At 45.3% G+C, this 144,179-nt stretch overlaps 1 protein-coding gene across 1 annotated transcript; it reads right to left on the reverse strand.

The window, feature by feature from the left end:
• Positions 1 to 19,151: 19,151 nt before the first annotated feature.
• On the reverse strand, positions 19,152 to 105,529 carry SLC6A3 (solute carrier family 6 member 3). The gene is made up of 13 exons (XM_066578830.1): positions 105,244 to 105,529; positions 82,573 to 82,704; positions 74,625 to 74,862; positions 61,121 to 61,259; positions 51,842 to 51,976; positions 49,541 to 49,644; positions 45,514 to 45,638; positions 43,494 to 43,606; positions 42,278 to 42,406; positions 40,533 to 40,632; positions 36,495 to 36,595; positions 23,534 to 23,701; positions 19,152 to 19,304 (listed from the first exon to the last, which is right to left on the reverse strand). The coding sequence occupies exons 1-13, from the start codon at positions 105,527 to 105,529 to the stop codon at positions 19,152 to 19,154; spliced, it is 1,923 nt and encodes a 640-aa protein (XP_066434927.1).
• Positions 105,530 to 144,179: the final 38,650 nt, after the last annotated feature.

Here is a 144,179-nt window from a genome sequence, read left to right on the forward strand (position 1 = left end):
GAGCAAGCATTCACTTTGTTCAACTTACTAGTTGTAGGCCACAGATGGAGCTGACAGTTCATTCTCACTTCAGCCAATTCTGTTTTGAGAGCAGGCATTACCCACCATAGCACTATTTTAAAGGGGTTTTCTGGTTGTAAGCTACTAATTGTCTATCCTCAGGATAGGTCATCATTAATAGATTGGCTAGGGTCCACTGCCCAGGAACTCCTGTCCATCGGTTTTTTACACTCATGTACTGAGCTGAATACTGCAAAAAGCAGACAGCTCCGTTCTCACCGCAGTGACTATGCTTGTTATTGCATGTCAAGTTCTCATTGAAATGAATGGGAACTTTGCCTGCAAAACCAAGGTTGGCCACTGCAGTTTGAACAGAGCTGTCTGCTTCCTGCAGAAATCAGCTCAATACACAAGCACATTGGCCTAGAAAACAGCTGATTTGTGGACCCCCACAAATCTGCTATTGATTACTTATCTTGAGGATATGCCATCAATAGTTTACAATCGGAAGACCCCTTTAACTCACATTTGATCTTTTCTGCACTATGATTGAGCATAAAAGGTCAATGATATCATATACTGCTATGTATAGCATGAGAAGTAAGATGTACAATACACACTGAAGATAACAGAGCACACAGATTCTGAAAACCGCCCCTACATAAAGAGATCTCCCAATTCTAAATTAAGTAGACACTATACAATTAGCTATATATTGTTGTGGAACTTTCTATTTAAATTCAACTTCTCACTCAATAACAGAATAGCAGCCGACTCCACATGAGAGATATCATACAGATAGGTACAACTTTCTTATCAGTTACCCAAAGACTTCTGATACAAGCAGCTACAATATTGGATGCAGTCATGGATAGAGGAGCAGTTCATACTCAAAGGCTCGTAACATACAATGTGTTTCCTAATATAACACAGTCTTAAATACAATCTTTAATTAATCTTTGTAATAGTAAAGTACAGTTAAAAATGATAACTTTTATAATACACTTTTATGACAGTACAGATACAGTATACATTTTATAAAGTTTGGAATATATATATTTCCTAAAAAAAATATGACTGATATGAATGTTTCTCTTGACTATTAGATACTGTACACTCTATCTGCAAAGTAAATACTGAAGTACTAAATCCCCTCTTTCACCCAATGCTTTAACAAACCAATGTTCTATTTTTTTTTTTCCATTTTAAAGGGGTTATCCAGTTGTAAACCATTGATGGCCCATCCTGTGAATAGGTCATCCATAGTAGACCAGCGGGGTCTGTCACTTTGGATCCCCAATGATCAGCTGTTTCCAGGTTGGTGTGCTCATGCACTGAGTTGATTTCTACAGGAAGCAGACAGCTCCATTCATACTGCAGTGGCCAGACTTGGTATTAGAGGCAAAGTTCCCATTGAAGTGAATTGGAACTTTGTCTTTAATACCAAGTCTGGCTATTGCATTGAGAACGGAGCTGTCTGCTTCCTGTAGAAATCAACTCGTGAAGAGCTGATCAGGGAAAATCTGGCGAATGGACCACCACTAATTTATTATCTGTGGCCAATCCTAATGATAGGGCATACATAGTTTACAACTGTACAACCCTTCAGAAACTTTCATAAACTTCAATGCATGTCACTACCTCTCCATTATACCCTGTGGAGACTGCACCAACCACAAAATGGCAAACCAGGGTTCTCGTGATAGGCGAGGTAAGACCAGCACCAGACATTTATAGTAAAGCCTGTGTAAATGCTGAAGATAGGAATTCCACTTTACTATTTTTAATATGGATATATTAAATATAGAGACATTGAAAAGCAGAAAAAAAACATAACCAAAAATGTTTAAAAACATGTCTAACACACGTGATTTAAATAATAGGTCAACAAGTTTTAGGGCTACTTCACGGCTGTAGAATAATACATTGAACTACATGGGCTGGTGTTCTTGTAGCAATCTTAATAACTATGTTACTATGCTATGCAGTATGGAGTATCATGGTAGAGAGAGGTAACCAATGCTCTTCCTATATGACTACGCTTACTGCCACATCACCTACAAACAAAAGCTCTAATATCCATTTTAATCGCACAAGCGACTACATGGGAAAATGCACTAATACCTGAATTGAAGAACAAGGAAAAGAGGAAATAGTGTAAAATCCATAGAGGAGTTTAAAAGGGGACTTGATGTCTTTCTGGAGAAGGATATTACAGGATATAAATATTAGGTTAAGTGTCAATCCTGGTATATAGGCAGGTAGGAACTATTAGGGGTTGATCCAGGGAACAGTCTGATTGCCATTAGGGAGTCGGGAAGGAATGTTTCCCCCAAAAGGGCTAATTGACTTCTGGCCTTGGGGTTTTTTGCCTTCCTCTGGATCAACACAGTAGGATAGGCAGGCTGGACAAGATGGACAATGTCTTCATTCGGCCCTACATACTATGTTACTATGTTACTATGTTTGCTCAATTGTTCATGCGATTATTGAGTATTTTTCTTAAACCCTCACACTATTTCCAGGGCTCCTACTGGGCATCCAGGGCATATGCCCCCTATTTTTGCCCAGATCTCCAAATCTACTGACAAGCGTAACAATCAACTCTTTCTGCATCCTTACTATGCAGCTAATGTTGAAGACTGTGGTAAAGTATGGAAGCCCATGGCTTCATGCTCTACTATTTGGCCTCTAAAAACACTTCTAACTTTTCAGGTTACTTTTAGGAGCACCATTACTCCTAAGGGCATTCTGGCTAACATGAGTAGTGCATCAAGATAAGTCGATTTACAGCGTGTAGTAGTACATTGTACATAAGTTATCATTACACATTAACGTTTGCTACATCAGCACATATAGTTTGTTTTTATGGGCAAGTGATCGTTTCTAGGTCAACACTGCAGGATATAAGATTGAACGAAATGGACTTGGGTTCTTTTAGCAAATGGAAAGATCTTGAGATGCACTCAATGGCGTAATGCCTCACAGATATCACTACATGGTGTTACTTAGGCTTCTGATATGTAGGTATACCCTGTTTTCCCCAAAATAAGACCTACCCTGAAAATAAGCCCTAGCCTAATTTCCCAGGAGGGTTAAAATATAAGCCCTACCCGGAAAATAAGCACTAGTTACACAACATTAAGTTAAAAAAAATACATTACCTAGCAGGCTCAGTCCAGGTCCCCCCGGCTGCTCTCTAGAGGTTCAGTGCAGTTCCTGCAATGCTCAGTCTCTCGCACAACATCACTTCCTGATTACGGGATTCATAAATCCTACCTCCAGAAAGCTATGGCTGTGATTGCTTCTTTGACTGCTGCTCAGCCAATCATTGCAATGCTGGATAACCCAATCACAGCCATCGCTTCCTGGAGGTGGGATTTATGAATCCCGTAACCAGGAAGTGATGTTGTATGAGCATCCGAGGACTGCGGGAAGTGCGTTGGAGCTGTAGAGAGCAGCAAGAGGGACCTGGACCTGCTAGGTAAGTATACTAAGAACTTCCCTGAAAATAAGACTTAGTGCCTCTTTTTGGCAAAAATTAATATAGGACATGGTCTTATTTTCGGGGAAACATAGTACTGTAACCCTTCTGAATATACTATGTGTATAAATACTCTACTTTCAGCAACAATATTTTCAGATAAAAGCTACTGGATATATATATATAAAAAAAGAGAAAACTGTGAAAAAGAACCTCACAAAGACAAGACGGCCTTGATACCTATTTGGATTCCTCCGACACTGAGTAAACATTGTGGAGAGGAACCTTTCTTAGCAGACACACTAATGTCTCCAATAAGATAGTATGCCATTAATGTTATCATTTCTTGCTATATGTCTTGTGAATCTTCTGGAAACAAACGATGATATCCCGATGCCCTTTGTCCGTTGTCTTACACAGTCAACCAATGGCGGAGCTAGGAGGAGACATTAAGAAACAATTTTACATGAATAAAACAAACTTGTACACAAAGTTACAAATCTATTTCTGTAAGTAACAATAATGTACCCATATATATGGTGGCAGCTACCACAGCAGCATTAGCCACCTCCTTGTCCCATAAAGAAGACAGCATCACAAGCAAAGCAGAAACTTTCTGATGGCGATGCTATCCCAGCTATGTGCACTTATTATATGTCTTCTCAATAACAAGTACAGCCTGAACAACTTGCTCAGATAAATAACAACCAGACTTGGGCAGGTTGATAACAGTAATTATAACTAAAAAAAACAGAATTTGGAAAAAATACACCAACCTCGCCTTTTCCACCTCCCTGTTGCTATCTATATCACTGAGCAAAGTGGGAGGAAGGGCAAATCGAGCCAACACAGCCAGAAGAAGGGAGCTATCAAATGAATTTGTCAGAAGCAACAGGACAGCCAGCTATGTAAAACAGTTACACAGAGTTTACAACAACAAAACAATAGGAAATTACTGTATTAATAAAGTCTATTTAGAAAGTTGCTTGACTTTGAATTTAAAGCGGATTCAGCTGAGCGTAGCGCAACTAGACTCGCCGGCATGGAGTGTAGTTATGCCTGAACTAGGGGAATTTCTTTCCCTTTGCCGGCTTTTCAAACTTCGCGCCACAGCGCAGGAGTTTGAAATTAACTGCGGGATGATAGATGCTGTCTGATCTTTCCCATACGTAGTATTCACTAAGTGCAGGACAGGCAGGGCAGGTCATATCTTTTCTCGGCCGTACAATTATTGGGTGAGAATCCAGATAGTGAAAATGAAACCACTGAAATCCTATTGAAATCAGTGGTTTCACTTTGTTCTGTTATGGGGTCGTGATTATCACAGCCGTATAATGGGAGAAAACCACATCCATCTGAAACCGCCCTTACGAGCGGACTCTTAATAGGGCGCAGATGTATACAAGTATAGTTGAAGTAAACTATTACCGGCTACTGTGGGACGTGGGGGACTATTCTTTACTAACAGACTGTGGGAAGTACGCTGCAATTAGTTGCTCTCCTAACTGGTGTTAAAGTCTAAGTTGCCTTATTGATATCTGGTGTTGTGCACAATGTGCATGACGGATCTAAGGGGGTGACAAGGTACCTGTCACTGTAAGCAAAGAGTAGAAGAATGTCAGGGCCAGGGATAGACCTTCGAGAAACTGTGACAACATCTATGACATTGGGCATCTCGTGTGTAGAGACACAGCCCCTACAGGGTGTTAAAGGTCCAGGCTAGAGGTAATAGGTAGTTGAAGTACAGACACTTAGCAGGTGACTGGTCATGGCTAGTTAAAGGAAAGAAGTGGGAAGACGATATACCATGATTTTCTTATGTAACGATTAAGTATAAGTGCCCTACTATGCAGCAAAACCATCTTTTCTGTTAAGTAAAGTTTGTTAAAAAAAAGAAAGTGCTGCCTCCATCTGTCATGGCCGCACCGCCATGTACACATATATAGTCACTGATCAGTCATGACATTAAGACCACAGTGACAGCTGGAGTGCATATCATTAAAATGGCACCTGTGAGGGGACGGGATACATCAGAAACCATGTGAAAAGTCAGGTTTTGCAATTGATGTGTTAGAAGCAGAAGAAATTGGAGACATAAGTATCAGAGGGACTTTGACAAGAGTCAAATTGTGATGGCTTGACAACTTGGTCAAACCATCTCCACGTCTTGTGGGATGTTCCCAGTAAGCAGGGATTAGTACCTACAAAAAGCTGTTCAAGGAAAGACAACTGGTAATAGGATCATGGGCATCCATGTATTAATACTTGCGGAGAGCAAAGGCTAGCCCTTCTAGTTCAATGCCACAGCAAGGTATCACACAATGCATCAGAGCTAGCTGCACATGGGGCTGTACATAGACTGGTCAGAGGGTCCATGCTGACCTCAGTCCACTACTAAAAGCACATAAGCATCAGAAATGGTCCATGAAACACTGGAAGAAGGTGACTTGGGCTGATAAATTGCATATTCTTTTACATCATGTGGACAACCGGGTGCATATGCATTGCTTACCTGGGTAAGAGATGGCACCACCATGCACTATGAGAAGAAGTCAACATAGAGGAGTTATTGTAATGCTCTAGGCAATGTCCTGTTGGGAAAATCTGCGTCCTGACTTTCATGTGGATGTTACCAATGTATCTAACAATTCTTGCTAACCAAATACAGCCCTTCAGGGCAGCAGTATTCCCCAATGTTAGTGGCTATTTAAAGCAGGATAATGCACCTTGCCAGACTGCAAAAATTGGTCAGGAATGGCTTGAGGAACATAACGAAGAGTTCAAGGTGTTAAAGGGGTTGTCTCGGGGCAGCAAGTGGGGTTCAGCACTTCTGTATGGCCATATTAATGCACTTTGTAATATACATCGTGCATTAAATATGAGCCATACAGAAGTTATTCACTTACCTGCTCCGTTGCTAGCGTCCCCGTCGCCATGGATCCGTCTAATTCTGATGTCTTCTTGCTTTTTTAGACGCGCTTGCGCTGTGCGGTCTTCTTCCTGGTGAATGGGGCCGCTCGTGCCGGAGAGCTGGTCATCGTAGCTCCGCCCCATCACGTGTGCCGATTCCAGCCAATCAGGAGGCTGGAATCGGCAATGGACCGCACAGAGCCCACGGTGCACCATGGGAGAAGACCCGCGGTGCATCATGGGTGAAGATCCCGGCAGCCATCTTGGTGAAGGAAGAAGTAGGAAGAAGGAAGACGTCGCAGAGCGGGGATTCGGGTAAGTAATAATTTATTTTTTTTTAACACATCCCTTGGGGTTGTCCTGCGCCGAACGGGGGGCCTATGGGAAAAAAACCCGTTTCGGCGCGAGACAACCCCTTTAACCTAGCCTCCAAATTCCCCAAACTTCAATTTGATTGAGAAACTGTGAGATGTGCTAGAAAGATCCACCTACCTCACAACTTACAGGAGCAAAAGGACCCACTGCTAATGTCTGGGTGCCAGATACCACAGATTACCTTCAGAAGTCTTGTGGATCTCATGACTTGATGGATCAGAGCAGTCTTGGTGGCAAGAAGTGAATATACATAATAATGGGGAAGTGTTTTTTGGTTTCCACATTATGGTTGATCATTATGGGAGCCTTGTGTATATATAAATAATACTCCCATAATGCTGCCCAGTCCGGGGAAAAGACAGACATTGCCAAGGCCTGTGGGAGTCACCAAATGGTATGAAGCAAATGTGTATTTTGAGGTTGCTGGGTCATAGACTTGGTGATGGTCAACGAGGGACAATTGAGTTGACTAGGTGGCAAGGATTTGTTTGATGTTCTTCACTGCACTGTGTGAAGTATTTCTGCTGTGAAGGGAATAAAGTTAGTAAAAGTTTAAACTATAATCCAGAGTGTGGAAGTGAATTTCTGTGTGTGTCAACCATCATTCCCTGGGAGATGGCAGTCTTCATGAGCTCACTAACCCCCAAGGTGCCACATATGGTTCACAATGACGCCATTTAAAGAACCAGAGTGCTTAATTGTAAAAGATGGTGGTTTCTATTGTGAGCTACTAGCCAGAAAGTCGTCATGATGTCTGGATGTCCAGATGTAAAGACTGAGTACCGTTGCTAAGGTCAACCAACAAGAACCATGTGAGAGAATAGATTTTTGTCTAGTCAGAGATCCTGCAGCCAAAAGGCCAAGTGTTTTCCTTGCCAGTGTTTGCCGAACTTTTAAGAGTCAAGTATATGGAGGTACAGTGATGTCACTACTAGGGGCAGCCAACCTCAACAGAAGACAGCTGACGCTACTGAACTGCACCGTGTGGCTTCAGCTTTAGATGACCTCCTTCAATATGTACATTTTTTAGAATGTAGCGACACAAAGCAATTTTTTAAAGTTATTTATCATTTAAAAATAGTAAAAAAAATAACAGGAACCGTATAAAGTTAGAAGCGCCGTATCAAGAGAACGACTGTTTAACTACTTATATGACTAATACTGCCTCAGGCGAAACTGCGGACATTACATATATGTTTATGCGGTGGATTTGAGCCAATAAGACACACTTCTAATGACGTGACAAGGGGTATAAAGCCCCATGTAATCTGTAATAAAGTGCGCAGTCATGTCCCCGTGTGAGGAACTATATGAGACCTCCGTGTGTGGTGTTTCTTCTTTACCGCCGGCAACGGGGCATTGGGGTGGGCCTGATTGGTGCTGTACGCAGAAATTTCCCTGACACTTGGACAGATCAGTGGCAAAAGAAGACCCAGCTGCCAAAGGACACGATGGCCAATACTGTCAGAGCGGATACTGGCATGAATATCAACCAACTGAAAGAAGCAAAACCAAAAAACATTGAGGCAGCGCACCTTTTGGGTCCCTGAGGGTCGTGAATGACTAAATGGCTAACAGCAACAATTGGACAGTCCAGCAGAATAAGTTTAACATGTCATTTTTATTTCACAGTGAATGCCCCAAACTAAATCCAAAAAAACAATGCCAGAAATACAATATTACCAGTAACAGTGCTCCCTTTGTGGCCCTCAAAGTAATAGTGCCCTTTCTGTGGCCCTCAAAGTAATAGTGTCCCCTTTGTGGCCATCACAGTAATAGTGTCCTTTTTATGGTCCTCCATAGTAGTGGTAACCCCTTTGTTGCCCCCACAATAATAGCAGTAGTACTATTATTAATCCACACAAGTACTACATACAGTCAATCCACAGAAAACGGTGTACAATATATCTGCAAAAGTCCAACTACTACAGCACAAATAGTGTCCCTGTCTGTGCCCCCACCCCACTGCCCACCCACACTGTGAAGTTTACTGCCATGTGCTGCACTCACATAACTTCAGGTCTCTCACATATCACGTCTCTCTACTCTCTACTGTCTGCATCTTCTAGGAGGAATTCTGAACAGTAGACTGGGGGGGGGGGGGGATGAAAGATGCGCAAAGCGCGAGACCAAAATCTATGTCGCACATAACAGTAATAATCACAGGGCAGGCAGGTAGGGGGCACAATAAACAGGAGGACAGACTGCATAGTTCACTGAGTGAGGAAACACTGAGCAGCAGATCACCGCAAAAATGGGAGTGGGTTTCCAAGTAGTGGGGCTTATATAATAGTGCAGGGATTAATATATTCAGAACCTATATGTTAATATTGAGCCCCAGATTAGACTCCTAAATTAATTTCAGACCCCTTATATTTATACGAGACCCCAGAACAGTCTTCATCATATAATCTGACCCAAACCAAACCCCTAAATATAGTCAGATCCTGGACTTCCTATATTAATTTCCGAACCCAGACCAGACTATATACTTACCCTCCTCACTCCCAGCTCTTGTTCAGCTCTGGGCACTATATCCTTATGCTTGATGGCGTCAGGAACCAGTGCTGAACAGGAGCTTGGAGTGAGGATGGTAAGTGAACAGGCCATTACTTATTGGACTAATCCAATACATCAGGGGTACTCAACTGTCAGGCCATATTCTGAATCTCTACTTGGGCCACCAGCTCTGTGAACCCTGAATGGCCTGCCAAGACAGATGCATTAGACGAAGCTTGTGTTTCCTCCAATGCATCCTCCAGTATAAAACTATGGCTGGGGTTTGGGAGCAGACGTGGACTGTGATGGGGGGCATGTCCTTCGCCAGGGCAGTCCCAGAGAGACTTCTAGGGTCTCCTGGGCATTCCAACCCTCAGTGCATAACTTACCATTACTATCACTGACACAACACGATAACATAGCGTGCATTTCTACACTGTTCCTCCTGTGTCCTGATATTTTCTGCAATAAATTTTGAGCAATTTTGCACAATTCCTCTCTGCAAATGTGTATTAGTTCATGAATATTTCTAGGATGCCTTGTGTGCATAGCCCCCTTTAGGTCGTGCCACAGCATGTCGATTGAGTTAAGTTCAAGACTCTGGCTTGGCCATTCCAAAACACAAATAATCTTTTCAACCATTCTTCAGCTCATTTACTTCTGTGCTTTGGGTAATTGTCTTGTTGCATCACCCAATGTCTCTACAGCTTGAGGTGATGAACCGCTGCCCTTACATTCTCCTGCAAAGTGTTTTGATACACCTTAGAATTCATTGTCACCCCAATCATTCAAGCCCTGAGACGGAAAAGCAGTTCTAAACCATGATGCTCCCTCCACCATGCTTCACAGTAAGGCCTCTTTCACACAAGCGTGTTCGCACAGCTTAGTTACCAGCACAAAAAAAGTACGACTATTAGAACCAATGGATTCCTATGGAAACATTCAGACAAAAGAATTTTAAGCACGTAAAAAAAAAAAAATCACACCTAAAATAATAGGACATGGGTGACTGAAATCGCGCAACTGAAATTCCCAGCTGCGTGAAAAGATGGGATCTGACCTATCTGTGCTGCGAGCTGTGCCTGAGTTTCCATAGACTCCTATAGGAGCTGCAAATAAGGGATGGGGAGGGAGTTTAGCTGCGTCTAACGCTGGGAGAAGAAGTCGGGTGTCTGTAGTTTATACATTAGAAGTAGAGATGAGTGAGCATACTCGGTAAGGCGATATACTCAAGAGAGCATCGCCTTTTTTGAGTACCTGCTGGCTCGTCCCTGAAGATTCGGGGGGGGGGGGTGCTGGGGTTGCAGAGGGGATCGGGAGGGAGAGAGAGAGGGATCTCTCTCACTCTCCTCCCCCTCGCTGCCCCGTGCCGCCCCGACCCCCGTGGCCCCCCCAAATCCTCAGGGACGAGCCAGCAGGTACTCGAAAAAGCTGATGCTCTCTCGAGTATATCGCCTTACCGAGTATGCTCGCTCATCTCTAATTAGAAGTCATTAGGAGGATTTCTACCGATCGAGGGAATTCCAAACACTGGCATCTTTTTTCCTGCAACACGCAGCTCCTGATCATGTAAATGGGCAATTTTACTGCTAATTAAGCTCGGGACTTGATTACGGAAAATCGTCCATTCACAGTATTTTTCACGCAGTTAGCTGCTATATGTTTTGCGCAGGTAACTTTGGCGTGATTTTCACGCTCGTGTGAAAGAGCCCTAAGGATGAGGTTTTGGTGTTGCTACGCAGTGTTCTTTGTCCTTCAAACATAACATTGTGCATTTGTGTAAAAAAGTTCAACTTTTGCCTCATTGTCCCAGTAACATCATTCAACACCCAGGTGCTGTCGAGCTAACTTGAGACAGGCCACAACTTTTTTGTCCGCAGTGACTTCAATTGTGTTGTTGTTCCATGACCACTATCCTGCTTTAGTGATTTTCTAATACAGGCATAATAACAGAGGTTTCTGCAGCTTGTAGATCATTCTGTGAGCATTTTTCTGTTACCCTTGGGTTGTTTCACACCACTTTCAGCATTGCCCATTGCGCTCCTGAGGCAACTTTACCAGGATGTCCACTCCTAGGTAGAGGAGCAGCAGTACTAATTTTTTTCCTTTGGATAGAATTTGCCTAACCATAGATTGTGTACACAGGTCTTTAGCAATACTTTTGTAGCATCTTCCAGCTTCATACATCTCCATGACACGTCTTCTGAAAGTCAGTTGCATTGAGACATGATTCACACTAACCAATCTTACCTGAGAAGAACAGATTTGTCAGTAACCAGGCTTTGTGTGCTCCATTAGGTAATGAGCAAAGCATCTCTGAAACCAACACTTCCAATTACGTCTCCTTAATTGAAAACACCTTTTGCCATTTTTATCACCCAGGTCTTTAGCAATACTCTGTAGCTTTTTCTAGGGTCATTCATCTCTATACCATGTCTTCTGAGCTCTTCTGAAAGTGGTTTGCATGAGACAAGATTCACGCTAACCAATATTTCTCGAGAAGAACAGATTTGTCAGTAACCAGGCTTTGAGTGCTTTTAAGTAATGGGTAAGGCACCTGTAAAACCCACATTTCAAATCTCATGTCAATAACTGAACACTTTTTGCCAATTATATAGCTCTGTGAAGAGTCATTAATGCAGAGCTTCACTTACTTTCTCTGCACTGTAAATGGTTACTCAGTCTACTCAACAAAAGACATGAATGGTGCAACTATTTTGCGTCATTAGTTATTAAATGAATACAAGCTAAAAGCAGGTCAATCTTAAGTGAGAAAAAGAAAATTATCATGTCACTGCTACACTTATACTATGCAAGTGAACTGGGGTTAAGGTCAACTAAAGGTGCTTTTACACTGGCAGATCATTTGCCCATGCTTACAAGCGCCGATCAACAATGAACATGTTGATTACCTTTCATTAGTAATGTCTATACGGGCCAATCATCGGCTGTATGAGGATAAACAAATATTATTATTACGATTGTTTGTCCCCATACAACTATCATTGGTGGGGTGCTCATTGTTTACACAGGAAGATCTACAGTCAATCAGCAAGTATTTTTAGGCTTACCTAAAAAATATGATCAGCTCATATATTAACACAGCAAATTTTGGGGTGAACATTCTTGTTCAATATCAGGCCTTCCTGCTGACACTCATAAACATTTCCAGATCATTGGACGGACAATAGGATGATTGTTGGGATGCTGGACATTTAACTCATGCACTGCTATAAATGTGTAGTATGAAAAGAATCCAAGGAAAGCAGTCTGAATACTTCTCAATGGTGACCTCTGTGTCAGTAATGAACGCTCAAACATAAATGCACAGCCTCCAGAATACTTGGACAACATCCTTAACTCTCGTGTAGACGGTTAGCAGCTCGGGCTTTCCGATTATTGAGGCTATTAAATGTAGCGTTACACTGATGGCAATAACAGGGTAAATGTCCTGATTAACCACGTGGCCGGCAGTAGCACGCGTTACTAATTACATCGTTAAACCTGTTATTAGTATGCTCTACTAAGTCAGTGAATAGTGCAGCGGCAGTAATGACAGGCCAAAGGGAAGGGACTCTTATTTTGGTCTTTCCTGTTGAATATGGTATATTTGAGGCAATATTGAATCGGTCCTGATAAAACACTTTAGAGCATTTACAGAAGTTATTAGAATCATTGTTTATCATGATGTATCTACTTTGCTTATATTTTTTTCCTAAATATTTTTTAATATCTTTCTTTTGCATTATTGTTATTTAGAAAGTACTCAGTGGGGGTCACATATTTTCCCACATAAGCATAAAAAGATCCAGATAAGTTACATTACAAAAACAATCAACTGATTACTAGGATTATTCCAGTGTGGGGGTGATAACTTGTGGAAGCGACTATCTGCCTCCAACCCCTTTATGTTTCCTTATACAATAAGACAAGGACGCTGTTACGTGTGCTGCTGGGATCTGTAGTTTTAAGCTTCCAAGCAGCACAGCCCTCACAGGGTTAATTGATTGAGCTGGCTGGGTGTGGTACTTCCTGCTAGCCAATCTCCTGGGTCTGTGCTCACATATAAACCCAGCTCCTGGTCAGTCTCTGTATGGTCCCTAGGGTGAGCAGTCATGAATCCTTGTCTGTTGAAGGTTGCTGTGTGACCTGCTATCTGTGTTTTGTTGCAGCTTGCTGTGTGATCTGTGTCTTGCTGCTTCATGTCCATTTGTACGTTTATTTTGTGTCAGTTTGGTCTGCTGCGTTTGTTTGCTATGTCTGCGCTAGGTTGGCCCCTAGGGCCCTCTAGTAGATGTGTCTTGCCAATGTAGGGACTGCAAGATACGAGGGGCCTTGCCGGGGCTTGCAGCTGAAGTTCATTGGCCAATGTACGAACTAACACCTCATATTTATATTCAGCTTATCATCTGCTATTAGTGTTTGCATTGTGGCTGCTGTATGCTGTGTATTCTGGCTCCGTGTGTCCTGTGGTTCAGTCCCTGTCATGTGGCATGTGAATGCACCCTGTTCTGGTGCGTGGCTCATAGGATCAGCTAGGGCCCAGATCCAAAGACCGCTGGGCTGCCCTTATTGGGGCAATATCCCCGCTTAGGTAGGGCCATGCCAACCTCCCGGTAGCACAGGGTCAGTTGCTTGAAACCTGTGTGCGTACCCAGTCCTCGCTTTGGTTGCGATTGTGTGGGCCCTGTGCTTAGTTTGCCCACATGATTGTAACAGATGCATTGCATCACACCTGGAAACATACCCAGATCAGTCAGAATATTACAACACGTGCCTAAGGGCTCTTTCACATGAGCGCGGTTTTAGCGCAGAATAGGGGCGATTTCCAGCAGTTAAGTCTCGAGTTAAATTAGCAGTGACATTGCCCGTTCACACGATGGAGAGCTACGTGATGCGTGTTATCCATCTGCCATAGGAGTCTAAGGAGACTCCTGGATATCACGCACCACAGCTAGGTCCCATCCTGTCTTTTCACACACCATGGACCTTAGATGCGAGCACATGCATGTTCTATCTTTGATAGGTGCGAGGATTTAGTGCCTCTAAAATTCTTTCATCTCAACGCTTCCATAGGAAACCATTGGTTCTAAAACTTTTCACGCGCCTATTCAGCGCTAAAACCATGCTCATGTGAACGTGGCCTAATATTGTGTGCTGCCAACACAACTATGACCAGTCAAGGCGTGAACTCCACAAGACTTCTGAAGTATCCCGTCATTTCTGAAACCAAGACATTTTTGCAGCACATCACACAGTTGCTGAATCAGATTGAGATCTCGGGAGCAGAGGCGTAACTTGAAGCTCCTGGGCCCCAATGCAAAATCTGGAACGGGGCCCCCAACTATTATGCTTTATTCATAGTACTGGGCTTCCTATATGGAGAAGAGAAGCCTTATGGGCCCCCTAAGGCTCCTGGGCCCAGGTGTAACCGCATCCCCTACATCCTCTATAGTTACGCCCCTGTTCGGGAGTTTGAAAGCCAAAGCAAAATCTTGAACTTTTTGAATAGACCCTTGCCATTAGCAAATACCGCTGCTATAATTGGGTATACTTGGTCTGCTACAGTATTTAGGTAGGTGGTACATCTAACAGAATGCTGCGACCAGGGGTTTCTGAGCAGAACGTTGACCTCAGTATATACTATAGCCTCCTCCAGAAGTTTGTCTCCCTCCCATAGTGAATCCCAGATAAGTGATGCACTGACACCCGGCTGGTCACATGATGTAAGAGGAATGTGATTCATCACACAAGGCCACCGTCTTCCACAGCCCAATTCTAATGCCCATGTGCCCAATGTAGGCCCTTTTGGTGGTGGACAGAGGTCAGTAGGATCACTCTGACTGCTGTGTGGCTAGCTGTGAATACTGTGTGTTGACCCTTACAATATTATAGCCAGCATTAACTTTTCAGCAACTTGTGTTTCACATGCTCCTCATTAGGCCTAAGAAGTCAATCCTTTTAATTATGGCTTCACTGCACAAAAAATATCAATTTTTAACAGGTGGGAACAATCAATTGAATATATACACCTCTCAGCGTTTTCATTTGGCACCTATTTGGCCAGTATAAGACCCAAAGTTTGATTGTATTGAAAAGTGAAATATTTTTATACTGGGCAGTATATGTTTTATATCCCAGGCTAAGGGCTCATTCACGTGGGTGTGAAAATCATGCAGGAGTTAGCTGCGCAAAAGAATTGCACCAAACTCCCAAGAAAATTGTGTAAATGGACGATTTCCCGCTATCAAGTCCCAAGCTGAATTAGCGGTGAAATTGACAATTCACTCGATCAGGAGCTGCTTGTCGCTGAAAATAAGTGCTGCCGCTTCGGGAGGAGAGAGATGAAGAAAAGCACCGCAGGGCTTTCCTTCATTGCTGGGGACTCCATTCATCTCAGCGGGGAGGGATCGATTCCCCTGCAGGGGGACAGGAGGGAAATCCCTCTCTCCCTACAGTGGGGCTATCCCTCCAGCTCCACTGCAGGGAAATCACTCAAGTCCCAAGGAGATGAAGTGAAACCCTGGGGATTGTCCTCTCATCCCTGCTGGGACTACAGGACAGCAGGACATTTAAAACCTGCTTCTCGGTTCAGCGGTGTGGCAGCACTCCCTTCCCCTCCATTTTTGTCCTGCTATGGAAACTCCTGCACATCGCACACCAAGGACAGGTCAGACCCAACCTTTAATGCAGCAGGGAATTTCAGTCACCGATGTACTTTCTGTTTAGGTGCAAGTTTTTTACGCGTCTAAAATTGGTTCATCTGAAAGTTTCCATCGGAAACCATTGGTTCTAATCGCATGACTTCCCCCATGAGAAAAGCCCTAAGGCTGATACATGCAACGGCATTGGCCTACAGACACTGACATAAATATTCCCTAATCATAACAAGGACGTGTCCACAAGACATCCAGGCACTGGCGTAACTATAGGGGATGCAGGTGCACCAGAGCCCAGGAGCCTTAGGGGGCCCATAAGGCCTCTTTTCTCCATATAGGGAACCCAGTACTATGAATAAAGCATTATAGTTGGGGCCCTGTTACAGCTTTTGCATTGGGGCCCGGGAGCTTCAAGTTACAGCTCTGTGTTAAGTGGTTAAGAGAAGTTGGGGGGCCCCAAGATAAACTTTTGCACCCGGGCCCATGAGCCTTTAGCTACACCCCGGCATCCAGGCCTCTGTCTCTAGGCTCTGCCACACGTTTCCATCTAGATCTTGGAAAATGGCATGTAGACAGAAGCCTGGACGATACCATAGTCTTCCATTACTCAAATGGAGATCAATCAGGTCTCTGATCAGCACTCCTTTCTTCTCAGGCATTAGTGCCGGAGAGAATAATGTAGTCAACTGTGCCTTCCTCTCTGACATAAGTGCTGGAAATAAACAGCCCCCTGCTCAAATAGTGAGAGGTGAGAACAGCAAGGCTCCTCAGAGGAGGAGTATGTGAACTGCTGTTAGTGGATGGGGTCTGGGGTCTGCATTAGCCTAAGTGGTGTGTGTTTAGGGGGTTTGTTCTGGGGTCTGAATTTCCTTAGAGGGGTCACATTTGTGTCTGTATTTAGGAGGTCTATTTGAGGGTCTGAATTTGTTTAGGGGAGGTCTGGGAACTGTGAGGACTCAGATGATCCAGGGTGTGTATTTGTTTAAGGAATTTGATTTGGGTTCTGTATTTCTGGTCTAGTATACAGCCTGAATTTAGGGGTCTGGTGTGGGTGGGGTTGTATTTGCCACTAGGCATTGCAGGGCCAGTACTTAGGGTGTCAGGCAGCAGGTGGCGGCCCAGGAGCAGCCAGAACTATTTGTAGTTTTTTCAGTTTATTTCACCTCATCTCACTGGATCGGAGATGAGAGGAGGGGCAGAGGTTTTTGGCGCACAGCTCTACAGGCTCTTCAGAGTTGTTGGAGACAGCCAAACTAACTGTCAAAGGGGAGGTAGCCAGCGCAAGGTAGACCGAGGTGGGAGGGTGGAACTCACTAGATCTTCCACTGACTTCTAACCACTTGTGGAGATTAACTCTGGCTGTGGTCTTCAAGGCTTTTCCACTGTGGCACTAATAGCAGAGTTACTGTAGGGAAGGAAGGGTTACTCTCGCATGAGCTGTCCGACCTTTTTCCCCCTATCTGCAGATGGTTGATAGCTAGTCCCCCGCTGAAATTAAAAGCTGCATCAGGGGTGCAGGTATGTGTTTATGTGTAAGGGCGGAATTACACGGGCATATGTGCAAAAACGTATGCAGGATGCAACATATTGGCACAGTGTACGCCACGCTTTTGCACGTGTTTTTGAGCAGATTACAGTAATTTGTGCGCTGGCTTGGCCACTTCACTTGGATGCGGGACACAGCCGCCCCTCGAGTTAAATGGCTATTTAGCCTAATTAATTCCCGATATCTTCTCTTCTCTGTGAGCTTGTGCAGCTTATTATGAGATCGCACGAGTATTGAGTGTGTGCTAAATGTGCACTAAAATAGAGCATGCACATGCAGAGACGAGTATTGGGAATTAACCCACTGAAATCAGCTGGAGTTTTAGGAACAGAGTCTGATGACTCTAAACATGTATAGTGGCACCCAGAGGGTCCTTTTACTAAGTGGGGTTACAAAAGGGGTAACTATTTGGAGCTACACAGGGGGTACTATTACTAAATGGTGGCACCCTGTGGGGCTACTACTAAGTGGGGCTACAGAGGGACGTCATTATTACTATTTGAGGCCACAGAGGGGATGTTATTACTTATTGAAGCCATATAAGGGGACTTATTACTAAGTAGGACCACAGTGGACACAATTACTATGGAGGAGCACTGAAAAGTTGAATAGGTTTGCAACAGCTGGATGGAGAGTGTGTGCAGAGGCGAGTCGTTGCTGGAAGAACTCGCAGTGACGGTCTCGGCCCAGAAGGAAGAAAAACAAATATGGATGACTCTAAAAAAGGACATCACCAGCGATCACTGAAGGTAACTGCGCTGTAATCAATGTGTAGAGATAGTATTTTAGTACATTATATGATAACTGTATTATATAGAGATATACTAAAGCTGAGACACTGTATCTAAGCCTAAGGTAATCTAAGGTAATATATTTATTTTTTAGGCGTTCTGGTGCTGTATTTATATACTGAGGTTAGTTCTGGTGCTGTATTTATATACTGAGGTTAGTTCTGGTGCTGTATTTATTTTATGACCCTGGTTCTAGTGCTGCATTTATTTTAAGAGCTTGATTCTGGTGCTGTATTTATATACTGAGGTTAGTTCTGGTGCTGTATTTATATACTGAGGTTAGTTCTGGTGCTGTATTTATTTTATGACCCTGGTTCTAGTGCTGCATTTATTTTAAGAGCTTGATTCTGGTGCTGTATTTATGTACTGAGCCTGGTTCTCATGCTATAGTTATGCTATGAGTTTAGTTCTAGGGCTGTATTCATTTTATGAGCTTGGTTCTGCTATCGTATTTTTGTACTGAGTTAGTTTTGCTGCTGTATTTATAAACAGGTTAAGGAAGGAAGAACACGGCTGTACTGGATACACATGGCAAACCGCCATGACCAATTGCTGCACACATTTGCCAGTAATATTTGTGGCCGTGCTTTGCCTGGGTGTGGCAGCTACATTGTGTATTTCCACCCGTTGGGTATGCTCACATGGCAGAATTCACCGCAGAACTGTCCATGTGAATTCTACATCTAAAAACTGTACATCTTTCTGATGCGTTTCCTGGCGCGGATCCGCCTGCGGATTTAGCCCTGTCAATGTGCAAAATCAACGTGCAAAACTCTGACACGGAAAATCGAATTGTTATTACGTGGGCATTTCCAGTGGACATCCGTATACATGTCACAGTGCAGCAATGAAGGGTGATCTATAAGTGGAACAGCTGACAGCATTCATTACACAGGCTGCCTGGTATCGTGTAAGCACTCTGATGTTGTAACAGCGAAGCCTGTGATGTAATATAGGAAGTAACTTACTGTAAACTGCCGCACTTCTCCATTCTCTACTAGATCATATTCTTTTTCAGGAGTTACAGCGTAGGCCATTCTCTGAAACACAACAGAGATACACATTAGACTTTACACAAGCGTTCCATACACCGGTCCATACTTGTATGCTGTGCGCAAATGTCTTCGGCGTCCCAGACTATTCTACAATAAATGATACTCTGCATTTGTGTAAACTGGAGTAAATGGATTATCCTACATCAATAGAAATTGTCCATTAAACTGTTTTTATAATTGTGTGTGTTTTTTTAGGAAACACAAAGAAATGATCCTAGTTGTGGTTTACTGACCCTCTGAGCTCTGCAAAGGCATAGACCTAATTAGCCCTATATGACAATTTTCACTCCTGACATATCTGTCTCAGGGCTCTTTACCACGAGCGTAGGCGTTTTTACGTGCGCCTGCCCGCGCCGTAAAAACACATGGACGGGCGCACAAATCTAACGCTTTTTTGCCTCTTCAGACGGCACGGGTCTCAGCGTATATATGCAGAGGCCACAATGCTGTTGCCTCCGGCTGTTTGCAATGGAAGTGAGCAGGACAGGGGCGGAGCTAAGAACCTGCCCCCTCCCCACCCCTTGTCCGCAGCCAGCAATGAGGAGAGGTGGTGAGGGGTGGAGCTTAGCCCCACCCCCTCCCATTGCAAACAACCGGACGGGAGGAGAGAGGAGGAGAGAAGAGGGAGGGAGTTTAGCAGTCACACCGACGTATTCCAGCTGGAAAGATAGTTCCAGAACTATCTTTTCGACCCGGCATGAAAACGCCCGGCGCTATATTGGCCCGGACGGGCGCTTTTACGCAACGGGAATACGACCATGTGATCTGATGCATTGAAATCCAATGCATCAGATCGTAGCGTATATCAGACAGCCATAAAAGCGGCAGCCGATATACACTTGTGGGAAAGAGCCCTTAGTAAATAGCTACATTCTCCATGTAATAGCAATCCTCAGGATAGGCCATCAATATCTGATCAGAGGGGGTCTGACTTTTGGGACCGCTGTCGATCAGCTGATTGAAGGGGTCGTGGTGCTCATACAAGTGATGTCTGTTGAGCTACTGTTACTGAGAACGCTGTAACTTTGTGAGTATTAAAGTGAATAGGACTGCCTCAAGCCCTTCAATCAGGTGATTGGCAGGAGTCCTGAGAGTAGGACTATCCTGGCTCTATCCTGAGAATAGGCCATCAAGTTTAAAAACCCCAATAACCCCTTTGATGGGTTGTCTGGTTTAGAAAGCACAATTTTTAAATACATTTTTGGGAAATGTCGACTTCATACATGGAATCGCCGAGTCAGGATCTTCATCTATTATTTAAAGAGACCCTGTCACCATCTTTTTTCCCTCCTCTCTGAGAGTTCCATGATGTAGTGCCGATCACACTGATTACAGTGATCTGTCTGCGGGTGGATCTGTGCAGTAATTTTGTAAATAACTTGTCTTTTATCAGTAGCAGCACATGCATAGAGGATTACTTAAAGTAGTCCTGGATATTCATTTTTCCTCCAGCCAATGATTAACAGGAGCCTGATTATGACTGTTCATAGTAAGAGAGCAACCAATCATTGGCTGAAGGGTGGAGTGGGTGTGGCCAGCCTGTAGCTCATGAATATGCAGGACTACTTCTGTGTCTGGCTGCAACTAATACAACTGAAGTTTCTCCAAAACTATTGCACAGATCCACACAGCAGACATATCACTGTAATTACTGTGATGGACGCTACCTTATGGTGCTCTCAGAGAGGAGGGCACAAAGATGGTGACAGAGTCACTTTAAAGAGGAGTGCAGCTTCAAAGAGTATCTCTGTAGGGTTCGACACGTCCATGCATTACACAGACAGCCCATTGATTTCAATAGGAATTATGTAATGTGTCATTTCCTCTGTGGTGGAGCTGTAAGGAAATTGAAAACTTTTTGTGGTGATGAAAACTTTTTTTTCCTATACAGATTTCAGCCGGCTGGGGGTTCGGGGAGCAGACGAGTCAATTGCTGCTCTCAGCTTTGAACTAATAGAATCTGTTGCAGCTACAATCCTGTGCCTTGGATACGGAAATGGGAAAAAATGAAATTCCACATCTTGGGAGATGGGGGGGGGGTCTTGTTTCTACAGCGGACACACTACAGAAAAAATGACCTGATAACTTTATTGCATGGGTCAGTACGATTACTACGATACCAAATGTATATAGGTTTTTTTGCTGTGCTATTATATTTTTTCTGCCGCCACCTTCTGACCACCATGACCTTTCTATTTGTTTGTTGACTTAGTTGCGTGAGGGCTCGTTTTTTGCGGGACGTCCTGTAGTTAACAATGTTACCAATTTGGAGTACATATGACTTTTTGATCGCTTTTAATTACATTTTTTTGGGGTGACAGGGTGACAAAAACAGTGCAATTCTGGCGTTCACCATATAGGGTAAATAATGTGTTACTTTGATAGATCAGACTTTTATGGATGCAGCAATACCAAATATGTTTTAATTAGATTATTTTATTATAAATATGACAGAAATTTTTTAAAACTCTTATTACCTTTTTTTTAAAGAATTAATAAACTAATTTTTGTTCATTTTTTTTTTAAACACACAGGGGGCAAGAACTTGTGATGCTTTGATCATCCCGTAGTATTATGTAATGCCATAGTATTACAATATAACGTAATCTGACAGGCAATCTATCAAGCCATGCCACAGGCATGACTTGATAGGCAATTTGCAATGGCAGCCCTTGGGGTCTTCAGAAGGCTCCTGGCTGCCGTGGCAATCACATGGCGCCTTGTAATCTTATCGTGGGAGGCCGTATGGAACATCGATAGGGACATTTAAATGTCATTGTAAGAATTGATGGCAGCATTTAAAGGGTTAACAGCTTTGATCAGTGGCGCTGCTGATCGAAACTGTTGCGAGCGGGTGTCAGCTGTAAAAAACAGCTGGCACCCACCTTGTATGGAGCGGGATCGACCCATAATCTCCCATCATACATACCCTGAACCTCCAGGACGTAACTGTACACCCTGCAGCGTTAAGGGGTTAAACCTTAATGTACCTGCATGTAACCAAGAAAGGTGATAACCAGTAAAGCCAGAAGATGGACTAATCATACGGAATACGGGTTGTATTATTATATGTAGCAATTAATCCTTATTTCTGCATATATCTTAGACCGCTCTCACACCTGCGTTCAGAAAATGACACTCGAAATCGCGGCATTTTTAAGGAAATTGTCACAGCATTTGTCAGCACTTTTTAATGCACCTCATCATTGTGATGGGTGATGAAATGCGCTAAAATGCGCAAAAATAGAACAGACAGCACTGGAAAATCGGGACGCTTCTAATGGTTCGAGCGCAGGTCTGCGAGGCCCCATTGAAACCAATTGAAGCGTTGTACCGCGATTAGCGCGGCTCTCAGGATACCATGCTAATTGCGGTAAAGAGCGGTATGTGTGAGAGTGGCGTTAGGGCTCATTCACATTCGTGTTTTCTCTTTCTTCAACATTTCAGTCTCTCTGTTCCGTTTTTGGAGAGATGTATTTCCAATGGATCCATTTTCTCTCATTGATTTCAATGGGTTTTAAAAAACAGAACTCTTCCCGTTTGCTGCCGTTCCATTTGTTTGTCGTCTTGCAAACAGAACAAATAGCGCAGTCCGCAGCGCTATTTGTTGTGTTTAAAAAAAAATGGAAACCAAACGGAACGAAAGCAAACTGGAAGATTTCTATTGGTTTTCGATATTTTTAAACCCCATTGAAATCAATTGGGAAAAACTGATGTTTAATTCTTTGTTAATTCCTTCTCTCTCTTCTAAAAACGGAAGAAAGAGACGGAAAGCCTGAAAGGAGGGAAATTGGTAATATGAATGAGGCCTTTAGTCCTCTTTTTTTTACATGCGCCTTATATTTGACCATAAGGGCGCCTACCCAGTGGAGTTTGCGATTTTCGTGCGTGAAAAACGCAGCGTTTTCCGCAACGTTTTTTGTGGCTTTTTCGCGGCATTTTCGCGGCTTTTTTGCGCCTTTTCCGGTAATTTCCATTGACATTCATGGGTGCATTAAGAGAAAAATAAGGACACATATGCAACTGACAGTTCCTATGTTAAAAATTGCAACGGACCGAAAAAAAAAACGCAAGTGGACAAGAACACATTCTATACTAATTGCTCTTCAGAAAAAACGCAAAACGCAAAGGAAAAAAAATCGCAAGTGGGTAGGCGCCCTAACTGTTTATATCACACCAATATACATACAGAACACACAGAATATATAACTTACTTCTCGAAAGGATCCAGAAAGAGTACAAAACTTATATATAGCATAAATCGGTACCGCTGCCATGGATGACACAGCCAGTAACCAGCCAATCACGTTTGCCCATTCCGGGAATGTGTAGTTGCCATATTTTGGAGATCTATAGTTTACAATGCTGACAACAACCACAAACTGGAAAAAAAGGAAATAATTATTATTTTTACCAATAAACTGAAATATAAATGGTAAATCCATGAAGGACAGCAAATAATTTCTGTATATCTTATCTAATTGTATACTTGAGATGGTAGCGGTCACTCTTCTGGTTTACTATTCCTCACACTCGGGGTAAGGGTGCTTTTACATGTTGGCCACTTAAGTGGTTATCGATCCTGTGCCAGCGATGATCGCTCATTGAATAGAGGCGGAGCAGGCTGGTGATCTCTTCCCGCCTCCTATACAGGAGCAGTCATAACATTATAACAACTGGCGGGTTAACTGAATAACATTGACTATCTTGTTACCATGGCAACAGTCAAGGGGGTGAATATTTTAGCATGGAGTTTTTTAGGTTGACGTATTGGTTGCAGAATCTGATTGACTGACAAAATCCAAGTTGTGATGGCAGATGACTGGGTCAGACCATCGCCAAAACAGCAAGTCTTGTGGGATGTTCCTGGAATACAGTGGTGAGTACCAACCCAAGCGGCCTAAGGAAGACCAACTGGTGAACTGCTATGGACAATGAAGGCTCATTGATATGCAGGGGGCAGAGGTTGTCTAGACCAATGCCAGCACAAATTGTGAAAACGTCTGAAAAGTTGTAGAACAAATTAAAAGAAACATGTTGCTGGCTAAGACAAAGAGTTCAGAACATACAGTTCATCACAGCTTGCTGTATATGTGGCCCTGTAACCAGACCGGTTAGGGTGTCCATGCCTAGGGCTGGATTATCATTAGTTCACTTGGATCACTGGCTCCGAGTCCCATGATATCCACCATTCAGGGGGCGCCTGACTGTCTGCTCTCTGGCAGGCTGAGGGAGGACCCCTCTCACCCGTTCAGCAGAACCAATGGAAATCAGTTACACCCCTTCTGCTTTGTTGAAAAAACTATGTAATCACTTTTTTGCTCCTTCAAACCTCTCCAGAATTTTTCTTTCTACTTCTTTTTAAGTTACAGACACATGACCGGAACTGGCCAATTCGTGGCCCCCCAGGCTCTAAGCCAAGGGATTGCCTGCAGTGGTCACATAGCCAACACATACACTTTACCTGGAAGAAAGTAGACCCAATCCGGTGTGGCTTGGGGAAGCAAAAAGGTATGGAGTTTTTTTTCACTGGAACAGATAGGGTCATAATAATTTTTGGTTGACAGAAAGCAGCATGATGACTTATGAGGGTAAAAGGGAGCATGATGATATGTGGGAGCAGAAATAGGTATAATGACTCATGCGGCACAGAAAGAGGCATGATTATTTATGGGAGTAGAAAGGAGTAGAGATGAGCAAGCATACTCGATCAGGCGAGTAGTGCCTTATTCGAGTACCTGCCCGCTCGTCTCTAAAGATTCGGGTGACGGCGGGGAGCGGTGGGGAAGAGCGGGGAGGAACGGAGTGGAGATCTCTCTCTCCCTCTCTCCCTCCCCCCTGCTCACCGCCGCAACTCACCTGTCACCCACACCGGCAGCCGAATCTTTAGAGACGAGCGGGCAGGTACTCGAATAAGGCACTACTCGCTCGAGTAGTTTGTCTTATCGAGTATGCTTGCTCATCTCTAGAAAGGAGCATAATTATTTATGAAGGCAGTAAAGGGATATTACGCACACAGGGGGCATTTTTACTGATGGGGGCATAAAATGGGGCACTTTTGTGTTAGTGGGGGGCACTAAAAGCAGTACTTGCTGCATGGGGTCTAAATGCTATCTGGGGCACTATGAATTGTGTACAGGTGTGAAAAAAGTAGGGAGGGTGATGGAAAAGCAAGGAGCCAAAGATAATTATGAGTCAAATTCTTCAGAAACAAGGTTTGGCTGGGAGAAATCATTATGACAGAGTGGCCCGGATAGAGAAGAAAAGGGAGAGATAATGACTACACCACCTGTGACCAATGAAGGAAACAGCAGTTTAATCACTATTACTGTGTAGAGCTCGTATTTTACTGGTATTTAGAGCTATACTAGTACTGTGAGGTGGGTTCACAGAGGGGCACTATTACTATGCGGGAGGCACTATTACTGTGAAATTATACAAAGGGGTGTGGTTTAGTATAAGGGGCATGGCCTAAAAATTAGCTTGCTAAATTTTCACTTTGCTAAGTTTTTTGGCCAAAAAAATGGCATTGCAAAATAATGATCCCAAGCGGTACAGCAGGTTATCAACCTCAATGTGGCCCAACCCATGCTAAACTCTGTCCACTGCCGAAAGTGCCTGCAATCACCATGTGAGCATCAGAACTGGGATTAGGAAGCATCAATTCAAAAATAAAGACATTTTGCATTCATTTCAACTTTGTAAATGGGAATTTACAGTGGTGGGTAAATGAAACGCAGTTAATTAATGCATTCTATGTCCAAAAACAGGCAAGAATAAAAAAACAAATGAGTGTGGTGCATAAAAACTAAAAAATTATACTTATAGATCAGCTTGTACATTTTTTAAATGACCTAGACGCATTTATAACTAGAGGGACCAGAATGAAAACAACTTCAGGGTTAAACATACAAATGTGCTTATTTATACATTTACCTTAGGCGTCCATCCAAAAATAATTACACCTAAATACTCATCCAGATGATGATGTGTCCAAAAGACAATTATGTTTTAGAAGAGCAAAACAGAAATTTCAAAGGATAATTACAAAAATGAGTGTTAATAAAAGGTGGCATGATTTAAAAAAACCTTTTCAAAAACTATTTATAGAGACCAAAAAGTAATGAAAATGTAAGAAATGGAGCATGAGACGCCAAATACAGCTTGCAATTGCATAATTCAATGATGGAAGATGGTACGAAGCCTCCGCAGCACTACCTACTGGATGGTAGCTACCTTGTAATTCAATGTCTGACCTTCTAACAGGCCTTGCAACATAACAAAGGTTACAAAACAAGTTAGAATCTTCTTCATAAGGCAGGGATACACGTGAAGAGAGAGCCGGTGTTGTTGCCCCTCATCAGGGCACAGTAGGGTTCAGTTGGCTGGGTGAGAGGCCTGTGGCATGGGTTAGAAGGTACTGTTTCTCCTTGTGGAGAGCACCAAGTAGGTGTAAGAAAACGTATAGGTCATGCAATGCTTTGCAAATCGGAGATTATACAATGCCTCTGCAATGTCACCTATTAGAAGGTGGCAGTCTAACCTTCTAACTAGAGATGAGCGAGTATACTCGCTAAGGCACATTAGTCAAGCGAGTAGACCCTTAGCCGAGTATCTCACTGCTTGTCTCTAAAGATTCGGGGGCTGGTGGGGGGCGGGGAGCAGCAGGGGAGAGCGGGGAGGAACAGAGGGGAGATCTCTCTCTCCCCCTCTCCCACCCGCTCCCCGCCACAACTCACCTGTCACCCGCGCCGGCCCCTGAATCTTTAGAGACGAGCGGGGAGATACTTGGCTAAGGCACTACTCGCTCGAGTAATGTGCCTTAGCGAGTATACTTGCTCATCTCTACTTCTAACATGACTAAGGTCATGTCATATGTCATGATGGCTTCTCTCCCAGCCAGCTACGACCCTACTGTGCAATGAAGAAGGGCAAGTACTCTGAAACAGCTTTCAGTACATTGGTGTTCTGGTTTGGCTTATATCCCTAGTTAGGTTACAAGGCTTGTTAAATGGTCAGACGTAGCTACTAGAGATGAGCGAACGTACTCGTCCGAGCTTGATACTCGTTCGAGTATTAGGGTGTTCGAGATGCTCGTTACTCATAACGAGTACCACGCGATGTTCGGGTTACTTTCATTTTCATCTCAGAGACGTTAGCGCGCTTTTCTGGCCAATTGAAAGACAGGGAAGGCATTACAACTTCCCCCTGCGACGTTCAAGCCCTATACCACCCCCCTGCAGTGAGTGGCTGGCGAGATCAGGTGTCACCCGAGTATAAAAATCGGCCCCTCCCGCGGCTCGCCTCAGATGCGTTCTGACATAGAGGAGGGAAAGTGCTATTGTGTTGGAGCTGCTATAGGGAGAGTGTTAGGAGTTATTGTAGGCTTCAAGAACCTCAACGGTCCTTCTTAGGGCCACATCTAACCGTGTGCAGTACTGTGGAGGCTGCTTTTTGCAGTGTTGCACTTTTTTTTTTTTTGGTATATCGGCCGTGCAGAGCATTGCGCCCTGCAGTAATACTCCAGGGCCAGAAGCGCTTAGGCAGGGACAGAAGACATATTGATTGAATATAGGCAGTGGGCCTTTGCAAAAAAATTTGGGGAAAAAAATCTATTTGGGCTGCCTGTGAGTGTCCTCAGTGTTCTGGGTCTGTGCTGGGTGTAGTAGTTCTCCAAATTCATACGCAGCCAGCTAAGTGTTACAGCAGGCTTGCGCAAAATTATTTCCTGGCTCTGTCTGGGCTGTGAAATCACCGCTGTATTGCAGTTCACAGTGCAACACTCTGCAGTTCTGTGACATACCCTAGGGCAGTGATGGCGAACCTTTTAGAGACCGAGTGCCCAAACTGCAACCTAAAACCCACTTATTTATCGCAAAGTGCCAATACGTCAGGGGGCGGGGCTTATCACGACGTATGATTTTACCCCCGTCGTTCTAAAAAGGACAGGGCCGCTTCAAAATAGACAGCGTGCACATTTTGACTGCTTTTTGGATGCAGAAATGCTGCATAATGTCCTCAGCGGAGATTTCTGTGGAAAATTCTGCAGCATTTCCGCATCCAAAAAGTAGTCAAAATCTGCACGCTGTCTATTTTGAAGCGGCCCTGCCCATGTCCGCCACATGTAAACATTCCCCACCACACAGCAGCCCCAGCGGTAATAGTGACACCCCCCCAGCAGCCCCAGCGGTAATAGTGACCCCCACCGCACAGCGGCCCTTAGCGGTAATAGTGACCCCCCCCCAGAGTGATAATAGTGACCCCCCACCACACAGCAGCCTTAGCGGTAAGAGTGACCCCAACCCCCAGTGGTAATAGTGACACCCCCCAGCACCCCCAGCGATAATAGTGACCCCCACCCAGCAGTAATAGTGACCCCCACCCAGCAGTAATAGTGACCCCCACATCACAGCAGCCCCAGCGGTGATAGTGACCCCCACCCAGCCGTAATAGTGACCCCCACATCACAGCAGCCCCAGCGGTGATAGTGACCCCCACCCCATAGCGGCCCCAGCGGTGATAGTGACCCCCACCTCACAGCGGCCCTAGCGGTAATCGTGTCCCCCACCCCACAGCGATAATAGTGACCCCCACCCCCAGCGGCCCCCAGTGCATTAGGGACACCCCCGAGTGGCCCCCAGTGTATTAGGGACACCCCCCAGCGGCCCCCCAGTGCATTAGAGACGCCCCCCAGTGCAGTAGTGACACCCCCCCCAGCGGCCCCCCAGTACATTAGGGACACCCCCCAGCGGCCCTCCAGTGCATTAGGGACACCCCCCAGCGGCCCCCCAGTGCATTAGGGACACCCCCCCAGCGGCCCCCAGTGCATTAGGGACACCCTCCCAGCGGCCCCCCAGTGCATTAGTGACACCCTCCCAGCGGCCCCCCGTGCATTAGTGACACCCTCCCAGCGGCCTCCCAGTGCAGTAGTGACACCCCACAGTGCCCCTCCCGAGACCCACATACTTACCTCCTCCTCCTCCTCCCCCTCCTCCTGTAAGCTCAGCTCCTCTTCTGGTCAGCGATGGTCCCGGCATGCATATTAACTTTTTCTTCCCCACTTCTGCCTCAATAGGTAATTCCCAGCAACCTAATTGGTTGTTTGGTGAATCAGCCAAACCAAGCAACCAATCAGGTTGCTGGGAATTGCTGATTGCTGCAGAAGTGGGGAAGAAAGTGTTAATATGCTCCCGGCACACATTCTGACACACACGCTGCTGGACACCGCCCCCTCCCGGCGGAACCAAGTAGTAGGAGACGTCGGGGCAGGGGGGAGGGGGATTCCAGCTGCAGACTGAAGTCAGTGTGTGCCGGGATCAGCGCGGCTAGCAGTGCCGTTTGTGAATGCCGGCAGGGGAGCCGCGGCCCCTGCTGGTATTCACAAGTGGTGAGCGGCCGATGTGGCGCGTGCCAGCAGGGAAGGCTCTGCGTGCCGCCTCTGGCACGCGTGCCATAGGTTCGCCACCACTGCCCTAGGGCCAGAAGCGCTTAGGCAGGGACAGAAGACATATTGATTGAATATAGGCAGTGGGGCTTTGCAAAGAAATTTGGGGAAAAAAATCTATTTGGGCTGCCTGTGAGTGTCCTCAGTGTTCTGGGTCTGTGCTGGGTGTAGTAGTTCTCCAAATTCATATGCAGCCAGCTAAGTGTTACAGCAGGCTTGCGCAAAATTATTTCCTGGCGTTCCGTAAGCGAAGTCAGCCTCCAACCACAGGCCAATAAGCGGCACATTTAATTACAGCGTTCTGTTTCTGCATTACTGGTAATACAGCATGCTGAGGGGTAGGGGTAGGCCTAGAGGACGTGGGCGCGGCCGAGGACGCGGAGGCCCAAGTCAGGGTGTGGGCACAGGCCGAGCTTCTGATCCAGGTGTATCGCAGCCGACTGCTGCGGGATTAGGAGAGAGGCACGTTTCTGGCGTCCCCACATTCATCGCACAATTAATGGGTCCACGCGGGAGACCTTTATTAGAAAATGAGCAGTGTGAGCAGGTCCTGTCGTGGATGGCAGAAAGTGCTTCCAGCAATCTATCGTCCACCCACAGTTCTGCGCCGTCCACTGCTGCAACTCAGAATCCTCTGGCTGCTGCTCCTCCTTCCTCCCAGCCTCCTCACTCCATTACAATGAGACATTCTGAGGAGCGGGCAGACTCCCAGGAACTATTCTCGGGTCCCTGCTCAGATTGGGCAGCAGTGGTTCCTCTCCCACCAGAGGAGTTTATCGTGACTGATGCCCAACCATTGGAAAGTTCCCGGGGTCCGGAGGATGAGGCTGGGGACTTCCGGCAACTGTCTCAAGACCTTTCAGTGGGTGAGGAGGACGATGACGTTGAGACACAGTTGTCTATCAGTGAGGTAGTAGTAAGGGCAGTAAGTCCGAGGGAGGAGCGCACAGAGGATTCGGAGGAAGAGCAGCAGGACAATGAGGTGACTGACCCCACCTGGTTTGCTACGCCTACTGAGGACAGATCTTCAGAGGGGGAGGCAAGGGCAGCAGCAGGGCAGGTTGCAAGAGGCAGTGCGGTGTCCAGGGGTAGAGGCAGGGCCAGACCGAATAATCCACCAACTGTTTCTCAAAGCGCCCCCTCGCGCCATGCCACCCTGCAGAGGCCGAGGTGCTCAAAGGTGTGGCAGTTTTTCACTGAGAGTGCAGACGACCGACGAACAGTGGTGTGCAACCTTTGTCGTGCCAAGATCACCCGGGGAGCCACCACCACCAGCCTCACCACCACCAGCATGCGCAGACATATGATGGCCAAGCACCCCACAAGGTGGGACGAAGGCCGTTCACCGCCTCCGGTTTGCACCGCTGCCTCTCCCCCTGTGCCCCAACCTGCCACTGAGATCCAACCCCGCTCTGAGGACACAGGCACTACCGTCTCCTGGCCTGCACCCACACCCTCACCTCCGCTGTCCTTGGCCCCATCCAGCAATGTCTGTCAGCGCACCGTCCAGCCATCGCTAGCGCAAGTGTTTGAGCGCAAGTACGCCGCCACGCACCCGCACGCTCAAGCGTTAAACGTGCACATAGCCAAATTGATCAGCCTGGAGATGCTGCCATATAGGGTTGTGGAAACGGAGTCCTTCAAAAGTATGATGGCGGCGGTGGCCCCGCGCTACTCAGTTCCCAGTCGCCACTACTTTTCCCGATGTGCCGTCCCAGCCCTGCACGACCACGTCTCCCGCAACATTGTACGCGCCCTCACCAACGCGGTTACTGCCAAGGTCCACTTAACAACGGACACGTGGACAAGCACAGGCGGGCAGGGCCACTATATCTCCCTGACGGCACATTGGGTGAATTTAGTGGAGGCTGGGACCGAGTCAGAGCCTGGGACTGCTCACGTCCTACCCACCCCCAGAATTGCGGGCCCCAGCTCGGTGGTGGTATCTGCGGCGGTGTATGCTTCCTCCACTAAAGCACCCTCCTCCTCCTCCTCCTCCTACAACGCAACCTCTGTCTCGCAATCAAGATGTGTCAGCAGCAGCAGCACGTCGCCAGCAGTCGGTGTCGCGCGGCGTGGCAGCACAGCGGTGGGCAAGCGTCAGCAGGCCGTGCTGAAACTACTCAGCTTAGGAGATAAGAGGCACACGGCCCACGAACTGCTGCAGGGTCTGACAGAGCAGACCGACCGCTGGCTTGCGCCGCTGAGCCTCCAACCGGGCATGGTCGTGTGTGACAACGGCCGTAACCTGGTGGCGGCTCTGCAGCTCGGCAGCCTCACGCACGTGCCATGCCTGGCCCACGTCTTAAATTTGGTGGTTCAGCGCTTTCTGAAAAGCTACCCACGCTTGTCAGACCTGCTCGGAAAGGTGCGCCGGCTCTGCGCACATTTCCGCAAGTCCCACACGGACGCTGCCACCCTGCGCACCCTGCAACATCGGTTTAATCTGCCAGTGTACCGACTGCTGTGCGACGTGCCCACACAGTGGAACTCTACGCTCCACATGTTGGCCAGGCTCTATGAGCAGCGTAGAGCTATAGTGGAATACCAACTCCAACATGGGCGGCGCAGTGGGAGTCAGCCTCCTCAATTCTTTTCAGAAGAGTGGGCCTGGTTGGCAGACATCTGCCAGGTCCTTGGAAAGTTTGAGGAGTCTACCCAGGTGGTGAGCGGCGATGCTGCAATCATTAGCGTCACCATTCCTCTGCTATGCCTCTTGAGAAGTTCCCTGCAAAGCATAAAGGCAGATGCTTTGCGCTCGGAAACAGAGCCGGGGGAAGACAGTATGTTGCTGGATAGTCAGAGCACCCTCCTGTCTATATCTCAGCGCGGTGAGGAGGAGGAGGAGGAGGAGGAGGATGAGGAGGAGGGGGAGGAGACAGCTTGGCCCACTGCTGAGGGTACACATGCTGCTTGTCTGTCATCCTTTCAGCGTGTATGGCCTAAGGAGGAAGAGGAGGAGGAGGAGGACCCTGATAGTGATCTTCCTAGTGAGGACAGCCATGTGTTGCGTACAGGTACCCTGGCACACATGGCTGACTTCATGTTAGGATGCCTTTCTCGTGACCCTCGCGTTACACGCATTCTGGCCACTACGGATTACTGGGTGTACACACTGCTTGACCCACGGTAAAAGGAGAACCTTTCCACTCTCATACCCGAAGAGGAAAGGGGTTCGAGAGTGATGCTATACCACAGGACCCTGGCGGACAAACTGATGGTAAAATTCTCATCCGACAGCGCTAGTGGCCGAAGGCGCAGTTACGAGGGCCAGGTAGCAGGGGAGGCTCGGAGATCAGGCAGCATGTACAGCACAGGCAGGGCAGCACTCTCTAAGGCCCTTGACAGCTTTATGGCTCCCCAGAAAGACTGTGTCACCGCTCCCCAGTCAAGGCTGAGTCGGCGGGAGCACTGTAAAAGGATGGTGAGGGAGTACGTAGCCGATCGCATGACCGTCCTCCGTGACGCCTCTGCCCCCTACAACTACTGGGTGTCGAAGCTGGACACGTGGCCTGAACTCGCGCTGTATGCCCTGGAGGTGCTTGCTTGTCCTGCGGCTAGCGTCTTGTCAGAGAGGGTGTTTAGTGCGGCTGGGGGAATCATCACAGATAAGCGTACCCGCCTGTCAACCGACAGTGCCGACAGGCTTACACTCATCAAGATGAACAAAGCCTGGATTTCCCCAGACTTCTCTTCTCCACCAGCGGACAGCAGCGATACCTAAGCAATACGTAGGCTGCACCCGCGGATGGAAGCATCGTTCTCTATCCCCATCAAAAACGGGGACCTTTTTGCTTCATCAATCTGTGTATAATATTCCTCCTCCTCCTCCTCCTGCTCCTCCTCCTGAAACCTCACATAATCACGCCGAACGGGCAATTTTTCTTAGGCCCACAAGGCTCAGTCATATAATTTTTGTAAACAATTTTTAGACGTTTCAATGCTCATTAAAGCGTTGAAACTTTTACCTGAACCAATTTTTATTTTAACAGGGCTGCCTCCAGGCCTAGTTACCAAGCCACATTAACCAAAGCGATTAATGGGTTTCACCTGCCCTCTTGGTTGGGCATGGGCAATTTTTCTGAGGTACATTAGTACTGTTGGTACACCAATTTTTGGGGGCCCTCGCCTACAGTGTAATCAAATTAATTTTTAGCCCACCTGCATTACAGCTGACGTTACATCAGCTGTGTTGGGCACTGCAATGGGATGTATTTATGTACCGCCGGTGGGTTCCAGGGAGCCACCCATGCTGTGGGTCCACAGGGAGTTGTAACTACATGTGTCCACTTCTAAAGAACCCCAGTCTGACTGGGTCATGCAGTGTGGGCCGAAGCCCACCTGCATTAAACATGACATTACCTCAGCTGTGATGGGCAATGCAATGGGATATATTTATGTACCGCACCGCTGGTGGGTTCCAGGGAGCCACCCATGCTGTCAGTCCACACGGAGTTGTAACTGCATGTGTCCACTTCTAAAGAACCCCAGTCTGACTGGGGCATGCAGTGTGGGCCGAAGCCCACCTGCATTAAACATGACATTACCTCAGCTGTGATGGGCAATGCAATGGGATATATTTATGTACCGCCTGTGGCTTCCTGGCACCCACCCATGCTGTCGGTCCACAGGGACTTCACAATAGGGAGTTGTACCTGCCTGTGTCTATGAATTAAAAACCTCGGTCAGGTTGGGGCATGCAGTGTGGGCCGAAGCCCACCTGCATTTAATCTGACGTTAGCTCTGCTGTCCAGGGCACTGCAATGGGATACATTTATGTACACCCGGTGGGTTCCAGGGAGCCACCCATGCTGTGGGTGCACACGGAATTCTCATTGCGGAGTTGTACCTGCCTGTGACTATTTATAAAAAAACGCGGTCTGACTGGGGCATGCAGACACCTTGACAGAATGAATAGTGTGTGGCACATAGGTTCCCCATTGCTATGCCCACGTGTGCAGCTCCAGATGGAGGTGGCACAGGATTGGATTTCTCATTGCTTCTGTACAGCATTGTGGACTATCGCCCCGCCCCTTTTAAAGAGGGTCGCTGCCTAGCCGTGCCAACCCTCTGCAGTGTGTGCCTGCGCTTCCTCTGGCAGACGCACTTATAAATAGACATGAGGGTGGCGTGGCATGAGGGCAGCTGAAGGCTGGGCAGGGTGTGCGCTGTGGACACTGGGTCGTGGGGGGGGGGGGTTGGGCAGCATGTAACCCAGGAGAAGTGGCAGCGGAGTGTCATGCAGGCAGTGATTGTGCTTTGTTGGAGGTAGTGTGGTGCTTAGCTAAGGTATGCCATGCTAATGCGGGCTTTACAGAAGTAAAAGTTGTTGGGAGGGAGGGGGGTGGGCCACTCTTGCCGCTATTGTGGCTTAATAGTGGGACCTGGGAACTTGAGATGCAGCCCAACATGTAGCCCCTCGCCTGCCCTATCCGTTGCTGTGTCGTTCCCATCACTTTCTTGAATTTCCCAGGTTTTCACAAATGAAAACCTTAGCAAGCATCGGCGATATACAAAAATGCTCGGGTCACCCATTGACTTCAATGGGGTTCGTTACTCGAAACTAACCCTCGAGCATCGCGAAAAGTTCGTCTCGAGTAACGAGCACCCGAGCATTTTGGTGCTCGCTCATCTCTAGTAGCTACCTTGCCATAGGTGGAACTGTGTACAACACAGCCGACTTTCCAAACTTTCCAAAAGATTTCTAAAGAAATTAAAATATAAGTCGGCTCAATGGAAATGGGAACCCACATTTTAAAGGAGTTTTCTTACTAAAGGCATTGATGGCATATCACTATCCTACATCATCCTTATAGAACCAGTGGGGGACCCAGGTGTGACTGCTTTGGACCCCTACAGCTATGCCCCTAGATGTGACTCCCAGCGATCGCTCAAATTAAGTCGCAATGGCAGTGCTGTTCTCCTTCAACTTTGCTTGGCTGTTTTCTGCCATTGACTATGGCGGACCAACTATTTGACCTCCAAAAATGTCTTTTCTTGATTTTTAGTGGCATTGCAAACTCATTGTAGTGATCAGTCTTGGGATCTTAGCTATATGGCATCAATGGGACAGGTTTACCTAAGGATAGGTCATCGAAATCCAATCAGTGAATATAGATCGAGCCCCAGAACCAAACTCATTACATAGCAATGGTAACAGAACCAAACATATTACATAGAGATAATACTAGAACCAAGGTTACATCGTGCCTGTCAAAAAAAACTATATTCACCACCATTGTAAAAATAAAAAAATGAGGGTTTTTTTGCACATTTGCACAGGCACCACTTGTGGACGTGGGTGGGGGAATCAGCTCCGCCCTGGTGTATGGCTATTGAGCCAAATTAGGTGCCGATTCTCACAGATATGCGCAGTGTTTTTGGCATAGCCGCGTATACGTATATGCGCATTTGCACACCCCCATAGACCCCTAAAAATATCGCACATCAGTTTTTTTTGTGAGAGCGAAAAGGATGGTGAGAATTGAAAACAATGGCTTCTATTCTCTGCCTTGTTGATGACATATCCTAAAGACAGGTTATTATGTTAGAGTCCCAGAGAACCCCTTCAAGTGAATAACCCCTTCAACAATACAGTACTATTCCCTATAATATGATGATTGCAGTCAGATTAGATCAAATGAGGCAAATTAAGAATCTAGTGTGAGATATGGTTTGAATTGAAGCTGAGAAGAGATAGAAATCTGTGACTTCAGGTAAGTAATAATTACCAAGAGAAAACAAGGGCTGACGAACTTCCAACAAAGTCTCCAGTACAATCCTGGCCTCTTTCCAATCATTTCCTTTATGTCATCACTGAACCGACTGACTCCTGATGAAAGTGCAAACATGGATGAAGTATAAGAAAACTTTACAGAACTGTTGCAATAAAAGTAAAAAAGAAGAGAGTAGAACAACCATAAAACATAACATGCAGGTATAACAACTGTCCCTCGTATCTCCCTTCCATACTGATTAGGGATGAGCGAGTATACTCACTAAGGCACTACTCGCTCGAGTAATGTGCCTTAGCCGAGTATCTCCCCACTCGTCCCTAAAGATTCGGGGGCTGGTGCGCGGCGGGGAGCTGCGGGGGAGAGCGGGGAGAAACGGAGGGGAGATCTCTCTCTCCCTCTCTCCCGCCCGCTCCCCGCCGCAACTCACCTGGGTCATTCCGTGTCAGTTCAACCAACGCTCCCGGTCGACCATCTCAGATTTCAATGAAACTTTGCACAAAGATAGACCCTGACCCTAAACTAAGATAGCCAGAATATTAGGCTTCAAAGTGCTTTGGTTCACGAGCTACAGGTCTTAATCTAGGGGGTTGTCATGCGATTACAGCGCGCAACCTGAAAAAAGTGGCGATTTCAATCCATTGCCAAGCCAGTTCTAATGACTCTAGAGCAATGAAACTTCACACACTAGGAGAACTTTTGGTGCTAAATCCAGCTAAGCTACTCAGACTGCCACTCTTATCATCATTCTGCCACCATCGCATGTCAAATTAGCTGCAAAATTCTATCGCGCAAAATAAAACTCATATTTTAAGCAGTAATAACTCCTAATCAATGCAATCCAACTCAGCTATGAATTTATCAATGTGTACTCCAGAGAAATGTTTCTCATTATTCACATTATGGACCCAAAAGGATGCATAGCTCTTAAGATACAATGAGTCAAAAATGGCAAAAAACACTTTTTTGCCAATTTTTCCCTTTTTCAAAGGCGAAAATCAGAATGTACTCCATTTTTATTTTTTTTCATTTTTGTTCTATTTGGAAGAGAATGTTTTGCTCTACAAGATTCGATGTTTTTCATTTTGTTCCCAGACCTTCTAGATGGGAAAATATCAATGCCTGTGAAGGTCCTATGCACTCGCGGAGGTCAAATAATAAAATAAGTGTAAGTTTTGCATGGATGTATAATTAGTTTAGAAATCATGAGAAGGTAAATTATTTTTGGAATGAGACAACTTTTTGTGCTCAAGAAACTTATGTGATCAAAAATTGCATGGCGAGTTCAGGTGAGCCACAAGCTTTGGCCTAAGATGGTCAGAATATCATTGAGTGTTGCATAATGATTGTGGTATATTACAGTGATCACTGGGCTTACACTTATGCAACACTCAATGATATTCTGACCATCTTAAGCCAAAGCTTGCGGCTCACCTGAACTCGCCATGCAATTTTTGATCACATAACTAGTTATTTATTACACAAATGCTAGCCTTAGATAATCTTAGTCTCCAATATGGATAGAGTGCTAAATAAGCCCAGTGATCACTGTAATATACCGCAATCATTATGCAACACTCAATGATATTCTGACCATCTTAGGCCAAAGCTTGTGGCTCACCTGAACTCGCCATGCAATTTTTGATCACATAAGTATCTTGAGCACAAAAAGTTGTCTCATTCCAAAAATAATTTACCTTCTCATGATTTCTAAACTAATTATACATCCATGCAAAACTTACACTTATTTTATTATTTGACCTCCGCGAGTGTATAGGACCTTCACAGACATCGATATTTTACCATCTAGAAGGTCTGGGAACAAAATGAAAAACATCGAATCTTGTAGAGCAAAAAATTCTCTTCCAAATAGAACAAAAATGAAAAAAAATAAAAATGGAGTACATTCCGATTTTCGCCTTTGAAAAAGGGAAAAATTAGCAAAAAAGTGTTTTTTGCTATTTTTGACTCATTGTATCTTAAGAGCTATGCATCCTTTTGGGTCCATAATGTGAATAATGAGAAACCTTTCTATGGAGTACACATTGATAAATTCATAGCTGAGTTGGATTGCATTGATTAGGAGTTATTACTGCTTAAAATATGAGTTTTATTTTGCGCGATAGAATTTTTCAGCTACTTTGACATGCAATGGTGGCAGAATGATGATAAGAGTGGCAGTCTGAGTAGCTTAGCTGGATTCAGCACCAAAAGTTCTCCTAGTGTGTGAAGTTTCATTGCTCTAGAGTCATTGGAACTGGCTTGGCAATGGATTGAAATCGCCACTTTTTTCAGGTTGCGCGCTGTAATCACAAGACAACCCCCTAGATAAAGACCTGTAGCTCGTGAACCAAAGCACTTTGAAGCCTAATATTCTGGCTATCTTAGTTTAGGGTCAGGGTCTATCTTTGTGCAAAGTTTCATTGAAATCTGAGATGGTCGACCGGGAGCGTTGGTTGAACTGACACGGAATGACCCACCTGTCAGCTGCAGCGGCCCCCGAATCTTCAGGGACGAGCAGGGAGATACTCGGCTAAAGCACATTACTCAAGCGAGTAGTGCCTTAGCGAGTATACTCGCTCATTCCTAATACTGATACATTAACATATAGGCTTCAGTTTATGGAGTTTATGTTTAAACTGGGAGTCAAATCAAAGCCAACTGATCACTCATCTGAAAGCCATAAGACTCATAGAGCTGGCCTAAGACAATATGACCAAAACCCTTTGGGAAGTGTTACTCCGTAAAGGAAGGAGTCCTCGGCTCTAGAAGGAAGGGGCCGCATGTCTTCTGCATCCAGCTGTTCTCTGCTTGGTGCGCTCAGCTGTTATACAGCTGAGCGCTCCAAGCGGTGTATGCATAACACAACTGGACCACTGTGTTCTTCATACCTCGGCTGTTCATGGAGCGCTCAGCTGATATACAGCTGTGCACTCCGTGCAGAGTATAAAGAACACAGCTGGAGCGCTGTGTTCTTCATACCCCGCCTGTGTTCACTGAATGGGATACAGTTGAAACAATAGTATCAGCTGTATTCCGCCATGAACTCCTGATGAGCGACTGTTTAACGACAACTGCACGATGTCAGTGCAGTTAGACTCAACAATTATCGCTCAAAAGACGACTTTAGAGCGAATTTTGAGCGATAATCATTGTGTGTAAATGGGCCTTTACAAGAATGGGCCTTTCCTAGTGTATACATAATATATGCTATAAATATCTGATAAGTGTGGGTCTAACCTCTCTGACTCATATCTATCAGGTGAATGGTGGTCATGTGATGTCCGTTTGCTGATTCACATAATCAGTTTTCCACAATCAATGTTATGAAGAGAGACAAATATTCATCAGAGGGTAAAGATCCTAGAGGTATGGATGTCCTGTGGATATGCCATAAATCAGTACGATTGAAAGGAATACTCCTTTAAAAAGGTGCCTGTCAGGGGCATAGCTATAGGGGGTGCAGTGGTAGCAGTTGCTACCAGGCCCTGGAGCCTTAGGCCAAAGGCCCCTCTATGATGTAAGGAAACACTAGTGGCATATGGATAGTTGGGGGGGCCTTGTTAAAGATTTTACATTGGGGTTCCCCTACATTTAGCCTCTGCCTAATCTTTTAAAATTCTAGCAATACCTCACCTGCTAGTGATGCATCAGTGGGCTCCTTAGGAGACCCAACAATGAGGAAAGTTGTGGAGGGGCCGCCATACTGAACTTTTGCATCCAGCCCCATGATCCTTTAGCCCCGCCTCTGGAACCTCCCAACAGCACCATAAACTAAATTTTGGTCCTGTTAGGGAAGCTTACAGAGAGCCGGGTGATGTATTCTTTATACTCAACCGATCCTTGGTTCCCACGGTATCCCCCTCTGAAGATTGCACACCGCATGGAGATCTGACTCTTTTCAGATTGCTATGTGCGCTCTCCCATACAAGTCTATGGGATGAAGGAGCACATGCAAGGTGATCTGAAAAGAGTCCGATAAAAATATATACATGTACAAAAGTCCAATGAAAACCACATATGATCAGTTCTTACCATAAAACCATGCGATTCCAATAGCTTCAATGAGTACTCCGAATAAAATGGAGGTGCCCGCTGCAAAATGATCCAGCAGAGTGAAAACATATATTCCACCCTAAAAAATAAAAAAAGAGAACGTGGCTGTTACCTTACAGAAGTATAGAGGATATATGTATCTTCATAGAGCCAACACAGCCAGGTTGAGGTTTCCTTCATTACGGCTCAGTGATGTGCGGACATTTTTGTTTTCATTTATGACAACTTTAGAAAATAAAAAAAGTGATGTTGGTTCGGTAACTAATAAATAATTGTAAAGTGAACGACCAAAATGACAAAGTGGAAGTCGATATTTAATGCATCTGGTATTCTAGCCCATCCAAAAGCGAATTTTGGAATACCAGACACGTCCCATTGACTACAGTGGTGCTGTTTCTAGTTTTTAATCCTGGACAAGCCCTGAAGCACCAAATATCATGCAATTTGATTGAAAAGGTCCAGAGGAAATAATACTAGATTTGCCTTGATAGATAAACCCTAAGGCTAGTGCTTACACGGCAAGTTTGGCTGTTACTGGGTTCTTGCGACCCAAGATCGCTGTGTAGCATTGCAACATTGCACTGCCATTGAACTCAATGGAGTTGCAAGTTGCCACAACCACAAGGTCAGTCACAATAAATTCAACCACAGTGGATTTTTTGCATCCATAACCTAGTCGTGGCAACCTGTGACACACATTGTGACTTCCTCTAGTTACACAGTGGTCTTTGGTGGCACAACCCCCTGTCATGGCCAGAGCCACTGTATAGTCATAGCCTAACACTACAGAACCATGTTTTCTTGCATTCAATGGCTGTTTCCTGATACTTATTTTGTAGCCAAGATTCCACCACCACCTTTTTACACATTAATATCCGAGTGTTCCTACCAAGAGACTCCAACAAAATTAAATAGGCACTCATTTTTTAAACAGCTTGTGCATATATGATAGCCAGTGTGATAATTAGCAAAACTGCTATGCACTTTATTTGCCTAAAATTATGTTTTGGTGCTGGAAATCTTTCTAAAGTGCTATCTTCCTTTCTCTTGCCTTGCTGTCTACTGTCTCCTAGCTCTTGATTAACAAGAAGATGCTAGGATGGCAAAACAGTATGCAGAGAGCAGAGAGGAGGGGGAGAGAAAGACACACACAGAGAGCTGCAAGTAGAGTTAACGGAGAGATCTTCTGCTGTTTATACACATGTACACTGCTAAATCATTTTGTACACCCCTACATGATAACATTATGTCTGTGTGTGCAATAAGCATTTAGAAAGCAAGATGTCTGCAATCCTCTGTGTACAGTGTACAGAACAAAGCACAGCAGCAGCTCCTCTCACCAGTTCTGAGCGGATGGAGAATCGGATATACAAGCTCTACAGGGAAAAATGGGGAAATATGCAAGACATAAGACATATAATAGCCAGAAACAGTATTACTCCTCATGTACACACAGCAGCTTATTCTGAAAAGCTATCTGAAAACTCAGGTACGCTGTCCTAGCAGGTACACATACTAAGACATTTGCAGAATGATTCCTGCAATGTTTTCCACAGCGGGAAAGCTGAAGTATTAAGGTCCTATGAACTAGTACATTCTAGAGGAATCATGCTTGAAGGGTCTACACCACTGTGCCATGATGTGTAAATGAAGGATGATGGTATTTTGTACATTTCTGAGAGACTTTAACAAGTTAATAATCTGCTGACAAGACAATTACGTACATTGGTTACGCAGGAGAGCGATATGAAGAATGTACAGAGGACAATGACGAGTGTAAAGAGCTCTCGATGTCTACGTAGGAACTTGAATTCGTCAATGAGTCCTGTGATTACTGACTCCATTCCTCCCATCTGGAATGGAGAAAAGAAAACTGAGCTTTGTGAAATGATCAACATCCAGAAATCCTGCAGAGGACATTTACATGCAGAATACTTCTACCCCGATGACCTCTTAGAGGACCATTTTAATAAGCACAGCTTGGGATGAATATATCGCACTAATGGTAGCATTGTTATAGGGAGAGGTATATGCCTCTGCTTACAAACTAAGGGCTTCTTCACACAACACATGCAAAATCTGTGGGAGCAAAACCCATTCATTTCAATAGATTGGTTCATTTGAACGTGTTTTAGGACCTACTCTAGCTTTCTGCGTTTTATGCATCAAAGACTCCTGTAGAAGTCTATGGGAGGGGTACAAATACATAAGTATAAATAAGGGAGATGGAACAATACCTCCACAGCGCCACCTTTTGGAAGGCAGCAATCCCTAAAGTCAATGTTAGACTCTTTATACAAGCCTTGTAACAATGACCAGGAATTGGAGGCAAAGTCAGAGCCCATGCCTACAGCTCAGCCTGTATAGAAGACATAACTCTGAGGGTTGGAGTCCTTCTGGAGTCTGAGGGGGCCGATGGCCACATAACAGTGTTGGTGATTATTTCTTGGACTGTGACATCACATAGCTCCAAAATTTATGACAAAGAGGTTCACTTCTGGTTCATTATGTGCATTTTTAATACATATTTATACACTTGCATGATTTTTCATTTATCAGATATATCATCTGAGTGAAGACATTTTTAGGTTCCAAACTGCATCAAAGTATTAAAGAGACCCTGTCACCATCTTTTTGCACCCCTTTCTGAGGGCAGTACAAGGTAGTGCCCGTTCCACTGATCACGGTGATATGTCTGCTGTGTGGATCTGTGCAGGAGTTTGGGAGAAACTTTTATTTTATCAGTAGCAGCAAACATATTGGTATAGCCTTAAGCTAATGCAGTGCTGATGCATCATGGGATTAATGTGAAAGTGAAACTAAAAATTTCCCTATCAAGATCGTGCCTGATAAGCATCAGACAGGGGGCTGCACTGCATGGAAGCGACCCAAACATACAGCATATATTATACATTGATAACAATTGGAGTATCTACTTACTGCACTGTCGATTCCAAGTGTAAGAAGCATTATAAAGAATATAACTGCCCACACAGAGGAAAGGGGAAGAGTAGCTATAGCTTCAGGGTAAATGATAAATATCAATCCTGGCCCTAAAAGAGACACCAAAATCAGTTACAGTGATGAGATGATGTGCTGTAATTAGGTTAATAGATAATGACATCTGGCAGGAACAAAAAATTATAGTAAAATCCTGGTTTCAATGGAATTCTAAATTATTCCCTATGAGGAAAACTCTCTGCGATTGCATCAGCCCTGGGATTTAACACCAGAAGCCCTAGTCCAAAAAGGGGAATCCACCTACTGGCTAACTATATAGATGCAACAAATGGCCCTCTAGAACAAGTTCATTAACCCTTTCCAATCCACTGTCTGACCTCTGAAGACATTATGATTTAAGGCTGTACAGCTCCGATGTTGGAAGACATCCATCGGGGTTCTCTTACTGTATATTGCCAGCCTCTCTGCTATCTGAGCCTATCCAACGTGTCACCTCATGCAGTACTGGCTTTAGCCAGCAGATAGCGCCGTTATATGACGGCAGAAAAAGAGTAAGCCCCCCTAGGAAAACCAGGATACAAATTAAATTGGAAAGGGTTAAAACATGTAATATGATAGGTATGAAGACTTGGCGACCACCAATGTCTATATGATATGCCAGAGGATGAATTTAGATGGAATTTCTACTTATAGGGAGTTGTCAACTTTAGGAAACCCATTTTCATATATACTGTTAGGACAGTCTGGATCACCATCGCTATTCATGATCCTCCTCTCTTGGATGGAGTAGAGGGCAGCTCTTTAAGGTTGGTTTCACATCTGACCTCGGGGTTCCACTTTCCTGCTCTGTTTGTGGAGCAGAAAAGGGAATACTTGTGGCTCCTTCGTAGGATGGAACTAAACAACGCATGCAGCACTTTTTCTTCCAGTATTTTGTGCTGGACATGCGACGGAACTTCCAACCGGAGGTTCTAACGCAGATGTGAAACCACCCTAGGGCCGGCTTCACACGGGCATATTTGCCTGTGCACAATATGCAGAGGATAGTCCCCATTGATTTCAGTTGGTTTGTTCACCTTTCCATATTTTGCAAGTGTATTATGGTTGCACAAAAAAAACAGACCATGCTTTATTTTTCTGCGTATTTGCACATGAAATGCGGGGGGGGGGGGGGGGGGTAGCAGTTGGGAACAGGGGAGAGCACTCTCTGTCTCCCCCCCCCCACTTTCCCCTGCAACCCCCCGCTCACCCCCTGCGCCCCCTGAATCTTTTCGCCCGATTAGGCAGTTACTCGAAAAAAGCAATGCTCGATCGAGTAATTGCCCTAAACGAGTACGTTTGCTCATCTCTACACGCAACTCAATATCCCTGAAAAGATGGGACCTGACCCATCTATGGTGTGCGATGTGCAGGAGTCTCCATTGACTCCTATGGGAGCTGGACAAAAAGGGTGGGGCGAGGGAGTGCTGCCATGCCACTAAACCCAAAAGCATGTTTTTATAAACGTCCCACTTCTATTAGTCCTATTAGTTTCCTTCTTCTCTGCGAGGAGAAGAAAGAGCAAGATGAAGGGAATCCCCGGGGAACCTCGTTCATCCCTGGGGACTCCGGTCATATATGTAGTGGAGATATCCCTCCCCAGTAGAGGAATCCCTCTCTCCCTGCTAAGGGAATATCCCTCCAGCTACCCTGCAGGGGAATCCCTCCATCCTTGCTGAGATGAAGGGAGTCCCCAACAATGAAGAAAAGCTCCACAGGGCTTTCCTTCATCTCTCTCTCTACTCCTGGAACAGCATTGCTTTTTTTCAGAGACACAAAGTTCCCAATCGTGTGAATGGACAATTTCACTGCTAATTAGGCTTTGGACTTGATATTGTCCCTTCACCTGATTTTCTTGCAAGACAGCTGCGATTTTTATTTGGAGGCTAGCCCCTGCGTGATTTTTACATCCATGTGATTGAGCCCTTACACACATTTTAAGAAGCATTCATGTCCTTACCATCTTTTGCAACATCACTTATTGGCACATTATGTTTCTGCGCCATATATCCAAGAAAGGAGAAGATGACAAAACCAGAGAAAAAGCTTGTCAAAGAATTGACGGAAGTGGTGATGATTGCATCTCTGTAAGAGAAAAAAGCCGTGTACTGATCAAACCACAACTAAGACACGGAAACACATAGAAGGAGCTTCCATCATAATTCTTGGTCTTGGTTGTAGCATAAGATTGAGTCAAGAAAGATCCGAAACGTTTACACTAATACGACACAAATGCCACCAATTTTATTTAAAGTATTTCGACCCAAAGACTGATATTAAAGCTTTAAGGGGGCTTCCACACCTGCTCTGGGGATTCCGCTTTCTTGCTCCATTCAAGGAGCAGGAAAGGGGAATCCCCTCGGCCGAACAGTTCCGTCTGTAATGGACCTGAACACTGGTGGACCCCATTGACTATAATGGAGTCCAACCGCTTTCCACTCAGCTGACCGGTTTTTCTTCCAATTCTTGCAGTCGGATCTACGACGGAATCTCCAGCCGAAGGTTCCAATGCAGAAACCAGCCTAAAGCAATCTATATAGAGTCGGATTCAAATAATTTAATGCACACTGTATGTATTAACAGTACCTCAATGGCAGATGATAGGGGGAGGGGGGAGAATTTGACCACCATGTTAAAATTCAACATGCCTGATCCTTTCTGTCTTTGAGATAAAAGTCCTGCCAGATGTGTCTAACAGCAACTCCCAACCCCCTTATTTTGAAGTAATGCAGTTTCTTTGGAGAGGATAATTCTGCACTGGTTCTAGCCACCCAAAGCGGGTCGAACCAAACATCACTGGCCCATGGACCCCAAAGTAGCCACATGGTATGCGTCTATGGTACGTACGCCCTTGAAAATTATGTAAGGGCTCCTGCACACTGACGAGGGCGATATCGGGCTGTGATTCATGGCCCTATCTCGCCCTCGCAATCCTTATGAAATCCCTGGAATGTGAGACGTTTTCCCATCGAAACAGCCTTGCATCCCTGCGGGGGTTGCCTTCATTCCCGCTGAGCTGTCACAGCCATGGAGGAGATCACAATGTTCTCCCATTGTTTTCAATGGGGGCAGCGCTGCCACCGGCCCATTGAGAACATGTGGGAAACCCTGGATGCAACAGCTTGTCATCAGTGCGGGGGTTCCCTTCATCCTCGCCATGGCTGTCACAGCCATGGCAGGAGATCGCAATGTTCTCCCAATGTTTTCAATGTGGCCAGCATCCCCAATTGAAAACATGTGTAAACCCCTGGATGCAACAGCCTCATATCACTGCAGGGCTGAAGAAATTCCCTGCTGCAGCTGTCACAGCCACAGCATGGGATCGCGATGTTCTCTCACTGCTCTTCAATGCTGCTGCCGCAGGCCTCGTTGAAGGCCATGGGAGATATCGAAAAAAAAACTAAGGAAATGCTGAGATTTTTTTTCACGCAGTATCGTAGGAGTGCAAACATCGCAAATGAGAATGAAACCATTGAAAATCATTGGTTTCATAATCGTGCATTTTCACTCACTCTCACATCGCAGGAAAATCCCATGATTTTCTCGCCAGTGTGAAGGAGCCCTAAGGCCTCATGTCCACGGGGAAAAGAAGAATTAAAATCCGCAGCGGATTTTAACTCTTCACCCGCACGCGGATCCGCATCCCATAGGGATGCATTGACCACCCGCGGGTAGATAAATACCCACGGATGGTCAATAAAAGTGAATAAAAAAGAATATGGAGCATGAAAAAAAATGGACATGCTCCATTTAGGTGCGGGTCTCCCACGGGGACGGCTCCCACAGGCTTCTATTGAAGCCTATGGAAGCCATCCGGATCAGCGAGAGACCTAAAATAAGAATAAACTTACCCGCAGTGGACCGTGCAGATCTACCCTTCTTTGTGGCTGGACCTTCTTCCTTCGGCCCGGCGGATGTGCCCGGCACATGCGCGCGACACTCTGCCGATGTGCCGAGCACATCCACCGGCCAAAGAAAGAAGATCCGGCCGCGAAGAAGAGAAGATCTGCACGGTCCACTGCGGGTAAGTTTATTCTTATTTTCAGCGCTCATGTCCGCGGGCCATAAAGTGTCCAATAATTTTTAAAAATAGTCTTCAAAGCTTTATAATTGTTCCAGAAGCCAAATGATGCAGCTTGTTGAAACAATGATGTAGCCAAGGCAATCTGTTGGGGAAGAAGCCAATCCCTGGGATAAAAGTCTACATTTGTAAATTCATGATCATTCCTACAGCAACAGGGCAAGCTAATTTGATTCCTCTTCGGATTTTCCTTGGTCAAAAAGTTGATAGCTCCTCGATGGAATGTTCTGATCGGTTAACAAAGAAGTAATACCTGGCAATATTCTTTATATATGTAAAAATGAATTTCTCTTGTCTGTTCTTTATCAATGGCCGAGCAACTCAACCAATCAGCACCACAATTGACACATAGATAAATCAGGTGCTTCCAAAGGTTTCAGCTCTCTAGGACATACCGTTTTTGATATATATTCAAAAAATCAGAATACAAATGCAAATATTAGGTTATTGGACAGCCTTGCTTCAATGGGACACTCTGCATTAAAATAATAAAGTGAACTATACTTACTCCATCGTGATCGCTTGGATCCAGCACTGCAGCCCTGGTCCCAGTGAGTTCTCTGACAGGTGATGTCACAAAAAAATCAGGTGACCACTACAGCCAATGAGTGGCTGCTGTGTCATGTTCCTGAACTCCTGGCACCTTTGCGCTCAGGATGTGAGCAGCGATGCCAGTAGAACAAACAGTGATGCTACAGCCTCTCATTGGCTGCAGTGATCCCCTGATTTCCTGTGACATCATTTGTCACAACCATCACCAGGAGCACAGCGGGACTGCAGTGTTGGATCCTCGTGGCCATATATTTCACTTCATTATTTTAATACAGGGGCTCCAATTGAAGGGAGGTTGTACAGTAACCAAGCAACCACTTCAATTAATATCTTTTCGGGACACCATTGGTGAAATATCAAATTTCTGGCCAAGAACGGGATTAAATCCAGTCCTCTGAGTTCAGGATAGGCTTTTCTAAAAAAGACTGTGTAATCCGGTCTTTGGCTATAAACATACAGCTTCTATATGGAAGCCATAATACACTCTTGTAAAGGAATCACAAGCAGCACAGTACTCGGGATGAAGGACCTGTAATGACGTCACCGTTATGCTCCACCCTGATCACATGACGGTGATGTGATCACAGGTCCCTCATCCCCAGTGAGTGTATTACATTCTCTGCCCCTGATCACATGATGGTGACATCACAGGTCTTTAACCCTTAGTGAGTGAGTTATATGCTCCACCCCTGATCACATGATGGTGACGTCATCACAGGTCCTTCTTCCCTGTGCAGATTACGGGTTGACTACATCTCCTACAAACCTCCTGCGGCCTCAGTTGCTATGGAATACTAATGAACACCTAGCCGGACAGCAGCCGTGTGCTTACAGGACCAGTGATGACATCCTGTGATCAGGGGTGGAGCATGTAACTCACTCAGGATGAAGGACCTGTGATGACATCACCATCATGTGATCAGTGGCAGAGCATGTAACTCACTCACGGACAGACAGATGGTCATAGGTATTTTGAGTCAGCATAAATTGAGTATTAATAGGTATACACTGTAATCTAATATACTGTATGTGTTGCTCTCTAAATCTGCTGCGCTAGTTATTAATGGCTAGTGTAGTATGTAGTATGTCAGGTCTAGAAATTCTAGGATATTTCCACAGACAACTCATAGGATTTAACATACCTTTGGTAAATAGCAAATCATTTTTTCAGTATTTTATTTGTAAATAACATTTAGATTTCATGTAGTTTGAAACATCTGAGAGAATATAGAATTTTCATTTGAGGTTTTTGCATTCAACTTTCATCACTTACCGCATAAGGATAATTGAGTTTGTCAAAGCAGCAACAACAAATGTACTTGATGCAAATCCTACAAATGTGTCTCCTACTTACCTATAACAGTTGTTTGTAAACTTGTTGTAACTGGAAAAGGCGATTAACACACCAAACCCAACACCGAGTGAGAAGCAGATCTGAGTGGCAGCATCAATCCAAACCTTAAACAATCCCCAGAACCAACCAGACAAAGAATGGCAAAAGGAGGAGGGAGAGAAGGAGAGCTGTTATTAGAGATAATTGCAGGAAGCTCATTCAGCATAAAGATGAAAGATACTGTTGAATGCAAGGTAATTTCACCAATTACTGAGTCCAATTCCAATTTCTCAGATTATTGCTTTGAGTTGTCAAATCGTGAGCTCACAGAGAGGGAAATTATGCCCCTCTGGCGCTCTTTCTTATGGAAAATAAAATATTGGTTTAAATTAGTTACAAATGAAAAGAATCGGTTACAATGTTTTGTTTTGTTTCTTTTTTCTAATAAATTAATTTATGTCAAATATCTTTGAAGAAGCATTTAATGTAATCATTGTATTGTTACTTTATAATACACACTGAGGAGATCTTTACAAAACAAATCTGCAGTTTAAGTAGACTTGTCATTCATTATACCAGGCAATCGTTTAGATTTATGATCTGCATTAGTGCTTATTGAGTAACATTCTGTAGTACAGAAAGCCCCCGAATCATTGGAAAGAAGTAGCTCTAGCAGACTATACACTTTAGGGTTCTTTCACACAAGCGTATATCAGTCGCCGTTTTCACGGCCGAACGATATATGCTATGATCTGATGCGTAAAAACGTGTGAACGGGCACACAAATCTAACGTTTGTGCGCCCGTTCAGACAGAATGAGCCTCGGTGCATATACGCTGAGGCCACCAAGCCGCCATGCCGTTGCCCCTTCCCTCGCTAGCTCACCTTCTCCCTTCCGGCTGTTTGCAATGGGAGGGGGCGTGAGCTAAGCTCCTGCCCCTTGTCCGCAGCCAGCGATGGGAAGAGGCGAGATGGGGCAGCGCTTAGCTTCGCCCCGCCCCACCCCTTCCTATTGCAAACAGCCGAATGGGAGGAAAAAATGGGGAAGAAGTTTAGCAATCACACTGCTAAACTCCCTCCCTTCTCCGACCACTGTCATTGGCTCCCATAGGAGTCAATGCAGCGGCCCTTCCGGCTGGAAAGATAGCTCCAGGACTACCTTTTGGGCCCAACGTAAAAGCACCCGGCGCTATATTGGCCAGGCGGGTGCTTTAACGCAGGAATACAGCCATGTGATCTGATGCATTGCAATCCAATGCATCAGATCGTAGCGTATATCGGCCGGCCATGAAAATGGTGGCCGATATACACTCATGTGAAAGAGCCCTCTGAGAGCTGTCAACTGAATGTTTGCTTGGCCAAAGATCATTTGCTTGGCCAAAGATCATTTCCCCCTATTCCCTCATCAAATGGCCCAAGCTTGCATGTTAATTTCAACAGTGTGAGAGAAGCTATAAGACTTTCCACTTTTCCAGTTTGTCTTGTAAGCTGTTCTTCCTTTGTATTTCTCTGTCTTTCCTTTAGGACATATTATTGTTTCTATATCAGGAATGCATGGCTATTTTTCAAGGTGATGTCTCATGAGAAACAGCTTCAATAGGCCTGAGAGAAGTCCTGCCTCTAACTAGATGTCACCCCAACGTGGGGCACCTATTGAGTCTTTAATAACCAATGGTAATACATGAATTATAATAAATTATAATTATTACAAGTGAGGCGTGTTCCAGCCTCATTATAAATGTCTTTGTATAAAATATCTCTTCAGCTTGACTAATAAATCAGACAACTTCCTATCACATTCAATGCTGTGTGTGATTTGAAAGCTTCCTCGTGCTCTAGCATTAACTCTTAATTTGGCCACCTGAAAACATACCAACTAGTGAATTTTTGCTAACTAATGTGATTAATATACTGCTGCCATACACTTCTCACAGTCCTTGTCTCCAGGGAGACAATCTGCATGTTGTTTCTGCTGACAGCGGGTATGTGAGGTTTTCCCATACAAATTAGATTGTGCAAAGATTCTGCCACAATCATCAGGGTCCACAAATAATCATTAAATGTGTTTGGCCAGCTTGTAGCATATCTACAATACACTTAAAAACCTCTTTTTGTATATGTAACTCAGTGTGTAAATTCAAGTTTATAATCTACGAATAAAAAAATGGGAGTGTAAAAGTAACCTGTAATAGTGTTCTGCACATTATTTTAGATCACGGTTATAATGGTTTATGACTGACTTGTAAAAGCAGTAGAAAGAAATTGCAATAAAGCTAAAAATTAAATAAAGCCCATCCCTGTGCTGACTCTATGTCCACTTACCGAAGACTCACAGAGCTGAAGAAAATCCACACTTAAATAGGCTTTAATTCCATCCATAGCTCCTGGAAGAGTGATGCCACGAAGTAACAAGGCTGTCAGGACAACATAAGGCATCGTAGCTGTAATCCACACTACCTAAAATCCAATGCGGGAGAAAGGTTACATAGAAGAATATAGAACAGATTTATTAAAGATAGTACAGAAGGATATCCCTATTAATACCCTAAAGTAATATTACTATTATTACCAATATACTGCGTTTCCATGAAAATAGGACATAAGACACTGTCTTATATTAATTTTTGCCCCAAAAGAGGCACAGCGTCTTATTTTTTTTGGGGGGAAGGGGGGCTTATACTCTCCTGGTCCATGGCGTCCCAATGTTCTTCACCGGTGCTGCGGCAGTCTGTGTCCTCCCCGTCTGACGTCTGAGCTTCTTCCTGGTGACGGGGCTTTGAATACCCAGCCTCCAGCAAAGTGGGCGCCATGATTGGCTAATTTAGCGTCAGCAGCCAATCACAGCCGGCGCTCGATGAGCCAATCACAGCCATTTAGTGAATGACATGGAGGCGGGGTATTCAAAGCCCTGTCACCAGAAGAAGCTGAGATGGCAGATGGGGAGCACACTGCAGTTTGCCGCAGCGCCACCGGAGACCAGATGAGTATTGTATTTTTTGGGGGGAGGGGGCAGGTTAGCAAGCCTCCCCTGAAAACTGGGGTAGGTCTTACTATCGGGGTAGGACCTACTTTCGTGGAAAACAAGGTAGTTGGATCAAACTGCACTTATGACTTTTCAAAATTGCCTTGTCCTCTGTATATAACACAAATAAATCAAACAGCATACCAAAAAAGAGAATGAGGAAGGATGCAGAAGGCAGTCATTCATGTACACTTTATCATAAAGCTGTTGTCCCTTTAAATGGCCCATTTTTCTGTTAGACTTGAGCCATCCTTGTATTACACGGGCCGCCATTTATCTGAAAGATTACCATGTAATTGGCAAACAGATGGATGTGGATCCACCTCGCCACAAACCAGTTTGACTTTAGGCTAAATGAGGAGGCAGCATCTGGTGAACACTGGTTTTCACCCTTGACCTCTCCAAGTGGGATATGGTCTTTACTTCGGAGTTCTGCAGCTGTAACTTGCACAAACAGTCCTGGTTGGGGGGCTGCTGATACTTCATTGGGCCGAGGCGCAATATCTGATGGTGTGAACAGGTGATTATCCGGAAATGTAGCAAGGTCAGGACTGGTGGCAGAGTAGTAATAACAAGGTCCAGGCAGAAGGTCAGGGCAGGCAGCAAGCAATAAGGTAGTCTACTAATCAGAGTCACTGTCATGGAAGTTAGAATAGTCAGGCAAGGGTCAGAACTAGGGATGAGCGAGCATACTCGTCCGAGCTTGATACTCGTTCGAGTATTAGGGTGTTCGAGATGCTCGTTACTCGAGGCGAGCACCACACGATGTTCGAGTTACTTTCACTTTCATCTCTGAGACATTTGCGCGCTTTTCTGGCCAATAGAAAGACATGGAAGGCATTACAACTTCCTCCTGTGATGTTCCAGCCCTATACCACCCCCCTGCAGTGAGTGGCTGGGGAGATCAGGTGTCACCGGAGTATATAAATCGGCCCCTCCCGCGGCTCGCCACAGATGCATGCTGACATAGATCAGGGACAGTGCTGCTGATGCTGCTGCTGCTGCTATAGGGAGAGTGTTAGGTGTTATTTTAGTCTTCAAGAACCCCAAGGGTCCTTCTTAGGGCCACATCTGACCGTGTGCGTACTGTTGAGGCTGCTTTTAGCAGTGTTGCACAATTTTTTTTTTGTATATCGGGCGTGCAGACCATAGCGTCCTCAGTCTGCAGTCATTTTACTCAGTATAGGGGCAGTACTGGTGAGGCAGGGAAAGAGGTATACTGGCGACATAGGCAGTGGGCTTTTTCCCAAAAAGTTCAAAAAAATACAATATTAGGCCTGCCTGTCACTGCCTTCAGTTTACTGCGTCTCTGCTGGGGGTAGTAGTTGTTGAATTAATACCCAGCCTTGCACATAATTGTTGCCTGCCTCTGCAGTGCGTTACGTATGCGAAGTCAGCCTCCAACCACAGGCCAATAAGCGGCACATTTAATTACAGCGTTCTGCTTCTGCTAATCTTGTAATACACCATGCTGAGGGGTAGAGGTAGACCTAGAGGACGTGGACGGGGGCGAGGACGCGGAGGCCCAAGTCAGGGTGTGGGCACAGGCCGAGCTCCTGGTCCAGGTGTATCGCAGCCGACTGCTGCGGGATTAGGAGAGAGGCAAGTTTCAGGGGTCCCCAGATTCATCTCACAATTAATGGGTCCACGCGGTAGACCTTTATTAGAAAATGAGCAGTGTGAGCAGGTCCTGTCGTGGATGGCAGAAAGTGCATCCAGCAATCTATCGACCACCCAGTCTTCTACGCCGTCCACAGCTGCAACTCTGAATCCTATGGCTGCTGTTCCTCCTTCCTCCCAGCCTCCTCACTCCATGAAAATGACACATTCTGAGGAGCAGGCAGACTCCCAGGAACTGTTCTCGGGCCCCTGCCCAGATTGGACAGCAATGGTTCCTCTCCCACCAGAGGAGTTTATCGTGACCGATGCCCAGCATTTGGAAAGTTCCCGGGGGCCGGGGGAGGAGGCTGGGGACTTCCGGCAACTGTCTCAAGACCTTTCAGTGGGTGAGGAGGACGATGACGATGAGACACAGTTGTCTATCAGTGAGGTAGTAGTAAGGGCAGTAAGTCCGAGGGAGGAGCGCACAGAGGATTCGGAGGAAGAGCATCTGGACGATGAGGTAACTGACCCCACCTGGTTTGCTAAGCCTACTGAGGACAGGTCTTCAGAGGGGGAGGCAAGTGCAGCAGCAGGGCAGGTTGGAAGAGGCAGTGCGGTGGCCAGGGGTAGAGGCGGGGCCAGACCGAATAATCCACCAACTGTTTCCCAAAGCGCCCCCTCGCGCCATGCCACCCTGCAGAGGCCGAGGTGCTCAAAGGTGTGGCAGTTTTTCACTGAGAGTGCAGACGACCGACGAACTGTGGTGTGCAAGGTTTGTCGCGCCAAGGTCAGCCGGGGAGCCACCACCACCAGCCTCACCACCACCAGCATGCGCAGGCATATGATGGCCAAGCACCCCACAAGGTGGGACGAAGACCGTTCACCGCATTCGGTTTGCACCACTGACTCTCCCCCTGTGCCCCAACCTGCCACTGAGATCCAACCCCCCTCTCAGGACACAGGCACAACCGTCTCCCGGCCTGCACCCACACCCTCACCTCCGCTGTCCTCGGCCCCATCCAGCAATGTCTTTCAGCGCAGCGTCCAGCCATCGCTAGCGCAACTGTTTGAGCGCAAGTGCAAGTACGCCGCCACGCACCCGCACGCTCAAGCGTTAAACATGCACATAGCCAAATTGATCAGCCTGGAGATGCTGCCGTATAGGCTTGTGGAAATGGAGGCTTTCAAAAACATGATGGCGGCGGCGGCCCAGCGCTACTCGGTTCCCAGTCGCCACTACTTTTCCCGATGTGCCATCCCAACCCTGCACGACCACGTCTCCCGCGACATTGTACGCGCCCTCAACAATGCGGTTACTGCCAAGGTCCACTTAACAACAGACACGTGGACAAGCACAGGCGGGCAGGGCCACTATATCTCCCTGACGGCACATTGGGTGAATTTAGTGGAGGCTGGGACCGAGTCAGAGCCTGGGACCGCTCATGTCCTACCCACCCCCAGAATTGCGGGCCCCAGCTCGGTGGTGGTATCTGCGGCGGTGTATGCTTCCTCCACTAAACCACCCTCCTCCTCCTCCTACGCAACCTCTGTCTCGCAATCAAGATGTGTCAGCAGCAGCACGTTGCCACCAGTCGGTGTCGCGCGGGGTGGCAGCACAGCGATGGGCAAGCGTTAGCAGGCCGTGCTGAAACTACTCAGCTTAGGAGAGAAGAGGCACACGGCCCACGAACTGCTGCAGGGTCTGACAGAGCAGACCGACCGCTGGCTTTCGCCGCTGAGCCTCCAACTGGGCATGGTCGTGTGTGACAACGGCCGTAACCTGGTGGCGGCTCTGCAGCTCGGCAGCCTCACGCACGTGCCATGCCTGGCCCATGTCTTTAATTTGGTGGTTCAGCGGTTTCTGAAAAGCTACCCACACTTGTCCGACCTGCTCAGGAAGGTGCGCCGGCTCTGCGCACATTTCCGCAAGTCCAACACGGACGCTGCCACCCTACGCACCCTGCAACATCGGTTTAATCTGCCAGTGCACCGACTGCTGTGCGACGTGCCCACACGGTGGAACTCTACGCTCCACATGTTGGCCAGGCTCTATGAGCAGCGTAGAGCTATAGTGGAATACCAACTCCAACATGGGCGGCGTAGTGGGAGTCAGCCTCCTCAATTCTTTACAGAAGAGTGGGCCTGGTTGGCAGACATCTGCCAGGTCCTTGGAAACTTTGAGGAGTCTACCCAGATGGTGAGCGGCGATGCTGCAATCATTAGCGTTACCATTCCTCTGCTATGCCTCTTGAGAAGTTCCCTGCAAAGCATAAGGGCAGACGCTTTGTGCTCGGAAACGGAGGCGGGGGAAGACAGTATGTCGCTGGATAGTCAGAGCACCTTCATGTCTATATCTCAGCGCGTTGAGGAGGAGGAGGAGCAGGAGGGGGAGGAGCATGAGGAGGAGGGGGAAGAGACAGCTTGGCCCACTGCTGAGGGTACCCATGCTGCTTGCCTGTCATCCTTTCAGCGTGTATGGCCTGAGGAGGAGGAGGAGGAGGAGGATCCTGAAAGTGATCTTCCTAGTGAGGACAGCCATGTGTTGCATACAGGTACGCTGGCACACAAGGCGGACTTCATGTTAGGATGCCTTTCTCGTGACCCTCGCGTTACATGCATTCTGGCCACTATGGATTACTGGGTGTACACACTGCTCAACCCACGGTATAAGGAGAACCTTTCCACTCTCATACCCAAAGAGGAAAGGGGTTCGAGAGTGATGCTATACCACAGGACCCTGGCGGACAAACTGATGGTAAAATTCCCATCCGACAGCGCTAGTGTCAGAAGGCGCAGTTCCGAGGACCAGGTAGCAGGGGAGGCGCGGAGATCAGGCAGCATGTACAGTGCAGGCAGGGGAACACTCTCCAAGGCCTTTGCCAGCTTTATTGCTCCCCAGCAAGACTGTGTCACTGCTCCCCAGTCAAGGCTGAGTCGGTGTGAGCACTGTAAAAGGATGGTGAGGGAGTACGTAGCCGATCGCACAACCGTCCTCCATGACGCCTCTGCTCCCTACAACTACTGGGTGTCGAAGCTGGACACGTGGCCTGAACTCGCGCTGTATGCCCTGGAGGTGCTTGCTTGTCCTGCGGCTAGCGTCTTGTCAGAGAGGGTGTTTAGTGCGGCTGGGGGAATCATCACGGATAAGCGTACCCACCTGTCAACTGACAGTGCCAACAGGCTTACACTCATCAAGATGAACAAAGCCTGGATTTCCCCAGACTTCTCTTCTCCACCAGCGGACAGCAGCGGTACCTAAACAATACGTAGGCTGCACCCGCGGAGGGAAGCATCATTCTCTATCACCATAAAAAACGGGGACCTTTTAGCTTCATCAATCTGTGTATTATATTCATCCTCCTCCTCCTGCTCCTCCTCCTGAAACCTCACGTTATCACGCTGAACGGGCAATTTTTCTTAGGCCCACAAGGCTCAGTCATATGACTTTTGTAAACAATGTTTATACGTTTCAATTCTCATTAAAGCGTTGAAACTTGCACATGAACCAATTTTCATTTTAACTGGGCTGCCTCCAGGCCTAGTTACAAATTAAGCCACATTAACCAAAGCGATTAATGGGTTTCACCTGCCCTCTTGGTTGGGCATGGGCAATTTTTCTGAGGTACATTAGTACTGTTGGTACACCAATTTTTTTGGGCCCTCGCCTACAGTGTAATCCTAGTAATTTTTATGGGCTTCGCCTGCACACATGCTACAGCAAGGTGTGTGGGGATGGCCTACACTTTTGCTACATAAATGTAACTGGGGCCTTGTCTATACTGCAACTACTGAAATGTGAAAGAGACTGTTATCTCCCTAAACTGCTGCAACGGGAATGTTACTGTGGCCTGTCTTGACTGCTACTACTACTGAAATGGAACTAATACTGTGCTCCCCCTATACTGCTGCTTCGGAATTGTTACTGGGGCCTGTCTTGACTGCTACTACTACTGAAATGGAACTAAGACTGTGCTCCCCCTATACTGCTGCTAGTGATATGTTACTGGGGCCTGTCTGGACTGCTACTACTACTGAAATGGAACTAAGACTGTGCTCCCCCTATACTGCTGCTAGTGATATGTTACCTGTCCCTAATGCTACCGCTGAAATGTTACTAATTCTGGGCTCTGCCTATACCGCTGCTAATGCTATGTTACTGGCCTGTGGAAACGGAGGCTTCCCAAAGACATGATGGTGGCGAGGGCATTTCCCACCAACGCGGTTACTGTTAAGGTGCATATAACCACGGACACGTGGAGAGGACACGTAGTGCCTCAAAAACATCCCCCTCCTCCTCCAACAATGAAAACATTCTTGGCAAATACCTTTGCATTGGTCCGTCTGGTGGCAGTCCAAGAATTTCACCTTTACCGACACAACAAGAGAGCCCCCCCACCATTCCTCCGCCACGGCCCACTTAATCCTGGCCACATTCCGAAAACCAACTAAAAAAAACGTGCTACTAGGTCCGCAGTCGCCACCACATTCCCACCAACGCGGTTACTGTTAAGGTACATATTACCAGTCTGACTGGGGCATGCACTGTGGGCCGAAGCACACCTGTATTGTATCTGACGTTAGCTCTGCTGAGCAGGGCACTGCAATGGGATTTATTTATGTACCGCCGGTGGGTTCCAGGGAGCCACCCATGCTGTGGGTCCACTGGGACTTCACATTAGGGATTTGTACCTGCCAGTGTCTATGTATTAAAAACCCCGATCAGACTGGGGCATGCAGTGTGGGCCGAAGCCCACCTGCATTAAACCTGACGTTACCTCAGCTGTGCTGGGCACTGCAATGGAATATACTTATGTACCGCCGGTGGCTTCCAGGCAGCCACCCATGCTGTCGGTCCACACGGACTTCACATTAGTGAGTTGTACCTGCCTGTGTCTATGTATTAAAAACCCCGGTCTGACTGGGGAATGCAGTGTGGGCCGAAGCCCACCTGCATTTCATCGGACGTAACCTCAGCTGTGCTGGGCAATGCAATGGGATATATTTATGTACCGCCAGTGGCTTCCTGGGACCCACCTATGCTGTCGGTCCACACGAAGTTGTAACTGCACGTGTCTACTTATAAAGAACCCCAGTCTGACTGGGGCATGCAGTGTGGGCCGAAGCCCACCTGCATTAAACCTGACGTTACCTCAGCTGTGCTGGGCACTGCAATGGGATATATTTATGTACCGCCGGTGGGTTCCAGGGAGCCACCCATGCTGTGGGTCCACACGGACTTCACATTAGTGAGTTGTACCTGCCTGTGTCTATGTATTAAAAACCCCGGTCTGACTGGGGCATGCAGTGTGGGCCGAAGCCCACCTGTATTTAATCTGATGTTAGCTCTACTATCCGGGGCACTGCATTGGGACAAACTACAGGAGCAATACAGCGCTAATGAGACGTGCACAGCTACGCTAGCATTGGAGTCCGCTGTAGGCCCGCGATTGCTGAGGGTTTGTGCAGAGGCCTATGTCCTTGGTGCAGTGAAAGTCCGCTTCCTGCCTAGGATTGCTGAAGCTGTGGGCTGAGGCCTATGTTGTGGGCGTGGTGCAAGTCTGCCATGTTTGGCCGCTCAGATCAATTTTTTGTTCACGTCCTGGGCTTCCTAGGACCCCCCTATGCTGTTGGTGCAAACTTAGTTCCCATCGCGGTGTTTGACCTGTCTGGCACAAAGGCACTGACTGACTTGGGTAGAGGGCAGAGCGCTGACGGCTTTCACCTTGCAATGTGGATTGAGCTATGCGACACCTTGACAGAATGAATACTGTGTGGCACATGGATTCCCCATTGCTATGCCCACGTTTCCAGCTCCTGATGGAGGTGGCACAGGATTGGAGTTCTCATTGCTTCTGTACAGCATTTTGGGCTATCGCCTCGCCCCTTATAAAGAGGGTCGCTGCCTGGCCCTGCCAACCCTCTGCAGTGTGTGCCTGCGGTTCCTCCTCATGGCAGACGCACTTATAAATAGACATGAGGGTGGTGTGGCTATGAGGCCAGCGTGTGGCATGAGGGCAGCTGAAGGCTGCGCAGGGACACTTTGGTGTGCGCTATGGACACTGGGTCGTATGGGGGGGTTGGGCAGCATGTAACCCAGGAGAAGTGGCAGCGGAGTGTCATGCAGGCAGTGATTGTGCCTTGTTGGAGGCAGTGTGGTGCTTAGCTAAGGTATGCCTTGCTAATGAAGGTTTGTCCGAAGTAAAAATTGTTGGGGGGGGGGGGGCACTCTTGCCGCTATTGTGGCTTAATAGTGGGACCTGGGAACTTGAGATGCAGCCCAACATGTAGCCCCTTGCCTGCCTTATCCGTATCTGTGTCGTTTCCAGCACTTTCTTGGGTTTTGCAGATTTTCACAAATGAAAACCTTAGCTGAGCACCAGTCATATACAAAAATGCTCGGGTCGCCCATTGACTTCAATGGGGTTCGTTACTCGAAACGAACCCTCGAGCATCGCGAAAAGTTCGACTCGAGTAACGAGCACCCGTGCATTTTGGTGCTCGCTCATCTGTAGTCAGAACCAAAATATACAAAATTGGGGGTTTATCACAGACGGCTAATGAGACTAAATTGCGTATGCATCCACCCTAGGGTGTTGAATACCTAATATAGCAAGTGCAGAAATGGGATTGGAGGGCAACGAGCTTAAGGAGCGCACTCTGGCCCTTTAAGGAAGCAGGGGGGAGCATGTGTGAGCCCTATGGGCAGGCAGCAGGGATGCAGAGGAGCATAGCGCACGGCATGCAGGATGGCAGCTACCAGTTACAGGTGACACAGGGGTGTGGCGGTGATGCGTCATAATAGAATTGTTACATTTTCCCTTAAAACAACTTCTAATACAGAATCCTATTTCCTGTTTTCAAGGACATACAGGAAAATTTGAATTTCACATACGCGTCATATCGGACACCTGTATTTGTATCACAAATAGCTGATTCAGATTTTTATCAAAAACAGTTGCAATGCACAAAAATGTCACCTTGCCAGACGTTTTCACTCCTTTCCATAAGCTGAAATAAAGGAATACAATCACAACCATAAGACAAGATGTCAGTTTCCAGCGGGGCAGGCCTAAATCGTGGATTCCTGCGCTTTCATGAAGATGCAGAACACCCCGCCTAAAAGTAACAAGAATAAACATGACATTATGTTATTGGTGGTAATAATATGTCCTTTGTGCAGCAGATAGAACTGAGATTTATCAAAAATAGTGCAAAAAACAAATGGAGAAAAGTTGCCCATATAAACCAATCAGATTGGCTTCACAGGTGAATTCTGATTGGTTTTCACCAGTAAATCCACTTTTATTTGTGTTAGTTTTATAAATTATCCAAAGTGTGTTTCATCCTGCAAATATTATAAGAAGGTTAACCAGTAATTATGGAGCTTCACTAGACCCAAAGAAAGTGGAGCGGCTTTTGGCCAAGGTTGCCGATGGACAATTCAACTACTTTTTCAACTACTTGGACTGCTTGCCATTTGTGGCAGTGTATCTCCTGTGATTGCTTATTTCCAGCTCTCTTCAAAAAGATTTACATGATCTAGATGTATCAATGCAGTATATGGCAATTGTTATGCAGCACCTACGGTATAACAATACAATAACCTAGTGTAACAGATTCATGCCCCAAATACATACCGATGTAATATGTGAAACTAAGCCAGTGGTTGGGTTCTACCCATTTTTAAATGCCTTATTACCGTGTTTCCCCGAAAAAAGGTCCTACCTTTATAGTAAGACCTATCATGTTTTCGGCGGAGGCTTGAAATATAAGGCCTCCCCCGAAAATAGGAGCTAGCTAGTGTGCCCATAAAAAAAAAAATCAATACTCACCTGGTCCTCAGCGTCCCGATGGTCTCTGGCGGCACTGCAGCGGCGCGGCGTTCTCCTCGTCTCACAGCTGATCTTCTACTGGTGACGGGGTTTTGAATACCCCGCCTCCAGTAAAGCGAGCGCTGTGATTGACTAATCAAGTGCCGACAGCCAATCACAGCCGGTGCTCGATGAGCCAATCACAGCCATTCAATGAATGACATCACTGAATGGCTGTGATTGGCTCATCGGGTGCCAGTTGTGATTGGCCAATCACAGCACTCACTTTGCTGGAGGTGGGGTATTCAAAGCCCCATCACCAGCAGGAGACAACTGTGAGACGAAGAGGACGCCGCGCCGCTGCCGGACACCATCGGGAGGCATCGGGACGCTGTGGATCAGGTGAGTATAAACCTCCCCACCCCATGAAAATAAGACACTGGGGCTTTTTTGGGGCGAAAAATAATATAAGACAGTGTCTTATTTTCAGGGAAGCACAGTAGGAAATTGCAAATTAAAAAGGATCCCAATCTACAGTAGTAGTTGGGGACTTTCATAAGTATTGCTGGTCAAAGATAGACAAAAAAGCGTGCATGTCAGGTAATCTTTGTCTTAGAAGACGGTTGTTGGGACATATGGGTGACAAATGAATCCTATTGCATCGTATTTGTGTTTTATTGACCTTGAAAAAGAACATAAACTTTCTAAACATACAGTACATCTGGTTGTAAAGGCAGACCTACTACACAAAGGGTGAGCTTAGCATTCAATGCCCTTTTATACCTTTGTACATTGCATTTATAGAAAATGCCCTCATTTTTTACTTATGGTATACTAAAGAACGTATATTGGGCAGAGCTGATAGAAGGATGCACTCTCAACTGTGCAGGCTTGAAATATCCCAGCATTCATTGCTGGTTCAGTGTATGCGATGAGTCACTGACAATAACCACTGTGTTATGTCCATGTAACATCTCCTCAAGTGGCCAATTACTAAACCAATTGGTGTCGGTAAGCATGAAAGGGGGCGGGCCTTGATTATTATGGATTTCACACCATGAAGGATCAGAAGAATGTGAGGGAACAGCACTCAGAAGCTAAAATAATTATATCACAATTTGGGTTGTTTTCCAATTTTAGACTTAGTAAAGCTTATTTACAAAACCCAATGAACTCTGTTGAATTGTCACTAACTTATGTAATTATATGATAGCCAATATGATAACTAGCAAAATTGCAATTTTTTTTTATTTACCTAAAAGGACTTTTCTGTGCTAAAAAATCACTCTAAAGTATGGGCCATTAGGTAATGGTGAGTTACCTGCTGCTGTTTATTCAAATACCCACTGCTCCATACTGATCTACATTGTTATGTTATGTCTTTGTGTGCTACTGACAGTTAGAGAGCAGAAACCACAATTGTCTGTGCACAGTTTATTGAAGATATCATAAGACTCCTTCCATGAATTCTGAGAGATCTACGACTTTTTCACGGTTGAATCTCTAAACCTGCTGGCTCTCACAGAAATGTGGATACAGCAATCTGACACGGCCTCCCCTGCTATATGGTCTTACAATGGCCTGCAGTTCTCCCATAACCCAAGTGTAGGTGCTCTTTTCTCTCTGCAATGCACTTACTACCGGACCATAACCTTCTCTCTTTCTCTGTCAAGCTCCATAGCATCTCCCCAGACCCTCCTACCCAATATACGTACAGGAACCTTCAGACTATTCACAACCAAAACTTTGCTGAGTCCCTACAGTCTTCTCTCTCCTTTCCTGTCCCAACCTGGCTGCCACACATTACGCTACTTTCAAACATGCCTTGGATGAGGCAGCACCCCCCCCCCTCCCCGTGACCGAAGTCATCCAATGCAGACTGCGGCAACCATGGCTCGTGTCTCAAACACGCTTCATCTGGTGGTGCTGTGGTTGTGCTGAATGGCTGTGGAGAAAGTCGCAAAATTCTGCAGACTTTTTCCACTTCAAATTTATGCTCAGAACCTACAATCCAACCCTCCACCATGCCAAACAAGCCTATTTCACCTCTCTCATCTCCTCGCTATCTTACAACCCTAAACGACTCTTTGACACCTTTCACTCCATTCTCAGCCTTAAACTGCAGCCCCCAGTGAAAGAGCTCAGTGCTGAAAAGCTGGCTGCTTACTTCAAAAAGAAAAACGACGACATCCAGCAGGAAATAACCTCTCAATCCGAGACTAGCTCTGACCTTAGTCTCGTCAGTACTGCATCTAGCTCCTGCTTACTCTCTGCACTCAGACCAATGACAGAGGAAGAAGTCTCCTCTGCTTGCCCCAACACCTGTGATAGCAACCCTTTTTCCTCACAGCTCTTCCAGTTCCACTTCCCGGTCATCATCTCCCACCTCACTACCATAATCAACTTCTCTCTGACCTCTGGCATTTTCCCCTCCTCATTCAAACATGCTATCATATCCACACTGCTAAAGAAACCGACTCTTGACTCAACCGATGCTGCCAACTACGCATCTTAAATCTCCCCGTCATCTCCAAACTATTAGAATTCCTGGTTTACTCCTGCCCTATAAGCTATCTATCAGAAAACTCTCTTCTTGACTCCCTACAGTCCAGCTTCTGCCTTCTACACTCAACAGAAACCACCCTTACAAAAGTGTCAAATGACCTCCTGATGGCTAAATCAAGGGGTGACTGTTCCCTACTGATCCTACTCAATCTCTCTGCCGCATTTGACACTGTTAACCACAAACTCCTCCTCAATATGCTTCACTTCATCAGCCTAAAGGACACTGATCTTTCCTGCCTCTCCTCCCACCTATCTGACAACTCATTTAGCATATCCTTTGCTGGCTCTACCTCCCCTCCTCTTCCAATTGCTGTTGGGGTCCCCCAGGGCTCGGTCCTCTGCCCCCTTCTCTTCTCCATCTACACAGCCCCTAATGGACAAACCATTAGGAGATTAGGCTTTCAGTACCATTTATATACTGACGACATCCAGTTATATACTTCTTCCCGTGACATTACAGCTACATTCCTCCAGAACACCACCGACTGTCTGTCTGCTGTCTCTAACAGTATGTCCTATCTCTCTACCTAAGACTGAACCTTTCAAAAACTGACCCTTTGCTAACCGACCTCATCCTGACATCTCCACCTCAGTGTGTGGCAACACCATAACTCCCAAACAGCATGCCCGCTGCCTTGGGGTTATATTCGACTTCGATATTTTTTTTACCCCCTACATTCAATCTCTCAACGAACATGTCACCCGCACCTCAAAAATATTGCAAGAGTCTGCCCTTTTCTCACCGTGGACATGCTAAAAATGCTCACTGTTGCCCTCATTCACTAGCAGCTCGATTATTGCAACTCGTTGCTGATCGGCCTCCCCTGCACCAGACTCTCCCATCTCTGATTCATCCTGAATGCGGCACCCAGGCTCATCTTCCTGTCCAGCTGCTACTCGGACGCCTCTGCCCTGTGCCAGTCACTGTATTGGCTGCCCGTTAAATACAGAATTCAATTTAAATTCACTAGCTTCATCTACAAAACTCTCCACAGCACAGCACCGCCCTACATTGCTTCCCTAATCTCAATCCACCACTCAGCCTGCAGCTTCTGCTCCGCTAATGAAATCAGATTAAGTGCCCCTCTAATTCAAACCGCTTATTCCAGCCTCCAAGACTTCTCTAGAGCAGCACCTGTACTCTGGAACGCACTACCCAAAACTAACCCCACTATTTGTAGTATGTAAGCTTGTTGGAGCTACTACTGTTTTCATCTATTGATTACTACATGTAATACCGTGTTTCCCTCAAAATAAGACACTGTCTTATATTAACTTTTGCCCCAAAAGAGGCATAGTGTCTTATTTTTAGGGGAAGGAGGGGCTTATATGCACGTGGTCCGTGGCGTCCTGATACTTCGCGATAGTCCTCGGCGGTGCTGCGGCAAACTAGTGTCCTCCCTGTCTGCCATCTCAGCTTCTTTCTGGTGACAGGACTTTAAATACCCCGCCTCCAGCAAAGCGAGCGCTGTGATTGGCTTATCGAGCGCCAGCAGCCAATCAGAGCCGACGCTCGATGAGCCAATCACAGCCATTCAGTGATGTCATTTATTGTCATTTATTGGCTCATCAAGCGCTGGCTGTGATTGGTTGCTGGACCTCGATTAGCCAATCACAGCGATCACTTTGCTGGAGGCAGGGTATTCAAAGCCCCATCACCAGAAAGAAGCTGAGATGACAGACGGGGAGGACACTGCAGTTTGCCGCAGCGCCACCGGAGACCATCGGGACGCCGTGGCCCAGGTGAGTATTGATTTTTTATTTTTTATGCAGGTTAGCTAGGTCTTATTTCCGGGGCAGTCCTTATATTTCAAGCCTCCCCCAAAAACCAGGTTAGGTATTATTATCAGGGTAGGGCCTATTTTGGGGGAAACATGGGTAGTGTTTTTGGATTTTTGTTCCTTGTATCTGTTCTCCTCTGTTTTGTAAGCGCTGTGGAATATGTTGGTGCTATATGAATAAAGGTTATTATTATGTACACACATATGAAAAGTCATAGAGGTTGCACTATGTTAACCACAAGAGTAAAGGTATTCTTCACAGCATTTCTGAGAGGTATTTTAAGCTGAGGAGGAGGTCACAATTTGCAGTAATTTAAATGAACGATTTATCGATATATATTGGGTTAAAACAAGGAAAATTGTTACATTGTGTAACAGTGCTTCCTTGTATAAATAGGGAACTCTAAACCTATGTCACATCATACACTGAAAGTAAGGGTGTGACGAAGAAATGCATGAATGCAGGGGAATGCCGTGGCCACCGCTGAGTGCACGTAGCAACCAATCAGATAGCAGCTTTTATTACATAACCTGCATTAGGATAATGCACGCAGTAATAATGCCTCCTTCTCTCCCCAGACAGTAATAATGCCTCCTTCTCTCCCCTGACAGTAATAATGCCTCCTTCTCTCCCCAGACAGTAATAATGCCTCCTTCTCTCCCCTGACAGTAATAATGCCTCCTTCTCTCCCCAGACAGTAATAATGCCTCCTTCTCTCCCCTGACAGTAATAATGCCTCCTTCTCTCCCCAGACAGTAATAATGCCCCGTTATGCCCACATCGGTAATAATGCCACCTTCAGTACATCAATAATTATTCTAATGCCAACTAATAATTAAATAATGACACCCTTTCTGTGGCTTTTTGCCTCTACATTGTAATGTGCCTGCATCAGTAATGATGTCTCCTGCATTGTCCCATGAGTTATAATGGTCCCTTTGTTGCCTTTGGCATGGTACTTTGTTTGTATGTAGCAAAGTTCCCAACTCGAACCTTTGCAAGTAGGGGACTATCTGTATCTTCATTTGCTAAGACGTCCAGCCTATAGTGTTTTCTAAATGTGTGAATTTTCTTCCAAGCGGCTAGTGTGCATATATGATCTATGGAGGATGAAACATGCTCAAGTAGAATGAGCTTTGAGAACTTTAGGATGGATTCTTCAATATCCAGGCTAATAAATGAAGCGTGTTCACATTTTGGTAATTGGGAGGACCCTGCGTCAGCAATTCTGATTAGATTAGTAACACAACTGGTTCCTACAAGGTGCCGGTTTTCAGGAGTGTAAAAAACGGCTTCTGTTGGGCCAGAAATATACTATTAAAATTAGAGGACATCTTTCACTCTGAAATTTTTGTAGGGTTATGGGCATTAGAGGGATGGGAGGAAAGGCATATACTAGGTCTCAACCTTTGTCCGGTGTCAGAGCATTGACCATTGTCAGATAATCCCACAGATTGAGGAGAAGAAATTAGCAGTTTTTCCTTGTTGCAAAGAGGTCTATCTGGGGAGTCCCATACTTCATCCCAAGGTCATGGAACATCTTCTCAGAAAGACTGTTCTCCTGGATCCAGTGTTCATTGACCAAAATTCTGCTTTTGTATTTAGCAAACCCTTCTAGTGGGTTGATGTGAGAGATGGAATGTTTTCATGCCCACATGAATATCCTCTGAGCAAGGATTAGCAGGTGACTGTGTCTTGTACCCCCTTAATGTTCGAAGAAGGCCATTGCTATGTCGGCAGGATGATTTTTGGTCATTGCTCCTGTCATCTTGAGGAATTTTTAATCTGCACAAAGTTTTATAAAATTTTAGAACTGGACTGTGAATTCCTGCCGCCATATTCCCTAATAAAACAAGTTGTATATGTGAGCCCCCCAACCCCTGGAACGGGTGTCTGTTGTAAGGGAGAGAACGGCATACTGAGACCACTGAACTCCCCTTGAGAAAGTCCTTTTAGAGAGTCCTTTACAAGTTCCAAGTCCTGCACCTGTTCACTATTGGGCAAGCAACACATCCTTCCTGGTCTTCATTAGTAACCGTTGTTTTGGAGCATAATGATGCTGCCTTTCAGTGATGTAAAGTATCCAGCATCAGACTATCTACAAGAATGCAATAGAGCCTTTCTCTGTCATCGGTTGGAGTGTCCCCATTGTTGAAGACATGGCTTTCCTGCCTAAAGATCCCCAAGTCCCTGTAAGCCCTTATATCTAAGACCTAGTCAGCAGGATGGGGGGGTCTTGTCAGCAAGGTCTGAGACCTAAATCTTGCTGCCATGTCTGCCCCTGTGGCAATGGGGGCCCAATCACCAGGCTCAGACATAGGCTTAGAGACATCAATTAGAGACAAATCCACAGGGCTCTTGTACCCCATTGGAACTGTGGATGCAGGGGAATATTGGCTACAAAGTCCCGGCATTATGCCAGAATTTCAGTCCACTGCCACAACTGGAGTTCTGACAACAAAACCGAAATACGGTTAGAAAATTACAGAGTTTACGTGGCAGGAGGAACACCCAAAAAGAACATAGGCACTATTGTAATTATGGTTTCTCACTACGACCCTGTCTACGGACATGGGTGGGTAGAGGATGTCATGCAAGGGGATGTATTATTTGATAGACTGTGACTTGAAATGATCTGCCCATGGAACGATGGAAGGATATGATTTGAACCCTAGGGAAACAATATTCTTCACAAGAAGGACCGGTCCTAGGGGGAATTGGGCTGCAGACGTATACTGCCTTAATAAACCGGAAGGGTGGCAACCCTTGCAGGAAGTATGGGTCCATGAAGAACAACTGTACCACCTGCCTTGCTCCCGGCTGTGTCACGACCAGAGTCATCTGCCTTTTTAGATAATGGAAATGGACATATAAGGACTACATCACAGAAAAAAGGTGATCATTTTGGATCTGAATTCATTATTGATTTAACCAGACATTAAGGGTTTTGGCTACACAAGTAGCTACTACTCCCAGTTTTAGTAAAGCTGAGGCAGCTTCCCAAATCTTTTTTAACAAGCTCTTTGCCTTATGACTCATTAGATTCTTCAACTAATGGCATCCTCGAAGGGAAGTGTAGTACCTTTTGTTACCATCACTACTGGGACATCTACTTTAGGGATGGTCTCTGGTCTCCTCAATCAGCCCAACATCATCTGCAATCGGATAACACCTCTTAAAAACCTTGGGGATAAAGCCACCCATTTCTAGTCTATTTTTTTATTAATTTGTGAATGTTTTCATAAACCAGTAAAGTATGTCTGTGTCTTTCCCGCGGACCACCAAATATTTTACACTGAATTGTTGGGCTCATTCATCTTAATCGTGGCTCTAATAACCCTAATAAGTTCATCAATATCATGTGGATTAACCCTTTCATGACCAAGGGTCATTGACGCACCTGTGGTCCTGTCACATTTGCACCCCATTTTCAAACTTTATTCCGTGGGTCAGTACTATTACGGTCTTACAAAATTTCTATATTTTTTTTTTTATAAAGTAATGAGTAAAATAATAAAATACTTTTTAAGCCAATAAGAAGACATTTTACTCTTGGCCATATCTTCTTTCAAAGGTGTTTTTGCACTGAATATCGTTGCACCACCTTTGTTTGCTCACTTGTACTAACACCTCTGTTTGTAGATACGGTCACAAAGCTAACATATTTACCGGCTATCAAAGCTGAGCAGCTTTTAGTGATAGGAACGAAAACATTAATACCTCAAAAGAACTTCTCCACCTCTCTAAATCAGACATCATGGCAAACAAGTAGCAGCCACACATCAAAACCTCATGGCAGCTGCAACATCTGCTGCGGCAGAGGATTAGCACAACAAAAGGACATCTTAGTAGACATAAAAGACCAGCTGTCTAAGGTAACGGCATACTTTGGATCAATGGACTCAATTCCTAAAAAGTTTTACAAATAATACAATATCCTGCTTTCACTTAAATTGAGCATATATGTAAATATACCGGGCAACTTAGTCAACACTTCCGAGGAGGTCTCAAGCTACTAGTTTAGCCAGTGACCTGAAGTAGATGAAAAACCACCATGGCCACCCTAGTTGTGATCTGGGTCCCTTACCAGCCAACATAAGGGCCCTTTTACACAGGCCAATAAATTGTTTCTCACATCCAGTTGGGATCTGAATGATTATCGTTTGGTGTAAATCCAATACCTGACTGAACAACGAACAAGTTTCTGAGCCTGGCCATCCAATATTGCTCAGGAACCACCAACTTATTAGTGTCCAAATGCACTAGGGTTTGTTGTCAGTCCACAGTACAAACTTTGCCTCCAATAGGATGATATAGAACCTCTCAGTCACAGCCCACACTACTTCCAACAGCTCCATCTTGAAGACCCTCTAGTTCTCATGTTTCTTCTCTCAGTGTTCAGGTGCTACAGGTGATCACTTTCTCTCAGCTTGCTTAAACTTGAGTCAAAACTGCTCCTAGCCTTCACAAACTTCCATCAATATGGAGAGTAAAAGGCTGAATGTAGTCAGCATAGGCTAGGATAGGGGTACAGGTCCAAAGTCTCCTCAGCTCCTGGAAGACCTGATCTGCCTCAGCTACCCTTGCTATGGCCCTTCTTTCATTACACCAAATGTAGCCATATTAAGGAGAGCATACAACAGTGCATTCACCTTGGCAAAGTCTTTTATCACCCACTGGTAGTATACGACCAGTACAAAGAAAGTCTGAACTCAGCCACATTGTTGGGTACTGTTCTCTGCTGCACTGCTTGTACCGTCAAATCCATGGGCTGAACTCCTTCTTTGGTCACCACATGCCCCATCAATGCATTCTCTGAAAAGGAGACACTTGCTGGGCTTCAACTTCAGCCGATGCACCTCTAGCTTCAGCACCAAATACATTCTCTCTAGATGTTCAGAAAAGGTAGTTGAAAAGAAGATGATGTCATCTAGGTAGATCAGTAGACACTTAAAGGGAACCTGCCCTCAATTATGAGCACCGTAAACTAAGTTATGGGATTTATAGTTTAGGTGATGTGGATTCCAGAGAACTGGGTCTCATACTCACCCAGTCCCCCATGCCTGCAATGTCCCCCAGTGAAGTCAGCGTACACAGCAGCGTGACTCTTTTCAGAAGGCTGTGCGTGCATATTCCCATTCACCTCTGTAGGAGTGTGCGCACACTGCCTTCTGAAAAACGTCACACAGCTGTGTGTGCACTGACTTTGCTGGGGAACACTTCAGAAACTGGGTAAGTATGAGACACAGCTTCCAGGACTCCATGTCATCTAAACTGACTTTGCTGAGAGAACAAAGATGCAGTTAATGCAGCGAGAGAGACTGCTACACAGAGTCCACATTGTCCTGCAGCTCTGTGCATCAGGGTGTCCCAAACAGATATCCAAAGATGCTTCTCTTTTGCTGCAGTACCAAACACACTGATGATACGTAAGTGAGGTGGGCCCTAAAAAAATTCATCCACCAGTTGCGGACAAGATTGTGGACAACATTTGCAGAAGCACGATGTCCGCATTGTATTATAGTTCCTGTGTCACCTGTCTCTAACTGCAACATATGCACTGACCACCACTATTGTCCACTTCCCCTTCTTCTCCAGGCCAAATCTCTTTCCATAGCTGTCCTGACCAAGACTCCTAGTGCCTTCTGCTGTGGGCTACAGGTGTAGTGGCCCAGCGGGTCCTACAGTACATTCACATACACACTGTCCTGTCTCACCTGTCTATGTGCCGTCCCTGGGAATAGAAGGTGCCTTCTGTAGGAGAGACCCTGTTTCTCCCCTTCTGTCCTTAGTCTGATGTCAGCTGAAGCCCTATTGGCTGAAAGTCAGGTTTAATTTCACTGGTGCAGAGTTCCAAGGGCGGGAACACAACACACTAGTCGCTATGCAAGAGTGGAAGGAGACCAAAAAGTGCGGGAACTGAACAGAGGAGATAAAAGGGGGAGTCAGTGAGCAGTTAGGTAGACTCAGCCAGACATCAGAGAGGAGTAGCTGCCGTCAATCGTGTCGGAAGGGAGGAGGTACATGTGCAGAAAACAAGTCCGAAATTCAACACTTTCCTGTCTAGGTTGAACGTGGTGAAAACCCGTTCCCTTATCATCCTGCTGCAGAGGGAGCCAAAGCCTTACTGAGGTCACCCTTCTACAAACAGTGAGTCATAGCTATTCATTGAATTCAAAGCCAGGATTAGCCACACAGTCACTACATTAGTTCACTCAACTCAGACCAAGTTGTAAAACAGAATACTGAGGGGAAATTGTCTATCAAGTTCCAGTTCTAAGTAAAGTAAGGAGAGAGCATTGAAGTCAGTCCCTAAATCAAAACTAGTATTACATCATTTCATATTGTGTTCCATTGTCTGCCTAGTGCTGCATCAACGTGTACTATTGACAAAAGCCTTGTACATGAACTGTCAATTCTGTTACTTTCTCAACTTAAAAAATAAGTAGATCTGCACACTCCCAGATTTCTCAAACATTGCTGGACTTGGCTCAATTATTTCATCGCCGCCCCATGGATTAGAGTCCAGCTTGGAGTGTTGGCGTCACGTGACAAGGAATAGGCCTTCCTGCTACCTAGAATATGGTACGTTCTGCAGACCATTGCACAGGCATGCCTGAAATAGGTTTGACAGCACAGAGTCCTAAACTACCTAATCATGTCACAGGAAGCTTATCAGCTTTAGTCTCCTTCCATGGAAGAGTCACAGGAAAGTTGCCTTTCTATATGTGTATGTATGTATGGTATGTACATTTTGTGTGTTACAAGTATGTATGTGTAAGGGGATGGGCAGTGCCCTGCTACCCCCTTACACATTACAGCAACTCAGCTGCTCAGTTCAGCAGCTCTGTGAGTCATGTGGTAAGGCCTGCCATTTCCGGTCCAAGATGCAGCCAGGAGGGCATATGGGGAGAGAAGGAAGGAGGCATCTGTCAGCACTGGGTTTGTCAGCACTGTGGCACAGTGCCATGGCCAGGGAGCAGAAGAGGTGCATGGAGCCCAGGTTAGAGGGCTTGCTTCCAGACCATTGGCAGGAAGTGGGGGCCTGAAGAGGTGCATGGAAGCACCATGTTTGAAGCACTAGTAGCATTAGTGAATGGAAGAAAGAGGCTCTGCCCCCTCCTTATTGTAGCGGTTGGTGATGTGGCTAGCACATTACTGCCCAGAAGATCCGGCCCCAGAAAAGGGCAAAACAGAAGAAGATGGGTCTATGTATGTGGAAGCTCACCTTAATACTAGACATCGCTGCATGTTAGTGAGACTGGTGCTGGGTGTGATTTGACAAGCCTGGTAAATTATGGGCTTGCTGTTGCCACTTAAAGGGCATGTAGGTGATGTATGTGCCAGAGCAAAACGCCCAGCGATGAAAATGCTATTTTAAGTTTATAATAAGAAATTAGTTACTGCCACTTTATGAAAAGGTATTGCCACTAGTTATTGTGCTACGTTTAAGTATAAAAACCCCGATTATGGAACACAATGATGTTACCTCAGTTGTTGTTCAGTACAGTTTATTTTTGTAAAAAAAAGTTTCCTGCCTCCATCTGTCACCACCATACACACCACCACCCTCCTGCTGCATACTTAATGAGTGTCTCTATTTTCCTATTTGCCATGTGATCCTGCCTCAACAAACACCAGCCAAGGCCCTCCCGAAAGAGAAAAAACAGCCTAAAGTCCCTTCAAACAATGCCAGCTGAGTGTCCTCCCAACAACAATGCCTACACCACGGCCCCCTAAGTTTCCGGACAGGGGTGTAACTATAGAGGATGCAGGGGATGCGGTTGCACCCGGGCCCAGGAGCCTTAGGGGGCCCTTAAGGCCTCTCTTCTCTATATAGGGAGCCCAGTACTATGAATAGACCATTATAGTTGGGGCCCTCTTACAGGTTTTGTATTGGGGCCAAGAAGCTTCAAGTTATGCCTCTGTTTCCGGGAGTATACCTCAGAAATGAGGCCAGTAGATTGTCCCTTATAATTGCCAGAAGTGTTCCCCATAAACAAAGGCATGAGAGTGCCGCTCATAATCCATAGGAAAGAGCCCCCATAAATAGTGCAAACAATACCATGAGAGTGCCCATGTAATGAATACCAGTAGAGTGCCCCACATACACAATGCCAGTCTGCCTATCATAAACCATGCCAGCAAACTACAAATTGTATGTAGTCCTATAAACACCTTTGAAAGGACATTTGGAGAGCACATCAGATTGGGAGTTGATGAAGAATTTTAAGAGAGTACAACTGATAAAGCAATATTACATGGGCGGCTCTCTGGTGTCGGAGTAGTTTCCTTGTTATTGGCAAGCAGTAGAAGCACTTACTCAAAGTATTCGGCAGCCGGAGTCACTTTATATCTATCATTGATGTAGGAAAATCCAGAATCATTGACATTGTCATATCTCGTCTCTGAACAGTTAGGACTGTTCCATGAATTGTTGCAGTGGATCCAAGGCAGCTCTGATGTAAATGAGGAGAACAGATAATGTATGGCCCATGCGATAATAACATTGTAGAAAAAGCCCACATATAACGATATGAGGATGACAGTGAAACCAACACCTAGCAGAAAAAGCAAAACACGTTATTTAGTAAAGATATAGTCAAACCCATACCAAACTGTGAGTTAAAAGGGTTTTCAGGGCGTTTACTATCGATGACCTATCCTCAGAATTGGTCACCAATGGCTGATCGGCGACGGTCCACCGCTTGGGATCCCCCGATCAGCTGTCAGTGGAGCGGGCCGGACGTCATCATTGGGATCGAAGCCAGAAGTGTAAAGGTGGCTTTACTCTGAGTCAGTATGAGTCATCAATAGTAACTTCTCGGAAGACCCCTTTAATACAGTTTGTGCCCCCATACCAACACCATAGTGTATATGCACTGAAATACACTGTATAGTACTGCAGACACCTTTATAAGTTAACTTCCATCATTTCATGCCTTTTTATTGGTATATGGGTGAAAGCACGTGTCATGTAGACAAACTTATTGTATATCAAAGTATTTGGGCTATAATATGTACATATTACACACATTAATGCGCCTGTTTTTGAATACTAACCTTTAAAGTGGTTTTCCCAGAGAGAATACTATTGTTCGGCTGGGGTCCGCCGCTCGGGACCCTGAGTGATCAGCTGATTGTGCGCCCGCTGACAGCGCTGTAAATACGCAGAGCGGAAGTAGTGGGAGTCTCTGCACCGACCTCTGTGTAGCGACCAGAGTGCTTGAAAGTGCAGCTCTTATTAACCCTTTCCAATCCACTGTCTTACAACTGAAGACATTATGATTTAAGGGTGTGCGGCCCTGATGTTGAAAGATGTCCGTCGGGGTTCTCTTACTGTATATTGCCAGCCTCTCTGCTGTCGGAGCCTATCCAATGTGTCACCTCATGCAGTACTGGCTTTAGCCAGCATATAGCGCCATTGTGTAATAGCAGAAAAAGAGTAAGCCCCCTAGGAAAACCAGGATACAAATTGGATTGGAAAGGGTTAAAATCAACATGAGCCGTGTCTGCAGTTACAAGCGTCACAGACTTCACAGAGATCAGAGTAGAGACTTCCGCTTCGACCTCTGTGTATTTGCAGCGCTGACAGCGGGCGCACAATCAGCTGATCGGTCGGGGTCCCGAGCGACGGACCCCAGGTGATCAACTATTGATGACCTATCCTAAGGATAGGTCATCAAAAGTATTCTCCCTGGAAAACCCCTTTACAGAGGACATGTTTTAATGAATACATGGTATTATGATGAGACTACGGAATAAACATCTATTGTGGCTCACTCTTGGGCTGCTATGTTCCTGGGTCTCGGTTCCACGTAATGAAGGCACTGTTACTGGGAGGCATTAATATAACTTATAATGTTACAAATTTTACTTTGAAGGCTACAGTAAAATGCGCAAACTTTAGCTTTGGACAGAATGGGAAATTGACTAGTTTTTTATGGTTGTGTCACTCGCACAGTTCAAGAAGAGTGCTACATTCATGAAATGCATCTTTTCGATGTCACTAGAGTTTTTAAAAATGTTTTTTAGCTCATGAATCGGTGCAGGGTGTGTTTTTGTTTCTGTTGTACAACCCCAATTCCCATAAAGCTAGGGCGCTGTGTAAAATGTTACAAAAAAGTGAAAAGAAAGAATGCCATGATGTAGAAGTCTCTTTTAACCATATTTTACTCAGAATATGCACGGATCGGAATGTGAAAGAGAGACACTTTTTTATTTCAATTTTAAAAATTAACTCATTTAGTAATTTATGGCAGCAACACAGCAACCACAAAGTTGGGCGGAGCCATGTCTACTATTGTGTAGCATCTAGAGATGAGCGAACGTACTCGTTTCGAGTAATTACTCGATCGAGCACCGCGATTTTGGAGTACTTCCGTACTCGGGTGAAAAGATTCGGAGGGCGCGGGGAGGCAGGGTAGCAGCAGGGAACGGGGGGGAGCCCTCTCTCCCTCTCCTCCCCGCTGCAACCCCCCACTCACCCTTGACGCCCCCCGAATCTTTTCGCCCAAGCACGGAAGTACTCAAAAATCGCGGCGCTCGGGCGAAAAAGGGGCGTGGCCGAGTAGGTTCGCTCATCTCTAGTACCATCATCTCTTCTGTTTACAAGAGTCTGTAACACATGTGGGAAGTGAGGAGACCAATTGCTGGCGTTTTGGAAGAGGAATGTTGTCCCGTTCTTGTCTGATGTAGGATTCTAGTTGCTCCGCAGTCCTGAGGCTTCATTGCTGGATTTTTTGTTTCATGATGTGCCAAATGTTTTATATTGGTGGACGGTCTGGACTGCAGGCGGCCGTTCACCCCGGACTCTTCTTCTGTGAAGCCATGCTGTTGTGATAGATGCAGTATATGGTTTAGCATTGTCTTGCTGAAATATACAAGGTCTTTCCTGAAAGAAACGTTGACTGGATGGAAGCATAGGTTGTTCTACAACCTCTATGTATCGCTCAGCATTCATAGTGCCTTTCAAGATGTGTAAAGTGCCCAATGCCCATGCCATACGCATTAAATCAACCCCATCAGAGATGCAGGCTTTTGAACTGTGCGCTGATAATGAGCTGAATGATTCCTCTCCTCTTGAGTCCACAGGACACGACATCCATGCTTTCCAAAAAGAATTTCAAATTTTGATTCACCTGACCACAGAACAGTTTACCATTTTGGCCCAGAGAAGACACCAGTGTTTTTGGAAAGTGTAGATATAAGGCTTCTTCTTTGCATGATGCAGCTTCAACTTGCACTTATGGATCGGTAAACTGTGTTCACAGACAGTGTGTTACGGCACTCTGCCCCCCAGAGCGCCAGGTGGGGTGCCCTGATCTTCCCGCACCCCACAGTCCCTGCCTACTTGCCTCGGCCCTGGCTAACCCCAGGCGGACAACTGGGCGGCGGTCCCTGCGCTGGCTAGGGACCTGGCGACTACCTGGATGGAACTACTAACAGGGGACAGAGTGCCGACAGAAGAGGCAGGTGGAACAAACCAACAAAACTTACAAGCAGAGTAAGTCTGGAGATGGAGCTCACAGGTAAACAGACAGGATACTGACGAGCAACTAGCACAGACTGGAACAGACCTGACTAGAGGCTAGCAGAACCAATAACTGGCAGTGAGCTCAGGTCACTGCCAGCCTTTTAACTAAAAGCCTCCGCCCAGGGGCGGAGAGTGGGAGGAGCCGACTTCGGAGCGCCGCGCGCCGGCCGCGGGAACCAGCGCCGCCCTGCATGGTAACATTACCCCCCCTCTGACGGGGGACCTCCGGGCCCCCGGAAACTCGACCAGGCTTATCCGGAAAACGACGGTGGAACCGCCGTACCAACACGGGAGCGTGAACATCACGTGCGGCCACCCAGGAGTGATCTTCTGGTCGAAACCCCTTCCAGGCCACCAAATATTGTAGGGTTCCTCGACACCGACGAGAATCCAGTATCTCCTGGACCTCGTATTCAACTTCATCCCGGACCAGGGTGGGCGGAGGGGGACCGGAGGTGGGCATCACCGAAGGGACAAAAGGTTTCAATAGCGACTTATGGAATACCCTGTGAACCCTCCATGTGGGTGGCAGCCCCAGCTCGTAGGCGAGAGGGTTCACCACACGTGTGATGGCAAACGGTCCTACGTAACGTGGCGCCAGCTTCAAGGACGGAACCCGCAATTTGAGATTTTTAGAAGACAGGTATACCTTCTGTCCCACCCTGTAAGGTTCAGACAAAACACAGACTTATCAAGTTGGCGGCTGCTCCAGAATCAATAAACGCCCGCCCTGATCGGGAAAAATCCCGGAATTTAACATGACACGGTACCAAAAGTTTAGGAAGTACCTGAAGTCCTAGGCGATCCTCCCTGCAATCGCCTAGGACTCAGAGTTTTCCGCCGGTTCCGGCTGTGAGCGTTGAGCCCTCAGTGGGCAGGTTATCACCCGGTGTCCAGCTTTCCCGCAGTAGAGGCAGAGACGGTGCAACAAACGGATCCGGCGTCGCTCTTTGGGGTCCAGCGGATCCACCTCCATCGGCTCGGACACAGGGACTGGTAAGGAGGACGAGGGACCAGGACAACCGACCTCCCTGACTCTACGGGTTTGCCTGTCCTGCTTCCTAGACCTGAGCCTCCTGTCTGCCTTCACTGCTAGCTCCATAGCCTCCCTTAAGGACCCGGGAACGGGATGGGAAATTAACAGGTCTTTAACTGCGTCCGAGAGGCCCTGCAGAAAAACGTCTTTCAGCGCGCTATCGTTCCATGCCGTATCCCCCGCATAGCGTCTGAAGTTGGAGCAATAATCCAAGCCGACCCCTGCTGCAGCGCCAACAACCGCGAAACCGCCAACCCCGCTCGGTCCGGTTCATCGAAGATACCCCCAAGTTCCTGAAAAAAGGAGTCCACAGACTGCAGGCAGGAGGACCCCTCGGGGATGGAAAAGGCCCATGTCTGGGCAGAGCCCCGCAGCAGGGACATTATCAGCCCGACCCTCTGAGCCTCTGACCCGGAAGAACGGGGACGCATCCGAAAAAACAGGCGGCACGCCTGTCGGAAAACAAAAAACTTGTTCCTCTCCCCAGAAAACGCCTCGGGAAGAGGGCACTTGGGTTCGGGGCTGGTTGCGGCGTCCGATCCCTGCAACACCCCCCGCTGCTCCTGGGCCACCATGCGGGCGGATAAATCCTGGATCACAGGCACCAGGGCCTGCAGCTGGTTTGCGAGGGAACTGATCGCCTCCATGACAAACGGTTTTTAAGGGCCAGTTATTATGTTACGGCACTCTGCCCCCCAGAGCGCCAGGTGGGGTGCCCTGATCTTCCCGCACCCCACAGTCCCTGCCTACTTGCCTCGGCCCTGGCTAACCCCAGGCGGACAACTGGGCGGCAGTCCCTGCGCTGGCTAGGGACCTGGCGACTACCTGGATGGAACTACTAACAGGGGACAGAGTGCCGACAGAAGAGGCAGGTGGAACAAACCAACAAAACTTACAAGCAGAGTAAGTCTGGAGATGGAGCTCACAGGTAAACAGACAGGATACTGACGAGCAACTAGCACAGACTGGAACAGACCTGACTAGAGGCTAGCAGAACCAATAACTGGCAGTGAGCTCAGGTCACTGCCAGCCTTTTAACTAAAAGCCTCCGCCCAGGGGCGGAGAGTGGGAGGAGCCGACTTCGGAGCGCCGCGCGCCGGCCGCGGGAACCAGCGCCGCCCTGCATGGTAACATTACCCCCCCTCTGACGGGGGACCTCCGGGCCCCCGGAAACTCGACCAGGCTTATCCGGAAAACGACGGTGGAACCGCCGTACCAACACGGGAGCGTGAACATCACGTGCGGCCACCCAGGAGTGATCTTCTGGTCGAAACCCCTTCCAGGCCACCAAATATTGTAGGGTTCCTCGACACCGACGAGAATCCAGTATCTCCTGGACCTCGTATTCAACTTCATCCCGGACCAGGGTGGGCGGAGGGGGACCGGAGGTGGGCATCACCGAAGGGACAAAAGGTTTCAATAGCGACTTATGGAATACCCTGTGAACCCTCCATGTGGGTGGCAGCCCCAGCTCGTAGGCGAGAGGGTTCACCACACGTGTGATGGCAAACGGTCCTACGTAACGTGGCGCCAGCTTCAAGGACGGAACTCGCAATTTGAGATTTTTAGAAGACAGGTATACCTTCTGTCCCACCCTGTAAGGTTCAGACAAAACACAGACTTATCAAGTTGGCGGCTGCTCCAGAATCAATAAACGCCCGCCCTGATCGGGAAAAATCCCGGAATTTAACATGACACGGTACCAAAAGTTTAGGAAGTACCTGAAGTCCTAGGCGATCCTCCCTGCAATCGCCTAGGACTCGGAGTTTTCCGCCGGTTCCGGCTGTGAGCGTTGAGCCCTCAGTGGGCAGGTTATCACCCGGTGTCCAGCTTTCCCGCAGTAGAGGCAGAGACGGTGCAACAAACGGATCCGGCGTCGCTCTTTGGGGTCCAGCGGATCCACCTCCATCGGCTCGGACACAGGGACTGGTAAGGAGGACGAGGGACCAGGACAACCGACCTCCCTGACTCTACGGGTTTGCCTGTCCTGCTTCCTAGACCTGAGCCTCCTGTCTGCCTTCACTGCTAGCTCCATAGCCTCCCTTAAGGACCCGGGAACGGGATGGGAAATTAACAGGTCTTTAACTGCGTCCGAGAGGCCCTGCAGAAAAACGTCTTTCAGCGCGCTATCGTTCCATGCCGTATCCCCCGCATAGCGTCTGAAGTTGGAGCAATAATCCAAGCCGACCCCTGCTGCAGCGCCAACAACCGCGAAACCGCCAACCCCGCTCGGTCCGGTTCATCGAAGATACCCCCAAGTTCCTGAAAAAAGGAGTCCACAGACTGCAGGCAGGAGGACCCCTCGGGGATGGAAAAGGCCCATGTCTGGGCAGAGCCCCGCAGCAGGGACATTATCAGCCCGACCCTCTGAGCCTCTGACCCGGAAGAACGGGGACGCATCCGAAAAAACAGGCGGCACGCCTGTCGGAAAACAAAAAACTTGTTCCTCTCCCCAGAAAACGCCTCGGGAAGAGGGCACTTGGGTTCGGGGCTGGTTGCGGCGTCCGATCCCTGCAACACCCCCCGCTGCTCCTGGGCCACCATGCGGGCGGATAAATCCTGGATCACAGGCACCAGGGCCTGCAGCTGGTTTGCGAGGGAACTGATCGCCTCCATGACAAACGGTTTTTAAGGGCCAGTTATTATGTTACGGCACTCTGCCCCCCAGAGCGCCAGGTGGGGTGCCCTGATCTTCCCGCACCCCACAGTCCCTGCCTACTTGCCTCGGCCCTGGCTAACCCCAGGCGGACAACTGGGCGGCGGTCCCTGCGCTGGCTAGGGACCTGGCGACTACCTGGATGGAACTACTAACAGGGGACAGAGTGCCGACAGAAGAGGCAGGTGGAACAAACCAACAAAACTTACAAGCAGAGTAAGTCTGGAGATGGAGCTCACAGGTAAACAGACAGGATACTGACGAGCAACTAGCACAGACTGGAACAGACCTGACTAGAGGCTAGCAGAACCAATAACTGGCAGTGAGCTCAGGTCACTGCCAGCCTTTTAACTAAAAGCCTCCGCCCAGGGGCGGAGAGTGGGAGGAGCCGACTTCGGAGCGCCGCGCGCCGGCCGCGGGAACCAGCGCCGCCCTGCATGGTAACACAGTGATTTCTGGAAGTACTTCTTAGACCATGCAGTTATCTGCATTACAGAATCATGCCTGCTTTTAATGCACTCATACCTGAGGAACTGTTGAACTCGAGCATCCAATATTGACAGTCACATACATTGTGATGATGATATTATGTACTGTAGATGGTCGGATATTCAAAGTATTTTACGTTGGGGGACGTTTTTCTGAAATTGTTCCTCTATTTGTAGTATGTTCCACCTATTGTTCACATATTGGTGAACCTCTGACCATCTTTGCTTTTGTGAGATGTGTTGCCGCCATCAATTTCTAAATAGCTTTTTTTTATGAAATGGAGAACGGTCTCCCTTTTATTTTCTGATTTTTGCTCTATGCTTTATAGTGAATACAATATAGTTATGAGATTTCCAAATCCTTGTATTATTTTTTCTTTACATTTATTTGGATTTTCCACAGCTCCAAACTTTTTTTGGAATTGGGGTTGTATTTAGTGTTTGCAAGATAGGATTGCAGTTAAGCCCTAATCCCTTCTGTATGACAGCAGATCTTATTGATCTCCAGCTAGCTTTTTATTTGGAGGCTTGATATCATCCTAAACACAAGTTTACCTTTGAATATTGGACATATCTTCCAAACTCCAGCAGCTCCTTCCCTGTTGAACTGCCCTATGGCCAATTCCATGTAGAAGAGAGGCATCCCAGCAATTATCATAAAAAACAAATATGGCACAAGAAACGCACCTGCAAAGACAAGAGGGCACAGCAGTATTTAAAGTACAGCTCACAGTGAACAATAAAAATCCATAGGGGCCATTTAGACACAACGATCATCGCTCAAAATGTGTTATAACTAGAGATGAGCAAGCACCCAAATGCTTGGGTCCGCGTTATTCGAGTCGAGCTTTTAGTAAAATTCGAGAGCTCTACTCGAGTAACGAACCCCATTGACTACAATGGGAGACTCGAGCATTTTTGTATGTGGGACGCCGGGTGCCAAGCTTTTTTTCCCCAGGTTCGTCTCTCTCTCTCCAGTCAGCCAGCCAGCCAGACAGAGAAAAAAAATTTGCCATTGACACGCGCTGCCTCACGGTGGGGAGGGGCCAAAACAGGCACGTCACAGCAGGGCGGAGCCAAAAACTGGGGCGGGGTTGAACACAGCTTGATGCTCGTTCGAGTAACGAGCACCATCGAGTACGCTAAGGCCTCATGTCCACTAGCAAAATTGAATTGCGGATTCTGCATGCGGATTCCACGGGTGAAATTTTGCCCATAGGAATATCATTGGCCATCTGCAGTCAATCAAATTAAATTTTGCACCTGCAAATGGCATTTTAATTGATTTGCGTTTTTCACGTGCGGAAAAAAAAAGCAGCATGCTCCATTAGTGCGGATTCCGCGCAGATCGGCCACATTGCTATCAATAGGTGCGGATATCTGCCAAAAAAAAAGTACCATTTAAAGCAAATCCGTGCAGAATCTTGCAGAAATCTGTGCTGATTGTATTTTTCTAGTGGACATGAGCCCTAATACTCGAACGAGCATCAAGCTCGGCAGAGTATGTTCGCTCAACTCTAGTGATCACGATCAAAAGTAGGCGATGGTTTTGCTTTTAAAGACAAACGTTTTAACCTAACGAAAATCATTGGAAAATAGACGTAGCGGCCGGGCGTTCCAGTCATTGGATTACCGCTGTGTAGCGTTTGCATTAAACCACAATTAAGCGATAATTGAGAGATAGCTTGTTTGAAAGGCGTGTGCATTTAGTGAAGGGGAAAAAAAGAGCTTCTTTGTATCGGCGCCTGAAGATGGTGGGTGCGCATAGCTTGTCCTTAAAAAAACCTGGCTGCTCAGCAGCGACAGAAAGAAACTAGATGTCTTTAATATAAAAGTAAAAAAACGACGTCTATTATAGGCGATCTATGGTAAGGAAGTGCGAAAGAGTCATGTGAAGTAAACTACGTGGTGCAAACGATGGTATTTTTGTCATTGGAATGTAAATAAAAATAATCCGTGAATCCCAGACCGTCGCACGCGCATTTAAAATGGCGAATTAATTTTTCCCTTGTCTTGGTTGCTGCTTGCGGGGTCCGTCACAACGGCACGGCCAATGGTTGAGCACTAGGCGGGCGTGTTAAAATCAAAGCTTTGTCCTCCCGACAGCCAATCGCTCTGCCTTTAGCCGGCTGAATGTACGCCCGCCAAACGATTAAACACTCCCCTCAAATCGCTGAACGGCTGAACGAAGGTCATTTACGTCAAATGAAAAGTGTGGTTTACACACAACGATTGTCGCTCAATAGGCGGCTTTTGTGCGAATCTTGAGCAATAATCGTTGCGTCTAAATGGGCCTTTAGCTACAAATGTAGTGTGTTGGCTACTGAATGTCAAAGTCATGAGCCACCGGAGAGTATACTGTAGGGAATACTCTCTCTGGGCACCATCCAGCTTAGAGAGTATTCCTTATGTGGATGTCGTGTTTCAGGATATGATGGAGCCAATGGAATTACAAAAATATATTCAAGAACGCAGATAGTAAATGATTAATGGTTTGTGAGTAAATAGGAAATGGAAGTAAGCAAACAACCTGACTTTGCTCTACAGTAAGGGCTAATTCCCACCGGTGGATTTCCACCGCGTATCACGCAGCGGTAATTCACAGTGTTGCCCGCAGCTATTAGGTTCTATTGAATTCCACTGCGGAATTCCGCACCGTAAAATCTCCCGTCCTCACCCGCGGCATGTTCTATTTTGCCGCGGGCGTACACGTGGACGGCTTCCATTGCAGTCAATGGAAGCCGTCCGTCACGCTATCTTCCACTGTAGCACAGTGGAAGATAGCGTGAAAACGCTTCTCCGCCTACTGACGGCCACGTCATATGACTCGGGCGGCGCGTCATGTGACACTGTGGGTGTGTTATATGACGCTGCCAGCGCGTCACATGACACTGCTGGCGTGTCGTGCGCTCTACTGCACATGCGCGCCGGAGCGTCATCCGGGACGTCGGGCGGCAGATCCGGAGGTAAGTATGGGGTCTATGGAGGGGGGGGTGCCGTGGCAGGCTCCACTACAGTATTCTGCTTGCGGAGCCCGTCACACCCGTGGGCACTAGGCCTAACTCTCTGCTATCTGCACCTTCTCAGTATGATGGACAATATTTTCTTAATATTAGGCTTTATTTACATAGCCAATAGCGAGTCACACCTGAGATTCTCGGGCAGGACATGCATCATAGAACGCACGGACATCCCATCCATGTGCTGTGCGATGTAATGAACACATTTGCATGTACTACATGAAAATAGACCCATTGCAAACAACGGATTCTATTTTTGTGCGAGCTTTGTATGGATCGCAACACAGAACATTTGTGTGAGAATATCAGTCATGTAAATACGGCCTAATATACATATATGTAGCACACAGATTGCAATATAGAGTGCCAGTTAAGAGTTAAAGGGGTTGTCCCGCGAAACAAAGTGGGTCTATACACTTCTGTATGGCCATATTAATGCACTTTGTAATGTACATTGTGCATTAATTATGAGCCATACAGAAGTTATAAAAAGTTTTATACTTACCTGCTCCGTTGCTAGAGTCCTCGTCTCCATGGTGCCGACTAATTTTCGGCCTCTAATGGCCAAATTAGCCGCGCTTGCGCAGTCCGGGTCTTCTGCTGTCTTCAATGGGGCCGCTCGTGCAGAATGCCGTCTCCGTGTAGCTCCGCCCCGTCACGTGCCGATTCCAGCCAATCAGGAGGCTGGAATCGGCAATGGACCGCACAGAAGCCCTGCGGTCCACAGAGAGAGAGGATCCCAGCGGCCATCTTCAGCAGGTGAGTATGAAGACGCCGGACCGCCGTGATTCGGGTAATTACTACCCGGTTTGTTTTTTTAACCCCTGCATCGGGGTTGTCTCGCGCCGAACGGGGGGGGGGGGGGTTAAAAAAAAAAAAAAACCCCGTTTCGGCGCGGGACAACCCCTTTAACACTCCCCAGCTACCTGTGCTCAGTGTCCTTACACTTAAAGGAGTTGTCCGGTGATGCAAAGCGAAATTTATATGCTTCAAATAAACTGATAATATCTAATCTTGCAGTATAATGTTATCATTTGTTTTACAAAGCTGCAGAGATATTGCTGCCCCGGAGGTCTTCAAGGTAACGTCCAGGAATATCTCATTGCAGAAAATCACAAAAATGTAGTTCCATCGACGTCTCAATGAAAAACTTTTGTTTTGACCTAGCTCAAAATGTCTAGATTAGTGTGGGGTCTGTAGAAAAAAGTCATCCAAGACCATCTTCATATGCACAAGGCATCCGCTCGGTGGGTTCCACGGCTGCTCACACCTTTCCAGAAGCAGGAAAGAGGCAAATGCTCCCAGGCTCTTTTGACGATGTGCCATGGAAACTAGGAGGACTTTTTCAACAGACTGAACACACAGAATGAAAGTTGGGTCCATCACTATGATCCGGAGACTAAAGTCCAGTCAATGCAATGGAAGCACCTGGACTCACCGCTTCCATGTGCCCAACCCTCGGCAGGCAAGGTCAGGCTCACAGTCTTTTGGGACCAGCATGGAGTAGTCTTGATTTACTACAACGATTACTGGGGCATACCATGCTTCACTGGAGGCCATCAAAACCAAGACTCGTGGCATGCTCACATCTACCTTCTGCAAGACAATGCCCCAGTTCACAATTCACATGTTGCCCAGATGGAAGCACGCTACTACAGGTATGAAATTCTACCGCATTCCCCTTATTCACCCGACCTTGCAGCATCAGACTTCCACCCTTTCGAACAATGAAGTCATTTTTGAAGGGCAAGCATTTTCCAGATGATGAGACTCTGAAGTCACAATGTGGCTTTTGGAGCAACCTGCCGCCTTCTACAAGCGAGGTGTGTACAGTTGCATAAAGAGATGGGAGAAGTGTGTGTCCCTGGGTGGCACCGATGTAGAGAAGGACTAATAACTGGGTCAGATTTCGTTGCTCTCCACAAGAAGTGGGTCAGGGAAATCTTTAATAAACGCCCCTAGTAAGTTGTTCCAAGTAAAAAATATAGATGGCCTTTGAAGTAAAGGCTGATAAAGAAAGGCTTAACAAGCAGTTGCGCACTGAAATGGAAGGCTTAGGTGGTGCCAAAAATGATGCTGGAAGAAACTAAAAACAAAAGTGTAAGAGCGTTCAAACTGCAAGCTGAAGAAATGAAGGTTCATTTAGAGGAACTTAAAGATGACTTACTAGGCACAGAAGATGCCAAGTTGCACTTAGAAGGTAACCTGTAAGCTATGTAGAAACACTTTGAGATGGTAGAGAGGGAGAAGTTTGTGTTACAGTGTAGAGCTGGATAGACACAAGTGACGGGTCCTGTGATGGTCAGAGGATTAGGACAGAGCTTCATGATGCTATCATACTTGAGGTGAAGACAGTGCAAGGTAAGCATCTACAAGATGATTCCACAGTGGGTGAGCTTGACATGGCAAGGAAAAAGTAAGTGACCAGAGAAGGTCTCACTGAAGAGCCTATGATGGTTGATACAGGTGATAAAGCTCCACAGCCATTATCAGAGGGAGGGGGGGAGTACAGGTGTATTTTTCTTGACTTTAGCTTGACTCTTAACGTGACTTGGTATCACGGTGTGCCGTGCTAGACGGTTGGTTTACACTTTGAATTGCTTTACAATAGCTGTTTAATGGGTTAAGATAAGATAACTTTTTGTGCCATGCTATATACATCAAGCTAAAATTTGCTGTATCTGTATGTGGCAGAGGAGCCACTTTAGTGATATTTTTGATCCACTAAGGAGCCATAGTTCAGGAAAATGATCTGCAGAGAAGGGGTGTTTACTGCCACAGAGCTGGCTGATTATGCATCACCTGAGAGGGCTTGCTAAAAAGAGGTGTGGGTCTCTCAGTGGTGGCTCCCAGTTTGCTAAACCTAGAGAGAAAAAAAGGACAGGCTGTCCAACAAGGACTGCTGGAGTCGTACAGTACTAACCATCTTGCATGACCCGTAATAAGGTGCATCTTATGTTATAGTTTTGTGAAGCTTTGGGTGCTAGGCCTGACTGTAGAAAGAGCATTTTGAATGTTTAGTAAAAGACCAGCTGGCCAGGTGTTGCTTTTATGTACTGTAAATGTGTGAAATACTTCCTGTGACGAAGCAATAAAGCTGGCAGAAGCCAGACGAAACAGAATTCCTTGTGTAGATGTGTGTTCCTGTGATTATGCCAACTGTTTTGTGCTGAAAGGTAACAATTCACAGAAGTGACTGATCCCCCTGAAGTCACAGAATGTAAACTTTCGAGCTTAATTTTCTTAAAATTACAGAAATTACACTTATTCTGACACTAACTACCCTTTTCTTATAGTTTGGCTCGTAGTTTAATTGGAAAACACACTTTTTATTTCATTTCTCTACATAGGCTCAAAAATTGTCATTGTATTGTTTTATCATTGATTAGTATTCTATAAACCTGAAATAGTCATTGAGGCTGGTGATAATTTCCTCCGAATCAAGGGCCAAGCTTTGTAAAGCAGAATTAAAACTAAAGCTCACAACTTCTACAAGTTATCTAACAGCTGATAACATCATTCTCTACCATGTAAGTAAATATTTCTAGAGCTGAGTCAACTTTTAAGTAGTGCTAATGAAGTTCCTCCTAAAGAATAATCGCAGAACATAGTGATCAGCAGTTGTCTTTATTTTCTTCACAAGGAGGCACAGAAAGCTGGAGGTCACAAAAATAGTAGCACAGTAAGGCCGCCTGCACACAAACAGAAATTCCGCGGCGGGATTTCCCACAGAATTTCCGCCCATGGAAGCTTCCATAGGATTGTGTTAACAAGCGCAATCCTAGGCAGACAGACGCGATTTGTCCGCCAAATCGCGGCATGCTCTATTTCTGTGCGGGGCTCGCGGAGCCCCGCACAGATATGTCACTTCCTGGCCACCGGCTCCAGTCTGCGCATGAAAGATCTGCAGTCGCGGGAGCAGGTGAGTGCCACGCTGCTCTCTGCAGGGGCTCGGTCGGGTCCCGCTGCGAGAATTTTCGCAGCCGGATCCGACCCGGCTGTCTGCAGGCGGGCTAAGGTTGATAGTTGCAAAACAATCTTAAGCCCTTGGCTCCAATAGCAGCTGTTTAACTGTTTGCATGCTGTGGTCAATGGTGACTGTGGCATTTAAGCAGCTAGCAAGAGGGATGGTCTCCAGCATCCTATTGGTCCACCTGCAATGCAACCAGGGGTGCCATTGGGTTTCAGTAGCACCTTAATGGGGCCTCGTGTGCCGCGCAGAATGCTCAGGCAGCAGTATGCAATTCTAAGCTCTCACTCACAGCCTGAAGGTTGCGAGTTCAATCCCCACCTGGTTCAGGCAGCCGGCTTAAGGTGGACTCAACCTTCAGTCAGCCGGCTAAAGGCCTTTCATCCTTCCAAGGTTGGTAAAATGAGTACCTAGCTTGCTGGCGGGTAATAAATGAAATTACCTGAAAGCGCTGCAGAATAAGTTGGTGCTATACATATAACAAGGGACTTTCCCTAATAGGCTGGTGGTAAAATAAGCTGCATACTGAAGTATTGTAGTATATTATACAAGCGATTAGACGATCGTAAGCTTTAGTCCCCTAAATTAAAAGCGAAAAAAGCTAAAAAAAAAGTTTAAGAAAAAAAAATTACATACTGTTCTTACCAAGTTAACTATTAACCCCTTCCTGCTATATGACGTACATTTACGTTATGAAGCATCAGGGTATGTATAAAGAGAGATTGTGGGGCGACCTCTCTTCATGCATCACGGGCGATAGCTGTTTATTACAGCTGATACCCGTGGGCAATAGCTGCAATCTGCCACGTGGCCGATCTCAGCTATTTAAATGCCTCTGTCAATTCTGACAGCAGCATTTAAATCCCCTGAACAATGTTTGGGGGTCCCATACAGCCCCCCCGCGATGCTTTTTGAAAGGCCCCAGCGCTGCCTTTTCAGTCCACCTATCAAGCCGTCCCCTTGGGGTTTACCTGTCAGATTGCAGTATGATGTAATGCTGTGGCATTACATCATACTGCAGGAGCGATCAAAGCATTACTAGTTGGGATCCCCCAGGGGGGCTAAAAACAAAAGTAAAAATAAGATCAATAAAGCTTTACTAATTGTGAAAAAATAAGTATTAAAAGTTTAAATCACCTCCCTTTTGCCATATCTATAGTAAAAAAAATCTAAATCATAAAACAAAAATACATATTTTGCATCACCGTGTCCGTAAAAGTCTGATCTATCAAAGTAGTGCATTATTTATCCCAAATAGTCAACGTCATCCAAAAAAAAAAATAAAGAACGCCAGAAATACATTTTATCAGTCATCCTGTCTCCCATAAAAAAATGGAATAAAAAGAGATCAAGAAGACGTATGTATTCCAAAATGGTACCAACCTAAACTACAGGTCATACTGCAAAAAATGAGCCCTCGCGCAACTACGTCAACGGAAAACTAAAAAAGTTATTGCAAACAGAAAATGGCGGCAGAAAAGAATTTTAAAAAATTAAATGTCTTTGAAAAAAAAAGTAGTACAACTAAAAAAAAACATACAAGTTTGGTATCGTAGCAATCGTACTGACCCATGGTGGGTCAACCATCAGAACTTTCAGAAAGACCACATGCCGAGGCTCCATTACACTTGCACCTTTGACTGTGAGCATGGCAACATCGATGTGTATCATGGTCCACCAGCCCTTTACTTGGTACACAAGGGGCTCACACAGTAGATGGGGAACACAGTAATATCACAGTAATAATAATAATAATCATCTTTGTTTGTATAGCGCCAACATATTCCGCAGCGCTTACATAGACAGGGGATACAGAAAGACAAAATACTAAAATTACAGAACCACGGTTACATAGTAATCAGTTGATTGATACAATAGGGGTGAGGGTCCTGCTCCAACAAGCTTACATACTACGAATAGTGGGGTGATACAGAAGGTAAAGGGGCTGGAGATGTGCACGGTATGGGGAGGTGGAGAGTGAGGGATGCTATACACATAGACCATGGTCAGACATTTAGCCGTGTGACGGCAGAAATGGTATGACTGCAAGAGCGGTTTATGATGGCTAGCAGGGATTGCAGTCAGTAGGTCAGGGAGCATGTTATCAGGCGGCGTACAGAGGGGTTTGTTTAGGGAATGCGGTATGCCCCCCTGAAGAGGTGTGTTTTTAGAGCACGCCTGAAGTTCTGCAAGTCCTGGATTGCTCGGGTAGCCTTTGGTAGTGCGTTCCAGAGGACTGGTGCTGCTCTGGAGAAGTTTTGGAGGCAGGAATAAGAAGTTCGAATTAAAGGGGCGCTCAATCTGGTTTCATTAGCAGAGCGGAGAGCCCGGGCTGGGTGATGGATTGAGATGAGGGAAGCAATATAGAGGGGCGCTGCGCTGTGGAGGACTTTGTGGATGAAGGTAGTGAGTTTAAATTGAATTCTGAATTTAACGGTATCTGTATCTGTATGTATATATATATATATATATATATATATATATATATACACACAACATTATATAACATACATATATATATATATATATATATACATATATATATATATATATATATACACTGTAAACCTTCTGTAGGTGTAAAGTCCCTTTTAGTATGTCACTTTTATATTCTGTTTATAGAATATTTTTTCCTCCATTCAAGTCTTCCAGGCGAAAATAAAATGAATTGTCCCACTAAATGTTTTTTGTTCAATGTTACAGGCATTTTAAAATACTGATGATGATGATCGTTCAGTCGAAACTGACTTTGTTCTCCATGCTTTTCTATCCTTGACCTCCTCTTTTAGTTTAAGCCAGCGTGTTCTTTGTCGTCCTCTTCTTCGTGACCCACTGACTGTGCCCAGCATCAATGTAGTTTGCAGACACTGGGCCCGCATGATATGTCCAAAGTATGAAAGCCGTTGCTTAGTGATTTTGCCCTCTAGCGATATTTTTGGTTTGATGCACTCTAGGACCGTCTTGTTGGTGACTATTGCCGACCATGGCATACGCAGCATTCTTCTTAAGGTCCAGAATTGAAAAGCACCAATTTTCCTTCTATCTGCCTTCCTGAGAGTCCAACGTCCGCATGCATATAGGAGGATCTTTGTAGCAATGCTAACATCTTTGCTCTTCCATATCTTTGCCATTCCTTGCATTCCAATGCGGGTGTGAGCAATTCTCCTTTTGATTTCTGGTTCCGATTCTCCATTGCTGTCAATCTTGGATCCGAGGAAGAGGAAATCTTTAACTGCTTCAATTTCCTCATTGTCGATTATTGTCCCATTACTTGCTGTCGTCATCAGCTTTGTTTTCTTCATGTTGCGGTACAGCCCCATGCCCTCACTTTCTTCTTTAACTCTTCGGATTAGATATTCCAGATCCTTTAGGCTGGGCTCACACGGGGCGGATTTGCCGCGGAAATTCCGTCCAGAATTTCACCGCGGCAATTCCGCCTGCGGCCGCTAATCCCGGGGTTAGCCAGCCATGTGGATGAGATTTCTCAGAAATCTCATCCACACGGGACAGCAAATCCGCCGCGGCAAAGCCAGCAGAAGCCGGCGCTGTGGCGCGGATGCGCCGGCCGCAGCATGTTCATTTTTTTTCTTCTTCAGCTGCGGCCGCTGAATCTCCTCTATGGGAGCACTGGCCGCAGCGGAAGAGCAAGTGGCCAGGCCGCTTCAAAACCCGTGGCCAAGTGCGGCGGGTTTTGAAGCAGCGCTTCTCCCGGCAGATATCTCGCGGTGTTTCGCTGCGGCCAAGCCGCGAGATTTCCACCGGGAATCCAGCATGTGAGAACCCAGCCTTATACTTTCCGCGAGCAATTGGCATTCGAAGGTTGTTGATGTTTCTCCCACCGACTTTCACTCCAACTGTTGATTCATCCAGGTTGTGTCGTCTCATGATTGTTTCAGCATACAGAAACTGGTGATAGAATGCAGCCTTGTCGGACAACTTTCTCAATCGCGAACCAGTCATTGTTATTAACAGCTGTCCGTAGTATGGCTTCTTGGTTCTTATAAAGTGATCATTTCTTCTAGATGCTCTGGGATGCCCATTTGCTCACACATTTCCACAGCTTGTGGTGTTCAATGCAGTTGAATGCTTTGCTGTAGTCCATGAAGCACATGTACACGTCCTTCTGTTATTCGTGCTTCTTCTCCATTATGCACTGCAGACTTGCAATTTAATCTTTGGTTCTATGTCCTGTGCAAAATCCATCTTGGACGTCAGGAAGCTCCTTCTCAACAAATGAGTTCATGCATGTTTGAATAATCTTGAGCAGGATTTTGCTTGCAAACGATATCAGTGAGGTGGTCCGCAGTTGCAGCATTCTTGCCTATTACCTTTTTTTGGAAGTGTGACAAAGGCTCATCACGTCTAATCTTTGGGCCATGATTTGGTCTTCCAAATCTGTTGACAAAGCATTGTTAACATTGGGATTGGCACTGGTTTGAGTAACTCAGCTGGTATGCAGTCAACGCCTGGGGCACTCCAGTTCGGAAGTTGTTTCATAGCCCAGGCTACCTCCTGCTCCAGAAGGTCTACAATATGTCAACTGTATAACCAAAAAACACTGTTTATGTCTGCCTATATTTCAAATGCATATAGTATAACCAATATTAATGAAGAGTCTGAAATTTACCCAACTTTGAAGTCTTAAGAAACAGGTAAGGTTAAACAATATACACTCACTAGTAAGTATTAGGAAATTATAGTAGCAGTGTTTCTGGTGGCACAATGCGCCACTGACTAACATAACATAGTGAAAGGGATTGTAGTTGTAAGCACACGGCTGCTGTTTTAGGACCTGTGATGATGTCACTGTTATTTTGTCTCTAGGGTGTTTGATAGATAATAGATAGCTCTGCTACACGCGAATCACATACACACAACTCTGCTACATGCACATCACATACACACAGCTATGATACATGCAAGTCACACACTCACGGCTCTATAACATGCACATCACACACACACAGCTCTATTACATGCACGACTCACACACACACACAGCTCTGCTACACACGTGTCACAAAGACACAGCCCTGCTACATATGTGTGTAACACACATACACAGCTTTGCTACATGTGCCTGTAACACACACATACACAGCTCTGCTACATACACGTCACACACAGCTCTATTACATGCACATCACACACACACAGCTCTGCTACTCATGTCACACACACACAGCTCCGCTACATGCATGTGTCACACACACACAGCTCTGCAACATGTACGTCACACACACACAGCTGAGCTACATGCATGTCACACACACACACAGCTATGCTACGTGCATGTCACACATACACAGCTTTGCTACATGTGTGTGTCACACACACAGAGCTCTTCTACATGCATTCTTCATCCTATACAACAGGGATCACAACCGACACAGCAGAGTCCTGCACACACTGATCACCCCTTTGTCATGTGACCCCAGACTCCTTCCACATAGGTAACTGATCACATGATCCTCCATCTATCACACACATGGTTTTGCTCCACCATGTCATACACGCATGACTATGCTCCACCATCTCACACATGCATGGTTTTGCTGCTCCATCTGGCACACGCATGGATCTGCTCCTCTGTCTGTCACATGCACGGCTCTGTTCCTCCATCTGTCACATACACAGCTCTGCTGCACTGTCTGTCACACGCAGGGCTCTGTTGCTCCTCTATCTGTCACACCTATGCCTCTGCTACTCTGTCTGTCACACACACAGCTCTGCTGCTCCACCTGTCTGTTACAGGCATGGCTATGCTGCTCCATATGTATGTTACATGCATGGCTCTGCTGCTCCATCTGTCTGTCCCACGCACGGCTCTGCTGCTCCGTCTGTCATACGAACAGCTCTGCTGCTTCGCCTGTCTGTAACAGGCACGGCTCTACTGCTCTGTCTGTCACAAGCATGCCTCTGCAAAGTGAAGGACATTTTATTATGCTGTAGCACCTCGGATGATGTCACCACCATGTGATCAGGTGCGGAGCAACTCCCATGTCACACACGGACGGACAGACAAGTGGTCATTAGCACTTTGATTGTCAAAAAAATTTATTCCCTAGAAGGAGTTGTCAGAATGAAATGCAACATTTTATGTGTGATTGTAACATTGATATAAGTGATTACAATATCAGTGCAAAAGAATAATTTATAGTGGAGAACTGACCCCTTGTAGGGAGGCTCTAGTACCCTGTTGTACTGCCTCTAGCTTGGATACAAGATGTTATACGGACAGCCATGGAGGCTCTAGTACCCTGTTGTACCACCTCTAGCTTGGATACAAGATGTTATACGGACAGCCATGGAGGCTCTAGTACCCTGTTGTACCACCTCTAGCTTGGTTACAAGATGTGATACAGGCGGGCATGGAGGCTCTAGTACCCTGCTGTACCACCTCTAGCTTGGATACAAGATGTGATACAGGCGAGCATGGAGGCTCTAGTACCCTGTTGTACCACCTCTAGCTTGGATACAAGATGTGATACGGGTGGGCATGGAGGCTCTTGCACACTGTTGTACCGCCTCTAGCTTGGGTACAAGATGTGATACAGCAAGCATGGAGGCTCTAGTACCCTGTTGTACCACCTCTTGCTTGGATACAAGATGTGATACGGGTGGGCATTGAGGCTCTAGTACCCTGCTGTACCACCTCTAGCTTGGATACAAGATGTGATACAGGCGAGCATTGAGGCTCTAGTACCCTGTTGTACTGCCTCTAGCTTGGATACAAGATGTGATACGAACAGACATGGAGGCTCTAGTACTGTGTTTTATTGCCTCTATCTTGGACACAAGATGTGGTATGGGTGGGCATCCAGGCTCAAGTACCCTGTTGTACTGTATCAAGCTTGGATACAAGCTGTAATATGGGAGAGCATGGAGGCTCTAGTACTCTCTTGGGCTGCCTGTAGCTTGGATACAAGATGTGATATGGGCAGGCATGGAGGCTCTAGCACCCTGTTGGGCCCCCTTTAGTTTGGATACAAAAGGGGATATGGGTGGGCATGGAGGCATACAGGTTCTGCATGGCATCCTGCGGCATATCACTCCAAATTTGCTGTAACTGAGCCTCTAGATTGTGCAAACATGTAGGCTGTTGAAATTGGCAATCCAGATAGTTGGATCCATTTTCTATTGGCAATAAATCTGGTGACAGGGCAGGCCATAGAAGTGTGGCAATGTTGTGGGGCTTCCTGTGACACACTTACTGTGTGCAGCTGAGCATTATCCTGCTAGAAAATGCCTCTTGGAAGCCCTGCCATGAGAGGCAAAACATGTGACAGCAATGAGAAAGTTAGAGGAACGTGAAAGGTCCTTAAAAACAATTTCAGGGAACTAGGATGTAAGCTTAGGGAAAGGACCTCCAAACTAGTATTTTCTGAAATACTACCTGTACCTCATGCCACACCAGAAAGAAAGCAGGAGATTAGGAAGGTAAACAAGTGGCTCCAGAGTTGGTGTAGGAAGCACGGAATTGTGTTCCTTGAGAACTGGGCTGAGTTTGCCATTAGCTATAGGCTCAACCGTAGGGTTGGGCTGCATCTCAATAGGGAGGAAGCAGCTGTGCTAGGGGAGAAGATGGCTAGAAGGTTAAAGGAGTGTTTAAACAAGGGACAGTGTAGAGGACTTAGGACTAGGGATGAGTGAGTATACTCGCTAAGGCACTACTCGCTCGAGTAATGTGCCTTAGCCGAGTATCTCCCTGCTCGTCCCTAAGGAATCGGGGGCCGCCGCAGCTGACAGGTGAGTTGCGGCGGGGAGCAGGGGAGAGGGGGTGGGAGAGAGGGAGAGATAGATCTCCTCTCCGTTCCTCCCCGCTCTCCCCTACAGCTCCCGCCCAGCGCCGGCCCCCGAATCTTTAGGGACGAGCGGGGAGATACTCGGCTAAGACACATTACTCAAGCGAGTAGTGCCTTAGCGAGTATACTCGCTCATCCCTACTTAGGACCTAGGACAAAGTAATGGAAATGGGGGTGGAGCAATGGGAGGAGTTAGTACAGTTAGAACTGGCAAAACAGTTAATAGGGATACATTTAAAAATAAAAATAATAAAAACCTTTCTAAACTGTATGGTGACCCATGCTAGAGGTCTGATGATTAAAGGTTGAATTGGAAGTAACAATGTCTGAGGAAAACTATGACATAGCAGGAATAACGGAGACCTCGTTGGATTAAAGCTGTGATTGTGCAGTGAATAATCAGGATTACAGTCTGTCCAGAAGGTATTGTATAACCAGATAGGGGAGGGTTTTGTCCCTATGTAAAATCCTGTTTAACCCCTTCTTGCTATAGGCTGTACAGTTATGTCCTGCGGGAAGGGGTTAAACAGGATCATTCAAAAAGGGATCAGCCATCGCTCGATCATTCACAGCTATTCAGTGAATGACATCACTGAATGGCTGTGATTGGTTTATCGAGCGCCGGCTGTGATTGGATGGCGCTCGATCCAATCACAGCGCTTCCTCACACAGCGCTGACAGCAGGGAAATTCAAAACCGAGCCAGGGAGATGACAGCGGGGAGAAGTTTGAAGCAGCTTGCTGCACCGCCGGGACAGCATCGCGCTGGGGACACAGAGTATTGTGTATTTTTTTTACCTAGTATATACTCATGTATAGCTAGGCTTATACTCGAGACAATAAGTTTTACCAGTTTTTTGTGGTAAAACTTATTGGCTACAACTCGAGCATATATGGTACTTAAGGTGAGCGGTTCATGTCTTACAGGAATAAAATACTTAGTAATAGGCGAAAACTATTGTGGCTTATTAATGAAGTAAAAGGGGCAATAAACAGCAAAAAATTAAGTGTTTAAACTACTAAAACAAGAAGAGAGAAGAAGCACTAAAAATGTATAAGGAAAAAAGGAAATGATGTAAAAAGCAGCAAAGATGGAAACAGAGACATATTGCCCAGGAGCGTTGATTAACCCTAAACTGTTCTTCAATTATATAAATAGTAAAAAGCATAATAATGAAAGTTTTGGCTTTTTAATAAATAATGTACGAGAAATTGTAGAGACTGATAAGGCGAAAGCAAATCTATTAAGTAGTTTTTTTTTCTGCAGTGTATTCACAAAGGATAATGAAATCTCATATGAAATGCAGAGTGCTAAAGTAAACTCTCCACTAAATGTCACCAGTCTAACACAGAAAGAAGTGCAGAGCTGCCTTAAAAAGATTAAAATAGACAATTCACTAGGTCTTGATGCCATGCACTCCATGGTTCTAAGGGAATTAGGTAATGTTTGCCAGGTTTCTAAAGATGCTATCCTGGAGGACCTCAAGAAATACAGTTGCATAACTCCATATCAGCATGGGTTTAAAAAGGATCGCTCCTGTCAGGCCAGATTGTCAATACAGAGATCTCTCCCATCATCTATTTATACCCAGGACTGTGACTGTAGCAAGGGGACACCTTCTACATCTAGAGGAAAGACGGTTTCTACACAACATAGAAGGAGGTATCTTTACTGTAAGATCAATGGGACTATGGAACTCTCTGCCTGAGGATGTGGTGATGGTGACCTCAATAAAAGAGTTTAAGAGGGTCCTGGACGCCGTTTTTCAGCGTTACAATATTTACTGTTACAGTCACTGATCTGGGGATTATTCTGATTCCCAGATTAGACTCAGGAAGGAAATTTTGTTTGCCTTACATGAGGAAAATTGGCTTCTACCTAATTGGGTGGGGTTGCCTTCCTCTGGATCCACATTGGGGGGACAATAGGCTGAACTAGATGGACAAATGTCTTTTTTTCACCTTACATACTATGTTGTGTTACTTTGTGGCTGCAAGATGTCCTGAACATATTACTGAGCTCTTAATGTCCCTCATGCCACTACTAGAGGTGACCGACTATCATTTGCAATAGGCCCCAGACCATCACACTAACAGGGGGCAGTGTACTGCTTCCCAGAAAAGGCAGGACTGAGGTGCTTACCCCTGGGTCTCCAGACATGAACACAATGGGTGGGTATCAAAGGAAATACACATAATGGGCAATTTCAGACCAAACATTCTTCAGCCTGGAAATGATCCTGACAGACACAGGGACCTGCAACAATGGTGCCACCTGTCTCTGGATGGCATACAACAAAACAGTTGGAGCTGCTCATGCTTGACAGACAAACAAACGATCTTCTCTACTTGTGGTTTGTTGAGGACCTCCTGAGCCCAGTTGCCTTGTGTGCCCTCACACATCCACTGGTCCCAACATCTCCTAACAGTCTGGCCAGCACAGCCGGTTGGGGACAATTTATCAATATGACCATCCAGCTTCTTCCATTCCAATAATGCGCCCCTCTCAGACTCTGGTAATGGGGTGACATCTCTTCTCTGCATCGTAGAGGCGTCTAATGGTCAACAAGCTCTACACAAGCGGAAGAAGAGGTCACTACACACAAGGAGCCTCCAAGAGCCTTTTATAGGCCAAGGGGGGAACCACTTTTAGGGCCTCAAGTGGCAAGACCATTCATCTAATCACCACAACTCTCATCTTTTCCATATGTGCCTGAGATGTCCTTAGATGCCGAATTTTACAGCAAAACGACAACTCTGTCAAGAGTCTTGATTTTATTATCTTTTTTTTTTACAAAGAATGTATTTTATTGACAGACAGAATATTCTTTCTTTTGTTATATGTTTATTCATCACAGCATTATCACAGATACAAGGACACCAATATATAAAATGTCACATGAAACTGGCTGCAGTGCTATGTTATCCAAACATTTTTCTATACCAAAATCAAAAGAAGAAATTAGACATATCCTATCTAATTATTACATGTGTACATATACAACACAGTGGTACAAATAAGATATTCCAACTGCTGAAAAACCTATCAGTAATTAAGTACTGAGTCTGTGTCACAGTATTTCCCTACAGAGGGGTTGTCCTGGCCACCGGCTGTGCAGGGAGTAACAACACAGTAATTCTCTACACAGGACATGGCCAGGACTGCAATTGTGTTGGGAATAACCCAAAGAGACCAAGGTCCCTTTGATTTCTTCACTGGTGGATTAAGTAGCCAATTGGGTCTGTGCTTTTCCCAAAATTCAGGGCCCACCTTCCCTGCCATGCCATTTCTATAATCAGCACTTAATTTCGGCGCCAGCATAGACCTGATAGCTATTCCAAAGTGCTGTGTATGTACACACAGTATCCAATCATCATAGACAATATCAGACTGTATCAGTATCAGACAAGGGGAATGGTAACAGCCATTTGTCAGTTAGGCCTGAGCTACACACGGAATTTTTCTGGAACACAAGGATTTACTACATCCTGTCAGTAGATTGTAGAAATATAGTAATTCACAGGTGATGTCTCAACTGATTGTAGAAATACTCTTTTCTTTTCCATCCGTTCCTGACCTCTATAATGACCTCTCCTGTCAACTACAGAGTTTGGCCCCTTACTTCTGCAGACATGCCCAGTCTGTACTATATAGCAACACAAATAAATTCAAATTCAAGTTTGGACTGTACAATAAATATACACCCAGGATAAACATAGACCCCAGTCTAAAACCCATAAACAAATAGAGGCAAAGAACAGATCTCCTAAATACCCACTCAGACCAGACCCTCTAAATAAATTCCAGCCCCAGGCAAAACTACTTAAATATGCATCCTGTAAATAGAGATTCCCTCGTCAAAGGATCGTTACCTTGTCATGGTGCTGGAGCTTGAGCACCTCAATGACACCATGAGCGAAACCGTGAAGGGACACCCAAGACGGGAAGGTTATGACTGAGAGGTCAGACTAAATACGATCCCTGGGGAAGGTAATGGCAACCCACACCAGTATTCTTGCCATGAAACCTAAATGGATCAGTACAACCAGAGACATGTCGGTATACCATCGGAAGATGGGACTCCCAGGTTAGAAGATGGTCAAAATGCTACTGGGGAGGATGAGGGGATAAGTTCAACTAGCCCAGTTGTGATGACACAGCTAGCTCAAAGCCGAAAGGATGGCGAAAAGCCGAGGGTGCTGGTGGTAAATGATAAATCTGATGTTCTAAAGATCAATACACTGTAGGAACCTGGAATGTAAGATGAATGAACCAGCGCAAATTGGACATGGTTATTGGTGAGATGTCAAAATTAAATATAGATCTTCTGGGTGTCAGTGAACTGAAGTGGACTGGAATGGGACACTTCACAACAGATGACCACCAGTCTACAACTGTGGACAAGAGGACCACAGAAGAAATGGAGTAGCCTTCATAATTAATAAAAAAAAGTGGCTAAAACAGTGCTTGGATACAATCCAAAAAAATTATAGAATGATCTCAATTCAAGTTCAGGGTAAGCCATTTAACATCAAAGTGATCCAAATATACACCCCGACCACAGCTGCTGAAGAAGCAGAAGTAGATCGGTTCTATGAAGATCTGCAGCACCTACTAGATAATACACCAAAAAGAAACATTATTTGTATTATACGTGATTGGAATGTTAAGGTGGGTAGTCACATGACACCTGGGATTACGGGCAAGCATGGTCTGGGACAACAAGATGAAGTGGGACATAGGCTGATAGAATTTTGCCACTACAACTCACTGTGCATAACAAATACTCTTTTTCAACAACCTAAGAGATGGCTTTATACATGGACTTCACCAGATGGTCAACATCGAAATCATATTAACTACATCCTTTGCAGTCAGAGGTGGCGGACATCCATTCAGTTGGTGAAAACAAGACCTGGAGCTGACTGTATCTCGGATCACGAATTTCATGTTGCACAGGTTAGAATCAGACTAAAGAGAATAAGGAAGACACACAGATCAGTTAAATATGATCTCACTATTATTCCTAATGAATATGTAGTGGAGGTGAGGAATAGATTTGGGGGACTACATTTAACAGATAGGGTCCTAGAAGAACTTTGAACAGAAGTTTGCAATATTGTTCCTTGGGCGGCAACAAAGAACGTCCCAAAGAAAAAGAAAACCAAGAAGGCAAGATTGTTGTCTGCTGAGACACTGGAAGTAGCCCAAGAAAGAAGGAAAGCAAAAGGAAGCAGTGATAGGCAGAAATATGCCCAATTGAATGCACCATTCCAGAGGTTAGCCAGAAGGGATAAGGAACTATTTCTAAACAAGCAATTCATGTACGTGGAAGAAGACAATAGAATAGGAAGGACAAAAGACCTCTTCTAGAAATTAGAAACATAGGAGGTAAATTTCAGGCAAAAATAGGCATGATCAAAAACAAAGATGGCAAGGATCTAACCAAAGCAGAAGAGATCAGGAGAAAGTGGCGAGCATATACGGAAGATCTGTATAGGAAGGATAATAATATTGAGGATAGTTTTGATGGTGTTTTGAGTGAATTAGAACCAGATATCCTAGGAGTGAGGTTAAATGGGCCTTCAGAAGCATTGCTAATAACATGGCAGCAGGAGACGATGGTATCCCAGTTGAACTGTTTAAAATCTTGAAAGATGATGCTGTCAAGGTAATGCATGCCATATGCCAGCAAATATGGAAAACACAAAAAATGGCCATCAGATTGGAAAAAATCAATTTACATCCACATACCAAAAAAGGGAAACACTAAAGAATGCTCTAACTATTGCACAGTGGCCCTTATCTCAAATGCCAGCAAAGTAATGCTCAAGATCCTGCGAGGTAGACTCCAGCAATTCATGGAGCGAGAGTTGCCAGATGTACAAGCCTGGTTCAGAAAAGGCAGAGGAACAGGCATGTTGTATGCAGAACACATCATGCGAGGAGCAGGGCTTAATGAATCCAAGGCTGGAGTTAAAATCCCTGGAAGAATCATTAACAATCTTAGATATGCAGATGATACATCTTTGATGACTGAAAGTGAGAAGGAGCTCAGGAGCCTTATTACCAAGGGGAAAGAAGAAAGTGCAAAAGCTGGGTTGCAGTTAAACATGAAAAAATAAAGGATTATGGCAACCAGATTGATTGACAACTGGCAAGTAGAGGGAGAAAATGTGGAGGCAGTGACAGACTTCATATATCTAAATTACTGCAGACACGGATGGCAGCCAGGAAATCAGAAGACATTTACTTCTTGGGGGAGAGCAATGACCAATCTCAATAAAATAGTCAAGACCAGAGACATCACACTGACAACGGAGGTCTGCATAGTTAAAGCAATGGTATTCCCCATGGTAACCTATGGATGTGAGAGCTGGACCATAAGGAAGGTCGAGCGAAGGAAAATAGACGCTTTTGAACTGTGGTGTTATAGGAAAATGCTGAGAGTGCCTCGGACCGCAAGAAGATCAAACCAGTCCGTACTCCAGGAAATAATGCCAGACTGCTCACTAGAGGGAAGGATAGTAAAGGCAAAACTGAGGAGAAGCCACATAATGCCTCATAATGAGAAGGCAGGATACCTTGGAGAACATGCTGATGTTGGGGAAAGTGGAAGTTAATAAGAAGAGCAGCCGAAGAAGGGTAAGATGGATGGATGATATCCTTCAGGTGACGAATTGGACCTTGGTGGCGTTGGTAGTGGCAACAGCCGACAGGAAGCTCTGGTGTTGGCTGGTCCATAAGGTCACGGAGTGTCAGAAGCGACTGAACGAATAAACAACAAAATAGAGACCCCAAATGAAATTCTCAAATCCAGATCCCCCTAAATATAAACCACAGACCCCATGCACTTACACGGGAGCTGATACTTTTCTCCTCTGTGAAGTTTTGCTGCTCTCCTTTCTGGCTTCAGGACCTACACAGTTATTGTCTTGTGACCTTATCTATATAGTTCCTGCATGCATCCATGAGAGGGATCATTGTACAAAGCATTGATGTTGCACTTTTTGCTATGATTCACAATGCACATCAAATCTTTGGGCACTTTAGGAGGCTATGGACGCTATAAGCCTTGGAGAATGCCTAAAGTACCTTATTATAATCTCCCACTGGACCCCCACCAATCATAGTTTTATGACATATCTTAGTGATACACTATAAAATTATAGGACTATTTTTGCATCTGGTTTATGATATAGCTCAACACACAATAGGCTTTAATTGACCAGATGTATGACAAAAAATGACCTTTTTACACAGCATTGAAAACCATAGTAGACTAGGTGATCATTATTATTGAGTGGGGACACTTTTGCTCTATGTGGTACATGAAAAATGACACTTACTATGTGGGGCCTACAGGGAGCACAAAAAGGGGGGTATTATTACTTTGTGGGTCACCTGAGGTGGCATTCCTACTATCCGTGGGACTATGAATGGGGAGATTATGTGGCCGTTTGTAAAATGAAGCTAGATCCTGGGAAAATTGAGGAGTTAAGCATGTCTGTGTGTGAATTTGTGGCTTTTGAAAAATGAAGATGAAAATGCATAAAAAAAATCTTTGTGTCCCTAAGCCCAAAATAGTCAGTGTCCTTAAGGGGTTAATATTGATAGCCTTAGGATAAGTTTTCAGTATTTGGATGGGGAGTTTGCAACTCATAGCACAACTCCCCACCAGCAAAATAAATGGGCCCCGATGCTCCTGTGAGCGCCATGACCCCTGTTACCCAGGCACACTGCCCTATATATGATTGTGGCTGTGCCTGATAATGAAGCTCAGTCTCATTCATTTGCATGGGACTGAGCTACAATGAGTTGCGGTATCACTCCATTTAGCCGACTGCATAGGTGCTGGGAGTCAATATTGTCAACCAAATATTAGCCTTTTCCAATCCACTGTCTCACGTCTAAGGACATTCTGTTTGAAGGCTGTACAGCTTCTGATGTTGTAAGACATCCGTCAGGGTATTCTTACTGTATATTACTGGCCGCTCTGTTGTCGGGGGCCTCTCCAGTATGTCCCATACTGCAGTACTGGCTCTAGCCAGCAGGTGGCACCATTGTATAATGGCAGAAAGAGAAAGCCCCCTAGGAAACCCTGAATCCAAAATTGGATTGCAAAGGGTTAATAGCTGTCTTTAGATTATGCTACTAAGGTGAAAGTCTTGGAAAACCCCATTACCTTATGACTTTCCACTAGAACACTTAATGAAAACAATGGCGAAGACAAGTAAAGTCAAAATAGCCCAATAGCCATTTGATTCATGGAAATATTGGGGTTACCATCTGAAGGACACCTACTGTTGACCATTTTGTCATTTCTCAAGGACATGTTAGATAAGTTCAGGTATTCATATATTTTAGCAATGCCAATTAAATAGTGATGCAGAATAAATACAGAAGTATTGCATAAAAGCTTCAGTCTTACCTCCTCCGTTCTTGTAACACAAGTAGGGAAACCTCCAAACATTAGCTAAATCCACAGCAAATCCAATAACAGAAAGAAGGAAATCTATTTTTTTACTCCAGGTCTCTCTCTCTTCGATGCCAGCATTTGTCTGGGATGGGTTTACTAGCACGGAATTAGTAAACTGAACTCCATTCTGTTCTTTCACAAGTATAAGCTCCACTTCTTTGGTTCCCATTGCATTCGATTCTTTAGCAGGAGCAACCACTGAAGACATCTGGCCAACTGGTGGTCTAGGTTTAATCATTAGGTGCTACTAAGACTATAGACTAAACCAGACGGGTTAGAAGAATCAACAGTCTTCTACCTGTAGTAGACAAACACAATAGTCAATGGAATCAATCAAAGTCAAGTTTGTATATATATATATTTGTCCCACTTATTTTCAGACCTGTTAGGAATAATACAATTAAAAGGTAGAACAAGGATGCCCATACACTCAGTGGTTGGTTCACTCAACTGTATGTGGATCAGCGCCAATTGCCAGGTGGCACGTGGATTTCTTATTGATTCACCCGGCAAGTCCAGGTGCCAATCGGCAATCAGCGGGAATTTGTATTGTGTTATAGCGGATCAACACTACATGTACGGGCATCCTTAGATGGAGGAATTAATACTGATGAAGAAGATGATTGTTCATGGAAACATTGAATAATATAAGGTGTTCAAGAGAAAGAATGCAGATGATCCAAAGTAGTTATATGAGGAGCAGCTCAGGTCACTATTTTTATGTTAACCATTTCCAATCCACTGTCTGATGTCTAAAGACATTCTGATTGAAGGCTGTACAGCTCCGATGTCGGACAATGTCTGGAAAGGTATTCTTACTGTATATTACTGGCCGTTCTGTTGTTGGGGGCCTCTCTAGCATGTCCCATACTGCAGTACTGACTCTAGCCAGCAGATGGTGCCATTGTATAATGGCAGAAAGAGAAAACCCCGTAGGAAACCCTGAATCCAAAATTGGATTGCAAAGGGTTAAAAAAATTAAGGAAAATCATCACCAAAAAGGAGCAATAATCTCCAAACAAAGGTAACATTGGGAGAAAAAAGATCCTTTAGCATGACCAGCAAAGATAAAACATTGGAACTGTCAGTCAAGGAGGCTGCTGGGACAGATTTACTAATGTGATTGCTCTAGACCTTGTTGTCGAACGCAGCAAAACTTTCATTGTGGTGTATAATGCCACATCAAGCTTTATACCTATGAAACAAATGTAATAACAGAAACATACAATGCACTGTACTCATAAAGGGGGCGTGGCTTAGCAGAAGAGGGCAGGGCTTAGAGGAAAATGGGTGTGTGGCTTAAATGCAACACAGTGCATCAAAATAAATGGAGCAAAAGGAGCTTGTAATTTAAAGTTCAATGAAACATATATAGGCAGTAGAATAGACAAGTAGTTAATGGAGGGTAGCAGAGCACAAGGATGGAGTTGTGGAATAGACAAGTAGATAATACACCTAAAAGGTGATAAATGGACAAATTATTATTGTATACGTGAAAAAGGGGGTATAGAAAGAACTGATGATAGTGATAATGAATCACATAAACAATGCATGTACACTGTATAGGAATATATAGGGTATCAGCTAGAAATACAGTCATGTATAAATATGAAAACAAAGAATCAGAATGTTGAAGTTCTGGGAGAAAACCTCCGTTATTTGTATTACATGAATGTATTTATATAAGTGTTCAGAACCGGCTGTCCACGTATAACTAATGTCTTTTGTGAGGTGGTGGTATTTTTAGGTCTGGGTTAAGGGTGGTCAGATTGCAATGGGAATACCAAAGTAGTGGGGTAATATGGGGGCCTGGGTGGTGTTAAATGGCAAACCATCTACAAGGGGACAATATATACAATAATCACATTCTCTCATTGGTGTAATATGCATAGCATTGCAACAGGAGCCATTGGGAACGCAGGCATGAGCAAGGCAATGGAGATAAAGAGAAGCTGAGAACAAGTGGGCTGACCTGAGTGCAACTTAATTATTTTGCTGTGGTTGGCCATTGATGTCCCTACATCTTTTTTGATTTTGCACTGCTTCTAGCTTCAGTATACCATTAGTAGGCTGTAACACCAAAGTTCAAACTGTTGCAGTTCAGTTGCCTGCCAGATGGACATAGGTCCAGCATGACCTCATGGTGCCTTGAGGACCTGGCCCACATGATTCAATGTCATGACCAAGTCAATGCATGCCAAGGACTTAACAGTGGTTTTGTTCAGTGTGGAGTTCTGTCAGGACTTGAACCAGGAACCTCTTGCACTGCAAACACTGATCCTTCTTATTGAGCTATCCAGCTTGTGAACACTTTCTCTGCATAATTCTCAGCCTTGTTCTCTGATCCCAGTTATCTAGCTTCTGACCCCGCCTCTTGCCTTTATTGCATTCCTATAAAAGCCTGGCTTTGCCACTCCCTCAGTGCATGATTATTGTGTTCCACCATCTTGATCAAGCTCCTGTCCCTCCTGTCCCTCCTGTCCCTCCTGTCCCTCCTGTCCCTCCTGTCCCTCCTGCTCCTCTACTGCATACCGATACCTGCTGCTGACCTTTGGCTTCCATTAACTATGATTCCGTCTCATTCATTTGTACTGCATTCCGTGACTTCCTGATAATGACTCTCACTATTCTCGACTTCTATTCTCGACTACTCTCCAGCGACCGGCTTTGCTACTACACAGCAGCTCCAATCCAATGCCGGTAAGACGCTTACAAAATAATCACGCCCAAAATTGGGTCTATAGTGACCACCCTGCGGAAACAAGTGACAGAGCTCCAAGAATTCTGTGCCTCCTACCAGGAGAAGTTTGCTGGATTACAGACCTTGGTGCTAGATCAACAGAAGCAGATAATAACCTTACCTTGTTGGATTAGCATCATTCAGGCTCGGATGTCCGCACGCCACTGCCAGCTAAATTTGCAGGAGATCGTCGCCAATACCGAGGTTTCTTAAATCAATGCCAGATCTACTTCCAAGTGCAGCTTACCCTGTTTCCCAGTGACCAGAAAAAGGTATTCTTTATTATTAACCTCCTCACTGACAAGGCGCTTGCCTGGGCGCTGCTGCCGCTGGCCCCATTGAATATAAACTGGAGATATTACAGCGTTTTTCTTGCGCTGCGAGGTTAGTGTTTCACTTGCTCTCGCAGCGCAGAAGAGAATAAAACGCCAGTGGGTGTGAGCCCTAACACAGACATTTGGTCTGTGTCAGTTTGGATTGCTTCCTCATTTGTTCTGCTCCTTCTTTGCTTGTCCTGTCGGGTGTGCCATATTTTTCTGCATTTGTCCTACATGGTCTGTTCCTGGGATTTGTCTTCCTTCAGTATTCCATCTAGGGTCCTTTAGGGAAGCCCCAGGTTCCAATCACAGAGTTACCCCTTTCGGGGCGGGTGCTGTGCCTATTAGGCAGGTGTGACCGTCTTTAGATCAGGAATAGATTCATTCCTCTGTCAGTTGCTATGCTGTGCTTTCCACCTCCCTGCCCTATTCTAGTCCTGGTGGTTTGTATAACGTCCTTGTCGAATGTGACATTATAAGCACACTGAGGGCTTATTTAGATGAGCGTATACAGGCCAGCATTTTCACGGCCGGCTGATATACGCTTCCATCTAAGAAGTTGGATATATATATATATTATTATTATTTTTGATTTATTTTTTATTTTTTTAAGAGACCGGAACAAAGAGAGAAACACCTTTCAGAAGGCATAGGCTTCTATTCAGACCAGAGAGGCCATTTTATTTGTATGTGCTAGTGGAAAGCAGTCTGGAAATTAGTTGACCTGGTGGATGGTAGGGAGGATCCTCCGGGTCAACAGATTGCTTGGATGATGACTTCCAAGCTTATACTCCTGGCTTATTTGATAATGAGCAATGGCATTACTCCTGTAACCATTTTCTTGGACAGTGGTTCTGGGATTCATCTCATCGATCTGCAGTTTGCCAGTCACATAGGGTTACACATTGATCCTCTTAAGAATTGTATCCCAGTCACCATGATAGATTCCCTCTTATGTCTCAAGAGTATATAAAGTTCTGTGTTCCTGAGGTGTGTCTCTGAATTGGTTTGTTCCATATGGAAGTTATTTCTTTTTAAGTGTTTCAGTTCTTCCAGCCCAAGTTGTTTTTGGTTTGTCTTGACTGAAATTGCAAAATCTGACAATTGACTGGAATCAAGGAGATATTGCCAAGTGCAGTGACAATTGATTTTATAAACATATGTCTATTAACATGTCCTCTCCTGGACTTTATCAAAGATTTTACCGATGTTTGTTCTAAAGAGGGAACTGAAAAATTGCTGCCACATAGACCATATGACTGTGCTATTAATTTGATTCCAAGGTGTCTCTGGGCCTGAGGGGCAAGCACTTAAAGGGGTTGTCCCGCGGCAGCAAGTGGGTCTATACACTTCTGCATGGCCATATTAATGCACTTTGTAATGTACATTGTGCATTAATTATGAGCCATACAGAAGTTATAAAAAGTTTTATACTTACCTGCTCCGTTGCTGGCGTCCTCGTCTCCATGGTGCCGACTAATTTTCGGCCTCTGATGGCCAAATTAGCCGCGCTTGCGCAGTCCGGGTCTTCTGCTTTCTTCTATGGAGCCTCTCGTGCAGGATGCCGGCTCCGTGTAGCTCCGCCCCGTCACGTGCCGATTCCAGCCAATCAGGAGGCTGGAATCGGCAATGGACCGCACAGAAGAGCTGCGGTCCACGGAGGAAGAGGATCCCGGCGGCCATCTTCACCGGTAAGTATAGAAGTCACCGGAGCGCGGGGATTAAGGTAAGCGCTCCGGTAAGCTTTCTTTAGGTCCCTGCATCGGGGTTGTCTCGCGCCGAACGGGGGGGGGGGGGGGGGTTGAAAAAAAAAAAAACCCCGTTTCGGCGCGGGACAACCCCTTTAAGAAATATATTGCAGAAAGTCTAAAGCAGGGTCATATGTCCCAACTTTCCAATAGCAGAAGGTTTTTTTTTTTGTGTTACAAAGAAAGAAGGTGCCTTATGTTCTTTTGATTTTAGAGAGTTGAACCGGAGGGACAAACAACTTCAAAAAGGATTTATGAAACACCCTATGTACCCTCCAAGAACTTGGTAAATCCAACTCATAAGCTAGAGGATTAATGACTCGCGTTAAGGCAAAGGTCCGATAAAACGCGGCGCAAGCTTTACCGAGGGGAGCTTCAATTTTAAATTCTTTGTGGACAGATAGACCTTCTGACCGACCTCAAATGTCTCCAACACGGTGGACCTTTTACAACTACGTAGTTGCATACGACCACTTGCTTCCTCCAGATTCTTGTGCACACCATTACATACCTGCTGCAACTCACTAGTAACAACATCAGCAGCAGGACAAACTGTAGGTACAGGAATGGAAGTCAGAAACTGGGGATGCCGACTAAACACACAGAAGAAAGATGACACCCCCGTTGCAGAACTGATACGATTATTTATGGCAAATTCGGCAAAGTGTAAAAACTCTTCCCACCGACTGACCCTCTTGCCCACAAAAAGAAGCAAGTATTGTACTAGGTCTTGATTTTTATGTTCCGTTTGCCCATTCATCTGCGGATGAAACGCTGATGAGAAAGACAGAGATGTTCCAAAGTTTTTACAGAAGGCCCTCCAAAATTGGGCCACGAATTGCACCCCCCCGATCCAAAACTATATTGACCGGTATTCCGTGCAATCTTATAATTTCTCTAATGAAAATCAGACGGTTATTTTTCCAAACCAACAAATTGGGACATTTTCGAGAACCTGTGAACAACTACCAAAATGGTGGAACAACCTTGTGACAGAGGCAGGTCAGTGACAAAATCCATGGACACATGCGACCATGGACTACCAGGTACTGACAGCGGCATTAATGGTCCCTCAGGGCTCTTACGGCGACTCTTACCATGTGCACAAGCTGAACACCAATTAACGAACTCCCGGACCCCCCGTGCCATCAGTAGAATCGGGAACATAGCTCAAGAGTCCCCTGGACCCCCGGATGCCCTGCAAAAATGGAGGAATGAGACTCTTCAAGAACCAACAACCACAGAGACATTGGTACAAATAACTTCCCTGCCGGAAGCCCCTCCGGAGCTTCTTGCTGATATTCCTGAAGCTGAGCCGGAAAGTTCTGTGTCAGGGCTGCCACCATGACACCAGGTGGGAGGATGCCTTCCGGAGAAGAGTCCTTAACCTCCGGAGTCCCAAAACTGCAGGAGAGGGCGTCAGCTTTCACATTTTTATCTCCCGGCAGGTAAGTGACTGTAAAATTGAATCTCGAGAAGAAAAGTGCCCACCTGGCTTGCCGCGCATTGAGACGCTTAGCACTCTCAAGATACACTAAGTTCTTGTGATCAGTGAAGACTGTCACCTGGTGTTGAGCCCCCTCCAGAAGATGATGCCATTCCTCAAATGCCCATTTTATTGCCAACAATTCCCTGTTCCCAACATCGTAGTTGTGCTCGGCGCTACTGAATTTATGGGAAAAGAAGGAACACAGACTATACCCTGAACAGCCCACCAATTCCTGGGAGAGGAGTGCCCCCACCCCAACCTCTGAAGCGTCCACCTCCATGAAAAAGGGCTTCTGAGGATCTGGCTGAGCAAGCACCAGCGCAGTAGAAAAAGCCATCTTAAGTTGCTCAAACGCCTCTGGAACTTCCGGAGACCATGACGTCACGTCCGCTTCTTTTTTCATGAGATCAGTCAGCGGTTGTGCAATCAAAATTTCTGATAAATTTTCTGTAAAAGTTGGTAAACCCAAGAAAGCACTGAAGAGCTTTCAAATTATCTGCTTTACCCCATTGTGCAATTGCCACAACCTTGTCTGACTCCATACACACATCAGTTGGAGTAACGATATCCCCAAGGAATGACACGCGTTTGACCCCAAATGAGCACTTCTTCAATTTAACATACAATTGGTACTCCCGTAGCCGCTCTAATACTAAATGGAGATGTCTGACATGTGTGTCCCAATCTGACGAGTGCACCAAAATGTCGTCCAAATAGAAACCATAAAACCCCCTAGATAATCGTGGAAGACCGCGTTCATAAACCCCTGAAAAACCGCAGTGGCATTGCATAACCTGAAGGATATAACCAGACACTGAAAGTGCGCCAACGGGGTGTTGAATGCGGTTTTCCACTCGTCACCAGACCTAATACATATAAGATTATAAGCCCCCCCCAAAGGTCAAGCTTAGAGAACCAGCATGCTCCCGCCACCTGATTCAACCATTCAGGGATCAGAGGGAGCGAGCACAGATTTTTTTAATGGTGATCTTGTTTAAAGCTTGATAGTCAACACAAGGCCGCAAAGACCCATCTTTCTTTTCAACAAAAAATAGGCCTACTCCAGCTGGTGACTTTGATGGTCCGATATGTTCCTTGGTTAAAGCCTCTGAAATATAGGATTTAAGAGCCTCATGCTCCCAACCCGACAGATTAAAATGGCCCCCTTAAGGATGGCACTATCTGGGACAAGATCAATCCTACAATCCCATTCGCGGTGTGGGGGTAATACCTCAGAAAGCTTCTTAGAGAACACATCTTGAAAATCCCGTAAGTGTCTGGAATACTAATAGTATCGGTGGAGCACAATGTAACAGGCACTGGATGATCCTGACAGAACCTTCCCCACCGAACTAGCTCCAGAGTAGTCCAATCAAACTGAGGATTGTGCGTCCTTAGCTACGGAAATCCCAGAACTATATCCACGGACATCTTCTCTATGACCAGAAATAAAATAACCTCCGAATGTAATGCGCCCACCATGAGCCAAAGTTCTGGTGTCCTCCAACGCACTACCCCTGAGAACAGAGGGGTTGCATCGATACTGGTAAAGTGGATCGGCAAACCTAACGCGGTAAAACTAGATAACAGTGGTCTTATGAACTGCAAATGGATAAGGTTCGCGGCCGACCCAGAATCAATAAATGCCTGTCCCACCCTGTGAAAAGCCTTGTAAGACACACTACAAGGCACCAGTAATTTAGGGAGTACCTGACCTCCTAGATGACCCTCCCGACAGTCACCTAGGAGCTGAAGTTTTCCTGCTGCTTCCGTATCTGCCTCTCCTGGCAGGAAGAGATGCGATGACCAACCTAGCCGCAGTAGAAACAGAGTTGGTTTGAAACCCAGAACTGCCTCTGCTCTTCGGGACTCAACTGGTCCACTTCCATACCATTAGCACTGGGGGTTGACAATAGAGTACAGGCCGTGGAAGTTGCCAGCACCACGTTCTTGATGGTACTCTAGCTTAGCTTCCCTTCTAGACCTGAATCTACGATCAGCTCTGACTGCCAATTCCATCGCCTGATTCAAAGGGTGATAGATGGGACAGCAATAGAACTTTTACTACATCAGACAGGCCTACCAAAAACAAATCTTTGAGTGCACAGTCGTTCCATGCAGATTCACCTGAATACTGCCTGAAACTAGAGCAATAGTCTTCTGCCAACTGGAACCCCTGGCGTAGAGCCAACAACTTACTGACAGCATAACCTGCACAATCAGGTTCATCAAAAATATTCCCAAGCTCAATGAAAAAAAGAGTCTCCCGACAGGTCCTGAACCATCCTGGCCTGGTCACGAATCTGACCGGTAATCGCATTGTAGGACTCCATTCACAGCGTGAATCCCACCTCAAAAAAACACAGGAAAAAATTTTGGGGGCCAGTTATTATGTTACAGTACTAGTAGTGTGCACAGGTATGCACAACGCGGGACTCCCTGACCCTCGCCCACGCCAATGTCCCTTTCTGGAGGTAACCCCAAAGGTGGATAGGTCCAGGCCGCAAACACTGACCCTACGCTGCCTAGTGGCAGGACAGGAAGGAACTGCCATACCTATGCATATGACAATTTACTAGTACCATCAGGCTAGACCAATAGAATAAACCAACACAACAGGAAAACCACAGAACACAGGCAGAGCTGGATCGAGACAAGGTAACTTTCACTGGAGCAGGACTAAAGTCAGACACACAGGGAATGGAACCAATAACTGGCAACTGCTATCAGCAGCTGCCAGACTATATTCAGGAGTCTCCGCCCTTCGGGTGGAGACCAATAAAGCCGGCTGACTGGAGCTCTCAGCCAGCCACTATAACTCACAGAGGTAGAGCGCGCGCGCACAGCCACGTGCGCCACATGCGACACCCACATACCGAAGCACTGCGCTGCAGCCCGCCGACCTGTGGTCTCTGACCGGCCTCATGGTAACAATGGTCTGCTGTTTTTTTCAATAATTTATTTATGACCTTCTTCATAATTTGGTTGGCTGGTTCATTTTGGTTTATCTTGTCATAAAACTCATGTGCATCAAGTTTTGCAAATCCTCAGAGAATGATTTGTTTGCTAAAAGAGAAAAAATATTTGTTTGCAGTACATGAGCTTTCTTTTTCAGTCCCATCATCACTCCTCAAAGGTTCAAAGTGGATCTAGTTAAGGTTCAGACTATCCTTGACTGGGTTCAATCTGAAAATCTTAAAGCTCCACAATGCTTTGTAGGGGTTTCGTTGAGATTGTGAAACTTCTCATTGATATGACCAAGAAAGGAGATGACTTGAATAAATTGTCTCCAGCTGCCAAGGAGGTCTTTTGTTTTTTGTTTTTTTTTCTAAAAATATTTCTCTTCTGCCCTGGTTTTGATGCAATCAGAAACCTCAAAGCTTTTCATTGTGGAGGTAGATGCTTCTGAGGTTGGTATGGAATCAGGGATTTTTCAGAGTCCCAGTAGTTTTTCTACATGTGCTTATTGGTCCAGAAAATTCTTGCAGATGTAGCAAAATTATGATATAGGAGACAAATATTTGCTGGCTATTAAGTGAGCGTCTGAAACATGGAGACACTAATTTGGAGTTCTACATAAAGATACCGTAATCACTGATCATAAAAATCTTGTGTATCTAGAATCAACAAAGAGGTTGAATATGTAGTGTCCTGGATTTGGGACACTACAGCACTTTTCATGGTCACTTCTTGTGTACAGTTGGGTTATATGTTATAAGTGTTGAAATGTATGTTTTGCGCTATATTCTGTCTTTCATTCACCACTGTGCATTGTTCTGTGTCAGGGTCGCCTCCCCATTGGGTCCTCCATTACCTAGTAACAGCGTGGAGGGGAAGGGGGGGGGAGAGTGACTGGTCAGGTAGCAGGAAGAGAGAGAGCCTGTGACTGGAGGATTAGTCCGCACGGGTTGGTTGCAAGCAGGGACATAAAAGAGAGTGGGAAAAGTTAAGGGGGTAGGAGAGAGAGCAGAGTTCAGTCAGGAGGTCGAGAGGAGAAGGAAGGAGCAAGAACAGGGGAGCCAGTGCAGTGGGAAGTGGAAAAGTGTGAGTATGAAAGCAAAACTGTATGTAAAGAGGAAAAGTTAAGGAGACCTATACTTATCCAAGCAGAGAGGGAGAGAATCAGAAAGGAATAATAATGTGTACATATATATGTTCCTGTGCTCCTCTCATTAATCTGATGTAAAGCCAAGCATACAGAAGTGATCCTGACATTCCAGTGTAATAATCTACCTCAAGCAAATACAATGCAAATTGTATGCCTGTCATTAAATTAAGATCTCTTTTTGGAAATAGAACGATCTATTGTTACACCATTTATTTCTGTCTCCCGGAGTCCCTTCCCACCACTGAACCATCTGCACTGGGGTACCATGCTGCTCTCCAGGAAGATAAAACAATTTCCCATTTTGTTTTATTTTTACCTTGTTGTTATTTTGTCCGGAGTAGGTCTCGCCCGACATACAAAGGTGTAAAGCATAGCCACTGCTGCTGCCCTTTTTGGCTGTCACCTGAAACCCTCCGCGTTCTCATCAGTTTTTAGCATCATGAACAGGAATAAGGGATTCACTGAGCCTTAAGCCAGGAGACAAGATTTACAAACCCTCTGAGCCCCCCAAATCAAGGATAAGATCCCTGCAACCCTCTGAGCCTTATAGAGAAAAAGCCAAGGTTGCGGACCCTCTGAGCCTAGAAAAAGGCCAAGGTTTATAGATCCTCTGTGCCTAAGCAAAATGGACAAGATCCTTATTTACTGTCTAGTGCATCTGTGCTATTTGTTCAGTTAAAAAAAACCTGAAACCTAACAGAATAGAAGCAAACTGAAAGCTTTCCATTCTCTTTCCTTTTTTTTTTTTTTTTTTTTTTTTTTTGAAAACCCACTGAAATCAATGTGCAGTAAAGCAGAAAAGTTTTTTTTTCCAGTTTAATTCCCCTTTTCTGCTCCAAAAACACGTAAGCCCTGGCAGTTGCCATTTTAGTTAGTAGTAAGATTGTTCTCAGTGAGAGAAACCAAGTAATCTTGTAGATATGAAACCTTTTTATTGGCTAACAAAAATACATGATGTTACAGCAAACTTTCGGGTGGTTATTATCGACCCTTCATCAGGCTATGAAACTGGTTCGGATGGGGCACAAATGTAACACACAAATGCAGAGATGACACCCCTCTTGAGCTAAATAAATGTTCACACACAGAAATTTGAGACTGTCTCACACTCAAGACTTAAAATAACACCAAACAACCTGAGAAAAGAGAGAAATACTTAATCAGTCCACTGGGCTAAGGACTGTGACAGTTCTATGATGTCTGTTATCTCTCCTTTAAAGTCCAAACATAGAAAAAGATGGAAACACTAGCCCTTTAGCACCACCTATTGGATGGCAACATTCTTATAAATGAATTTCAGAATTTTTATGAAGTTTAAAAAAAAAACAATGATTGGGAAGAGCTATAACATCATTTATTTTTGTTAGCCAATAAAAGTTACCATATTTACAAGACTACTTAGTTTATCTTGCTGGGAACAATCACACTTTACTTTGCTAGCTAACACTGTATCAAACCTTTTTTTCATATTGTTTAGTATGGCATATGTCATGTGGCTGGCATTCAACCCCTCTGTTGGGAGTGAGCAAAGACTATAAAAGCTGTTGCAGCAAGGAGGTCCATGTTAAAACAGAGTGTAGATCAAGAGACAACCATGACTGTATACAATACCTTAGAGCAGGCTGCAAGAAAATTACAGTATATTGCTATATACCCAAAAAGGATCATTATGACTATTTGGTGGAGGTGTCGTAAAACAAAACTGCTTATAATCTTACCATCCACAGAAACCCATATATAGAATTCATATAAGAATACAAGTTGCCCTGTGAGGAACCCATTATAGTTGTGCTTTATGCTGTAAGAACATAATTTTATTAATATGCAATGATTTGGATCAGTTTAACCCTGATAACACAATGACTCAAGGAGTAATTAATGTGAAAAATTTGCAAATAAAAAAATTGTTAGAAACACACTTGACACTTTCATAGTCTATCACATTAAAAATCATGGTCCCTTTAAGTAGAAATTGTCTAGTCATTAGATGGCAAAGTACCACAAAGTTGTTAAAAGTATAATAGACATAAACACCAGTTTGTTATGATGTTTATTTTAATGAAAAGTACAAAATATTAAGATGAAAAATATACATCTTGTTGGTGAAGTATTACGGCTGTAATATTACGGGAACCTTCCCCACAACTTGGATGAGTTATTGACTTTATAAAAGGGCTCCATCACAATCGCTATTTTTTTTTCAGTGTTTCTGAACACCGTAAGTTTTAAGTGTTGTTTTAACGAGCATTTTTTGTATCATTTTTACTTTGCAGTATTTAAAACACCACAAAAAATGTATATTTTTTTCAAGAAGGGAAGCTTGTGAAAAAAACAACAGAAAATGCTATAACCAGAGTACTCTGCCCAGCAAACATCAGAGAGTCCACAAATATGCCAGAAACGCATGGTATGTAGTATACAGTATTTCACTATAGACTTTAAAGTAACATCTGGCCACAACAGTTTTGACCTATTAAAAAAAAAATCTGCTAAAACCACCAATAACCCCCCCCCCCCCCAAAAAAAAAACGCAATATGTTGACTCCATCCTAAGACCAGTGCTTATTATATGCTTTGGTTTTACCTAGGACTGCAGGTCAACCTAAGTCATCTTAGTTAAGAGTTTCCAAAAAGCACAAGGCTGTACTGTACATGACACATCCGTCACATTATAAAACTATGATCTGCTATATCTATGTACCAAGATTAGGACATCTTCTATGACAAGAAGGATTCTTAAACTATAGGTGGCTCTGCTCTAAGCAAGTAAATAGCAGAGGTCTATATATCTACTGAGATGATTATTGATTCAATCATTATAATTTCTGTAGAGTAGTTTGCTTATTAACCCTAATGTAGCAAAAATAGAAGCAAAAACTTTACACCGTGATCTAACTGTGACAACGATCTTGAAAATACTCTCTTGAGGACCCATAATACAGCATTAAAACTACAGAATGACCTTTTAGACAGGAGATTGTACTGTGGAATGTAACTAAAAGGAATTTCATTAATATCTGGCCAGTAGCTTACAAACTGTATGCAAGAAGGGAACATTGATTGTATTTGGGTTTTACTAAATATTCTCTGAAGTAACAGCCAACTTTATACATTTCAGCACCACCCAGGAGTGGACAGCAACCAACACCTGTCTGCTGTTTGGTTATGAATCTCCCTCAAATAAGGGTTCCTAGAATTAGTCAGAAATATCCAGAATAAATGAAAATGTTAACCTGTACATCAAGTATTAATGGGGACCAATGTAAATAGAGAAGGTTACCCTATGTCTTACATCCATAATAACAACGCAATTTTATATGCTCTGGAATACATCCCATTTATAGCTGATTACATAATGATATTTCTAAATTCCCATTTTTCAATAGAATAGATAAATTTGATAAGAGGAGATGACGAGGTAAATGCCAGCCTGACATTTTGGAAATCAATCAGCAGATTAAATGCTGACATCTGTAAAACTGTTATTGGAAATGTGTACAGTTGCATGGTTCTCACTGTGATAACATGGGGCTCGAGTCAACAAATAGTGAAGAAACATGGCCTCATGTTAGGAGGTGCTAGTAACACTTGCAGTACTTGGCCAAAGTGAATCCTAAAGCAGCGATTCCCAAGTTATGTACAGAAATCAGAGCCTCTATGTTCTATGCCAGGAGAAAAGTCATTATACTCAACAACCCATCAAAGAGTTCTGGAATAGAACTTCTACATACAATTTAAATATAGCAAACCATGAAATCATTGTGTTGTACGGCTCTGTTCACATTAACCTTAATGAAGGATATCGGGATTCCCACTCCTTTTTTTCCAACATGAATAACAGACTGCAGCGCTACTTTCCCATTACAAACTTATAGATGAAGCCTTGACGGAACCGCAGTGGACTTTAAAAGTCAATGAGGTCTGCCAGGATATGCCTGGATGCATTCGGCTCTGTTATAGACTGAATACTTGGCGCTAGTGTGAGCAGAGCCTAAGGGATGTCTACTCATGCAATTAACCCTTTCCAATCCACTGTCAGACATCGCAAGACATTATGATTTAAGGCTGTACAGCTCCGATGTTGGAATACATCCATCGGGGTTCTCTTACTGTATACTGCCAGCCTCTCTGCTGTCGGCGCCTACCTAATGTGTCACCTCATGCAGTACTGGCTTTAGCCAGCATATAGCACCATTGTATAACAGCAGAAAAAAAGTAAGCCCCCTTGGAATCCCAGGATACAAATTGGACTGGGAAGGGTTAATGTGATATGTTTTGAATCCCTTTACAATATTTACAAAATAGTTTTGAAATGTTGTATTAACCAAAGTACAAAAACCATGAAACAAGTACCAAATCACTACTTTTCTATAAAGCTACCCTGTTTCCCTGAAAATAAGACATACCCTGAAAATAAGACATCGCATAATTTTCCAGGATTTTTGCGGATGCAAAATGATTTTTAAGGATTTTTGAGGATGCTTGAAATATAAGCCCTACTCCAAATTAAGTGCTGCTTACAGTTAATTAAAAAAGTCAATTTAAATAGTGTCCAGGCAGCTATATATGTAAAAAAAAAAAGTTAAATCTTTTTGAGCAAAAATTAATATAAGACACTGTCTTATTTTTGGGGAAACACGGTAATATCAACGTAGATGTCACTGAATATAACTATATCTACATTTCTTATATTTGTGACTTAGATTTACGTTTATTTGTATACATGAACATCAATAAACACACATGCAATATTATATATATAGCAAGTGCTTCCTTTCAATACATAGTTAAGAAAAAGTTCTACTTACTTTGTGTAAATTGTTGTCATGAAAATTCATTAAATGTGAAATATTGAAGCTCAAATCAAAAAGAAAAAACTTCTCTTTTTAAGATGTCTCTTACTCATAAAGTGAGATGGGAACAACTCTGCTCATAGCCTTCTCATAGTCTGCATTCTCCTTGGTCATAGGATATGTAGGAAGTCTTCATCTCTAAGAGCCAGTGAGGTGTGAAGATCCACTGCTCTCCCTGAACTTGTACGAGAGTGATGAGCTGCTGGCAGATAATAGGCAATAGCCCTCCCTCGTCTGCCCATCCTTTCAATGACTCTTGAGCTCTTCCACTTATTAACAGCAACCAACCTATGCTCTGTCTGTTGGATTCTTTTCCACAGATAGAAACTGTAACTAGTAACCTAAAACTGAATTTTTAGCTATTCTCTATCAGCAGGAACCCTATTGGTTTACATGACTATATTGACGGTCATTAAATATATAGGCTCATCATTGGTTGGATGAATATATATTTTTTGACTGTTCAAAAGGAAATATAAAATGTGGTATTATTCTATAATGTGTAAATATGTTTTTCCCCTTTTAATTATAAGGACACTGAAAGAGTGCGAACTCTGAAATTGACCCTGGGTCAATTAGAGCACTTCATAAAGTTTGAATGCAGTCCTCTTGAAATACACTTGATACCCTCAACCAAGTTTAGTGGTTGATCAATGTACTGAAGTCTCTCCTGGGTCACTGATGACATCAGTTTACCTAAAACAGTCCAGTTATTACCAACGTGCAACATTTAATTTATTATCAACCCGCACAGACCTGCATCACCAGTGGGGTTGTCAGCCGCACTGTAGCCACCACCTAGCCATGTGGCAGCTGTGCAGTGACAGTTATGGGAAACCGTACCCTTTCAATAAATGAATGCCATTCTGCGCACAAGGGAAACACTTGGAGACTAAACAATTACCATACATGTTCTCATCAAAAGACATCCAAGCGAACTTAAAGAGCTCTTCCACTATAAGTCAATCTCCAATATAGAGGTTTGCACACTGTGGACCACCCACAAAGCCGATATTGGAGGAGGACTGATGGTTCACATTTTAAAAAAAAACCCAATATGCTGTAGAGCTACTAACTAAACCAACTTAAACAACTAGAAAACACTCAGCAAGGCAAACCCTCCCCTGCTACATATTCAGAGTAGACTAAAACAAGGCGACAAAATCAAGTCACTTCTTCTCTACAAGTATGAATATACAGTATCTTGTCCAGGTTTGGCTCTATTCACTTCACATTTTTGCTATACAATGAAGACACAAGACATATACCTTCAAAATAAGGCTTCAAGGTATCCTACTATATAGGCGTACAATTGGATACATTGCCTATACAGCCCCCTCTTCCTCTTTGAAGCTGCAGTCATGTAAATGTCTATATATGGATAATTATTACTAGAGCTAGGTCGAAGCTGATATGGCAGGGAGATGAATCCCGAAGGCTGGTATTTAGGGTGCCCAGTAGCAGCTATCCAAGCATGGCTCCTACAAATTGGGGTCTGCAGGTTCCCAAGGTTAATATTTCCAACCCAGAATGGTGTTGTGCAGCTGGATACAGGGGTTCAATGGCAGCCTTGGCTTCAAGGTGTACTATGGGAAATCAGCAAGGTATCTCTTTGGATAGAGGAAGGAGCTGTATTAGGGGGACCCTACAATGGTTACTCCTGTATCTCCTTGCTTTTGCAGTATCAGACTGTATCCTTACATGCTGTGCAGTATGGCAGGGAGATGAATCCAGCCGGTTGGTCTGGTGCCTGGTAGAAGCCAATGCAAACTCCCTCAAATTCATCCCAGTAAATACACTGCTGATTTCCTATCGTTCACATTAAGCCCTCCTATTCCTGTCTTTCCCTCACAGAATCTGAAGTGCCATCTCGACCCTGAACTCTTTAGAGGACGTTCTCCTGCATTTGCCTCTTTCAGAGGAAGCCACAATATAAAACTGTATGCCCATGTCTCCCTGGGTACGGTCCTACAAGTGAACTGCCCACCTGCTGATCAGAGGCTGGAAATGCAGGTACGGTAAGTGCTATTAACCATATTTTAGGGGGAGTCCAGGTGTCATGTGCCACCAACTTGTTGCTCTCGAGCGGTGGTGGTCATATTCCTTTTGTGTAGTTCATAGTCATAGGAAATCTCTTCTACCCTCAAACTATAACCGAAGGGAATAAAGCTTATAACCTGTGGAAGCTCTTCCAATTACTGTCCATTTATGCAAGGTGATATCAGAGAAGCTCCTTGATGTATCCATTTATTGGAGACCAGTAATGCTGCATAGTGGCATCTGTAAAATATAGTGTATTATGGCCTTTGTTAAATGGATACTTTTTTTGACAGGACACCATAGGATGGAATAGCGTACTATACTAAGTAATTCCATCCAGTTCAAAACAGTATCCCCAATGAAAACCAACAGATGGAGGCCAATAGGACCCAGTTTTGGCTTCAGTCTGATAATGGGCAATTATGGGCCAGTTTAGTGTGTACAATGGGAGCCTTCCCAACATAAAAGATGACCAAAACTCCCTCAACCAACAACTAAGGCTCTGCATATGTTCCTGGATCCCTCTATCCCTGACTCCCATCTACCCTTCCTAAACAGGCCAGCGTTACTATGGAAAAGGTTTTAAAGGCATTTAGGCTGCTAAAGAGCAACAGAACCAGATGGTTATACAAAAGAATACTATAACCTGTTGGGCCTTCAACACAGCTATGCAAATAGGAGTGTTTCCTCAATACCTTTCTGTAGCATACAAACAGGAATAATATCAGAAAAAGTACTAGAAAAATATTAAGTATTAAAAAAAAACTGTGGAAAATAAACTTTAATAAAATCTAAAAAATAAATAAAAGTTCAAAAACCTCTTTTGCCGTTTGTTCTATAAAAATTGCAAATAATAAAAAAAATAAAAAGATCAGTCTGACCGCATCCATTAAAATATTATGAGATACATAAACCCAACTTTGTTCATATATGGTACAAGATCCGTATCAGCTAATTATATATTGAGGAGTGATAGGAAGATAATGCAGTTTGGGAACTTGGGTCCCCTTTCTCAAACATACAGAACATGTCTATGAGCACATTTTATACATTATACTATATGTCATTATTAGAGATGAGCCAGTGTACTCGGTTCGGGCGTTTTTTGCACTCGAGCACTGCTTTTTCCGAGTAACTGACTACTCGGATGAAAAGATTCGGGGGCCGCCGGGGGTGAGCGGGGGGTTGCAGAGGGGAGTGGGGGGGGGAGAGAGAGAGCTCCCCCCTGTTCCCCACTGCTACCCCCTGCTCCACCACGCCGCCCCCCGAAGCTCCCGAATCTTTTTGTCTGAGTAGTCAGTTACTCGGAAAAAGCGGTGCTCGAGTGCAAAAACACCCGAACCGAGTACGCTGGCTCATCTCTAGTCATTATATATACTTTTTATCTTTTTTGGATGTACTTACCCTATATGGTGCTTTTTTTCTTTCTCTCTTGTGCCATACTTTTTAAGTACTGTATTAAGATATCATGTTTATACTTCACAGTGAGCAGCGTTCCTCAATTCAATGACTTATATACAGTTTTAAAAAACATTAGTCCAGTCTTCTAGAAAACTTTACATTCCACTATCTTTATGTACATAAAATTCTTTTGATGTGTCTCCTTAAGCCTCTGGTTCACAACCACTTCTCTAAGAAGACTTCTAGTCGTCAGGATTCTTCTTCTGCTCCTTACAGAGAATGAAAATTCAGTGAAATTCTTGATGTCAAAAGATCCAAAGGTAAAGCATACATCTTATTGAGCAGAAGAACTCAAGGAGAGATCTTGGAAACTTGAAGAAAACCTACAAGGTCCATCTCTTGTCCAAAGATTCTATCAATGGTTTTCTCAGAAACCTCAAAAAAGGGGACATGAAGAGGAGGGTCCTGTCATGACCTGCCACCCCACTCCTACCTCTACCCAGCAGCCCACTCTTACCAATTGGTTTTCTGTGGTTGACTTCCAGCTCATCCCCATTCTCTAGTTACGGGCTTTCCTGCTTGCTGAACCGCTCGTTGCCACTACTCTCATGCCAGGATCTCTGGTGCTGTTTCTTGCATGAATGCTGACTCCCAAAGTTCCAACACTGCACCAAGTCCTCCTGCACCACGCAGTTCCCATCCACCTAGACTTTTTATGGACCCTTCCCCCAATGACCTGAGAAACAAGGTATTCTATAAGTGGCTAAGGTGTTCTTTCAACTTGCATTCGTGGGCATTGACCTAGCTGAAATTCTGACCTCATCTACCCATCTGCTGTCCATCTTGACCTTCTGCCTGTCTAATTAACTTTTATGTAAAGCAATAGACAGTGTACTGGAACAAACTGGGATAAACACTTTAAGTAGGACCAAAAAGACCACAAACTCAGGACCCTCCATGGGGGGAGAATGACTGTTATAACCAGGATAACAGATGATTGGCAGGAGAGGAATTAGTTAGGTGCACACTGGCCCTTGGAGAGAGCGGCCGGGTGCATGTGTGTGCCCTCTGGGCTACTTTCAGTAAGTGAGCAGATGCGGAGCAGGGCATCTACAGTGGGGGAGAGATGAATGCAGGTCACAGATGTCAAGAGGGAGAAGTCCTGGTTGTGGCCTCGCTGTATCTCAGCACCTTCATGCGCCTTCACAGAAACGTATTCCAGGTACGACTTGGCATACACGTCTGGTATAATCTATGCCAGTTTCTGGTGTAAATTATATATAGATGTGTCGGTCCAAGACAACCATGCCCCCTCTTGACAAGCTATGCCTCCTTTTTGGGAAAGTGGCAAATGGGAGTACAAACCACCAAAAACAAGCCTTGAGCAAAATGTTTTTATAGCAGGAACTGGCATCAAATGTTCTATAAATGTCTCCCAATGTTACCAGTGAGGCTGGCACGGTGACCTAGTCTTGGCATTGTTGTCCGGGGTTTGGCAACATTTACATGCTGTTAGCATTTTCTCTTCATGTTTTTAGGAGGTTCCACCATGTTTCTCACTACAATCCAAAAGCACACAGGGATTATTGACTCCCTGTGAAGTAAATTCTGGAGTGTGCTGGAGATAGAGGAACTACATTGTGAACCCTTCAGCAAATAAGAACTATTGTGAGTCCATTCCCAAGGCTGCATCTACTATGAGATTAGTAGAGCCTTTGACCCCAGGCAGCACCCTGCAGACATCTCTGGGGGTTGTGGAACTACAGAGCTGCTCAGTGACAGTGGCTTTCATTTACCAGCAGCTTTAAAATCTGCTGCGTCTTTAAGTCTCTCCTCTGCTTCCTTAAAGGGGTTGTACCAAAATATAAAGTTATCACCTAACTACGGGGCAGTTGGCCACTGGGAACCCCAAGAACGAGGGTCTAGATAGTTCCCACATAAATAAAGTGGAGGTCACACATGTGCACTGCTGCTCAATTCACTTCAATGACTGCAGCAGAAATTGCTGAGTACGAGCGCTCGGCAAACCCCACAAATAAAGAGAAAGGCTGTAACCATACACAATAAGATGCACAACCCAGCCAGACACTAAGACATGCAATATGGGGGACAACGTGTTTTTTGACACATGCTTGGGCGCCTCCACTACTAGAAGGAATAGGTGCCCTGCGGCAGTGGCCAGTGGAGAGGTGAACATCTTTGTGAGTGACACCATGGCAATGTCTCCTTGTCCGTCCCTCTGCATCAGAGTAAGGAGTTCCTTCCAGCTCTGTGTTGCTCCGCTGGGAGGATGATGCAGTAATGATGATGTCACATTTGGCACCAGCAAGCAGTGAACGAGTGTAAGGCTCATTTCACATTACGTTTTACTGTCCACCAACCACTAATTCTATCCTGGTTTCTGTCTTCTATGCAGAATACTCTGCAGGGAGGCAATCCAGCATGCAACCATGGGGTTCAATCCATGTGATGGAGGCCTCTTCAGTCTCCACTTCCCATAGTTTCCATCCCCGTCAGTCTTTCAACTGGATAGAAATGTGCTGAGGATGTATTTTGGGCTATATGATTTTTTTGATAATTTTTTATTCCATTTTGTGGCACATTTATTTTTTACACTGTTCACAATGCAGGCTGAAAAGCATCATATATGAATACAATATTTCTGTACTGAATTATATTATGCATATGAGAGGGTCTAATAGGATTACTAAGATGCAGACCTGGGCCAGGCCAAGCAACCTTGACAACCCATTGACAAAACTCAAGGCATGGAAGGAGTGATCAGGTAATAGAGAGATCCTTTTTTTCCTCTGTCTAACTGCTTAGATGCTGTGGTCGCTATTGACCATAGCATCTAAGGGGTTAAGCGTCCAGAGTTATCTCTGATCTCGGCTATTGCAGCAGGATGTCAGCTGTATCATACCATTGACACATGTTATGTATGGAGTGGGTTTATCTCTTGAGCTCACTCGCTCCACATACTAACTGGTGCCTCCTGCCATAAATACATGGCACATGTTGCCAAAGGGATTAAAAAATTAAATCATGGGGGATCCTACTTTAATTGTCACCTCGTTGAGCGGGACCTCTTGATAGCTACATGTCTCAAGTGAGCAGTCAGTCAAGGAAGATGCAGTTTGCCTGCACCATCACGCCACTTACGCTACTGATCAGACAACCTGAGCCTTCCTCTTTGTCTCTTGGAATGGGCTCACTGATCCAAATAGGGCTGGATGTTGAGCGGATTTGGGGAGCTACATGGAGCAAACTGAGTTTGGAATCTAAATTTATTTTGTGATCCTGAGGTGGGGTCTGAATATGATTTTGCTGTTCTCTCTACTCATTGTTCTGAATCAATTTGGGGGATTTGCCACAAATTAAAATTTACAAAAATGTTAATGTGGAAAGGGGTAAAAGAGGCCAATACAAAACCTAACCCGCTTAGGTCTGGTACTGAGAGGAATAGGACTCAGACTCAAAATTTGCACTGTGGCCCATAGGTCTTTATTGCTACCACTGTGTACAATATATAGCAATGTGTATAGTATGTGTGGGCATGTAGGTATTCAGGGGGTGAGTATATGTAGTAAGTGTGCAGATATTTGTGTACATGTCCTGAGCTTATGAATGTGAAAGCATGTTATACCAAAAAGTTGTCATATTCCGTCGAACTTCAGGCAAACACTAGAACAGCTTTTAAACCTTTCTACTCCAATTTGTATTCTGGTTTTCCTAGGGGACTTACTCTTTTTCTGCCGTTATACAACGGCGCTATCTGCTGGCTAAAGCCAGTACTGCATGAGGTGACACATTGGATAGGCTCTGACAGCAGAGAGGCTGGCAATATACAGTAAGAGAACCCCGACGGACGTCTTCCAACATCGGAGCTGTATAGCCTTAAATCATAATGTCTTCAGACGTCAGACAGTGGATTGGAGAGGGTTAACCCCTTAACGCTCCAGGACCTACAGTTACATCATTCAGGTTCAGAGTTTGTATGGAGGGGGATTGGTAGCCAATCCCACTCCACACAATGCGGGTCTTGGCTGTTTCTCACAGCTGACACTCACTGGCAACAGCCGCAATCAGCGCTCATGTTGATCATGACTGTTAACCATTTAAATGCTGCAGTTAACTCCAACAGCAGCATTTGAATGCCTTGATCGGAGTTTGGGGGGCGCCCAAACAGCCCCCTTGCAATGAGATTGCAAGGTGCTGTTCAGTTGCCATGACAGCTGGGGCATTTCTGCAAGCCCCCAGGGCTACTATTGCAGATTACCTATAAAGCCATGCCTGCGGTGTGGCTCAATAGATTGCCTGTCAGATTACAGTATGATGCAATACTATGGTATTGCATCATATTGCAGGGGTGATCAAAGCGCAAGTTCTTGTCCCCTTTGAGGGGGGGGGGGTAAAGAAATGTAAAAATCAGTTTAAAAAATTTGTTAAGTATTTATATAAAGGTGATAAAAATTAAAAAATCTAAAGAGAAAGAAAGCAAAACATGTTGGGTATCGCTGCATCCGTAAAAGTTCAATCTATCATAGTAATAGTTCAATCTACCCCGCATGGTGAACGTTATCAGAACAAAAAAAATACACAACATCAGAATTACGATTTTTGGTCACACGTCTCCAAGAACAAAAAAAATTATAAAAAGCAATCAAAAAGTTGTATGTAATCCAAAGTGGTACCAACAGAAACTACAGGAGATTTCACACAAAATGAGCCCTCACACAACTGTCGATGGAAAAATAAAGACGTTCTAGCTGTCATTTACATTTTTTTTCCAAAGATTTTTTTACAAAAAAATGGTACGGCAAGAAAAAAACTCTATAAATTTGGTATCATCCTAAGGCCTCGGTCACACGGGCGTTTTTTCCCGCGATTTGCGGATCGCATGACGGATGTGTATCCCCAAATTGCGTGACCAGGGCCAAAAAAAATAAAAAATCGCCCGAAAAATCTGCTCCTAGCCGCGTTTCATTAGAGTGCAGTGCAGCGCTGTCCAGCGCATTGAATTCAGTGGAGCCGGCAATACAGCCGGCTCCATTGAAAGCAATGGGCTACCGGCGATCTCAGGATGAATTTTCGGGAAGGGCTTAAAAATATAAGCCCTTCCCTGAAAATCATCCAAAACTGTGTAAAAAGTAAAAAAAAATATATACTCACCTTGTCCCCGCAGACTGAGTTCAGCCGCGGCCGGCCGGCAGTTCTCCTGAACTGCTCTAAGTAGTATTCAGCAGCCGGGGATTTAAAATCCCCGCCTGCTGAATGAGCTGCCTCTGATTGGTCACAGCCCTCACCAATCAGAGGCAGCTCTCACTCACCCATTCATGAATTCATGAATAGGTGAGTGAGTGCTGCCTCTAATTGGCTCAGCACAGGGACCAATCAGGGGCAGCTCTCAGCTGTCATTCTGAATGACAGCTGAGAGCTGCCCCAGATTGGTGAGGGCTGTGACCAATCAGAGGCAGCTCATTCAGCAGGCGGGGATTTTTAATCCCCGGCTGCTGAATACTACTCAGAGCAGTTCAGAAGAACGCTGTTTTTATAGAACCATTGCTTTCCAATGGTATCGGACACGAGCGCTTTTTATGCGCTCGTCCGATTTATTATAGAACAGAAATCGCAGATCGCGCCTATCTGCGATCTGCGATTCCTGTTCTTCTCTATATGCGCTCAATGGGGCCGGCGGCAGCAGCGCCGACCCCATTGAGAACATATAGAAGACAAATCATTCTTCTCTGCCACAGCTGTTACAGCTGTGGCAGAGAAGAACGATGTTAGCCCATTGAATTCAATGGAGCAGGCAATACAGCCGGCTCCATTGAAAGCAATGGGCTGCCGGCGAGCGCGGGATGAATTTTCAGGAAGGGCTTAAAAATAGAAGCCCTTACCTGAAAATCATCCTAAAATGTGTAAAAAAAAAAAAAAAAAAAAAAAAAAATGTATACTCACCTTTCCGCTGCAGCCGGAGTTCAGCCGCGTCTGGCCAGCAGTTCTCATGAACTGCTCTGTGTAGTATTCAGCAGCCGGGGATTTAAAATCCCCGCCTGCTGAATGAGCTGCCTCTAATTGGTCACAGCCCTCACCAATCAGAGGCAGCTCTCACTCACACCCATTCATGAATTCATGAATGGGTGAGTGCTGCCTCTGATTGACAGCTGAGAGCTGCCCCTGATTGGTCCCTGCGCTGAGCCAATCAGAGGCAGCACTCACCCATTCATGAATTCATGAATGGGTGAGTGAGAGCTGCCTCTGATTGGTGAGGCTGTGACCAATCAGAGGCAGCTCATTCAGCAGGCGGGGATTTTAAATCCCCACCTGCTGAATACTACAGAGAGCAGTTCAGGAGAACTGCCGGCCAGACGCGGCTGAACTCCGGCTGCAGCGGAAAGGTGAGTATACTTTTTTTTTTTTTTACACATTTTAGGATGATTTTCAGCTAAGGGCTTATATTTTTAAGCCCTTCCCGAAAATGTATCCCGCGCTCGCCGGCAGCCCATTGTTTTCAATGGAGCTGGCTGTATTGCCGGCTCCATTGAATTCAATTGGCGAACATCGTTGTCCTCTGCCACAGCTGTTACAGCTGTGGCAGAGGAGAACGATCTTTATGCTGACAGTGCGGGGGGGGGGGGGGGGGGTCTCCCTCCCGCGCTCGCCGGCAGCCCATTGCTTTCAATGGAGCCGGCTGTATTGCCGGCTCCATTGAATTCAATGGGCTAACATTGTTCTTCTCTGCCACAGCTGTTACAGCTATGGCAGAGGAGAACGATCTTTATGCTGACATTTTTTTTTACACATTTTAGGATGATTTTCAGGGAAGGGCTTATATTTTTAAGCCCTTCCCGACAATTCATCCTGAGATCGCCGGCAGCCCAGTGCTTTCAATGGAGCCGGCTGTATTGCCGGCTCCATTGAATTCAATGGTCAGTGCTCGTTTAATCGAGACGAGTACCGCGTGGTGCTCGTCTCGAGTAACGAGCATCTCGAACACCCTAATACTCGAACGAGCATCAAGCTCGGACGAGTACGCTCGCTCATCTCTACATACAACATATCAGGCTCATAGAATAATATAGAAGATCAAAAATGCTATATCATCAATCATTTAATCATATAGAATGACACATCAAGCATATAAAAAAATCGCTCTACACTTTCCTGAGTGACACCTCTTTTATGAATGCTATGTTTCTAATTGTAAAGATTATACGGGAGTGATAGTTATTGCACTCTGTTCTATCTTGGGGCTTAAACAGATGGGCACGTTTTAGTCCCTTTATGCCGCCATAAAAACGGGATGAAACGTTGATTTCAATGGTTTAGTTTCCAGTAGGGGGATTCTCACGTATTAAAGCTACACCTGAGAAAAGATGAAGTTGCTGATGAATTTGCGTGCACTAGTGCGGAGTTTGAATAGCCCGGCTCATGCACTAATACGCTCTGTAGCGGCAAGTGTATTGACGCACGAGCCCATGTGTTTTTGCCCTTACACTTTAGATTTCAGGGTATACCCTTACTGTGTAAGGCTGCTATCACACCTGCGTTAGGGCTTAACCAGGCGAACATATGTGCACAGGTTTTTGCATGTGTAAAACTCAACCACAAAACGGTATGAAGCAAACAGAAGTCTATGGCAGGTTTAAAAAATCAAGGGGAAGGGTGTGACTCTGCGGACAACCCTTGTTGATGTGCAAATACGCTCAGTTGCGGCTAGCATAATTGCGCATACATTCGTCTATGGAAGCCCTTAGGGTCAGTTCACGACTTCTGTCTCTCTCTGCTCAGTTTGTTTTTTGGAGAGAAACTGAAATAAAACTGAAAAAGACGAATCTGTTTTTTTTCCGCATTGATTTCAATGGGGCTTCAAAAAAACGGAAAGCAAAATGCATGGCTTCCATGGCTTCCATGGCTTCCATTAAACCTTTCCAATCCACTGTCTGACGTCTTCCTACATTCTGATTGAAGCCTGTGCAGATACGATTTTGGAAGATGTCCAGCAGGGTATTCTTACTATATATTGCTGGCCCCTTTGTTGTTGGGGCCTCTCCAGCATGTCACATACTGCAGTATTGGCTCTAGCCAGCAGATGGCGCCATTGTATAATGGCAGAAAGAGAAAGCCCCCTAGAAAACTCTGAATCCAAAATTGGATTGCAAAGGGTTAAGTCAGGGGTTTTTTTTTTAGTTATCAGTAAAATGATAGGAAACATACTTGTAAATGTTTACTGTTCATGGCTTAGTTTTACATGTTTTGGAGACATGGCAACAGTCAAACTGGTCAGCACTACACTTGATATGAACGTCACCTAGGGACGCTTGACTCTTCTTAGCGGCGCTGTTGGCTTAACATAGGAACTTTGACTTGGCCATTCAGGTCACTGAATGAAACCACAAAAGTCCAATTTCATGGTTTTACAGCAGAGGGGAAGATCTGACAAATGAAATGCCACCCAAAGCATTGACCAGAGGTCAGGCAAAGAGGTTACAATTGGTTCATCCAGTGCTGCTGTGATTGGCTGAGAAGTACAAGATGAACCAATCACAGCTGTCATGGAGGCGGGATATTTGAATTGGATGAGCTGCTGCCTTCTGGCTATGAGCTGTGGCTGTTCTTTCTGCTACGTTCTGGGCCATAGGGGGTGTGTCAGGCAATGACTCAACGCCCTCTTTTATCCTTTTGTCCAAGGAGTTGGCTGGAGCACATGGATGAGCTGGCAAGGAGCACGTGGATCAGCTAATTCATAGATGCCGTCTGCACAACACGGTGGTTACGACTGGTCTATCCAGCGCTTATGTGATTGGCTGAGCAGTGCTGGATGAACCAATCACACCCATCCTGGAGGTGGGATTTTTTTATTGAATTGTCCCTTCAGCACTGCCCCTCTCCTTCAGCTTCTCCCACTATCCCTGCAGCACCACCCACCCTCTTTCAGCGTCGCCCACTGTCCCTTCAGCACCACCCCTCTCCTTCAGCACCACCTGCTGTCCCCCCTGCGCCACTCCCTCTCCTTCAGCGCCGTTGGCTGTCCCTTCTGCAACGCCTGCTCTCTTTCTGCACCGCCCGCTATCCATTCTTCAGAGCCTGCTCTCCTTCAGCACCTTCTGCTATCCCTTCTGCGCCGCCCGCTGCCTCTTCTACACTGCTCTCTCTCCTTCAGCGCCACCCACTGTCCCTTCTGCGCCGCCTGCTGTCCCTTCTGCACCACCCACTCTCCTTCAGCACTGCCCGCTCTCCTTCAGTGCTGCCCCGCTGTCTTTTAGCATCGCCCGCTGCCCTTCAGTAGCAGCCGCTCCCCATTAGCACCGGCCGCTGTCATTCAGTATCGGCCGCTTTGCTTCAGTACCGCCCGCTTGCGCTCACTTAGCAATGGTTCACTGTCCCCAGGCACACACCTATAGACTTAACATAGGAAGTTTGGGCTGCCCTCACAGGTCACTCGCTGTACCAATCTCCAATTTTAGGATTTTATGGCACCTCTGAGGATGTCACTAATCTAATGACACCAAAATCGTCCACCAAAGGTCAGACAACGGGGTCAAAGTGTGGGGCAGGAGAAAGCCTGTAGGCCTGTATATATTAGATTCATTCAGGCTGTGAGCTTCTGCATTTAATAGTTTTCTTTACATCATGTTGGCACAGATGTAGCAAAGTTCAATTTCACTGTGATAACTTTCTGCCCCAAGTTATCTTGTCTTAGATAACCCAAAGTAAAGCTGGCAAAATTGGGAAACAAATTGTACTGCAGAAAGTTATCTCCGGCCGCTCTCACTTCCGTCCGGAGATTCCATCGCAGATCCGACACAAAATGCTGGAAGAAAAACGCTGCATGCAGAGCTTTGTCATCCGGTAAAATACCGAGCAGTGGAGCGGAAGCTAAACAGACCTCATTATAGTCAATGCGATCCGTTCTGCGCTGTTCAGTTCCATCATAAGACAGAACCTGTCGGCCGCAGGGATCTTCCTTTCCGGCTCCCATAAAGGAGCAGGAAAATGGAACAACCGACGCAGGTTTGATGGCCGACTTAACGTGTTGAGAGACAAGTTTCATTTTGCTACCCGAGCTCTGGTATTCTGGTCACCGCATGTGCCAGTTGTAGGAATTATACTTATAACGGCTTTGGTGTGCCAATTTTTTTCAATGCAATATACTATACTGAGGCTCCTATACATTTACATTACTGTGAAAAACTATTAATATCAATGTTTGTTTTCGGAAATCTGTTGCTTTCACTGATTCGCCTTTTCACCTCGGTCACCGCAGCAGAGAAAGCACGAAATATTGAAAGCCCCACAGCGCCATCTGCTGGTCTAAACTGTCACACAGAGATATGGAACACTGTGCAGCGCTACCTGCTGGTCTAAACCGGGACTTGTTCTTGTTATTCTCTTAAGTTCTGGTTTTACCAGGAATTACTATCTGATGATCTCGCCATTAATAAAAGGCTACAGAACTACTCCGCTGCAGTCCGTGATCTGCCGCACAGCCTACACACATTGGAGTCATTAGGATTACAGGAATTGTGCTCTTTAAAAGGACCATTTGTGTTTAATTCTAATGAAATATCAATACTAAACAAGACCCATAGAATGATGTAGTTTCCAATAACTGGCAATAAGCACTGGAAGTGCATAAAGAATGATCTAATAGGCTGTAAAAAAAACGTGATGCGAGACGGGGAAAGACTTCTGCGTGGTTGTAGCGTTATCATACAGCGAGGGGGAACACTGCTGTCACCACTTGTATCATGATATATGTGTTAACCGTATCCATAGTCATCAGTTCTAATGAATGCATCCAAAGGACGAAGTGACTGCACTGAATGCACCAAAGACATACCAGTGTGCACAGACAGACACAAATAGGATAGAAGGTACCTTTAACCGGCTGACAAAGAAGTGAAGAGTTTGTTGAAAAGGCTGTTCATTGCCTAGCTCTTCCTCTCACCCTCATATTGCCTCGGACAGTCCCAGTGTCCAGGACTCGGGCCAATATATAGCGCAGCAATATCTGCTTTGTCTAAGCATTCTTTTGTCATACTGCATAACAACTTAGTTCTGCCTGGTCTGTGCAGGCTCCGTCAGGCTCAGGGGTGTCCCATCATCGTCTAATCTTCCACCACCTTTAACCCTTTCCAATCCAATATGTATCCTGGTTTTCCTAGGGGGCTTACTCTTTTTCTGCCGTTATACAACAGCGCTATATGCTGGCTAAAGCCAGTACTGCATGAGGTGACACGTTGGATAGGCTCCGACACCAGAGAGGCTGGCAATAGACAGTAAGAGAACTCTGATGGATGTCTTCCAACATCTGAGCTGTACAGCCTTAAATCATAATGTCTTCAGAGGGCAGACAGTGGATTGGAAAGGGTTACGTTTTTGAGGGGGAAAAAAGAGAATGCACCAAGAAGTTATTACAATCAAATAAAATTTTCTATGTACGAATGTAATGATGATATATATGAATCTGGGTCGGGCTGGGCCAGAGGAGCATTTGCCCCCTGTGCTGGTACTTCCACTTGCAGGCAGGTGTGGCTAATCAATGGGACCCTCATTCAGACCCCATATTGTAACATGTGGGGAGCGGTGAAGGAGAAAGGCTATGCTGTGCCTGCAGACACCCAAATGGCTAGGCAGCAGTATTACACGTCACTAACGCAGCCAGTCAATGATGGTGATGGGTAAGGGCTCAGACTTCAGCCTTGTAGACTCAATCACGGTCGGAACGGAGGGGGAGAGGCATGCTGACACAGTGCTGTGCTGGGAGCAGGACTACAGGAGGCTCAGACCTGCCTTGTGCCCAGCACCCCTAGCTGCTACCTTCTAGACTCCCTCATAGATTTAGTGATCCTGCACTGAGCAGGGGGTTGGACCAGATGACCCTGGAGGTCCCGATGACCCTGGAGGTCCCTTCCAACTCTACCATTCTATGATTCTATCTGGCATGTATGCGTGCATGTGTATGTATATATAATACTGTATATATTTACATGTGCAATGTATGTGTGTAAACAACACTATGCTTGCTGTTTACACTGCTCGGCCCTGTCACAGGAACATAACAGCCAAATAAGAGAGGTCCATCATATGATGAACACAATCAGCTTGCGCCTAGCGGACCTCATTCATTGTAATGGAGTCTGGCAAGTTTCCAACATTTTACAAAATAGTGCGGTATGTTGTGCCGTTTTGCCCAGCCTTTGTACTGACTCAGTAACAGAGCCTCTGACACATATATAAGCCTAGCCTAATGTGTACATATATTTCAGATTCATATGTGTATATTTGTTTATTTTCTGTGTGATTTCTTATGTTTGTCGGTTGAAGTGTTCTAAAACATAATTGTATTCTGTACGGTGGCATCAGAGATTGTTTATATTGATCCATTAGTCTTATGATCCACTAGCATCAATGGAGATTAAAGGGGTTGTCCCACAAAGCAATGTATCCCCCTGTCTACAGGATAGGGGAGAATCTGCCGATCCTCAGAACAGGATACAAGCACATTGTGTAGTGTGGACAGCGGCGGTAACATATGCACTCCGCAGCTCCATTTATTGGAACCACCATAGATAGTCCACTTCAAGAAATTCCCTAACAGTCGTAAGGCTCCTGCACACGTGCATTTTTCTTATGCGTTTTTTTAACGGCGAATGTCAATGGGACTTTCTAATGTTAAAAACGCATCACACAAAAATTGCAAGTTGGTGCTTTCTGATTTTTGTGCAATGTGTTTTTAACATTAGAAAGTCCCATTGACGTTTCGCGTGAAAAAAACGTGCGAAACGTGAGAAAAACGCAAGTGTGCAGGAGCCCTTATTGAAAGAATTGAGCAGATGTTCACATGTGCGACCACCGCTGCCTACACTTCAGGACATGCAGAAGCCCCATTCTCAGTATTAGTGGGGGTCTTATGCATAGAGGATAACTTGCTTCGGTGGGATAACCCCTTTAACAAACGTAGATTAAAGAAATAAAAATTGGCTCATAGTTTCATCATTTATTAAACTATTGAAAACGATTACAAGTGAACAGAAGTGGGAAGAGTTGCCAAATCCATGTGATAAGCGTGGTTCTATTCTTGTATTTATGTTATGAGCTTGGTTCTAGCACTGTATTTATGTCATGAGCTTGGTTCTAGCACTGTATTTATGTCATGAGCTTGGTTCTAGCACCGTATTTATGTCATGAGCTTGGTTCTAGCACCGTATTTATGTTATGAGCCTGGTTCTAGCACTGTATGTTATGAGCTTGGTTCTAGCACCCTATTTATGTCATGAGCTTGGTTCTAGCACTGTATTTATGTCATGAGCTTGGTTCTAGCACTGTATCTTATGAGCTTGGTTCTAGCACCGTATTTATGTTATGAGCCTGGTTCTAGCACTGTATGTTATGAGCCTGGTTCTAGCACTGTATGTTATGAGCTTGGTTCTAGTACTGTATGTTATGAGCTTGGTGTTAGCACTCTATTTATGTCATGAGTTTGGTTCTAGCACCGTATTTATGTTATGAGCTTGGTTCTAGCACTGTATTTGTCATGAGCTTGGTTCTAGCACCGTATTTATGTTATGAGCTTGGTTCTAGCACTGTATTTAGGTCATGAGCTTGGTTCTAGCACTGTATCTTATGAACTTGGTTCTAGCACCATATTTATGTTATGAGCTTGGTTCTAGCACTGTATGTTATGAGGTTGGTTCTAGCACTGTATGTTATGAGGTTGGTTCTAGCACCCTATTTATGTTATGAGCTTTGTTATAGCACCGTATTTATGTTATGAGCTTGGTTCTAGCACCGTATTTATGTTATGAGCTTGGTTCTAGCACTGTATGTTATGAGCTTGGTTCTAGCACTGCATGTTATGAGCTTGGTTCTAGCACTGCATGTTATGAGCTTGGTTCTAGCACTGCATGTTATGAGCTTGGTTCTAGCACTGCATGTTATGAGCTTGGTTCTAGCACTGTATTTATGTTATGAAAGTGCCAGTAAATATGTTATGGATGCTACTAACGGGACAGTGCTAAGTATTGCCCTACAACCTAAAATTTGTCACCCAGCAACTGATAACAATATTACAGCAAAGGGATAAAAGGTCTATAGAATAGAATTGTACATTTCACAGGAGGCTCTAGTAGCCTGTTGGGTCACCTCTAGCCCGGATGCTCGATGAGATGCGGTTAGGCATGGAGGCATACAGCACATTTGCCAACAGACATCGCAACTGAGCCTTTAGATCCTGCACACTCGTAGGCTGCCGACATTGGTGTCCCAGCAGGTCCCATAAATACTCGATTGGCAATAAATCTGCTGACTGAGCAGGCCAAGGACGTTTGACAATCTGGCAGGGGCAAATCCTGGGAAACCCTTGCTGTGTTTGGGCGAGCATAATCCTGCTCAAAAATGCTGGTTGGAAGTCTTGCCATGAGAGACGGCACATGTGGGAGAAGGTTTTCCGCTACGTACCAATGAGCTGATGGTGTCCCTCGTACCACTACTAGAGGTGACCGATTGCCATATGCGATGGCTCGCCAGACCATCACGCCGGCGGTAGGGGGAGTGTGCCATTCCACAGCAAGGTAGGATTGAAGCATTCACTCGAAGAGCCTCGGCATAAGGTTACGGTTTTTACGGACCACAAAAACTTGACCTACTTAGACTCAGCCAAAAGAGTTAACCCGGGACAGGCACGGTGGTCACTATTTTTTTTGCGTTTCGACTTTATGGTTACATATTGTCCCGGCAGTAGAGATTTTCTTCTCGGGAGTTTTGGCCCGGTGATCGTGGATGAACCCCCTGTGCCCATTCTTTCTGAGGGGGTTGTCGTGTCAGCAGTTTCACTGGATTTGGAGCAGCATGTCCGTAAGGCACAGGATTTAGCCCTGTAGAGCCTTCTGGCGGGAAACCTTTTTGTCCCTGTTCATTTGAGGCTGCAGGTTCTGTCTGAAGTTCATAGTTCTGTGTTAGCTGGTCATCCGGGGATTATTAATGCCGGAAAACTACTCACAAGAACTTTTTGGTGGCCGTCATTATGACGAGATGTATTCAGTTTTGTCTCTTCTTGTGAAATCTGTGCCAGAACAAAATCTCATAATTCCCCTGCCAGGAAGTTGATGCCTTTGCCGAAACCCGTGAAACCTTGGACTCCTTTATCTATGGACTTTATTAAGGATTTGCCGCTTTCTGAAGGTACTACTGTCATCTGGGCTGTGGTTGATCGTTTTAGCAAGATGTGTCATTTTGTGTCTCTTCCCGGTCTTCCCAATGCTAAATCCTTGTCTGGATAGCCCATTACTCATATTGTAAGATTACACGGGTTACCAGCAAATATCGTCTCTGATTGTGGGGTCCAGTTAGAACATCTATCTTTTTTGCGCACCCACAAACGCACGCACACAATACGCACATGTGAACGAACCCATTGAAATCGATGGGTTCTATTCACTGCGTATAAAGGAGCCTAAGGGCAGCTTCACACGAGGCTATGCACAGTCTTTGCGCGTGAACAAGGTTTGAAGAAGTACATAATCTGTGTGTTATGCATGTGTCTGTGCGCACAGTACTGGACTTTTAGTGGGCAGTTCGCGCGAACGCATGAACACCCTTTCCGAGGATTTCATGGCTATTTAAAGCCTATTGAGCTCCAGATGTGTTCTTATCCCTGCCTGTTGCGCAGTGTCATACCCTTCCCCTTGGGCATTTTCGCACCTCCCATAGACTTCTATGGGACTTTTGCTGCGCAAAGGTAGAGCCGGACCTATTTTTTCCGTGCACCCGAACGAAATGCGTGTACAAATACCAGCGGAAACGCGGTTTTGTGAAGCCGCCCTTAGACTGAGATTTAGTGACTGTACCAGATCTTGGCGCATGCAGAACTCATGTCATGTTTAGGACGCCAGCGTTGTGAAATAGCGTGTACTGTGATTCTGGCACCTGCGTGGTGGAGAGTACAGAGCTGTCATACCAGCCGGCATTTCTTCACATCTCCACTTTATTGAGTTTGCAGTATTTTAGCCTCGTTTTCTGACAAACTCGACCATTATCCAACCTGTCACTGACTACACTTTCTTCCCCATTGTGTTCTGCTCTCGTCGTCTTGTGGGTCTGCATTGTGTTGCTGACATGTCTGGCTGTTGTGATAGCTGAATCCCCAACTAGGTATTGCGGTGTAAGTAATGCATCGATCGGTGAGGCAGAATCTTCCCCCAACCAATCTGTGCTGAAGTCATTTGAGTTCTGAATGAAAAGATGGAGCCGACGCCTTGATAACTTGTAACAGTATTTCTGGGCTGTCATCCGCTGCCAGATGCATAATTGCAGACAGCAGCTGCTCCGCAGTAAATTGATACCATCTGCTTTTGTACTTGGGTTTACAAATGAAACACTAAAAACTTCAAACTGGAAATTAGATTTTCAGAGGTTAACATTAGTGTTTACAGAGCAAAAATCAGTATAATTAGTGCTGAGAATCATTCAGTTGCGGGAATGTGTTAATAGGAGACTGTACTGTTATATACTGGATATTGTAGAATAGATTACAGCAGGGGTGCACAGCTTGTTCTGAGGGCTCTAATGTCATACTGAGCCACTTCCAGGGGCCACAAGGATATTCCATTTATGGTACATCCTAAGTATATGCCACAATAAATCATAACAAGTTCTAGGACTTTCACCTGTTGGGAGTGCTCCAGCGAGGGGATAATGCATGTGTCTCTCCATTGGATGTTGAGGTAACTGCCCGGCATTTCATAAGGGTAGCGAACCGTTAGCGATGCCAAAGGTTGTAACACACACTGGGGGTTATACACTTGAACATTGGGACTTGTGTGTGTCATAATTCCACTTACTGTGGTTAAGGCCGGAGGCTTAGTCCTTGTCATGGTGTAGCCTAGTGGTAACATGAGGGGGAATGTTTGTGGAAGTAACAATATATATAATATATATACTAGCTGATATACCCGGCTTCGCCCGAGTTAATTTGGTACTGGTGTTTATCTGGTGTTCACATAGAAAATCTTATGAAGTTGTGGTTACTTTAGAGATACCGGAAAAACATATGTTCACCATTTTGCATAGTTCTCTGCGTTACCCAGGAAACACCACGCGAAGGTGACCATGCGACGTTTCCTTTATATAAAATGACATCAGGAAGTGAATTAGATTCTGTACGTTAATATTTGGACGCTAATTCTTTTGTGCTTAGAATTAAATAATCGAGTTGGGACCCATTAGCTTTTCCTATTTATGACATAATCAATGCTCGTGCCAAATTTCAAGTTTCTATGACATTGGGAAGTAAGTAAATTAGATTCTGTACGTAAAATTTGGATGCTAATTCTTTGGCGCTTAGAATTGAATAATCGAGTTGGGACGCATTAGCTTTTCCTATTTATGACATAATCAATGCTCGTGCCAAATTTCAAGTTTCTATGACATCAGGAAGTGAGAGAATTAGATTGCGTACGTGAAATTTGGACGCTAATTCTTTTGTGCTAGAATTGAATAATCAAGTTAGGACCCATTAACTTTTCCTATTTAGGACATAATCAATGCTTGTGCCAAGTTTCATATTTCTACGACATCAGGAAGTTGGAGAATTAGTGGCGAGTCAGTCAGTGAGTCAGTGAGGGCTTTCGTTTTTATATATATAGATATCATGTTGTGACGCCACCGTTCCCACACAGTTATTCTATATGACGGAATAATAAACACAGAGACTTGTGTATCGTACTTTGGGACCTCAGGAACGGTTGAGACCCAGTAAACTTTACTTAGATAAACTTGAATAAACAGGTAATTACAGGTAGATTCATGGCAGTAGTTACAGGCAGAAGCTCAGAGGTTGGGAGGAAAAATACACAGGAACAATACGGCCCTATAGTCCACATTATCTATATGTCACCAGTCCTGGACATTAAGTATACTCTGAAGGAGGTAAAAAGACAGGAATCTCTCCACATATTCTCTGGCACTGAAATTACTTAGAAGAAGGCTTAGCCTAGATGCACCTCGTACAATCACGTACCTCTGTGTGGTGATCCTATTGGCGGATGGCCACACAGGAAAGATTAATGCCTGTAGTGTAAACGGGTACCTGGTATAGTGGACTGAGGTTTGTTGCACGCTCTCTCTGAATGGGACTCACTCCTATATCATCCATACTCCAGACGCTGCGGGTAGTTGTTCCTCTTCCTCCATCTTCACCAACATGGAAGCTAAAGGTGCTTCCGTGCGGCCCTGTGTTTGTCCCCGCAGCAGGTAAGATGAAACCCTACTCTAACACAGATTGAAGAAGACCACTTCCCGCTCTAACACTCACTTTTATCACTTCACTTGTACCAAATGACACAGTAGGATAGATACATTCAGCAGTAGAGCTGACAGGCAATGATTTTATGGGAGTTAACACTTCAGACGACATAGCTATGCAACATACATACATAAAATTGACATGACAGTTTTATACAGCGCATCCACATAAGGCAACACATGTATGACATTTATGGAGGGGACCAGGATGTTATTCTGGGACACTACAATAGGTCCTATAAACTACAATGGAGAGAGCTGGGTGTATATACAATATCTCATAAAAGGAGTTTACCAGGCAGCTGGGGTCTCATTTAAAGCAATGAGAGCTGCGCTGCTGTTATGAGCACCAGCCACTACTCAGGGGTCGGAGCAGCAGCTTCCACTCCAACCACGGTATATCCCGGCACTGACAGCCAATGCTGCCTGGAAAACCCCTTATTTAGGCCACCTGTGTAGTGGCCCAGAGGGTACTACGGAGTAGTCAAATAGTCAGAAAGTCCTTGATACATGGCTATGAGGTCCTGCGGAGACATAGAGGGTATCTTGCAGGAGAAAGACTGTGTCTTCCCCCTAAATCACGGGCTAAAGCTATTCTGTCGGGCAACAACTCACTTTGGATTGGCTGCTTGCTAATAAAAAATGGATTATACCCACCTGATAATCAGGTTTCCAGGAGTCTCCACGACAGCACCAATTGAGATTGCCTCCTCCTGATAGGACAGGAACATACTGAGAGGTTAAAAGCTCCCCCCCCCCCCCTTCCCCACTTTCCTCAGTGGTTTCTAACGAATTGCCAGGGTAGGAGCTTAAATTAAATTCTTTCCCTAACTGGGATTTTTTTTTTTTTTGAGGGGGAATTATATTCTATAATTTCTTTTCTATCCATTTTAGGGGGGGGGGGGGGGGTACGGGTGCTGTCGTGGAGACTCCTGGAAACCCGATTATCAGGTAGGTATAATCCATTTTTTCCCCCAGTCGTCTCCACGACAGCACCAATTGAGATGTACCAACTAAAGTTTATTAGGGTGGGATTGCTGCCGAGAGGACTTTGTGGCCGAAGGCCATGTCCTCGTCCTGCTGCACTTTTACCCTATAGTGTTTAACAAACGTGGGTTTTTTTCCAGACTGTGGCTTTGCATAGCTGCTCGACCGAAGCTGAGCTATGTTTGGCCCATGAGGATGCTACTGCCCTTGTAGAATGGGCTTTAAGAGCTAAGGGGGTTTTCCTTCCCGAGGGCTTTATAGGATTCTATAATGGCCAGGCGGATCCACCTGGCTATGGAGTTTTTTGCCGCTTTGTTCCCTTTATTTGGGCCACTGAACTGGATGAACAGGTTGTCGTCCCATCTCCAGTGGCTTGTCGCCTCTATGTAGCCTAGGACTGCTCTCCTAACATCCAGGCAGCTTAGGGTTTTTTCTTCCTCGTTTTTAGGTTTGCTAAAAATGAGGCAATTATTACGTCCTGGGACCTATGAAAATGTGATACCACCTTTGGCATGAAGGCAGGGTCCGTTTTAAATACTAATTTGGAGTCCGAGATTTTTAGAAATGGGTGGCGAATGGACAAAGCCTGAAGCTCGCTAACCCTCCTCGCGGACGTGATGGCTACTAGAAAAACGGTCTTGATCGTAAGCATTTTTATCGGTAGTGCTTCGATCGGCTCAAATGGTTCCGCTGACATGGCCCTTAGAACCCAATTAAGGTTCCAGTCTGGAACAAGGTTTATGGGTCTAGGTCGTAATCTAGCTGCTGCTGTCAGGAACCTGTTGACCCATCTATTGTCTGCGAACTTTGTGTCGCATATGGCGCTAAGGGCTGCGACCTGGACCTTCAGGGTACTTGGAGAGAGGCCCATCTGTAGGCCCTCCTCTAAGAATTCT

Source organism: Eleutherodactylus coqui, chromosome 9 (assembly GCF_035609145.1).
Source record: "Eleutherodactylus coqui strain aEleCoq1 chromosome 9, aEleCoq1.hap1, whole genome shotgun sequence".
NCBI classification, from domain to species: domain Eukaryota; kingdom Metazoa; phylum Chordata; class Amphibia; order Anura; family Eleutherodactylidae; genus Eleutherodactylus; species Eleutherodactylus coqui.

Bases quoted from the DNA above. Each gene is read 5' to 3' on its own strand.
- SLC6A3 (XM_066578830.1), bottom strand. From the start codon at position 105,529: ATGATTAAACCTAGACCACCAGTTGGCCAGATGTCTTCAGTGGTTGCT. The intron at 51,977-61,120 runs GTGACATTTTTG...ATTGGATTTTAG, and splicing joins GAGTGAAAACGTCTGGCAAG to GTAGTGTGGATTACAGCTAC. The intron at 40,633-42,277 runs GTACGTAATTGT...TTTATTTTTTAG, and splicing joins CGCTCTCCTGCGTAACCAAT to GGTGGAATATATGTTTTCAC.